At 36.3% G+C, this 121504-nt stretch overlaps 11 protein-coding genes, 1 long non-coding RNA gene and 1 pseudogene across 15 annotated transcripts; 7 read left to right on the forward strand and 6 right to left on the reverse strand.

Annotated features, from left to right (window-relative positions):
* Positions 1-10404: 10404 nt before the first annotated feature.
* Positions 10405-11587, reverse strand: LOC110733425 (pleckstrin homology domain-containing protein 1-like). Its single transcript, XM_021913473.1, has one exon. The coding sequence runs from the start codon at positions 11178-11180 to the stop codon at positions 10722-10724; it is 459 nt and encodes a 152-aa protein (XP_021769165.1). The 5' UTR covers positions 11181-11587; the 3' UTR covers positions 10405-10721.
* A 595-nt stretch (positions 11588-12182) lies between these two features.
* LOC110733427 (clathrin light chain 2-like) lies at positions 12183-14996 on the forward strand. The gene is made up of 3 exons (XM_021913475.1): positions 12183-12604; positions 13730-13883; positions 14384-14996. Exons 1-3 carry the CDS (start codon positions 12312-12314, stop codon positions 14726-14728), a joined length of 792 nt encoding a protein of 263 aa, XP_021769167.1. The 5' UTR covers positions 12183-12311; the 3' UTR covers positions 14729-14996.
* A 421-nt stretch (positions 14997-15417) lies between these two features.
* On the reverse strand, positions 15418-21593 carry LOC110733426 (mucin-5AC-like). The gene is made up of 5 exons (XM_021913474.1): positions 20779-21593; positions 20468-20579; positions 18573-18687; positions 16613-17812; positions 15418-16104 (listed from the first exon to the last, which is right to left on the reverse strand). Exons 1-5 carry the CDS (start codon positions 20978-20980, stop codon positions 15850-15852), a joined length of 1884 nt encoding a protein of 627 aa, XP_021769166.1. The 5' UTR covers positions 20981-21593; the 3' UTR covers positions 15418-15849.
* Positions 21594-22913: 1320 nt separating this feature from the next.
* On the forward strand, positions 22914-27734 carry LOC110733429 (annotated as a pseudogene).
* A 119-nt stretch (positions 27735-27853) lies between these two features.
* On the forward strand, positions 27854-32723 carry LOC110733428 (light-sensor Protein kinase-like). Its single transcript, XM_021913477.1, has 2 exons — positions 27854-32065; positions 32222-32723. The coding sequence occupies exons 1-2, from the start codon at positions 29851-29853 to the stop codon at positions 32389-32391; spliced, it is 2385 nt and encodes a 794-aa protein (XP_021769169.1). The 5' UTR covers positions 27854-29850; the 3' UTR covers positions 32392-32723.
* Positions 32724-42301: 9578 nt separating this feature from the next.
* LOC110733694 (proline-, glutamic acid- and leucine-rich protein 1-like) lies at positions 42302-43150 on the forward strand. The gene is made up of 2 exons (XM_021913780.1): positions 42302-42985; positions 43079-43150. Exons 1-2 carry the CDS (start codon positions 42302-42304, stop codon positions 43148-43150), a joined length of 756 nt encoding a protein of 251 aa, XP_021769472.1.
* A 7772-nt stretch (positions 43151-50922) lies between these two features.
* On the reverse strand, positions 50923-54181 carry LOC110733430 (protein yippee-like). Of its 3 annotated transcripts, none has more exons than XM_021913480.1 (6): positions 53787-54181; positions 53396-53537; positions 51947-51990; positions 51483-51591; positions 51328-51383; positions 50923-51241 (listed from the first exon to the last, which is right to left on the reverse strand). In XM_021913480.1, the coding sequence occupies exons 2-6, from the start codon at positions 53489-53491 to the stop codon at positions 51157-51159; spliced, it is 390 nt and encodes a 129-aa protein (XP_021769172.1). In that variant the 5' UTR covers positions 53492-53537; positions 53787-54181; the 3' UTR covers positions 50923-51156. The 3 variants fall into 3 exon arrangements, with proteins under 3 accessions (XP_021769172.1, XP_021769170.1, XP_021769171.1); XM_021913478.1 differs by having other exon boundaries at positions 53396-53565; positions 53787-54178; XM_021913479.1 differs by lacking the exon at positions 53787-54181 and having other exon boundaries at positions 53396-53780.
* An 8638-nt stretch (positions 54182-62819) lies between these two features.
* LOC110733431 (cytochrome P450 90A1-like) lies at positions 62820-71425 on the forward strand. Its single transcript, XM_021913481.1, has 8 exons — positions 62820-63625; positions 65251-65400; positions 65987-66238; positions 70050-70136; positions 70302-70380; positions 70497-70603; positions 70754-70881; positions 71013-71425. The coding sequence occupies exons 1-8, from the start codon at positions 63110-63112 to the stop codon at positions 71110-71112; spliced, it is 1419 nt and encodes a 472-aa protein (XP_021769173.1). The 5' UTR covers positions 62820-63109; the 3' UTR covers positions 71113-71425.
* A 411-nt stretch (positions 71426-71836) lies between these two features.
* On the reverse strand, positions 71837-80611 carry LOC110733432 (nuclear pore complex protein NUP88-like). The gene is made up of 9 exons (XM_021913482.1): positions 80159-80611; positions 78904-79055; positions 77993-78115; positions 77249-77393; positions 76871-76932; positions 75636-75852; positions 73633-74550; positions 73041-73290; positions 71837-72742 (listed from the first exon to the last, which is right to left on the reverse strand). The coding sequence occupies exons 1-9, from the start codon at positions 80489-80491 to the stop codon at positions 72471-72473; spliced, it is 2472 nt and encodes an 823-aa protein (XP_021769174.1). The 5' UTR covers positions 80492-80611; the 3' UTR covers positions 71837-72470.
* Positions 80612-81371: 760 nt separating this feature from the next.
* On the reverse strand, positions 81372-86952 carry LOC110733433. 2 transcript variants are annotated; one of them, XM_021913484.1, is made up of 4 exons: positions 86341-86935; positions 85253-85527; positions 81995-82150; positions 81813-81848 (listed from the first exon to the last, which is right to left on the reverse strand). In XM_021913484.1, exons 1-3 carry the CDS (start codon positions 86615-86617, stop codon positions 82082-82084), a joined length of 621 nt encoding a protein of 206 aa, XP_021769176.1. In that variant the 5' UTR covers positions 86618-86935; the 3' UTR covers positions 81813-81848; positions 81995-82081. The 2 variants fall into 2 exon arrangements, with proteins under 2 accessions (XP_021769175.1, XP_021769176.1); XM_021913483.1 differs by lacking the exon at positions 81995-82150 and having other exon boundaries at positions 81372-81848; positions 86341-86952.
* Positions 86953-89981: 3029 nt separating this feature from the next.
* On the reverse strand, positions 89982-91103 carry LOC110733435. The gene is made up of 3 exons (XR_002513633.1): positions 90858-91103; positions 90223-90346; positions 89982-90093 (listed from the first exon to the last, which is right to left on the reverse strand). It is a non-coding gene; the product is annotated as an uncharacterized LOC110733435 (long non-coding RNA).
* Positions 91104-111065: 19962 nt separating this feature from the next.
* Positions 111066-114673, forward strand: LOC110733263 (probable indole-3-pyruvate monooxygenase YUCCA10). The gene is made up of 4 exons (XM_021913279.1): positions 111066-111889; positions 112048-112281; positions 113297-113419; positions 114285-114673. Exons 1-4 carry the CDS (start codon positions 111278-111280, stop codon positions 114474-114476), a joined length of 1161 nt encoding a protein of 386 aa, XP_021768971.1. The 5' UTR covers positions 111066-111277; the 3' UTR covers positions 114477-114673.
* Positions 114674-119384: 4711 nt separating this feature from the next.
* On the forward strand, positions 119385-121102 carry LOC110733695 (probable indole-3-pyruvate monooxygenase YUCCA10). The gene is made up of 4 exons (XM_021913781.1): positions 119385-120145; positions 120245-120479; positions 120556-120677; positions 120920-121102. The coding sequence occupies exons 1-4, from the start codon at positions 119534-119536 to the stop codon at positions 121100-121102; spliced, it is 1152 nt and encodes a 383-aa protein (XP_021769473.1). The 5' UTR covers positions 119385-119533.
* The last annotated feature ends 402 nt before the right edge of the window (positions 121103-121504 follow it).

Here is a 121504-nt window from a genome sequence, read left to right on the forward strand (position 1 = left end):
CACGATTTGTTATTGACCCGACCTAAATTCAACCCAAATTGTTCCTGACCCGATTTCAAATCACCTTAAATGCAATTTAGACCACCTTATTACTCTTGATCAAATCATTTTGTCAAGGGAGACCAAGTCGGTACAGGCCAGCAAAAGAAAAGAACATCATCCTCAAATTTAGGAGTTAAATATAGTATATATTTGTTGTATGGTCAAAGGAGATAATTATCTTCCTAAATTATAGACTATAGATCCCTACTATATTGCCAGATATATAATAGTCAAAAGAAATAATTAGCTTGATAAAAATGATAATTATATATTTATAGTTAGTTGAACCTGAATATGACCTGACTTGGAAATGACCCGACCTGATTGTAACTTGCAAATTATTGACTTGAACATAACCCGACTTGAATCCGAAAATGATCCGACTTAAAAATGACCCAGCCTAATTATAACCCGCAAATTATTGACTTGAACCAAACCTGACTTGAACCCGAGAATGATCCGAATTGAAAATGACCCGACCTGATTATAACCCGCAAATTATTGACTTGAACCAAACTCGACTCAAACCCGAGAATGACCCGACCTGATTCTAACCCCATTGAATTGAACGAAACCCGGCTCGAACCCGAGAATTACCCTAACCCGTTTTAACCTATGAAAACCAGAATTAAACCCGACCTATTGTTCACCAGACTCGATTGTAACCCGACCTCTTATTGACCCGACCGAAACCAGACCCAAACCCGATAAGAAGTATGACCCGACATAACTGACTCAAGCATGACCCAATCCAAACCTGACCCACATAGGTTATGGAATTAATCCGAATTTACCCGACCCACTTTTCCGACCCAAAATCGACCCGTTTACCCGAATTGACAGCTCTACCCGAATTCTCCAAAATTTCTCAAAAACCTTGGATATAAAAATTGCCGAAATGTTTACCATGATCCCTAATACCCTCCGTGAGTCCAATTGGCTGGGTGGAACCATCCAATTTGCCTTTAAACGGCCAATTTACCGGTTTACAACTTGCACCGATTTCATTAACTCAAGCCTACAACGAACATTTATGAAACCATTTAATGATCATTTATGGTTCCAAACAGCATAATATGACCCCGAGATGTATCCCCTAAAATCTCAAGCCTTTTCGCCACAAGGTCCTGAAACCTCAAAAAATTCTTAAAAAGCGTGGATATTAGTCTTTAATTTTGGAAATTTTTTTACTTTTTTCGCCCGGAAATAAAAATTGCCAAAATGTTTACCATGTCCCCTAATACCGTCCGGGAAACCAATTAGGTTGGTGGAACCATCCAATTTGCCTTTAAACATCCAATTTACCGGCAACTTGCACCGATTTCATTAATTCAATCCTACCACGAACATTTATAAAACCATATAATGATAATTTATAGTTCCAAACGGCATTATAATACCCAGAGATATATCCCTTAGAATTTCAATACTTTTTGACACCGAGCCCCGAAACCTCCAAAAATACTTAAAAATTTGTGGATATTAGCCTTCAATTTCGGAATATTTTGACTTTTTTTCTCCCGAAAATAAAACTTGTCGAAATGCTCACCATGGTCCTAATACCCTCTTGGAGTCCATTTGGGTGGGTGAAACCATTCAATTTGCCTTTAAACGACCAATTTAGCGATTTACAACTTGCACTGATTTCATTATTTCAAGTTTACCATAAAACATTTATGACAACATATAATGATCATATCTGGCTCCAAACACATTATATGACCCCCGAGATATATCTCCTAGATTTTCAAGACTTTTTGACACTGGGCCCCGAAACCTCCAAAATTACTTAAAAAGTGTGGATATAATCTTCAATTTTAGAATTTTTTGACTTTTTTTGGCCCGAAAATAAAACTTGTCGAAATGTTCACCATGGTCCCTAATACCCTTTGGGAGTCCAATTGGCTGGGTGGAACTGTCCAATTTGCCTTTAAACAGCCAATTTATCGGTTTACAACTTGCACCGATTTCATTAACTCAAGCCTACAACGAACATTTATGAAACCATATAATGATCATTTATGGTTCCAAACGGCATAATAAACCCTGAGATATATCCCCTAGAATTTCATGACTTTTCGATACCGGGCCTCGAAACCTCCAAAATTACTTACAACTGTGGATATTAGCCTTTAATTTCGGAATTTTTTTGACTTTTTTCTCCCGAAAATAAAACTTGTCGAAATGTTCACCATGGTCCTAATACCCTCTTGGAGTCCATTTGGGTGGGTGAAACCATTCAATTTGCCTTTAAACGGTCAATTTACCGATTTACAACTTGCACTGATTTCATTATTTCAAGTTTACCACAAAACATTTATGACAACATATATAATGATCATATATGGTTCCAAACACATTATATGACCCCCGAGATATATCTCCTAGATTTTCAAGATTTTTCGACACCGGGCCCCGAAACCTCCAAAATTACTTAACAAGTGTGGATAATTAATCTTCAATTTTAGAATTTTTTGACTTTTTTCGCCCAAAAATAAAGCTTGTCAAAATGTTCACCATGGTCCCTAATACCCTTTGGGAGTCCAATTGGCTAGGTGGAACCATCCAATTTGCCTTTAAACAGCCAATTTACCGGTTTACAACTTGCAACGATTTCATTAACTCAAGCCTACAACGAACATTTATGAAACCATATAATGATCATTTATGGTTCCAAACGGCGTAATAGACCCCGAGATATATCCCCTAGAATTTCAGGACTTTTCGATACCGGGTCTCGAAACCTCCAAAATTACTTAAAAACTGTAGATATTAGCCTTTAACTTTGGAATTTTTCGACTTTTTTTTCGCCCGAAAATAAAATTTGTCAAAATGTTCACCATGGTCCCTAATTCCCTGCGGGATTCCAATTGGATGGGTGAAACCATTTAATTTGCATTTAGACGGCCAATTTACCGATTTACAACTTGCACCAATTTCATTAATTCAAACTTCTCACGAACATTTATGAAAACATATTATGATCATATATGGTTCCAAACGACATTATATGACCCCATGATGTATCCCCTAAAATCTCTAACTTTTTCGACATCGGGCCCCGAAACCTCAAAAAATTATTCAAAAAGCGTGTATATTAGCCTTTAATTTTTGAATTTTTTGAATTTTTTTTCGCCCGGAAAAAAAATTGCCGAAATGTTTACCATGGTCCCTAATACCCTCTGAGAGTCCAATTGGGTAGGTAAAACCATCCAATTTGCTTTTAAACGACCAATTTATCGATTTACAACTTGCACTGATTTCATTAATTCAAGCTTATCACGAACATTTATGACAACATATGTTCATATATGGTTCCAAACGACATTATATGACCCCGAGATGTATTTACTAATATCTCTAGCCATTTCGACACTGGGCCCCGAAACCTCCAAAATTTCTCAAAAAAGCGTGGATATTAGCCTTCAAAATTGGAATTTTTCAACTTTTTTTCACCCGGAAATAAAAATTGCCGAAATGTTTGCCATGATTGCTAACACCCTCAGGGAGACCAATTGGGTGGGTGGAACCATCTAATTTGCCTTTAAATAGCCAATTTACCGGTTTACAACTTGCACCGATTTCATTAATTCAAGCCTACGACGAACATTTATGAAACCATATAATGATCATTTATGGTTCCAAACGGTATTATATGACCCCGAGATATATCCCCTATAATTTCAAGAATTTTCGACACCGGGCCCTAAATCCTCCAAAATTACTTAAGTGTGGATATTAGCCTTCAATTTAAGAATTTTTTGACTTTTTTTCGCTCTAAAATAAAACTTGTCGAAATGTTCACCATGGTCCCTAATACCCTCTGGGAGTCCAATTGGGTGGGTGGAACCATCCAATTGTCCTTTAAACATCCATTTACCGGGTTATAACTTGCATTGATTTCATTAACTCAAATGCTACCACGAATATTTATGAAACCATGTAATGATCATTTATGGTTCCAAACAGCATTATATGACCTCGAGATACATCTCCTATAATTACAAGACTTTTCGACACCGGCCCCAAAACCAACAAAATTACTCAAAATGCATGGATATTATTAGCCTTCAATTTTGAAATTTTTTTACTTTTTTTCGCCCGAAAATAAAAATTGTCGAAACATTTACCATGGTCCCTATTACCCTCTGAGAGTCCAATTGGGTAGGTGAAACCATCCAATTTCCTTTAAACGACCAATTTACCGATTTATAACTTGCACCGATTTCATTAATTCAAGCTTATCACAAAACATTTACGACAACATATAATGATCATATATGGTTCCAAACGACATTATATGACCCCGAGATGTATCCACTAATATCTCAAAGCATTTTCGACACCGGCCCCGAAACCTTCAAAATTTCTCAAAAAATGTGGATATTAGCCTTCAATTTTGGATTTTTTTTTTCGCCCAAAAATAAAAATTGCCGAAATGTTTACCATGACCCATACTGCCTTTCGAGAGACCAATTGGGTGGGTGGAACTATCCAATTTGCCTTTTAAACAGCCAATTTACCGGTTTACAACTTGCACCGATTTCATTAACTCAAGCCTACCACGAACATTTATGAAACCATATAATGATCATTTGTGGTTCCAAACAACATTATATGACCCCGAGATATATCCCCTAGAATTTCAAGAATTTTCGACACCGGGCCCCGAAACCTCAAAAATTACTTAAAAAGTGTGGATATTAGCCTTCAATTTTGGAATTTTTTGATTTTATTTCGCTCGAAAATAAAACTTTTCGAAATGTTCACCATGGTCCCTAATACACTCTAGGAGTCCATTTGGGTGGGTAAAACCATTCAATTTGCCTTTAAATGTCCAATTTACCGGCTTACAACTTGCACCGATTTCATAAATTCAAGCTTATCACGAACATTTATGACAACATATAATGATCATATATGGTTCTAAACGACATTATATGACCCCGGATGTATCACCTAAAATATCAAGCCTTTTCGACATCGGGCTCTGAAACCTCCAAAATTACTCAAAAAGTGTGGATATTAGCCTTCAATTATGAAAATTTTTGACTTTTTTTCGCCCGGAAATAAAAATTGCAGAAATGTTTACCATGGTCCCTAATACCCTTTGAGATTCCAATTGGGTAGGTAAAACCATCCAATTTGCTTTTAAACGACCAATTTACCGATTTACAACTTGCACCGATTTCATTAATTCAAGCTTATTACGAACATTTATGACAACATATAATGTCATATATGGTTCCAACGACATTATATGACCCCGAGATGTATCCCCTGAAACCTGAAGCCTTTTCGACACCGAGCCCTGAAACCTCCAAAATTTCTCAAAAAGCGTGGATATTAGCTTTCAATTTTATAATTTTTTTACTTTTTTTCGCCCGGAAATAAAAATTGCCAAAATTTTTGCCATGGTCGCTAACACCTTCCGGGAGACAATTAGGTGGGTGGAACCATTCAATTTGCTTTTAAACAGCCAATTTTTCGAATTACAACTTGCACTGATTTCATTAACTCAAGCCTACCACAAACATTTATGAAACCATATAATAATCATTTTTGGTTCCAAACGGCATTATATAACCCCAAGATATATCATCTATAATTTCAAAAAATTTCAACACCGGCCCCGAAACCTCCAAAATTACTTAAAAAGTGTGTATATTAGCCTTCAATTTTGGTATTTTTTGACTTTTTTTCGTCCGAAAATAAAACTTGTCGAAATGTTTACCATGGTCCCGAATACCCTCTGGGAGTCAAAATGGGTGGATGGAACCATCCAATTTTCCTTTAAACAACCAATTTACCGGTTTATAACTTGCACTGATTTCATTAACTCAATGCTACCACGAACATTTATGACAACAAATAATTATCATATATGGTTCCAAACGACATTATATGATCCCAAAATATATTCCCTAGAATTACGAGACTTTCAGACACTGGGCTCCGAACACTCCAAAATTTCTCAAAATGGTGGATTTTAGCGTTTAATTTTTTAATTTTTTGACTTTTTTTTTCCTAGAAATAAAAATTACCAAAATGTTTATCATGGTCTATAATATCCTCCGGGAGTCCAATTGGGTGGGTGGAACCATCCAATTTGCCTTTAAAAAGCCAATTTAGCGGTTTACAACTTGCACCGATTTCATTAACTCAAGCCTATCACGAACATTTATGACAACATATAATGATTATATATGATTCCAAATGGTATTATATGACCCCGAGATGTACCCCTTAAATTTTCAAGGATTTTCGACGTCGAGCCCTGAAACCTCTAAAATTTCGCAAAATGCGTGGATATTAGACTTCAATTTTGGAATTTTTTGACTCTTTTGGCCCGAAAATAAAAATTGTCGTAATGTTTACAATAATCCTTAATACCCTCTGGGAGTCCACTTGGATTGGTGCAACCATCCAATTTGCCTTTAAATAGCCGAGTTACCGGTTTACAACTTGGATCGATTTCATTAACTACAGCCTACAACGAACATTTATGAAAAAAAAATAATGATCATATATGGTTCCAAACGACATTTTAATACCCCGAAGACCCGAAAGTATATAAAATTGTCGAAATGTTTACCATGGTCCCTAATAACCTCCAGGAGACCAATTGGGTGGGTGGAACCATCCAATTTGCCTTTAAACACCCAATTTACCGGTTTACAACTTGCACCAATTTCTAACTCATGCCTACCACGAACATTTATGACAACATATAATGATCATTTATGGTTCCAAACGACATTATATGACCCCTAGATATATCCCCTAGAATTTCAAGACTTTTCGACACCGGGCCCCGAAACCTCCAAAATTACTTAAAAAGTATGGATATTAGCCTTCAATTTTGGAATATTTTGATTTTTTTTTTCGCCCGGAAATAAAAATTTTCAAAATGTTTACCACGGTCTCTAATACCCTCTAGGAGTCCAATTGGCTAGGTGGAACCATCCAATTTGCCTTTAAATGTCCAATTTATCGGTTTACAACTTGCACCGATTTCATTAATTCAAACCTACCACGAACATGTATGACAGCATATAATGAGAATATATGGTTTCAAATGGCATTATATGACCCCGAGATGTATCCCCTAAAATATTAATACTTTTCTACTCCGGGCCCCAAAACCTCCAAAATTTTTCAAAAAGCGTGGATATTAGCCTTCAATTTTGAGTTTTTTTGATTTTTTTCGCCCGGAAATAAAAATTTCCGACATGTTTACTATGGTCCCTAATACCCTCCGGAAGTCCAATTGGGTGGGTTGAACCATCCAATTTGCCTTTAAACGACCAATTTACCGGTTTGTAACTTACACCGATTTCATTAAATCAAGCCTACCACGAACATTTATGACAACATATAATGGTCATAAATGGTTCCAAACATCATTATATGACCCTGAGATGTATCCCCTAAAATTTCAAGGGTTTTTGACACCGGGCCTCGAAATCTCCATAATTTTCTTAAAAAGCGTGTTTCTTAGCCTTTAATTTTGGTATTTTTTGACTTGTTATCGCCTGAAAATAAAAATTGCCAAAATGTTTACCATGGTCCCTAATATCCTCCGGGAGTCCAATTGGGTGGGTGGAACCATCCATTTTGCCTTTAAACGACCAATTTACCGGTTTACAACTTGCACTGATTTCATTAACTCAAGCCTACCACGAACATCTATTACAACATATAATGATCATATATGTTTCCAATAGGCATTATATGACCCCAGATGTATTCCCTAAAATCTCAAGACTTTGCGACACCGTGCATCGAAACCTCCAAAATTTCTTAAAAGAGCATGCCCCGATTTCAAATCACCTTAAATGCAATAATTTAGGCCACCTTATTATTGTTGATCAAAGCATTTTTCCTTGGGAGACCAAGTCGGTCCAGGCCAGCAAAAGAAAGGATTATCGTCCTCAAATTTAAGAGTTAAATATAGTATATATTTGTTGTATGGTCAAAGGAGAAAATTATCTTCCTAAATTATAGACTATAGCCATTATAGTCAAAGGAAATAATTAGCTTGATAAAAATGATAATTATCTATTTATAGTTAGTTGAACCCGAATATGTCATGACTTGGAAATGACCTGACGTGATTGTAATCTGCAAATTATTGACTTGAATATAACCCGACTTGAATCCGATAATGACCTAACCTGATTATAACCCGCAAATTATTGACTTGAACCGAACTCGACTTGAACTCGAGAATGACCCGACCTGATTCTAACCCGCAAATTATTGACTTGAACCGAACCCGACTCGAACCCGAGAATTACCCTAACTCGTTTTAACGTGTGAAAACCCGAATTAAACCCGACCTATTGTTCACCCGATCCGAATGTAACCCGACCCAAACCTGATAAGAAGTATGATCCGATGTGACCCGACTCAAGCATGACCTAACCCAAACCCGACTCGCATAGGTTATGGAATTAATCCAAATTGACCCGACTCGAATTGACCCGACCCACTCTTACCCGACCCGTTTACCCGAATTGACAGCTCTACATGGAATCCAAATGAATACTTGCTTTGGAGAGTTGTGGGATGGATAATACTGTAGATTAACATCCTGTTACTTTGTCTGTTTCTCTGTGTTGAAGCATTCAAATTACTGGTTGTGAAGTCATGATGTGCACTATCAGCCTGTAATCAGCAATTCAGTAGGAAGCCTCTCTGAATTTTACTTGTTCCGACTGCATTATTTTTCTCTCCAAACAGCATTCTTCATATCTGACCTTTAACTGCATACAGAGTGTTAAGCTCTTACTATGAAGTTTACTTATAAAAGGCTAAATACTCTCACTTTATACAAGATAATTAGAGATAGTGATCTGAGTTACAGAACAAAGTTGCTAAACCTGAAGCTTTATACTTTAAATATTCTTGCTCTGTATTTTGATGGCAACAATATCCTCTAATCAAATGAATCCTTTATAGTCATTGGTCACATGTATTCTTGTAAGAACTCTGGAAAACCGATCAACTTTTATGAAAATCTTTACATGCGCTTTTTATAGCCTCAACAAAAAGCCAATTGTTACAGAGCTCCGCAACATTTGCGTATGTAAATATGTAATATGTTAAGTCTTGACTCGCATAGGATAGCTACAAAGGGAGCTTTCAAGTCTTCTGCAATATCTTTGTATGCATGAGTAAGCAAATTTCTTTGTTGGATTACATGAGATGAAACCACTCTCAGGTTGAGCTGAGATTCAGTTCATTAATGAGATGATAATATATGAGTGATTGATTGAATCCAAAAGCATCATGTATTTTGTTAATTAGGTGCATATAAGTGTTACTATGTACGAAGTAGAGATAGGAGATTAGAACAGTTAACCAAAGTTTTGACTTTCAAGTTGATTTTTAAGTCTAAAATCATACTCGTTCTAGGAGGGAGTTCCCTAAATACTTCCCTCCTAGGATAGGCCTCTACTCCGTAACACTTGGGTGACTAACGTCATGTAAAAATTTCAGTAGTGTTAAAACCTCTCGTTCCTACTAATGACTAAATATACACGAAATACAACCTTATTAGATAACTTGTTTTACGATTTTACGAAGTTCTTGTTATGGGTAGCTATCTGTAGTTTTTAATAATGATAAGCCGGTCTCGTAATCCCCAAATCATTAATCATCTCGATTCATGGATCAAACTACCATAAATCTATAGATAAATTTGGTGAAGGTCGTCAATTATATATAAACTGCACTGGCTATATAGTGGGTTCACAAGACTTTTGCATGGATGTAGCAGTGCTTCTGGAGAATTCTTCAACATGCAATCATAAACATGTCATCATCAAACAGTATAAAATTATAGGTTCATGTATTGTGAGGTTGTGACCATAACTTGACATTATTCGTACAGAGTTTTCAACATTATGGTAGGGACTGACTACTCCACTAACTTAGTGATTCATCTTCCATATCAATTGTAAGATTGTGTTCCAGGATTCCATATGCTCTTAGGTGTTTGGCCATTGTTAAATTAAACTTGGTGCTTAAGAAATCACATTAGTCAAACCCTTATGCAGCATTGCATGTTTTGAAAGAATCATTTCAAGCAAATTATGCCATGGTCTTGGAGAATTGATGATTCGTGTTTACTTAAACGTATGCATCATCCACGTCGGGATGACATAAGGTACACCCGAGAATATGATACCAATAATGTTAGTCTTATGTGAATGCATAATAAAATGCTGCATATGATCTTAGCATCAGCTCAGAATTCCTGTTAGTCTTTGCATCAGTTCAGAAAATAGGAAAGAATAAGAATCATATTCAAATCAATAAACAGCAAAAAAAAATCAGAGCTTTCAGATCCCCAGATTAGATAATCTGATAAATTAACTTTCCAGCAATATTTCAACTCAAATTACATTCTAAACAATCAATTAAAACCTGTAAACTCAAGATTTAATCTGCATATATTCATCCAACTAATAGACCTACAAAACCATCCGTAACAATTAACACCTCAAAATCCAACATAATCACAAAACAAACATCAAAATTCCCATTAAAAACCAAAAACACTTTGACATTAAACAACACAAAAATTCATATACAACCCAGAAAACAAAACAAAAAACCCAATTCAACAACACAACAAAAACACCCATCAAATCAAAAATCAAAACCAAAAATCACCTATTATCATAATCAACAATCTCCCGGTCTGTAACAGAGCGAGAATGCTGAACAATAGACCGGCCAATCGAATTAATCCAATCTTCCTTCTCCTTCTCAGAATCAGCAATAAAATACATAGTATCAGACCGAGTCGAAAGCTCAAACGCAAATTGGCGGTTCAACACATCTTCAGCACCTTTAACGGTTAAACAGGTGGAAACCGGAATAACACCGCGCGGTTTAGAAGAGCGGTTGACGATTGATTCTTTGAACCAGAAGAGTTTTCCTTGCTTTAAGACGAACCAACGACGACGCCATGTTTTGATGTACTCGCCTTGCTTGGTTAGCCACCCGGCTCGCTCTGGTTCGGCCCAGAATTCAATACCGTCGTATTCTGAACCGGTGGTGGCGGTTGATCCGCCGGTGTCGATTCCGAGGACCCGGTTTAGAGCTGATTGCCAAAGGCTTGACATTGAGAGGAGAGAGAATGAGGATTTTGGGATTTTTGGGTTTGGTTTTGATAGGGTGGATTTCAAGAAAAATATGACTTGTTTATGATTTTGATATTTGTAGTGAAATTTTTGGTAAATTTTGTTTATAATTGTAAAATTGTATTATTCCCTTTGGTAAATTTGATTGTAGGTGTGTTTTTCTTTTTTAGATTTACTATCGTCAAAAAGATATTACTCCGTATTATTCCAAATAGATTCGGGTTATACTTGGGGATGCTAGAGAAGTGAGTTAATTAGGAAACTCATAATGTTTCCTTCGTGATGACTCCAACATCAGTCGAGAATGGGGAAGAAAATTGTGGTGTTAGGGTGGAGGTGAATCTTCAATTGCATTCATCCCACTTCATACCTACTTTTAGTTGGAGTGCAATTTTGAGTTTAGAGGATATTTTGAGTTTAGAGGATAATATGGTGTTACCTCGTGCCTGGTTTGATTAGGCCATTCCCACATAATTTATTATTTATTATGTACCAAATTTAACCAATTATGCCACATTTGTACTATTCTCTTTCATTAGGTTGGTGTAATTGGGTATTAGGTGGATTATATGGTGATAAGAGTTTTAATTATATATACATGTCAAGGGCAGGGATGGAGACAAATTTCAACTCCATCATAAGTGACACTTTAGGGATGAGGATAGCAACGTAGGCGAGGATAGGGAAACCAACATCTCGCACTCCCACCTGCCTCATTGATATCTCTAATTATTCGCATGCGAATTTTGTAAATCAAAAGAAATTCATTAAACACATCAACAATATAATTTTGAAGAATTGGAAAAATTTCTATCCTATAAGGCTACAAATTGACAATAACTTTGCAAAAACTTATGGTCTGTTCTGAGATGAAATAAACTAAATATTTTATAAGAGAAGAAAATTAGGAACTAAAGTGAAGATAAGACGAAGAGAACTAACTCTTAGAAAATTCACTAGCAAGAGCCAAATACAAAAAAACACTTTACTATTTATAACCCTCATAAAATCCAAATTAAGGCCCATTTTCTCTCTCATCAACACTAACCAGCAACCATTCCACATTCTCTGACAACATCCTCCGAGTTAAGCAACTCAACTCGCTACTCAGAAATGTCTTCCTTCCCTGATGAATTCGGGCCCGACTCAAACCCATCCGGCTCGACTCACCCCTTCGAAGACGAAGATGGCTACGTTGCTGTTGATGGCTACTCCAGTTTCGTCGATTCCGAGTCAATCAAGGAATCGGTTGATGACTCGGTGGTTTTCAATGATAGCAACGATGACGTTTTTGGATCTAATGGAAATTCGGTTGATGATGGAGTTTTTGTTGACGTGAATGGTCCGGTGTTGCCGCCGCCTTCGGAAATGCAGGAGGAAGGGTTTGCTCTTCGTGAATGGCGGAGGTAGGCGTAATTCAATTGCTTTCAATTATGATTAATTTTCAGTTTTTATTTTTTAATTTTGTTGAATTTTGAGTGTTGTTGTGAGATCTAAGTGTTGAACTGATTAATTGATTGTAAATTAGGTTATTTTTCTTTTTTTAGTTGAATTGAACTTGAAATTTAAACTAAAATTGAATTGCGTAATTTGATTAGGTATACTATGAATTGTACTTTTTGCTGTGAAATTCCCAAAATTTGGCCGTGTTAGTTCATAGAATTATGCAATTTCTTTGAATGAGGAAAGTGTAATTCAACAATGGTTGTGGAATGAGTGTTAGCTCGCCTTTGGATTTGGGGAATGTAGCAACAATTCATGTTTTGGTTTAAGGACCGGATGCATATTATCGTTTTGATTTGAGCATGTTTTTTCAAGTGGAAATACTAGGTTCTGTGAGTTTGTTGATCTAATAGACAGACTAATACTTCGTATGTATTTAGTTGGGAAATGTGGATCATTAGAGCAGCAATGTAAAGTTCGAAAGTGTAGTGGGGTGGGGTTCGAATTGTTGCTATACTTGCTTCGCTTTTCACTGTGAAAACTAGCATTTTGTGATATATGAATACCCTGAAACGGCTTCTAAGGATAGACATTAGTGAGAATGTGAGATTTTAGAAGTAATTGTTAACCAGGACAAGCTATTTCAAACCTTTCAAGAGAGGAAATTAGACAGGCATTGTGAGACATATTTAGTATTATGTCTGTATGACTTCCATTACAGAAGTGAGCGGAACTGATGATTAATATTTAATAGAACTGACCTAAGCTGGTCAGATAGGCTAGTAGGTTCAACGACCCCCCCCCCCCCCCTCCCCTGACCTCTTCAGAACTCAGCAATGGCCGGATGCATACTGGCTCCGGACCCTATGTTGTTGTTACATGCAGTTATGCTTATGGAGTGTTGTGCTACTAGCTTTAGGTTAAAGGCATTGATCTATTGAACTTGCTTATTTTATAAATTGTCACTTTTTAACCTTTTTAGTATATGGAGTATAATATTTTGAGTTCTGACAATATAATTTTCAAAATACAAGTTCCATATACATGTGTCTTTATCAGTTGGTGATCAATTTTATTGGCTTATTCAGACAAAACGCTATTCGACTGGAAGAGAAGGAGAAGAAAGAGAAAGAAATACTGAGCCAGATCATTGAGGAAGCAAATGAGTACAAAGTTGCCTTCCATGAAAAGAGAAAGCTTACATGTGAAAACAATAAAAACAACAACAGAGAGAAAGAGGAGGTAAGATTCTGTTTCTGTGATCGTATGTAGCCTGTCTATGATGATTATTAAATCAAGTTTCATAAATGGACTTCATATTCTCTGTTTATTGCATGGAACCACAACAATTACAATCTTACAGTACTTTTTTCTGTTGTGGCAAATGTGAACTTCTAAATTGGGGAATGACTTGTAGTTGACTGTTTAAGGTTCTTATTAGTGGTGGAAAATAAGTTGCCATGCCGGTTTCATTTTCATGTCAAAATACTTGGGTTGAATTCTTCACACTTGACAGTAATTAGACTTAATGATTCAGAATACCCTCCTCCAGCCATTTTTCAATCCGTGTTAGTTGTAGGATGCATAATTTTTCTGATTTTTCGTCATTTAGATGGCAAGAAGCAATGAGTGGGAATCTTTGTTGTATAGTGAATTGTTAGCAACTACTCCGTAATATGATTTTCCATTTTGATACCAATTTATAGTGACTTGTGTCCTGAAATGCTGTGTTGATTTTGCAGTTATTTCTGGCCAATCATGAGAAGTTCCACAAGGAGGCAGACAAGAATTACTGGAAGGCAATAGCAGAGCTCATTCCTAATGAAGTTCCTGCTATACAGAAAAGAGGAAAGAAAGAGCAAGAAAAGAAGCCTTCTATTGCTGTGATCCAAGGACCAAAGCCTGGGAAACCGACTGACCTTGCAAGGATGAGGCAGATACTTGTGAAGCTGAAACACACTACTCCTGCCCATTTAAAACTTGCCTCACCACCTGCAGATGCTAAGACCAATGGAACAACTTCTAGTGCTGAGCCCTCCAAGACTGCAGCTGTTGAAACCGCCCCAGAAGCTGTAGTCGCTGCATGATGACTAATTTATGTTAAATGTCTTTGTATTATATCTGAGGATATGATGGTTGAGCCCTTACAATGTTGATATAGCGTCATAGACTGTGTATATTGATGCTGCATAATTCTAGGCTTGACCCGTTAGAAACTCTTGACAAGTAAATTATGAGGTAGAATATAAGACATGAGATTTATTGTTAGGTGTTTTGATATGTTCGAAATCTTTAGACCAAAGCTACATTATTCAAATTCTATTAGCTTTTAATCTCAACCTCCGTCATTATATATCTTGGAAAACTCAAGTTACTAATATAATGTAAATTGTTAAACCAAACAAACAAAATATATATACATGTAGCATTGTGCCATGTTTGAAGTTTACTTGAGATACTCTTTCATATCGATCTTCCTATGTCGACCAATATAATCTTAATCTTGCCCTCTTAAAATCTTAAATGATATCATGAATAACTCAATATAACTTCTCTAATGCACTTGGTGTCAATTATTAGCTTTGCAAAAATCTCAGCTTGAATCCTCTCAGAAAACTTAATAAAGAAGAATCCATAAGGCAACTCTCAAGCACAAAGTTTATGAATTCACCCGAACCCATGAGGCAATCTTTTTAAACCACATGTGCATTTTTCATTTTAGTTTAACAGAACAATGAAGCAAACAACTGCAAGAATAATGTTTTGTTCTACTATGTACCAATCAAAAAAAAAAAAAAAAAAAAAGGAAACCTCTAAGAAAACTTTAACATTTCCCCTTTCGTCTTTCTTGCAGTGTCGTGGTAGGTGCATTTGGTCATACAAGTCTCAGTCTTCAAGCTTACACAATCTACAGCAACTGTTGGGGTGAATCAATGATCTTCATAGTTAGCATACCAATATATCAGTAGATGACAAGATGTCCGAAAAGTCAGCTACAAGGATAATTAAGCTAAAAAAGTTCTAATAGTACAAGGGCCGTTAAATTATAAATTTAAATTTCGCAGATGCTGATAACTTTACACACATACATCACAACAGCCTGCAAATCCGTTAAGAAACCACTTTGTTTCTGAATTCCTCTATGAAACCCAAAACCGCCAGACAAGGAAATGCAATTGAAGATTTTTGGGAGCAGATTATTAGAATGTCACCTATCATGTGTGGTAGGTGAAGCATGACCACCCCGATGATCGCTGACTAGGTCATCTTCCAATTCACTACCATGTCCAGCATGGTTATTGACACTGAGCTCAGAACTGGCATTGCTACTCGTAGCAAGGGGAGAATCAGAAACACTAGCAGTCCTGCTTCCTGTAGGCCCTGATCTCACACTGTACATAGAAGAAGCTGGAATTTTTGTCATTAATGGCCGCAAGTTACCAGGGATAGTTCGTCTTATATCCTACACGAGAAAAATAATTCATGAAGCAGTTGTACATACCAGTAAAATGCGCATTACAAAATATAATTAGAATTAATAGTCAAAAACAGATAACAATAACCCATCAATATATATATGCAGGGTCTGAAGAGGTCCAAATGTAATGCTTCTAATCTAACAAAATTGGTAAACTATACAAATCATGAAGAGGTCCAAATATAAACAGCCTTGTTTCTAATACACCTACAATAATTGCCTAGTACACTAATAGGATCCTCGTCTTCCCACAAGTGGTTTAAATCTTTGTAAAATAAAAAAGATAACTCATAGTTTTTTATCAGAATTAGATGCCTATGAAGACCAACATGAGGTAAAACAGTGCTTTACATGGTAAACCCTACACATTCACAATCAAAGAAGCTGAGATGATGAGGTCATAAGAGAATTTAACAGGATGTGTTAAATGATTACGCAAAAAGAAATATATACTACTTATTACAAATTATGACAGAAAAATTGATTAACTCACCATATGCCGTATAGCCATATCCAAGGACTTCTTAGAAAGTGACCGTCCAAAGCCAGAGCTATCAGGTGATGAAGCTGACTTTCCAGATAAGCAAGGAGAATGTTTGTCATCCTGTCTTGGTGGTGCCAACTTTCTCATGTTAATCACCCTCTCAACCATCTTTGTCCCAATAACTACGGGACTCACGTCTTCATTTACTTTGGAATGTCCTCGATTTACTGCAGGGACAGAACTTCCACTAGAGTGTATGCCACCATTAGGGGCCCGCCCTCTAGAAGGTGAACAAGACTGACGTCTTCCTGCTCTTCCATTACTGGCAGGCTCCATAGAAGCAGAACGTGCAGCGGGGGCTGCAGGTCTACCACGAGCAGCTGAAAGGGGTCTATCAGGGAGGGTGGTCCTCAGATTTGGTGGAGCATCTAATGAAAAACCAGGCATCTCAGATGGATTCCATGGCCGAGATCTAACAGTTGGAGATGTACCACGCGAAGGCACAGTATTCCTAGATGGTGCTGAACCCACTGACTTACTACTAATCGAAGAAGATAACTTGTTAAGAGATGCAGTAACACTGGGAACACTTGATGACGACGTACGATGAGTTGGAGTTGATGCCCTGGATGTGGGTCGGGATGTAGGAACGGCAGGCCGAGCCGTTGGGGTTGAAGATCTGGCAGTAGGCCTTGTTGGGGTTGAAGATCTAGCAGTGGGCCTTGTAGGAGTGGAAGATCTTGATGGCCCAGCTGATGGAGCTGTAGTCCTTGTGGATCTGGTTGGGGTCGAGGATCTTGAAGGGCCTGCAGACCTAGTGGATGTCACAGAAGCTGTGGATCGAGCTGATGTCAATGAACCAGAGGGCTTGGGGGAAGAGGAGTGTAGTGTGGGCTTAGAAGAAGAAAGTGTGCCTCGAGAAGTTGGTGTAGATGATCTTGAAGGTTTAGAAGACGGCACTGAAGGCCGGCCAGTTGGCGTCGCAGGTCTAGATCCACCCCCTGGTGTCACTGGTCTAGAACTTAGACCACCTGATGAGGGGGGCCTAGACCCTGGACCTCCTGAAGAAGGTGGCCTTGACCCTGGGCCCCCTGATGAGGAAGGCCTCCGCATTCCTGAAGCTGAAGATGTCAACCCAGAGGATGTATTTGACTGCCTTGGCATCAAGCTGCTCCTCCCTGTAGTAGTCTCTGTCTGGGAGTTTCCCAACTACATCACAGTTAAAATAGATGAACTTAGAAAAAATAGGATCACATAATGTACATTAATAAGATTAAGAATTATCACTGCCCACTTCCCCCAATTCCCCATTATTGGCATTCTCTCTCGCTTTTCGAAACTTATCAAGTAACATCAAAGAATAAGATGATCACCATGAAAGTAAAAGGTAGGCGATAAATTAAAACAGTTCTAATGCTAAACTTAATTACGGATTATGGACCATCAGATCTCAACAAACGTTGTACAAATATTAAGGAAAAGCATCAATCATGGATATAATCGGAACACTAGAAAGCCTTCCATAAAAAAAGATTAGGTACTTGGGTACCCATAATGGCCCATCTGTACTCATATTTTTGGACAGGTGTTCTGCGGGGATCTGATATATAAACAACGATACATGAAGCTCATTCAAACTCTTTTATATGCAGAAAAGGCTTCTTCCCACCTATTTGTGCCATTTACTACATAAATAAAAACTAAATGACAAGGAAGGAAACATTATACTTTATCACTTTAAGCAATGAAAAGGGCTTCATAAGATATTAATTTCCCCCACAGAGAAGAGATTCCAGCTTACTCATCTTGACTTCAATGAAAACACCCAATCCCCAAAGCCTCTCTCTTTAACTCGTACAATTTCATGTGATATATGCAGTATTATCTTTCATATAAGAAGTAAACTACTTGGGATTATTCAGTTGTCATTGTGTTTATATAATCCAGCGTTGGACATCTGTATTCTTACTCTTGATCTCAGTGCGGTAGGTTGAGCTTTCGGAGCTTCTGCGTCATCCATGTAGGCCTTTCTTGACTCCATCTCCAGTGAAGGGAAGAGAGGTGTACCAGGAGGGGTCAGAAGCCTGAAATGAGAAAGTGAATGCTGGTAAGAAGCCTTTAAAGTAGGAAAAAAGAGACTAAAACCCAAAATGAAATGCAATTCTTTCACCTTAACTAAACCAATCCTATAAATCTCATGGCCAAAAATTTACTAGACTGCACTGAGCTGCTCCAATTATGCTAAAAAAACTAGCTATAAAGTCTGAAAACCTCTCGAATTGTAATCCATTTTACTTCAAAGGCACTAGAAAAAAGATAACAGCAATTAAAAGTTAAAACAAGCCTAATATAGTCAATTAAAACATCATTACTAGTACCAACATCAGACATCCCACCACTCAATGCGAGCGAAAAACAAACTAACAAATATTATAACAGAATGCCTCCAGATGTACAGAAGTCAAGGTAGACAGCTGGTTACAGGCTGAAGCTTCAGCTACCTAGGCCCCTTAGCCCCTTAGGCAACAACGGAATATAAAAGCAAAAGTAATAGCTAAAAATAGCAGCCCTGTGTTCTAAACCGGAAACTTCCTGGATAAGGTTAAATTTTCTTCAACATATTTCAATACAAGTCAAATTTAGGAAAAAATAAGTTCTGATTAGTTCAAATAAGTTAAGTTTAGGGAAAACAAGTTTAAAAAAAGTTAAATTTAGGAATATAACGATTACAAAAGTTCCATGTACAACTAATATAAGTTCAGATAACTTCCCAGATAGATGAAAATAAATGAAGATAATGCACCCTAAGTATCTTTATTTCCTTTATGGCATCATCAAACTGCTTTGGATTGCAAACTTTTTTTGATAATATTCTTAGCATATATCTACACACCCTATCAATGTTGGATGGAAGCAAGATTTTACTTTTCTTTAAGATAATCATCTTAATACTCATTCGATTTTCTATTGAAATAGAGGAAGCTAATGATATCAATATCTATATTTTCAGGGGGTAACAGAAGGATTACAGCAATCATCCTATATACTCTCTTGTAAACATCCTTCTTCGGTAAACATTCCCTCCACAAATGTTTTTCCATTACAATCTAACATACAGTTGTGAATCTCCAGGCCTTTAGTTTGTTCAGAAAATTTTCCTAACAGCCTCATCTCTCCAAATGTCCAGAACAATAGGTTCCTCAGAAACATGAAGCTGGAAGCTATTACTTCTTGCTATGTATAATGAACCATCCATGAAAATTTGTAGACAAGGATGCCATTTGGTACAAGAGGTGTAGGATGGCTGGAAGGTGAGAAAAATATTATGGTTGATATATCATTATCCATCATGAGACAAATTAGACGGATAGTTCTTACACATTCAAATATCATCTGTCACTATATTTGTACTGCCCTTAAACTTTCTACTCTGTATATCCTTATCACTGAAGTATGTGGCCTGTCTTAAAATTTTCATCTCATCATAAATTCAATTTCCAAACTTTTGGGCAATCTGTCCACAATATAATCTAACCCAAATACACAATCTAGAGATAATATGGACAAGAACACGTGTATAAGGTGTTAGCTTGGAAAATGGAAAATACACTTTCCATTTTCTTCTGAAAAGGCACCCATAATTATTGTTGGATTTTGCTTCAAGTGGAAGCAGCAACTTATAAGAGCACTCGAATACCAAGTAATGATTGATAAAACAACAACTTAACATATCTCCAAATTAAGCAAAATGCAATCTTAAACTACTAACATATTCAAATTTAGATGCAAACCAAATCATACTACATGTATACTATACATCAACAACCTAAAAATCAATCTTTCGATGAAGGATGCTAGATTTACCAGTCATAATCATTCTTATCACCATCCGAATTTAAAAACTCATCCGGGCCCGTCTTCCTCACCGCCGTGGCAGAAGGAATATTGAACAACGGTGAACTTCCTGCTTGCGACACTACAAAATCCATCAACAATCATAGCAATCAATCAGAAAACAATACCGAAATCGACGAAACCGATAGCTCCACAACATCATCAAATCAACCAATTATATACAGAAACAATCACAATAGCTACTACTGAAGTCAACAAACACTATCAAACAAAACCAATTAAAACTTCAAAAAAACAAATTACAGAAATAGAAAGTATACCTAAAGATTCATCCAATTCACCAGAATCTTGAAGTAGCATAAGATCGTTCTTCTCCTTCTCACGTTTTCGCATTTCAAGGAACAATGCGAGGTCGTCTTCTTTCTCTCTCATCGTAGCCGAAGAATGGTGACTCTTCAGCTGCGGAACCCTAGGTCTAATCGACGGCATTAGCGTTTCAGGACCTCTAAAACTCCGATTCATCGCAAAAATTCAACTTCTCAAAAACCCTAGCACAAATTACGAAGCTCAACCACAACAACAAAAAAATCCCTAATTTCTCATCAATCTTACCAGAAATTACACCGATTAAACTGCAAAATCACAACCTCAGATTTCCACAAACTGCTAATCAAACTCAGAGATCTGCAACAAAGCTAAAACGCTGAAAATGTCGCAGTTCAATCAGCTGAATAACTGATGAAATGAGCGTTTTATGCAGAAACTTGAGATGAAACCAATAAATTTAACCTAAATCAGTAGAATAAATACAAGAAGTTTCTGGAAATTAATTAAATTTTGAAGATCAAGTTATTTGAATTTGAATGCTTTGAAGAGAAGAACTGTTTGGAGTTTGAATGAGCTAACATGAAGAGAGAGGAGAGAGAAATAAATATTTGAAGATGAAAGAGGAGAGAGAAAGAGTGGCAAGGATGTAAATAGAGATGAAAGCGATGGGTAAAATGGGGAATAAAAAAATAAGGGGGGAGAGTGGGGGGTAGGAAAGTGTTGTTTGGATTTCAATTTAAGGAAAGAGGAGAGAGAAAAAAAGGATGAATTTTTGGTAAGAAGAGATTAGGATAAAACGACATGTAAACCAAATATATAAAAATGATTTATAATAATAATAGGAGTATTAGATGAAGATGGTAATGATTAATTAATGGGAAGATGGGGCCAACTCCCAGGTTTGTGTTGTGTGTGTCTTTTGTTGGAGTTGGATTCTTTTTTTAGTCCTTGATGAGTATTTTCATATTTTGAGTACTTGTTACTTCATGGGTGGTGTGGTGGGGTTGGTCCTACTCTTTGCCTATCCTCATTAATGCTTTTGTGTTCTAAACTTCATACAATAGACTAATACGGTGTACTTTATATTTTTATTTTTGTAAAATGAAAGGTCCTACTAAATCGGCACTTCTTAGAACACTCATATCAGTGAGCATTCTTTTGCTTATGGAGAGCAAAATTGATGAACAAAAATGATAGAAATGTTAATAGATCAATGAGCAAAATAAAATATGCTCAAGAGCAAGTTAGAATTTGCTCAAAATAAAATATGCTCAAGAGCAAGTTAGAATTTGCTCATAGGATGAGCAAAATTGAAGATGAATAGTAAATACGTGGCCCCCAGCATTCATCCAAAATTGATGAGCAAAAATAGTAGAAATGTTACTATATCAATGAGCAAAATAAAATAGTATACTCATGACCAATTCAATTATTTTTTTATCACTAGTGAGATAAAATTTCCTCATAAAAAATGCTCATAAGCAAATTTGGTTGGGAAGAGAGAGAAAGTGGCTAGAGAGAGAATGAGTAAAAAAAATTTTGCTCACTAAAGTGGCTAGAGTTAAATCAATCCATTTTTTTTAGGATGCCCACCCGATTTACCGTAGTTTAGCTTCGACTACATCCAAATCCAACCCTTGGCTTATGATAGGTGAGAGTGAGTCTCCCAACAAGAATTTCTACATACGATGACTCGGTGAGGTACGAAACCGAACCCGAAACCTCCCTTAAACGACATCAGGTTGCTTACCGCTTGAACCAATTATTAGTTCCATGTCACTTAAAGTCTTAAATCACATGAGCGCATCATCTTGAGGAGTGAGGGGATGGAGGGATGGTTGGTCCCTCCATCTCCCCCCAATGTGATGGGAGCTAGGGCTGTTTAATTTCGGATATCCAATCGGATCCGATCCGATCCGAAATTTTCGGATATCCGAATTTTCGGATCGGATAGTCGGATATTCGGTTCGGATTGTCGGATTTTCGGATCGGGTAGTTAAAATTTTCGGACAAAATCCGATCCGAAATCCGAACTTTTTTTCGGATATCCAATCCGAAATATTCAAAACCTTAAAAACCGGATCGGATCATCGAATTTTCAGATCGGATATTTCGGACCGAATATTTTTGAACACCCCTGGGAGCCCATTCCTGTGATAGGATGGGCCCCCTCCCCGTAGTTTACCGGTCAAAAATAAAAATAAAAATGAGCGCATCATCTCATATTTTCTCCTTCCTCCTCCAAAACTCGTTTTCTTTCCGGCCCTTTTGACCAGCTGAACACTAGTCTAATAAAATTACAACCTCCATTTAAAAAGACTTCCATTTTCTACATTTCACCTCTCATATAATTTCAAAAGCTATACAATAAAGTCAGCATATCTCAATTTCTATTCCAAGGCCAAAATAAATCAGAAAACACAACTGATGAGGGTTTAATCAATTGAATTTTTCAGACAACCAAAGTAATCAAATCAAATCCAATCAATTAGAAATTCTGATCTTCAAATTCAGGAAATTTTATTTTTGTAATCCAAATTCGTAGTTGTAATTCTGAATTTTGAGGTAAAGGAATGAGGAGAAGTGGAGCGAGTAGCGGCAGCAGCGGCGGCGATAGCGTCGTTGTTGACTACGGAAGGAGTCGCTCCACCTGCGGTTACTGTAAATCCGGCCTTCGCTCCAGTGTCACTCATGGTTTATCTCTAATCTCTGATTAATTTTTGAAATTAAGCTGAATTATTTGCTTGATCATGTTTTTTAATCTAATGTAATGTTACCTAATTGATCTGTGAATAATCATGGCATTTTAATGACATTTACATTGTAAATTTGAACTATGGCGGATTGACGATGTGATCAACTGATGATTTCTTCTTATTTCGTGGAATAATTTACGATTTTGCGTGGTTTTATGTATTTAATACAAGTAGATGATTTGTGTTTATTTTGTGGGTAAATGTAAGATTTGTTCATACACATTGACAAATTAGACGGTAGAAAAGGCAATGTATCTAAGTGTTGTAGACTTGGAGCATTATTCGGCCTCGATGTTTGAAACTCGAAGAAACATGAATCACTTATGTATCAGTAGGAGTGATAGTTCTAGTCATCTTACAAACGCTGTGGAGAAAAATGATGTTGAAATTAAAATATCTTACAAACATGTAGGAAACTGGTAGTTGCCTTGAATTATAAGATATGGATACGATTATCTGATAAATACGAGTAGAAAGGATGGATTCTTTTTTGTAATGTTGATACACATATTTTGTAGAATGTATAATTTAGAAGATCATGTTTGTAACATCTGTGATGATTCTTTATACACTCGAAAATTCAGTTTTTTTTTTTTTTTTTTTTTTTTGCAGGTTTATGGGCAAAGAACCTTACAGTTTATGATTATCAAGGTTGGTATCTTTGCATCTTGTCATAATTATAATTGTATCTTGTCTTACAGTCTTAGTTAATAAAATCATGTGGCTGAGATTTGTGCTAGTATAAGGGATTGATTATCTCCTTTATGTTTATGGTATTTTCATTCTTGCATCATTGAGGTGTAATGATGTTTTGACATGGTTAAGTTAGTGCTTGATTTCCTTGTTAAAAAATGAGCTTTTTAAAAAGTAATTGAAGATCGAAGAGATGCCAAACATAATGGAAACTCTGAACCATTATCCTGTAGTATCTCAAGTGCATATATTTTCTGTGTTTTTCTTGTAACAGAAATTGAGCAGGGAAATACCCTTCTTACCTAGTTCCATGTTTGAGTTATTTGTAAAGAAATGGAAAATTTGATGATGATGTAGAGAGATGCCTTTATGATTGCCCCTGTACCTGTGATAGTCGATCCAACCGTCTGTATCTAAGATCTATAATGATTTGAATTGTGTTAAGATGTGGACATGACATTAGTATTCATTGCCCAAATAGGATGAGGGCTTCGTGTGGCTCAAGTGTGAATATGCTTTGTTGCACAAATTGGGGAAATTTTCTTGTGGATTTTAATTGGCCTGCTGAATTGCCCTGCAAAGGATTAAGCATCTACTCTTAGTTGCTAGTGCTTTGGATTTGTTTTGCAATTACACTGGGTTCTTTGATGCATCTTTCTCAGATCTCCTGGACCGAGGTTGGAGAAGATCCGGCTGTTATCTGTACAAACCTGATGGAAACAACATGCTGCCCTGAATATACCATACGACTGAAAGCTGATAAATTTTCGCCTTCTAAAGAACAAATTCGGGTGTCTAAGAGAATGCAAAGGTATGTTTCTCATACTTCAATTTAATGTGGAGTTTATGTGAATGCAGCCTTAATTGTTTTCTTCATAGCTTAAATTTTTTTTTTTAATTATGTTTATCTTCAAATCTTCTCATTTCTTAACAAATATTGGAAAAAGTTTAGCACAAGGAATTTTAAAATCTATGCACAGAGTTAATAATGGGACAACACCCATGTAGCTAGAGACTCTAATCTGAAATACTTGATATTTAATTTTTTTTTTTTGAAAGAATACTTGATATTTAATTAACCACTGCTTACTTCTGGAGTTCTGGGCCTTCTGGCATCTTTTATTCCTTAACTAAAATACCTTTCCCATATGTGATTTCCTTTTGCACGAGTTGGTGAATGTGCCATACAGTGATGCCAACCTTTTCCTTTCCCTGGCCTGATGATAATAGTCTTCAACTTCTATTGTTTTTTTCTCCGCTGTCTGCTGGTCTATATGAAATCAATGGGTAGGTACCTTGACGGATTATGGGATGGTAAAAAACAAGAACTTGTAGATAAATCCGGGGAGTCACAAGTACATGCTCATGGTGATACATTGTCCAGCTCATCACAAACGGAATCTCTAGGAAGACATGAGCAGAGTACCAAGGATGAGGAGCTATTGGATTATCTATCCAAGCAAATAGATGTTGCCATCCAATCATTTGTTAAAAGTAAGGATTTACCATGTGATATTCAATATCCAAAAGGTATTGTAAAAAAATTTTCCAGACCAAAAAGAGACGGTTGGTTGACAGATCAGAAGATCTCTTATATACAAGCAGTATTTCATTTCAGCTAGCAGCTACATTGAGACGGACAAAGTCAGATGCCAATGATGTCGGGACAAAGAAAGACAGTTTGGCTGTAATAGGGTCTTCATATGATTTATCCCCCAAAGATATTTCAGAAGAGTTGGCAAATGCTTTGCAGCATCTTGTAGAAGTACCTAATCTATCAATAAAAGCCTGCAATGGACACTTAAACTTCTACTCTGCGGTAAAGGAGGTCCGTTCTGATAAAGAGTCTCATCAAGTTAGAATGTCCAGAGAATCTCCAATGCAAGAAAGTAAAGGACATGTCATGATACCTGAAAACCCTCAGAGAAAGAAGCGGAAACTGGAAATCCATTTAAATAAGTCGAGTTTTGATCCAGAAGAGTTTGCCTTGTATAGAAAATATCAGATAAAAGTTCACAATGATGAACCTGGTGATATCAATCCGGGGTCTTATCAAAGGTTTCTTGTTGATTCACCCTTGATATATGTTCCTCCAACTGGTGATGATACTGTTCCTTCTTGTGGATTTGGTGCATTCCATCAACAGTATCGGATTGATGGGCGGCTCATTGCTGTTGGGGTAATAGATATCCTTCCTAAGAGCTTGTCAAGCAAATATCTATTTTGGGATCCTGATTTTGCTTTTTTATCACTTGGTAAATACTCTGCCTTGCAAGAGATAAATTGTGTAAAAGTAAACCAACGGCATTGTCCTAGTCTTCAATACTATTATCTTGGTTATTACATTCACTCCTGCAGCAAAATGAGATATAAAGCTGCTTATTGGCCATCAGAACTTTTATGTCCTCTTCGTTACGAGTAAGTTTTTTTTTTCCCCCCTGAATATGATAACTGGCATGGTGTTTCATTCATAAATCCTCTAGGATATGGAGTTGCTGTATTGCTCTCTCTCTCTCTCTCTCTTTTTTTTCTCTCTCTCTCTCTCCCTCTCTCTCCATAATAGATTTATCATTTGCATAGTGCTTCCTTGGTGCCTGTGTCTGAGAAAAATTCTCTGCTGTTCAATTATGCATACTTTCAGGTCTTCTTTTTCCATGTATTTGAGGTCTTTGTGGTATGACAATGAAAAGCAGGTTGGGCTTGTCTCTCTGTTCTTGAGGGATGGGGGGTACTGGGGGAGAGGATTCAGGTTGGGTGATAAGCTTAAGCATTAGGAGCAAATATTCTTTTCTGTTGACAATTGGACATTTTAAACCTGCATAGCTATGTCTGTTTTCTTGCTTTGAAGATTTTGGTTATAGTATTTACAAAGTATTTAATAATTTCTTTTCCCTAACAGTACTTGATTATTTTTGTAGGTGGGTTCCATATGATGTTGCAAAAGCTTTGCTTGACAGATCACGGTATGCTGTATTGTCAGATTATGCCAACATGGAAAACGGGGACCCAATGTCGACCCAAGAACCAGGAAAGCATTTGGATCAGCAGCATGATGACCCCGGTGATGAAGATTTTAATGACTCTTATGTGGGGGGTGAGGAGAACATGCTTGATTCTGGTTCATCAGAAGATGAACAATCATTTGAAACCAATGATCTTGCCTCAACTCCCATTGAGAATGTTGATTTTAGTCGCATTCTTTTTGATTTGGGTGGAGATATTTTTTTTAATTTTTTTTTTTTTTATAAAAAAATTGAATATCATTTAGGTTGGTTTCACTTTGATCGTGTAGTGGCTTCTTTTAGGTTGGTTTCACTTTGATTGTGTAGTTGACATTGTGTCTGTTCATTTTTCTTTGTTTGACTTTCTTTTCTCGTCGATTGAAGGAATTTCAACATGCTCTTCGCTCTGGTCAATTACAACTGAAAAACCAATTGTTGAGATACATGAAGGTCGTTGGGCCACATCTCTCAGAAAGAATGGTTTATTCGCTTGGTTAGTTCCATTAATCTTTTATTATGGCTTAAAGCAGGGAGTTCCTGCTTCCATTGCTGCGTGTGTGTGCTATGATGATAATGCTCCTTTTATTTAATGCTATACATATATTGGAACAATTTTATGGAGTGGCTACATATAAAGGGTCGGTCTTTTGGATGGACCGAGTTTCCATTTTCTTTCTTATTCCGTTCTTTCTCCATGGGGTATGTCTTATTTGGAGTTCTTAGCAGGATTAATACTTGGTTGTTGTATTGTTACTTGGTAGTTGTTTGATTTTATCAGTAATCACCCAACTAGTCTTTAAGAAACTACTTTTTCAATTTGGGTATATTATCAAGTGTTAACGTGGTTGATCAAAACCTGAGTGATTGTGTCACATTGCCTCACTACGGTGCTGGTGGCACTCGTATTACTTATGTTCTGCTACTGTTCAGGATTGATACTAATTTCAGAGTAGCAGCAGTATCTGTAACTGCTCTGCTGGATTAATGGGTTATGCGACGGGCTAGACCAGTTGACCAAAGACTTGCTCTTGTCACACCTATGGTTTAGCCTGACCCTTGTGCATAGCATTGCAGTGTATATTTCAAAGCATTGCAGTGTAGATGTCACCTTTTCAATTCATGTACCATACATGACGCCCCCCCCCCCCCCTCTCTAATTTGCTACCAGATCTAATGCCTATTCGTCAATCTTTTCTCCCTTGTCAAGCTCGTTGATGACTATCTCTCTCCATCGTTGTATCTCACAAGACTTTATATACATAGCAATAAAATTGATGTTTTATTTTTAATTGGTTTATTAAGCAAATTTATAATGGATTAAATCTGACAGATTTAATTTTACGATGGTGTATGTTAACCAATCATTCACGAGATGACTACAGCAATTGTTTTTTTGGTTAAATGAAGAATTAATTACACCGTTTGATGCGTGATTTTAACATGTACTCCGTATTTTCAAATTAGAAACCATTTTAGAAGATTATTTAACGCCCCGGAGGATTAGCAAGAGGTGCCTAACTGCCTATCACGTAATGGTCAAAGTAATTGTAAAACTAATAAAAAAGTTAAGTTACAAATGCCGCTCTTTAATGAGTTCTCACCCCGCCCTCGTGGCTCTTTAAACACCAAAAAAAAACAAATGCCTCTCTTTAATGAAACATTATACGTTTCTTTTTATGTTCAATTTTATCGAGTAATAATAACCGAAATACTTCATACTAAATATGTTATGTAAAAAAAAGGGGACGAAGTATTGATATTTTACCAACGGTGTAATTTCGGAATTTGGAAAACAAGCGGTCATAAAAAGTCTATTTTAACACATACAAATATATTTCCCTCTAATCCTCGAATACAAAAGTTTTAAAATTTGCTGTCGTTCAATTCAGAATTTCTAGATTCAAATTATCTCTCTCTTCCCCACCTGTGATTTGGCAACTAATTTTCATTTAAGTCTGATTCTAATTTATTAGATTTCCAGATTACACTTTTTTTTCTTTTTTTTTTTGAGAAGATACATTTTTTATTTTTATCTTAATTTCTTCTATTAGTAACTCTTTTTCTTGATGGAAGTCTGACAAAACAATCAACTAATAATTAATTTTAATCCGTTTTACAAAAATCTTCAGGGTTACATACACATTGATCAACAGGTATTTATTATAATTTTGTTCCTAGCCTTTTCATATTATATGATCATCACATATTGTTCTATACTCATCTTTTTGCATTTTTGTTTGCATTATACATTGATTAATAGGTATTACATTGCACAATTTCTTATGATCATCCATACATTTTATTACAGAGCATTTGTTTGAAAAATGACCCAGACTAATTGTTAATTAGGCGGCCAGACTTCATGGTGAATCTCTAAATCTCTGCCACAACAATCATACCAAGGTGTATTGGTTCTCCTCATATAATGATGTGTTTATCTTGTAATCGGAAAGGATGAGTTAGGCTGGTTTGATCATAGAGACGTAGCCTAGATTTCTTTTCTTGTTACGTAACATAATACAAAATCTAAAATAACCACCCAGAAAATTTGATCACAAAAGAAACACTTTTCCTGTTTTTGTAAAGTTTTGTTTTCATTGGAGAAAACATAAACATGGAGCTATTCAGGCAAATAGGGGAAGTTTTAGGAAGCATGAAGGCCTTGATGATATTAGAAGGCGATGCTCAGATAAACAGAAGACAGTGCAGTTTGTTGTTTGACATGTTTAACTTAGCCTTTGAAACATTATCAGAAGAAATTAAGCTGAACCTTAGGTTAGAAGAGAAGAACACGAAATGGAAAGCGTTACATCAACCTTTAAAGGAGCTTTATAGAGTATTTAAAGAAGCAGAATCGTATGTGAAACAATGCATGGATTGTTCTAAGGATTGGTGGGTTAAGGCCCTGCACTTACATAATAATCGAGATGCTGTTGAATTTCATGTGCATAACTTGCTTTGCTACTTTGCAATCGTTGTTGAGGCGATTGAAACAGCAGGGGAAATATCAGGGCTCGACTTAGATGAGATGAAGAAGAAGAGGATCATGTTGTCTAACAAGTATGATATGACATGGAATGATCCAAAGCTTTTCATGTGGAAATATGGGAAACAATATTTAATTTCCCAAGATATTTTGCATAGGATGTGCAATGTTTGGAAAGAAGATCAATGGATTTTGGTCGAAATGATTAAGGAGAAGAAGGTTTCGCCTTCTTTCACTATGAGTAAGCAAGATCAACGGCTCAGTGACTTGCTTATGAAGAAGATGAATGGGGAAGAATCGCTCTTTCATAGCTCTATTTTAACTGGAGCAAAGGATTATCATGTGAGAAGGCGCATATGTATAGGAATGCAGATTAAAGAGATACATTGGTTAGGGGAGAGTTTTATTTTGAGACACTTTTTTGGGGAGCCTTCCTTATTGAATGCAGAGATTTCTTTTCTGCTCTCTCTTTCCCACCCTAATGTAGTCCAGTATCTTTGTGGATTCCACGACGAGGAAAAAAAAGAGTATTTCCTTGTGATGGAGGTGATGAGCAAGGATCTTAGAAGCCATATAAAGGAGGTTTCTAGTTCAAAAAGACGGATGCTTTTTTCTTTCCCAGCTGCAGTTGACATCATGCTTCAGATTGCGAGAGGCATGGAATACCTTCACTCTAAGAAGATTTATCATGGAGATCTGAACCCTTCAAATGTTGTTATCAAGCCTAGAAATTCATCTTCAGATGGTTACTTTCATGCGAAAATCTCTGGTGTTGGTTTGAAGAATGTTAAAACTATGCCTGCTAGAGTCCCCCCACCAAACCAAAATGAAGTTTTCACTTTTATTTGGCATGCCCCTGAGGTGTTAACTGAACAAGAAAGGCCAGGGAGCAGTGGAAAATACAAGTACTCTGAGAAAGCCGATGTTTACAGCTTTGGGATGCTTTGTTTTGAGCTTTTGACAGGGAAAGTTCCTTTCGAAGATGGCCACCTTCAGGGAGATAAAATGAGTAGAAATATAAAGGCAGGAGAACGGCCTTTATTCCCGTTTGCTTTGCCCAAGTATCTTGCAAATTTGACTAGAAGGTGCTGGCAAACTGATCCAACTCTGAGACCAGGTTTCTCCTCAATTTGTAGGATACTACGTTATGTCAAGAGGCTGATTGTGATGAACCCTCATCTAGCAGAACCTGAGATTCCATCAATAGTTCAAGTAGATTTTTGTGATATAGAAGCCGGGTTCATGAAGAAGTTCCCATCAGAGGCTAGTGCTGCGGTAACTCCTGTTTCACTGATTCCATTTCAGTTGTTTTCTTACAGAATAGCAGAGAAAGAGAAGCTCAATGGGATCAGTAAAGACAAGAGCTGGGATTCACATAGTGAGGTGGTTATTGGATCTCCTATGGATGAGATTGACAATGTATTAGAAGACTCATTATCACCAGCCCACGACACGCAGTCATTGTGCTTAGAGATTCCTGAGAAGAGACTCTCAGTTCTGAGGAGGGTCAATGGCATAACCACAGACGACCAATTCTTGCAAACACATGATGCAAGGTCTGTGTCTGTGGAAACCCCGGATTTGAAAGTTTCACGTTTAAGGAAAGCAAACAGCTTAGCAGCAGGTCGCTCATCTTTGGTAGCACAACATACAAGATCAGTCTGCACAAATATTCCTGAAAAGAAACGGCCTTCTCCTTTGAAAAGCTGCAATACGTCACATTCCTTTGAAACTCACATTGAAACAAGACCGGCATGTACTGAGAGCTCGGAAAAGAAAGTCCCAGATAAGAAGGTTCCGTTTCTGAGAAAAACTAGTAGTGTCAGAACGACCAAAGATCCAGGTCAGCACTATGTGCAGCTAAGATTGTTTGATTTTGATTTTGTATGTTTACTGTCATACCAATATGATTTAACTGCACTGCTAATTCATCTTTACACCCATATTTTTTTATCTCATACATCAGAGTTTTACACTGAACCAAATGCATGTTCTGCAGGGAAAGCAAAGGGTAAAGTGAATGTGAATGGAACTTCATCTCTAAGTTGGCGTGGTCATACTGCAAGGATTACTGCAGACAAGCAGTACCAATCACAACCTTTATCACAGAAGCCGAATAGGAGTAAACACAAACAAGCTGGTTATTCACCTGGTCACTCGAGTTTTTAACTCATAACAAAAGATTACTTGCATCTCTTCATTCATACATCAGTTGGTTACCTAGTACACAAATTACTTCTGAAGCCTAATGGTTAACTGTCCTTTGTAAGAGCATTGTGCCCTGCATTCAGGGTAGTGGGATCACTTGGTAACACTCGGAGGAACGATTTCCGTCTGCAGTTACAGCTTTACAATCCCTGAACTGCATTTTAGATTATATTCTACTTCCAAGTGAATTTTAGTGGAAGGTGCAGGAAAATTTTGGACAAACCATTTTCAAGCTGTAAAACTTTCCTTATTTTATGAGGTTTCTAATATTTTTTGGAGATCATATACTTTAATTTTTGTTGATTATGTGAAACTTGTTGTTCCGTAAATACTACCTCCGTTACATATTATTTGCAATGTTTTGACATAAAGTAGCGAGGGAAACTGTCTAATCGTTGCAAATAATATGTAACGGAGGTAGTACTTTTGTTTTGGATATGATTGTATCTTCTTGTAATGATCTTTCTGTCTTTCATCTTTTTTCCTTTTTTGGTTGTCAGTCTTGTCGCATTTACATATTTGTTCAATTACCCTATCAATGACACAATTAATTTTTTAATTTTTTATAGAGCCACAGGTAGAGCTGTCAATTTGGGTAAACGGGTCGGGTAAGAGTGGGTCGGGTCAACTCGGGCCGGGTCGATTCAGATAAATTCCATAACCTATGCGGGTCGGGTTTGGGTTGGGTCATGCTTGAGTCAGGTCACGTCGGGTCATACTTCTTATCGGGTTTGGGTCGGGTTAATAACAGGTTGGGTTACATTCGGGTCGGGTTTAATTCGTGTTTTCACGGTACTCGGGTTCGAGTCGGGTTCGGTTCAAGTCAATAATTTGCGGGTTAGAATCAGGTCGGGTCATTCTCGGGTTTGAGTCGGGTACGATTCAAGTCAATAATTGCGGATTATAATCAGGGCGGGTCATTTTCAAGTCTAGTCATTATCGGGTTCAAGTCAATAATTTGCGGGTTATAATCAGGTTGGGTCATTGCCAAGTCAGGTCATTCTCGGATTCAAGTCGGGTTATGTTCAAGTCAATAATTTGCTGTTTACAATCACATCGGGTCTTTTCCAAGTCAAGTTATATTCGAGTTCAATAGATCATTATCATTTTTATCAAGCTAATTATTTTCTTTGACTATAATATATATGGCAATATACTAGGGAAGTATAGTCTATAATTTAGGAAGATAATAATCTCTTTTGACCACACAACAAATATATACTATATTTAACTCTTAAATTTGAGGATGATGCTCCTTTCTTTTGCTGGCCCAACCCGACCTGGTTTCCCAAGACAAAATGCTTTGATCAACAATAATAAGGTGGTCTAAATTGCATTTAAGGTAAATTGAAATCAGGTCGTCAGGAAAATTTTGGGTTGAATTTAGGTCGGGTCAATAACAAGTCGTGTTAATTTCGAGTCGGGTTAGTAACAGATCGGGTTGAATTTAGGTCAAGTTCGTAACAAGTCGGGTTAAATTCAGGTATTGACGGGTTAAAATGGGTTTGGGTCAATTTCGGTTCAAGTTGGGTTCGGTGCAAGTTAATTGAATTGGCCGCTGTAAACCGATAAATCAATATAAGTTGTAAACTGGAAAATTGGCCATTTAAAAGCAAATTGAATGGTTCCACACACCCAATTGGACTCCCGGAGGGTATTAGGGACCATGGTAAACATTTCGGCAATTTTTATTTCCGGGCGAAAAAAAGTCAAAAAATTCCAAAATTGAAGTCTAATATCCACGTTTTTTGAGAAATTTTGGAGGTTTCGGGGTCCCGGTGTCGAAAAGGCTTGAGATTTTAGGGGATATATCTTGGAGTCATATATTTTCATTTGGAGCCATATATTATCTATGTTGTCATAAATGTTCGTGGTAGGCTTGAATTAATGAAATCGGTTCAAGTTGTAAATCGGTAAATTGGCTGTTTAAAGGCAAATTGGATGGTTCCACCCAGCCAATTGAACTCCCAAAGGGTATTAGGGACCATGGTAAACATTTTAGCAATTTTGATTTATTTTTATTTCCGGGCAAAAAAAGGTCAAAAAATTCCAAAATTGAAGGCTAATATCCACATTTTTTGAAAAATTTTGGAGGTTTCAGGGCACGGTGTCGAAAAAGTCTTGAAATTCTAGGGGATATATCTTGGGTCATATGATGCCGTTTGGAACTATATATGATCATTATTTGTTGTTATAAATGTTAGTGGTAGGCTAGTTGATGAAATTTGTTCAAGTTGTAAACTGGTACATTGGTCTTTTAAAGCCAAATTGGATGGTTCCACCCACCCAACTAGACTCCCGGCGGTATTAGGGACAATGGTAAATATTTCGGCAATTTTTATTTCCGAATAAAAAAAAAATCCAAAATTGAAATCCACGCTTTTTGAGAAATTTGGGATGTTTTGAGGTACGGTATCGAAAAGTTTTGAGATTTTAGGAGATACATCTCGGGGTCATATAATGCCGTTTGGAACTATATATTATCATTATATGTTGTCTTAAATTTTTTTAGTAGGCTTGAGTTAATTAAATTGGCGCAAGTTTTAAATCGGTAAATTGATCGTTGAAAGGCAAATAGGATGATTCCACCCACCCAATTGGTCTCCCAGAGGGTAGGGCTGGCAATCCTTAACCCGACCCGATATCCCGAACGAACCCGACCCGAATTTACTAAGAGAAACTGGAACCCAATACAAACCCGAATAACCCGAATTCGACCCGATTTGACCAAAATTTCATATTTCATAATAATATTAAGTTTTACACTATTTTTTTTTATTGTTTCTAACCATAACCCGAAATCTGACCTGAACCCGACCTACTAACCCGAATTTCCACCCCTACCAGAGGGTATTAGGGATCATGTTAAACATTTAGGCAATTTTTATTTCCGGGCGAAAAAACTAAAAAATTCCAAAATTAAAGGCTAATATGCATGCTTTTTGAGAAATTTCGAAGGTTTCGGGGCTGGAGTCGAAATAAAATGAGATTTTAGGGGATACATCTCTAGGTCATATAATGCCGTTTGGAACCATAAATGATCATTATATGTTGTCATAAATGTTCGTGGTAGGCTTGAGTTAATGAAATCGGTGTATGTTGTAAATTGGTAAATTAGTCGTTTAATGGAAAATAGAATGGTTCCACCCACCCAATTTGAATCCCGGAGGATATTAGGGACCATGGTAAACATTTCGTCAGTTTTTATTTCTGGGCGAAAAAAAGTCAAAAAATTACACAATTGAAGGCTAATATCCACGCTTTTTAAGAAATTTTGGAGGTTTTGCGGCCCGGTGTCGAAAAGCCTTTAAATTTTTGGGAATACATATCGGGGTCATATAATTCCGTTTGAAACCATATATGATCATTATATGTTGTCATAATTGCTTGTGGTAGGCTTGAGTTAATGAAATCGGCGCAAGTTGTAAGCCGGTAAATAGGTCGTTAAAGGCAAATTGGATGGTTCCACCCACCCAATTGGACTCCTGGAAGATATTAGAGACCATGTTAAACATTTAGGAAATTTTTATTTTCGGGCGAAAAAGGTCAAAAAAATCAATAATTGAAGGCTAATCCACGCTTTTTGAGAATTTTTGGAGTCCTCGGGGCCCGGTGTCGAAAAGTCTTGAAATTCTAGGGAATACATCTCGGGGTCATATAATGTCGTTTGGAACCATATATGATCATTATTTGTTGTCATAAATGTTCATGGTAGGCTTGAATTAATGAAATCGGTGTAAGTTGTAAACCAGTAAATTGGTCGTATAAAGGCAAATTGGATGGTTCCACTCACCTAATTGGACTCATGCAGGGTATTTAGGACCATGGTAAACATTTCGGAAATTTTTATATCCGGGCGAAAAAAAATAAAAAATTCCTAAATTGAAGGCTAATATCCACGCTTTTTGTGAAATTTCGAGTGTTTTGGGGCCCGGTGTCGAAAAGCATTGAGATTTTAGGGGATACATCTCGGGGTCATATAATACCTTTAGGATCCATATATTATCATTATATGTTGTCATAAATGTTCGTGGTAAGCTTGAGTTAATGAAATCGGTACAAGTTGTAAGCTGGTAAATTAGTCGTTTAAAGGCAAATTGGATGGTTCCACCCACCCAATTGGAATCCCGAAGGGTATTAGGGTCCATGGTAAACATTTCGGCAATTTTTATTTCCGAGTGAAAAAAAGTCAAAAAATTCAAAAATTGAAGGCTAATATCCACACTTTTTAAGAAATTTTGGAGGTTTCGGGTAGAGCTGTCAATTCGGGTAAACGGGTCGGGTTTGGGTCGGTAAGACTGAATCGGGTCAACTCGAATCAGCTCAATTCGGAGTAATTCCATAACCAATGCAGGTCGAGTTTGGGTTAGGTCATGCTTAATCATACTTCTTATCGGGTTTGTGTCGGGTTTAGGTCGGTTTAATAACAAGTCGGGTTACATTCGGGTCGATTGAACAATAGGCCGTGTTTAATTCGGGTTTTCACGGGTTAAAACGGATTAGGGTAATTCTCGGGTTCGAGTCGGGTTCGGCTCAAGTCAATAATTTGCTGGTTAGAATCAGGTCGGGTCATTCTCGGGTTTGAGTCGGGTTTGGTTCAAGTTAATAATTTGTGGGTTATAATCAGGGCGGGTCATTTTCAAGTCGGGTCATTCTCAGGTTCAAGTCGGGTTTGGCTCAAGTCAATAATTTGCGGGTTATAATCAGGTTGGGTCATTTCCAAGTTGGCTTATTCTCGGAGTCAAGTCGGGTTATGTTCAAGTCAATAATTTGTAGGTTACAATCAGGTGGGGTCATTTCCAAGTCAGGTTATATTCGAGTTTAACTAACTATAAATAGATAATTATCATTTTTGTCAAGCTAATTATTTCCTTTGACTATAATATATATGGCAATATACTAGGGAAGTATAGTCTATAATTTAGGAAGATAATAATCTCCTTTGACCATACAACAAATATATACTATATTTAACTCTTAAATTTGAGGATGATGCTCCTTTCTTTTGCTGGCCTAAACCAACTTGGTCTCCCAAGACAAAATGCTTTGATCAACAATAATAATGTGGTCTAAATTGCATTTAAGGTGATTTGAAATCGGGTCAGGAACAATTTCGGTTGAATTTAGGTCGGGTCAATAACAAGTCATGTTGATTTCGAGTCGGGTTAGTAACAGATCGGGTTGAGTTTTTGGTTCGGGTTAGTAAGAGGTCTGGTAAAATTCGGGTCTGGTCGGGTCGATTCAAAATAACAAGTCGGGTTGATTTCGGGTCGGGTTTGTAACATGTTGGGTTAAATTCAGGTCGTTTTAGGAACCGGTCGGGTTGAATTCAGGTCAGGTTCGTAACAGTTCGGGTTAAATTCGGGTTTTGACGGGTTAAAACGGGTTTGGATCTATTTCGGTTCAAGTCGGGTTCAGTTCAGGTCAATAATTTACGGGTTACATTCGGGTCAGGTCATCTCTAGGTCAATTCATATTCAGGTTCGGGTCTCACATACTCGGGTCTAGGGTTGGTTTCAGGTCGAATTTGGGTCATCATTTTTTCGGGTTCATATGGGTCGGTTAATAATCGGGTTTGAGTCGGTATTTCGGGTCGGGTTAACTTTTGACAGCTCTAGCCACAGGGGCGGGGATGAGAATCGAACCCAAATTCTCCTAAAATCGGGAGAGAAGCTCTGACCACTTGAGCTATCTGTCACTCTCATCAATGACACAATTAATGAATTCTTGAATACATCAATCACATGCGTATGTAGTAAAACTAATGCTCTAAAATACATTTGCAAAACCCAGTGTTTCTAGGCTTCAAATCTTAATCATATATTTTATCTATTTACGTACACCGCAACCCATTTCACAAGAAAGGTAAACATATAGTAATTAGGTTAGAAAAACTTAAATTCTTAATAACTCGACTCTCTTTTAAATACTCGATAATGAAGCTGCTAGAATAGATTATACTATTATAGACTAACTTAACATATACATGACCATGAACAATAAATAATTAATCCACAATCTATCTTGAATTTATGTGCCATTCCTTGTCAAAAGTGATTTATCAACAAAGTTGATGTGCTAATGGACAAATAATGGACACATTATGAGTATAATTCTTATCATATCACATCAAATTTATAGGGCTTGTCAACAACTACTCAATAGATAACCCACGTTACATAGCTCAACTACCAAATCCACTTGAGATGATAGCCATTTTATTAATTAAATATTGCTAATTAATTAGACTAGGTAAAAAAAAAAAAAAATTGCATATGAAAGCAAATGATTCGCCCAACTATATAGCCTTGTAAGTCAACTAATCTCCCCGTCAAAAACAAAAAAATCTCAAACATTCAAAATGTTTGGTTTAGAGTAATGTCCTTAAATTTAAGTAAGCAACTTGCCAAGTGTTTATATTTTTGTTCACTTAAACTTGTGAAGTTGTGAACTAGATACATTAGGAAATGCTTCATAAAGAGGTGTATGATAGCAATAGATAAGAGTAGGCCATCAATTTAATAATGCAAAGATATGTTGTCATAATACAACGAGAGATGTTAGGTTACTATCGATCAAGGTATGAATATTATTCGAGAATATTTTATGTACTCTTCAAATTCATAAGATGTTTATGGGCAAGGGATTAGAGAATTCTAAGCAAGCATTTTGAAGATTTTAACCATAAAGAATTGTACAATTAAGCATATTGAAAATTCTTAATTTTCTTACTTGCTAATTCTTGCGGAGCAAACAGCTAAAAATCACTCCTAAAGTGAACCATTCTAATTTAACATGTTTTGTATTTATAAATTATGAGACTCGATTAACAAGTGTAAGCTAAACATGTAATATAGTTTTTAATTAAAAGAAAAAAAAAATCAATTGACTACTGACTAGTGAGAAATGAATCGATTTACTTTCTAACTACTACTACTATGTAAAAAAAAATTATAGAAAAAAAAAAAGACAGTCTCCTAGCAATCTAGCATGCTGCTAATAATACAGTACAATCAAAGTAATAAAAACAGCAATTTTGTAATATTTATTACATTTATAGCTTAAATTTTAAAAAGCTATCTAATTCGTAAATCTATTGGGACCAAAGTATAGTGGATCTTTATATGATAGCTACCGAGTGCTCCCACAATGGCCACAACGCATGTGACATTACTATAGAAAGGTATGTGAGCCGTTCTTGGAAATAAATAAAAATACACTTGAATAATTGTCACAAAAAAATGGAAAGAAAATTATTATTACATCCTGTTTCGGGTGAAAACAATGGGACCTTGCCGAAGGTCCAATGAAATGGATGAAGACTAATCCGGTCTAAATGATGTTGGGCCGAAGATTTCCTGTACAGCAAACACACGTAAACTGGTCTCGGGGTGGATCCGAAGAGGACCCCTCCGATGCCGAAGTCAAACAGTGTTTAGAGAGAGAAAGCTATGCAAGAGATTTAATGCTTGAGGCTTTAATGTGAATTAATGACAAATGATGTAATTGAAGGCTTTTATACCTTAGCATACAAGGAAGGATGATACTTGGGCCGGAAATAGTCATGGGCTTAACATAACAATTTGGACCACTTGACCTTATGTTGACTTGGCTTAAAGGAGGCTTGGGCCTTGACCTCGGAATATTGGATCATTTAATGACTAGGCCCAATTGGCTTAATTGGACCCAAACAACTTGTCCCCCAGACCCGATTTGGAAGGATGACGGGTCGGGTTTGAATCCAATAAAAATGGAGGGAAGTAAATGATTTAATTAAATCAAAAGATTTAAATTTTAAACAGTCATTAACTAAATAACTATAATTAGGATATTTAGTGGGGAAGTTGAGTGGATAATGGGCGGTTAATTAAGAGAGAGAGTGTTTAACGGTTACTTAAGGAGGTTTTTAAGAGAAATTAAGCACTCTGGCTTTCGAAATTCCCATTTTCTTTCGCCATTTCTCTCCTCATTTCTTCACCAATTCACTTTCGAACTCTCTAAAAGACCATTGTTTCCGCTTCGAAACTTCACTCCCCACCCGAAATCAAAGCTTGACGCTCAACCCGTTGCTCCGACCCACTGAATCGGCGAGTTTCGATTCTCATATAGGTAATTTTTCTTCGAATTTTTGATTTTCTTAGTTTTTTTCAAAGAATTCCTCTTTTCCCAACTTCCTTTCTCGCGAATTCATCAATGGCTCGCTTAAGAGTTCGTCGGACTGGAAGACGAGGTCAGGCCAGGAACCCTAGGGACCGCGCTGAAGTATGGAATGGGGAGTGCGTCGAGGAAGACCCGGAAAGGGGGATTCCGGCGGTCCCCTTGAACGCGGCTGCCCCTCAGTAGGGTGCCGAGGCTGGGGCTGCTAAACAGGAGGAAGATCTGCCTCCTGTACTTTGGGATTTGCTACCCGGGCATGTTGAATGGAAAAATGCCGAAGCCCAGAGAGCCATGAGGGACAATGCCCCTTATTATTGGTGGGTTAGGCATGCCGAATCTTATCGGTTTGCCGAACAGATTGAGTTGCATTATGGCATCCTTGAGGAAGACGGGTATTGGTGTCGAATGCCTTCGCCTACTGACAGAATTCATCGCCCTCCCCCTGGGTATGTGGGGGTATATACTCGGCAACTTCAGTACGGGCTTTGGTTCCCTTTAGATCCCTTCGTCAGGGACATTTTGATAAAGTACAGGATCTCCTTGTGCCAGTTGACACCCGTCAGCATTCGGCGGGTGATGACCTATCTATGGGTATGCCGGTTCTTTGCTGTTGAACCGAACTTGCACTGTTTCCGAAGGATGCATCAGCTGGTGCAGAATACCCAAAGTGTATACGGTCATCATGGGGTTGGCTGGTGGCGGATCGAGAGCCATCCACAATACCTGACAATGTGGCCGAACGACTCTTCGGATAAGGACTGGAGAGGCCAGTGGATCTGGGTAAGGGCTCCTGCTGATCCGGAGCACCCCTACTTTTTTGGGGCCCCCCGTTATCTCTCCAGGCCCGATCCAAACATGAAAGATTTAGGTCCCGAAGACCCTGATGCCGCTAGCCACCCAAGCTATGAGCAGATGAGCTTCTTCGGGAAGCAGAAAAACCCTGGGGGGACTGGCCGAATGAAGTTCATCCCAACCCGATGGCTTTCAGATAACCACTACGTCTTCCAAGAGAAGATGCTGGCAGTTGTCGGCTTCAGCCGAAAGCACAGAGGCGGTAAGTACCTTCAGTTGGGGCCGAGGACTTTAGTTTGTTATTGCTTCATTTGCTTTGTCTATATCTTAAGGCTAACCTTCAACTTCTCCTTTCAGAGTTGAGCGAGGCTACCTCTGAAATCGACTACGATCGGCTAGGAGTAAACGCTGAAAGGGTCATCTTAGACCGAGCTTCAGCAATTACTGCTCCGAAGGATCGTCCGCTGCACCTACACTCGACGGGCCTTCAGATCGAGGCTGCTGCAGATTATCTGAAGCAGAAGCCTTAGTGGGAGAAGCAGGATCCTCTGAGGCCCCTACTAGCCGAAGAAGTACTCGTCGCTCAGGCTGCTGCAGAAGTGACCAGAGCCATCAACTCCCTGGAAAGGGGTGAAGGGACCTCTGGTGCTGCCGAGGCTCGACCGAGGACTTTGGTAAGGCTTTCAGCACTTGCTTTTTTTTTTTTTTTTTTTTTTTTTTATGATCCCTCCTTGCCCCTCCACTTCTGTAGTCTGAGGAAGAGGGCAGAAAGAGAGAAGGGAAGGCTCCAATATCGTCAGACGACTTTTTAGAACTCGATTCTTCGGATTTTGACGATATGGACGACCAGCCTCTGGGGCAAAGGAAGAGAAGAAGGACGGGCCCAGCTGTTATGGGTCCGGGAGACTTCACGTTGAGGACGATGCCTGGCGTAGTAATAAGGGAACCTGCTGCTGGCCGAGGTAGGGTTCCAAGAGGTACAGGGGGTCCTCCGCCCCCGACTCAGCCACCACCGCCAATTCCATCACCGCCGAAGACCCCTCCACCACCTCCTACTGCTGACATGGAGGTGGACCAGCAGACTCCTGATCCAAAGGAGGGGGTTCCTGAAGCGGTTTCCAACAAGGGGAGTGCTGCTGAGCTCCCTGAGGTTGAAGTTGTTGAAGTAGCCGAAGAGGCGGCTACTGATGAAGACGAGGCCCCTAAGGGCTTCACTGCTGAGATTCAGCGAGAGGTTGACGCCTTGACAAGTCAACCTCTCGGCGAGGCTGAAGGGGTCCAGGCTGGAGGGGACCGTACTGAAGGAGGGGCAACGACCGAGCCCGAGAAAGCGGACGAAGTTCCATCAACTTCGTTCCCCTCTTTCAAGTCTTTCCAGTCTGGGGACATGGGGTTCTCAGCCAAGAAGTGTTCCATCCCAGATGGCGTTAGGGCCGAAATCTGGGGGAGATACAGGGAAAGTGCTGAGGCTTACGTCGGCGGTTGCTCTGAATTATCTGAAATGGAGCAAGTCCGAGAGTGGTCTGTTCGGGCAACCGCTGGAATTGCCGAACCCGGTCCTTCAGTACCAGATCCAGCTAGAGACAACCAGAGGCTGCTGGTGCAGGTATGTAATAAGTTTCTGCACCTTCAGCATTTCCAGTTTACTCCACTTGCTTGTAACTTTTTTATTAACTTAAATTCGATTCTGGTTTTGCAGGTTGTCTACAACCATACCCTGACCTGTGAGATGACCTTCAGCATTTCCAGTTTACTCCACTTGCCCAGCTGAAGCAGGAGAAAGCCGAGCACAGGGCTAAGCAGGAGAAAGTCGTCTTCAGAATCTTGCGGATCAACGTGCTCTTAAAATGATGGATGCCGCTTCTGACTGTTTTTTGCCTTTGTTTTTGCTTCAGCTTGCCTCAATGTACAAACTTATTTACTTTTTGCCTTGTACGCATTTCGGCAGCCGTTATTTTCCGCTTGTGGGCGGCTGCCGATATTATATTTTAGTTTGGTTGAACACTTATGTTTGTAGCTCGTAATCCGAGCATGATTTCGTATTTATGAATTTGATATTTCCTCATATTGCCTTGCTTTGAACTTGCATTGATTGATTTTTTTTTTTTTTGCTAAGTACAAAGCTTCAGCTTAGAGGTCTCAGCTGAGGCAGTCTGCATCTGTTGTGCTTCTTGCCCCCCCCCCCCCAGAGATTTGAAGACTTGTTCTTCAGATTTCTAAGATCATTATTGTTTTCCTTGTCTATTTTCTACCAGTTTATGCTTTTGCTCTTGATTTTCTGTCTATCTTAAAAATGGATATCTCAAACACAGGGCCAACCGAAGGCAGTGTTTCAAATAATGGCTATCTGGGATACAAGGCTCAGTTAAGGCAATATCCCAGATTTGTCCATAGACTCATTGCCTTGTAGAACAAGTCTTACTGAGGTTTTCACCCCAGCTGAAAGACCAGAGTTCTTTAAAAAGGCGAGTTTATCGGCAATCCAAAACCTGGTGCTCTGAGGGCGAAGGTTTTGGACAGGGCCGAAGGAAACCCTTAAAGAGTAGATAGCATAAAGAAAAAGTGGAAAAGTAAAGATTGCAAATGTTTGTAGAAAATAGTGGCTCTAAGGCCTTTCATTAATAATTCAAAATGTACTTACAAAGATTGTTCTGCCCCGAAGGGTTTACACATGATATTTTTTAAGTACATCAGCATTCCAGTGATTTTTCAGCTCAGTTCCATCCAACTGCCGAAGCCGGTATGTTCCTGGCTGAAGCTCTTCATACATTTCATAGGGTCCCTCCCAAGCAGCTGAGAGTTTCCCATAAACTCGGTTTTTTTGTACTGCAACAGCATTCCGAAGGACAAGGTCTCCAATTTTGAGAGGCCTTGCCTGGACTCTTCGGTTGTAAAATTTACTGATTCTCTACTTGTATGCAGCCATTCTTACTCGGGCCGAGTCTCTTACTTCGTCAAGGAAATTGAGAGATTTCTTCATAAGTTGCTCATTCTCGGCCGAGAAGTGGTGCACTCGTAGGCTTTCAGTGCCGATCTCCACTGGGAGAACGGCTTCGGCACCATATACCAATTCAAAGGGTGAATGGCCCGTTGCCTCTTTTTCGGTTGTCCGAAGGGACCAGAGTGTTCCTGGGAGCTCCTCCAGCCACTTGGACTTTTGATCCTCCACTCTCTTTTTGAGGGAATTCAGGATCTGTTTATTTGCAGCTTCGGCTTGTCCATTACTTTGCGGGTGGCATACCGCTGAATATGCCAGTTTGATGTCGAACTAATCTGTATACCGCTTCAGCGGCAGGTTATCAAATTGTCTTCCATGATCAAAGACGAACACTTTCGGGATGCCAAAACGGGTGATGATATTCTTCCAGATAAATTTCCTGACAGTTTGCTCTGTAATGTTCGAGGCTGCCTCGGCCTCAATCCATTTACTGAAATAGTCAACACCGACTATCAACCATTTTTTCTGGTATGCGGCATCCGCAAATGGGCCCAGGATATCCAACCCCCATTGAGCAAATGGAAGTGGACTTAGCACAGGCTGAAGCTCCTGGGCTGGCTGATGGATGACCGGTGCGAATTTTTGACATTTTTCGCATTTTCTGACCAACTCCTTAGCGTCTGAGATCATGGTGGGCCAATAGTACCCTGCCCTTAATGCTTTGTGGGCTAAGGTCCTTCCCCCAATGTGGTTCCCACATATGCCGAGGTGAATTTCCCGAAGGATGTAATCTGCATCTGTCGGCCCCACACACTTCAGCAACGGGGCCGAGAAGGATTTCTTCAGCAGCTCTCCCTTGAAGACAATGAACCTTGAACCGGTTCGCTTCAGCTTGGAGGCCAAAATTTTGTCTTCGGAAATTTCTCCCCGAAGCTTGAAAGCTAGGATGGGATCCATCCAGCTTGGTTCCTGGTCAACGCACCACACTTCAGGTGCTTCGTCGACACTTCTTTCTCGGCGCACTTCCACGTAAACCGACCGGTTCAGCTCGGTGAGAGTTGAACTAGAAAGTTTAGAGAGTGCATCGGCTTGAGCATTCTGACCCCTTGGGATCAACAGAACTTCGAAATTTCTCAGTTTGCAATAACTGATTTGATCTTGGCGAGGTACGATATCATCGAGGGCTCTTTGGCCTCGTAATTGCCACCAATCTGGTATGCAACTAGCTGAGAGTCTGTTTTCATAAAAACATGTTCGGCTTCCAGCGAGATGCACAATTCTAGGTCGGCAATGGCCGCCTCATATTCGGCCTCGTTGTTCGAAGCTTTGAATGAAAATTTTAGTGCATATTCGAAGGACTTGCCTTCAAGAGAGGTTATAACCACCCCTGCCCCCGAACCATTCACGGTGGAGGATCCATCCGTGAACACGGTCCAGGTTTTCTTTTCATCATCTAGTGTCTCCTGGTACGAGCATTCGACCAGGAAGTCCGCCAGAGCTTGTGCCTTTATGGCTGCTCTCGACTGATAGCTGATGCTGAACTCTGTAAGCTCGAAAGCCCATTTGGCCAGCCTACCAGATTTCTCAACTTTGTCGAGAACTTTTTCCAGCGGCTGATCAGTCAAAACCACTATCTGTTGACAATCAAAATAGGGTCTTAACTTCCGAGCAGCCACCACCACCGCATAAGCAACTTTTTCGAGTAAGGGGTAGCGGGTCTCGGAATCCGTCAGAGTGTGACTGACGAAGTAGATCGGTTGCTGAATTTTATTTTCCTCCCTCAACAGCACTGCACTGATGGTGGCTGGGCTGACAGCCACGTACAAGTACAGGGACTCTCCCTCTACTAGGCTAGCCAGCGTTGGGAGCTAAGTCAGTGCTCCCGAAGCTGCTTGAAGGCTTCTTTTTGCTCGTCCTCCCATACGAGCTCTTTTGTTTTTGGGAGTTTCAGGGCTTTGAAGAAAGGTAACCCCTTATCTGAGGCCCTGGAGATGAACCTCGAAAGGGATGCCATTCTTCCGGTGAACCGCTGAACGTCCCTCTTTGTTTTCGGCTCGGGAAGATCGAGCGGTGCCTGCACCTTGGCAGGATTGGCATCAATCCCTCTTTTGCTGACCATGAACCCAAGGAATTTCCCTGACTTCACGCCGAAGACACACTTCTTCAGATTCAGCTTCATATGGTGCTTTCTTAGGGTGGCAAAAGTTTCTGCCAGGTCCTTAACATGGTCTTCATCTTTTTTGCTTTTGACGATTGAATCATCAACGTAGACTTCCATGTTTCGGCCCTTTTGCTCGGCAAAAACTTGGTCCACCAGTCTCTGATATGTTGCCCCCGCATTCTTCAATCCGAAGGGCATCATTTTGTAGTTGTACACCCCGGCGTTCGTGACGAATGCCGTCTTTGCTCGGTCGTCGGGATGCATGAAGATCTGATGATACCCAGAAAATTCATCCATGAAACTAAGCAAGGCGTGGCCACTTGTCGAGTCGACTAACTGATCGATCCTCGGCAAGGGATAAAAATCCTTCGGACACGCCTTATTTAGGTCCGTGGAGTCAACGCACATTCTCCAGGTGCCATTTTCCTTTTGAACCATCACCACATTAGCCAGCCATTCTGGATTTTGACAGGGTTTGATGAAGCCTGCATCTAGTAACTTTCTGACCTCGGCTGCGATGTCTCGGTTCTTATTTGCGGAGTAATTCTGCTTCTTTTGCTTAACTGGACGACACGTTGGGTCGACGTTAAGCTTATGGGAGATGAGGTCTGGGCTTATCCCGAGCATGTCAGCTGCCGAGAAAGCAAACACATCTCGGTTATCCCGAAAGAGTTGGATAAGCTCGACGCGGACTTTCGGATCAAGATCCAGCCCGATTGTAACGCATTTTTCGGCGTCTCCTTCGGTCAACTCGACCGTTTTGGTCTGCTGGTCCAGCTCATTGCCGTGGGGCTGGACTCATCGTCTTCTGGCCTGCTGTCTATGTCATCAGGGGTTCCAGATTTTTTTCTTTTTCGGCTGGCTCTCTGAGTCTTTCGACTCAGATGATGAGCTAGCCTTTTCTTTTCCTGGGCCTTTTTCTTTGGCCAGGTCTCCTTGAGCCGAAGCACTTAGGCCTTTCGGCTTCTTCGCACTTGGTTGCCTATCTTTCTCCTCCTCATCCTCGTCGTCCTCTTTTGTACGACTAGTGGATGGCTTGAGGTAGTTGCACCTTCGGGCCTCCTTTTGGCTGTCCTCGATCCTTTCGGGATAGCCGACATCCGAGATATAGATCATCAGCTGATGGTATGTCGAGACTACCCCTTGGATCTCGTGAATAATGGGTCTCCCCATGATCACGTTGTACACAGAAGGAGCGTCGATGACTAAGAATTCGGTCATGACATTCCTGGCTGCCTCATCACAACCGACGGTGACAGGAAGTGTTACCTTCCCGTCTGGATAAGTCGAAGCCCCATTGAATCCGGATACCGGGTAGGGTACCGGCGTGAGGTGCTTGGGCTTCAGCTTAATTTGATTGTAGGCCTTTCGGAACAGAATGTTTGCTCCACTGCCACCATCAACAAGAACCTTGCTGATATCGTGGTTGGCCACCGTGGCGATAATTACCAACGGATCCTCGTGAGGGTACGTCACCCCCCGGCAGTCGGCGGATGTGAATTTCATGTTCGGCACCGGCGACTGGGGAGGCTGAATGCTGGCATTGTTCACCTGATGGGTCAGATCCCTAAGGTGACGTTTATGCTCCCTCCGAGAACATATTCCTCCCGAAATAACGTTGATTGGAGGGAATTTTCCCTCCGAATTTTTGTTGTTCTTTCGGGGGAAGTCGAGCTCTTGCCGAGAGTCCCTTTCGGATTTCTCAGCCTCTTTTTTCTCGCGGTGATTCGCGATGTATTTTTTCAAGTATCCCTTCCGAACCATATCTTCGATTTGGTCCCTCAGCTGGATACACTCTTCAGTGTTGTGTCCTGGTGATTCGTGGAACTCACACCACTGATTTTTATTTTTGCGTTGATACCACTCAGGGAGTGATCTCGGCTTCCTATAACTCTGCTCTTCCTTCGTCACACTGTAGATCTTAGCGCGCGGGAGGGTCAGCGGAGTATAGGATTCATATCTGCCTGTGAAAGGAGCAGATTTTTCCTTCTTCGGCTCGTTGGCCGGAGATTATTCTGAGGCTTTCGCCTTTCCTCTCGCCTTCTAGCCTTGGCCTTCAGACGTTTGTTTTTGCTTCCCACCCCGGATTGGGGTTGGGATTTTGTTTTGTTCCACTCTTCTGCTCGGATGAATTTATCCGAGGCGTTCAGAGCCTCCTCCAGGGTCTGCGGGGTGTGCATGACCATGAATTCAAGGAACTTCCCGGGCTGAAAGCCATTCTACATTGCGAAAAGGCCAGTGCCTGGTCCAGCTGAGAGACGCTGGATCACTCGTTGCTGAAACGAGTCAAGTAGTCCCGGAGACTCTCGGTCTCCCCTTGCTGCAGGCCCATGAGCTCTGCAGTGGTCTTCTCTCGGTTTGCCATGGAGAATTTGCTCTTGAACTTGGTGGACAGGTCGTCCCACCCCGTTATAGAGCCTTCCTTTACTCCCTTGGAGATCCATGCTTGCGCGACCCCCTTGAGAGTGGTGGGAAAATATTTGCACCAGGTCGCTTCGGACCTAGGGCAAAGATGCATGTGCCCCTCGTAAGAGGCAATATGGTCCTTCGAATCCGAAAGTTCCATCATATGTAATGTGCGACGAGATTTTAACCGTCGGCACATGCTCTTCCAAAATCCATTGCTCGAATGGGGAACTGGTAGGAAGCATCACCGCCTTACCCTTGTTCCTGGCCGAAGGGACCGCGCTCTGCCCTCTTAGAGAGGTAAGAGTGGTTTTCGTCCCTAGCTGGGAAGTTCGGGCCTCGGCTACAGGGAATAAGAGGCGGCTATGCACACTCGGCTCCCTGCTGCCGAGTCGGTCAAGTACGCTTCGGCGAACAGTCTCAGGTCGCTCTCGGCGAACAGTTTCTGGCCGAGAGGCGGAGCTGCTGCTTTTATGAGTATCTGGCCGAGAGGTAGAGGATTCTTTGAAAAAGTGAGGGTTCTTTTTCCTCTCCCTTTCAGTCCTCCAGGTGTCCTCTTCCCACTCTTCCAGCTCCCTGAAGGAGGGAGGTTTCCCCCCTCTTGGTCGAGCTTCCTCCGCTGATGTCTAGTATGCGGAGGAGTTCGGTCACGAGGTGGAGGCATATTTTGTGCCCTCATTGCTTCCATGAGCACCGCCAGCGCTCTTGCCACTTCTTCCGAGTTGGGCCCCGTTAGAGGGGTCCTCGGCTGAGTGTGAGAGTGAGAGCGGATGGTCAAGGGTTGGCTTTGGGGCACTGATTGAGTCCTATGATCGGACTGACTTCTGTTAGACCAAGGAGGACTCGGTCTATGATGAGAGTTGTGAATTACAGGAGAAAGGGAATCCTCCCGGTATGATCCTCCCGAACTGGCACCCTTAGAAGAGTTCCGGTCCGGAGAAGGTGATGGTGTAGGAGTCTTAGGCCTTTCTCCTGCTCCTTGACTTAGTCGCTTGTTCTTGCGGTTCTTAGCCATTGCTACTAAGATTTTTGCAAGACGGTTTTAATTGGCTTAAAGATTTTTTGAAAGTCTTCCCCACAGACGGCGCCAAATTGTTTCGGGTGAAAACAATGGGACCTTGCCGAAGGTCCAATGAAGTGGATAAAGACTAATCTGGTCCAAATGATGCTGGGCCGAAGGTTTCCTGCACAGCAAACACACGTAAACTGGCCTCAGGGGTGGATCCGAGGAGGACCTCTCCGATGCCGAAGTCAAACAGTGTTTAGAGAGAGAAAGCTATGCAAGAGATTTAATGCTTGAGGCTTTAATGTGAATTAATGACAAATGATGTAATTGAAGGCTTTTATACCTTAGCATATAAGGAAGGAGGATACTTGGGCCGGAAATAGACATGGGCTGACCATAACAATTTGGACCACTTGACCTTATGCTGACTTGGCTTAAAGGAGGCTTGGGCCTTGACCTCGGAATATTGGATCATTTAATGACTAGGCCCAATTGGCTTAATTGGACCCAAACACATCCTATTACCAAGATTTGGGCTATGGGTTCGAATGATTCCAACAGCTTTGTAGTGAACTAAACACATCCTTAAAACATGTTTCAAGGAATAATTGACAATAATTTCAAAAAAGGCTCCTTTAGCTTTAGGGCATATTTTGCATAATGATGATATTGGAAAATAGTCTTGCCACATTTTGTTCCGCCTTAGTTTAATTTTTGTTTTCTTTGGGCCTTAGCCCCTCGTGTGCACCCCAAAAAAAACAAATGTGAGGCATTAAAAATTAACCCACCAAAAAAAAAAGCAACCATAAAACAAAGAGGATCTCCAATTACTTGTGCAAATCTTGACTATTGAAGTACTCCCTATCATTTTGAATAGGAACAACAAGAGCAAGGGTTTTACTTAAAAGGAGAAAGTCAAAGAACTTAATTGAAATTACACTTTTGATATTTCTTTAATTAAAGAAAATAAATCAAAGAAATGCAAATTTTATAACAAGAAATCGAAATACTAAATAACAAGGACAAAAAATGTTTGACACAAAGTAAATTGCTTAACATTAAGATGATTTACAAGGACAGTTTGAACAGAATACATGATACAGGAATTCAGAAACAATGGAGGGTTCCCATTTATGTCAATGTGGCAAAGCCGAGTTGATAATCAAACAATTTGGGAAACCATAAGTTCAATTGAAAGGATTGGGGGTTAAATTATGTACAATTGGAGAATAAGAGGCAATCAACCATGATCTTTGTTTCATGCCATCAAACATTATCCGCGTCACTTCCACCAATATGAGCCTCATGAGTGACCCAATAGTTGCTACCATCAGGACCAAACACCTTATACCTGTTCAACCAAAGAGACCCGTAACAAGTCATAAATTTTCAAGGTCATTAACGATAGGAATGATCTGGTTAGTTTTCCTTACTGACCGCTCAAGGACAGATTTTCCTTCTTTGTACTTCTGGCTCTTTTCATGGGCAGTCTCCTGAAAGAAGACATCCCACAACAGTAACTAACGGCAAACAATTTGCCCAATCATACATGAGAATTTATGTTTGATAGGATTTCAGCCTGCAAAGCTTACATATTTCCAACCCACGATTGATCCACATCCAACACAGAAAATATCAGCCACGGAATGCATACCAGTCATCATCATTCTATCTTCTTTCTCTCCGAGGGTGACGTTAACACTGTCAAACGTATTTGAGATATTTTTCTGAGAAGCAAAAGTGATACTCATGTGTTCTAGGAAGCATAAAAAGAGACATTCCCATAATACTATCATAGACATATGTCCATGATGATTCATTGTCCTATGATCAGCCATTTTTACATCTTTCAATTGGTAATATAAGGTACATTACATATCTTGCATATCATATTATAACGGATGTTCCAAGTTGTATATGGCAATGAAGCAAGGCCTGAAGACCTCCATAAATAGATTGTAGAGTCATAATCTCATCTATGATTTAGAGATCAGAGAGCATACAGCATATCTGTTTCTTTATAAAGAAACAAATTCAAATAGTTCAGGAAACTTACACCTTATTGAAGAGATAAGCTTTCCCATGCTTGCAGTGGAAAGACTGGATCAACAACACATGTAAAACTGCAGTCAGATAGTGGACTAAATAAAAATTTCCCCTTCCAACTTACAGTAATTTTTAACTAGTTCAAAATCAGGATAGAGTGGAAAGGCAACAGGAAATTTTAACCAAGAGCAAAAACATTTTTATGACACACACATCTCTGGAATTCAAAATTCAACATCATCTTGGATTCCTATCCCATTTTCATCCCACAATATGAACTTACTTCAAAAGCATCTATCACAAGTCTAGATTTCGTAGTGCACATGCACCAATGACTTTGTTTATAGAGACATGAACAATATACCACAACCATTCGCTATCAAAACATAGCTAGCAGCAACACTCATTCCAAATGGTGTGACAATAGTCATATTCTATATAGAAATTACTTTTCCTCTTCGCATGAATTTAGAGTGTACTTCTAAATTCTAACAAGTTAATCAAATAACCCTGCATCGCCACAAGATTGCTCCGTGGTTAACCAAAATTCAATGCAGTAGTCCTACCAGTGTGCCAAACAAACAAAAAAGCATCCCATTCTTTCTAACAACACTTCACATCCTTAGATCAACTCATCGACTCATGCTGCAAACCAGCATACAAAACTAAGCTAGTCTAATCAAGCCACTCTCCATACAACAGCTAGATGGTTTACATTATTATACTGCAGTTTGTTTAAGCCTGCTCAGTCAAGGAAGCAACAGCTCCAAATAACATTTCTCAATAGCATTAATTGTATTGGTCCGTTCCAATCCTAGAAACATCTAAAGATACCCACCATGATGATATATAGCAGAAGCCATCTACACACAGCTACACACAGCAGCAAGAACACAACTAATTCAAAATGACAAATATAGGAGCACAACAAAGCTCCTAAACAACTTCTGGAAACCAAAAATCCAACATTTCCCAATTGCAATACTCTAACAACCCAATATACTTTATGATTCAATGAAACACTGTTAATCATTCCAGATTCCAAAAGGGTAAATCTTTATTTGCAATAGATAAAAAGAACTAGCAATGTAACATATGTCATTGATCAACAACTTCAAAAGACTAAATTAGTCCAATTAAAAATAAGTAACAGCAAAAACTTTATATAAATAGAATCAGTACTGTCAAATTGTACCATCAAACTAAAAAAAGTAACCCAGATAAAATCTAGTAAATGTCTAATTTAATTCTGCAATAACCTGACACATAAATCTTATTAAGTCAACCATCAAAATAAACACAACCCAAATCATGAATAACCCATGTATGATTATGATCATGCAAATTAAAGATAACCCAATTCCAAAAATCAACACAAAATCATAAGATATATTTTTTTTATCAAAAATTTATTTAAAAATATTTATATATATATATATATAAAAAGAAGGAATTAGACCTTGGAAACGATATCTTCACTGAGAGCAAGATGGGTCCTACAGTGCTTGCAACTGTAGATCTTCCCTTCCAAATTGACCACAAACAGCCTCCCCATTTCTCAACAAACTCAATTTTATCCAATTTTCAGAACCCAGAAATAACTTTACAAAATCACAGAAAATCAAATTCCTGATAAAAAGAATTAAATAGAACAAAAACAATTTAAAGGGGTTAATCATAAAAAATTAAAAAAATGATTAAGATGATGATAGCTTGGGAAAGTTGATGGGAATGATTCCAGAAGTATACGCAAAGAATTTGATCAAATGTAAGGTTTGAATAAAGTAAAGATGCCCGATTAAATGAAACGTGCAAAAGAGAAAAAGAAGAGAACGGTTGAAATATTTTACCTGTTACCCAGTGAAGTTGCAACAATACCAATACCAAGAAGAAATGTGAAGAAGAGATCCACAAATATTCTGAGTTTATAACAATCACAATCTTTCCTTTTTTATTTATTTTTATGAAATTTCTTTTTTTGGGATGACCCCATTATATTTTTCACTCTCTTTTCGTGAAGTAAAAAAGTGCTATAATAATGCAAAGTTTTTTCCTTTTGGTGTCGTTTTTTTTGTGGGGCGGTGGGAATTATATTTGAGGTAATTTTAATCTCGAGATTATTAAGTAGGTGATCAAAGGTAGAGATTCATTGATGTACTGGTGTGTGTTAGAGGGTAACTTTGAAATTATGCTTTTACATGTGACTATGACCTCTTAGGCTTATAAGACAATTCATGAAGTTATATCGTGTAGCACTAGAATTTCGAGCATTATTAAAAAATGAAAGACTTTGAACAAGAACAAGGTAGCAAGAAATGTATTTGGGTGTATATTGACAACAAAAGATGTACAAGTGACATATTTGAAGATATGTTTAATGAAGCAATAACAAAGATTAGAACAAGTGTACAAAAGTTATAAAATAATTAAGACTATATTACATCAATAATCTACACTAGGTCATTTTCTCTTTCAAAAAATTATGAATGAGTTGACAAAGTCCCGGATGCCATGATAATATTGTTTGGTTAAATTACAAGAGTTGACACTTGATTAATAAGTTTCATCTAATAGAAAATTCCCTCTTCAAAGATTTGACATTCATAAAAGTTGCAAGGCCTTTTGCCTGTTATTCCAATATAATGGTAAAGTCCAAACTTTGAAGATAACCCAATGTTAAAGTGTTTAAAAGCCCAATTTCAAAAATAAGTTAAACAGTCCTTTTTCTTCAAAGGATCATATTGTGTCCAATTGTTCATATCCTCAACTTCCAACCCTGATACGTAAGTGATTGGCCCAATTCCGTGTAAAACGTGAATTATAGCCTTTAATATTGAATAGAATTTTGACTTTTTTAGATTCAGTAAGGAAATAGCACAAGGTGCTTTCCATGAACCCCATGAAATCCTAGGAAATCATATGAGTGCTTGTAACAATTCACTCTATCTTTACACTATCATTTTGGTTGGTTGCGTCACACTCCTCCTTCCATCCTAACAAAGTCTCTACATGACTTTATGTGACCGACTAGTGATTGTGTATAATTCAAAATGACTTGACTGACCTCATAATGCATCCCCTACCATCATTTGAGCTTTCGAGAGCGGATCCCCATATCTTTGAAAATTATCCGATTTCATGTATGCCTTCAAACTTAGCACCCGGAGAACAAATTCGGACCTAACAAGATTAGGCATTGAGACGCTTCTAAATATGGGTTCCCAAAGAGCTTTGAGAGGCCTACTCAGTGTTTGAAACCATCTCATTAACACGGGCCTTGACCCAATCCTTGTCGTCCTCACTCACTTTGGGCCAGTTGCATAGGCTAAATAAAGTCCAGTAAAGAAAAATCACTCGGCCCAATTACTAGCATTCTAAACCAACAAAAGGTAGCCACCATTATATATTTATATTTGGGAGTTCATGAAATAATTGTTGTTAAAAATCAAGGAAAATTGGTGGACACCGTTGGCATGAAAAAATTGACATGATAGCAAAAAAAGAGGAGACAGAAAAAAAGTGAAAAAAGAAACAACTGCGTAAAGCTTTTAACACAAACTCGTATTAATTATTAATAATGTAGCTTTCTTTGTTAACGATGATTACTCTCATTATTAATTCCCTCATCATAATATAAGACATCCATTTTTGAGACAATTATATGTTGCTTGTGTCAACTGTCAAACCCCATCACTCACTTTTACCATTATTATGTCGATTTGTCGCAGTGATTCTTGCAATCTTACGGCTCTTACTTTTAAATTAATGTAATTAATAAAAAAAAAAAAGTCGGTTGATGTAAATTAGATCATACATACCACTAGTATGCAATAAAAACTTTGCTAACTACAAACTACTCTTTCTCTCAATAAACAAGATTAACGTTATATAGTCCGACTACAAATAAGATCCTGTACGTATAAGAGTATGATACGCATTATAGTTCAAAATAACATAAGAGTTGAAATATAAATGTGCGAGTAAAAAGGTGATTTGTTGTTTGGTTGATATTTAAGAATTAGAATTCTTATGTGTACTTCAAATTCATTAGGTGTTCGTGTTCTTCTCGTGAGAAGGGTGTCTGAATATTCATTATTTTCTTACCCTTGTTTTTTTAAAAAAAAAAACCTTCCTATAAGAGAAGGGATTTGCCAAAAGGTGATTTAATTAGCCACCAACTATTAAAGATATTCACGGTGAATATTGAGCCAATTATGTCTTGCTTTAATCCAAGCAAGGCAAAAAGTAGAATTGTTATATGTCACTAATTAATGTATCAAAGAAAGTAATTAGCATCCAAGTTTGTGTAAAGATTAATTGGTAGGATGTCAATCAATAAAATAATTAGCATGAGTAGCTCATTTTATTCAATTCACTAGAATAACAATTGTTTGGTTTATTTCAAAATGTTGTTGTTTTTTTTTTCCTTTTTTTTATGCTTTTTGTGACAACAAATTAATTAGTGGCAAAAAATATTATATTCCTATTTATAATTAGTGATAGGCAAAGAACAACATTGCATATTCTTCTAATAAGAGATTGATAAATCTTTTTTTATAAATTTTTGGGTACAAGTACTACAATAATAAATATTAAAAAAATTAAAAAATAAAATCATTGGGGATTTGATTCTGAAAAATGATGATTGCAATTTTGTGGTACTAATTATATACTAGTACGTGTTGTAAGATCCATGACATTTTGGTAATTCTCTTTAGTAGATATGCTGATGAAATGGAATCAATTTTTTTTGTTGCTTGCTATTTTGAGGAAGGATTAGTATTAGTATTTTGAGTGGAGTAAACAAAATGGAAAATAAATATATGGTGTTAGTTGTTGGGGTTGTTGAACATATGCTAACTACTCTCAAATTAAATTGAAAAAATCAATACATTTACACAGATTATAAGCATATGACTTCACTTGAATCATTTATAAGTAGATCAGATCTCCAGAATATATATTATGCCACTTTGACATACTCATTAAATTTTAGATAATTTCTAGTTGAAAAAGATGATTAATTTGAAGTAATAGGATTTGACCTATATGTTGTACGTACAATATCCATGATAGAGGTAGATATACTCATATACTAGTATACTACATATTATAATACCAAGTAATTAATACTTGATGGAATTGGTGGAGAACTCACCTTGTGACTTTAATGTCACGCGTTCAAGCCCCACTACTATATTTGTTTGGGTATATGAGTTCTCTTACCTCCTCCGATCCCTCTACTTTAAGGCATTGGGAATGAAATAAAAAAAAACTGAACTGAAATTAAGGTAATCACAACAGGACCCTTAAAAGTATAGTCTTATGTGTGCAATATTAATTGACAATTTTTTCATCCATAAATGACATGCAAATTGAATATGCAATGTTTAAAACCTTATAGAGCATACAGTATATGCATGTCAATTGTGTTAAAAATATGATACTCCTGTTGTGTTAGCACTTGGCAGAAAGAAGATGTATCTAGATAACAAATTGGCTATAAATGGATCGTAATTACTACTCCTATATATCATTATACATTGACTTGAAATCGACAGAATCATAATGATGATTAACTCTACTTTTTGTCTGCATCTTCCTATTTCAACTTCATAACAATCAATGCCATTTATGTTAGCTTCTGTTTATTTCATGTACTATCTAGGAAGGAAACTTCAATTCGTTACTGTTGCAAATAAATTAAACCATGAGTTATGAAATTGGTTTAATAATAAGTGATTCTCCTTTCTTTCTTATTCATTTCTATCTTGGCAGGACAAGAGGCAAATAATGTACTAGGGCTAGGGGTAGTCTATGGGATATAACGAGATGGGATGAGATGAATTCAATTCTCAAAGTATGTATCTTTATAAAGAATCGAACCATCAATTTTGAAGTTTAAAGGTATAGTCGTTTTAATTAAACAAGACTTATAAAATTCGTTTAAATAAAAAATAATATATAATAAGGTAAAATAAGATAAGATAGGAGGCTGGAGTAATTGACTAGTTTTCTAACTTTCAGGCGTGAAACCAGGCTTACCGCCTCTTTTAGAATGAGCCCGAAAGATGGGTTACAAAGAAATAAAGAAATGGGCGAAATGGAGTAAAATCGTAATGAGAAAAGACACACGTGCATAACACACAGACAATCACATCTTGCCATTCGTGTAGTTTGGCAGAACACTGAAGCTTGACCCATTTCTTTCTTACCTTGGTAAATGCACCCACCTTATCGTTATCTCTCATTCCTTCATACGGAGTATTATTGCATCACTTCCATTTTTATTTGCTACTCCTAATTACCTTTCCACTCAACACCTCTTACTAATACGGGTTTAGGCTTCATCCGCAAATTTAAAGAGAGTCCGTTTCACAAGTCCAAAAGTGATTTCATCTCAAAATCATAGGACAATAAGAGGAGTAATCCCTTAGCCGTATAAAGTATTTGTCTTTTTTTTTTCTCCTCAATATAAAACACTTACGTAGTAATCGAGTATTTAGTAGGATATACTCACTCTCACATTTATTTTAGTAACCTTATCATTTTTCTTTTTTCTCAATTTTAACCAACCAAAAATTAATAAAGTACTCCGTAACATATTTCTAAGGAAAAAAAATAAGGGTTAAAGGAAATATAAATTTAAAAGTATTTTCAAATTTAATTATTGCAGTGGTATGTATTTTTTCATTTCTCTTCTATTACAATTATTACCATATTTACCTATGCTTTTTCTAGATTATTTTCTTCCTTCATTGAATTTTTATCTTTTTTTTCTTTTACAAATAATAATCTCTCACCTCAGCTTAAATTTTGTGTGCTTGAGCCTTTGAAATATTAAAAAACAAAGGAGTAATAATAATAATAATAATAAAATCGAAGAAAAATATCTATAAAGAGCAAATATGCTTCTTTTTGCCTTGCAACCTCTGAAATAAAAAAAAAACCTGGCAAAGTCAGTCCCACGCGTGTGGTACAGACCTCGTGTCCCGTGCACGTGAGCTGACCGTGTCAGTTTGACTTTGACACACAATGCAAAATGCCAATAGTTTGGTCGTGGGGGAGTACTAAACTACTAACCAAACATTAACTATAGAACTACATTGCTCTTCATTTCTAATGGAGCTTTTAAATCTAGTCACCAACTAGTTTGTGGAGTTGGCTGCTGATTTTTTTTTTTTACTAGTACTCCATATCATTTCATGGAGTGGTTTTCGATCTTATAAAATTATACTCGTATCTTTTACTGTTATAAGATATATAGAATCTAATTAAAGGAAGTATTTTACTCGGTAACTTACTTGATTATTATTTACGTACTCCGTAATTATGTATTAGTCATAATTAAACTTTTATATCAATTACTATAAATATCTTTAATAATTCATAAACGAATTGTATGCGTGACATAATATTTTTTTTATCCTTAATAATAACAAGCGAGTTGAAACTAATGCCATCAAATTAAAAAGACAAAAATTAAAGATCCCCTAATAATTTATACAGTAGTATATCAAATAATATTCTTCCTTATCATTGTAAGCAAGATATTAACTTTACAATTATTATTTATGATCAAGACAGCTTTGGAGCAAAATATATATATATATATATATATATATATATATATATATATATATATATATATATATATATATATATATATATATATATATATATATATGCTACATCCGATGAAGTTAGCCATACGATTAAAAAAAGGACAATTTGAGAAGAGCAATATTGGATTTGATACATGCATTATGTCGGCAAATTAACATTAGGATAATTGATCATGCGGCATACATTATTTAAGGCCCTACATATCCACTTGAATAATTTAGTTTCCTCGTGTATTTGTATTAGCCCATTACATATTTTTATGTATGAATATGAAATATGAAACTTTATATTATATATTAATATTATATGATAATTGAATTAGCATAATGATAAATAGGAAGATGAGCTTTCAATTTGATTGATTATATATTCATTCAATTATATATACACAATATATGATTGTTCTAGATAAAAATGACAAAAACTTATAGTGTATATATGATGAGAATCTATCTATGGAATGTGATGGATCGTCTAAGTTAGATTTTATTTGGTCCCGAACGATCTTATCATTTATGAAAGGCACAGCGATAATCTTGGCCCAGGGTCTATCCAATGAATTGTGTAGGGCACTCATTTTAAGTTGTGCTACTATATCTTGCTATGTACCCATATAGCAATCTTGATAATAAGCTAGATTCGTGTAAATATAAAATTAAACTTGGGGGGAGCGTGCTAGCTATTGGATATGACTAGTATGGTGGTACGTAGCATGAATTCTTATTTCGAATTCATGATCTTGAAGTTGATATCATACGTACGTACTAGGGCCTAGTAGATATAAATGTCCTCATCTTTCGAATTCATGCTAGATTTTGAAGTCGGTATGATACCTGAGGTAGGTGATAATGCCCTTACCTTCCGAATTTATAATCTTGAAGCCAGGGTAGGTAGTGATGACCTCCTCACCTTCAATTCAAAATTCATGATAATATTGATAAATAATACGTAGGGGTAGTGGCTAGGTACGTAGCTAGGTGTACGTGCGTGGTGGCCGAGGAAGGGGGGCTAGAGGGACTTAAGGAGGGCAATGGCGCAATGCATGAAGCTATAATTTGGCCTAGTATCGTGTAAGAAGAATGCATAATTTGACCAAACATATAATGAGATTTGGGGTTTGAGTCACATTACTTGACTCATAACCTCAAGCTGGTTGAAAAAAAAAAAGTGACACTAAACCTCAAATGCTATTTCCATTGACCCAATTAGTTAACAAAATGATACACCATATCATGTAAAAGTCAACAAAAATGACAAAAAGTAGGGTTCAAAATATCCAATATTAGACATGTATCAATATTTGAAAACATAATTTTGGTCTAGTTTTAGTTAAGTAGCTAACAAACAATACAGTGAAAGCTCCTAATTTAGATTTGCCCAAATCCCAGAAATCATGGATTGTATTTTTGTCTCAAAACTACTAACCTACCTATAGTCTAATTATTTTATAGATATAAAAACAAACCGATCTAATATAAGTACTTCATGTGGGTGAATTGGGACTATATATGTCTTTTCCATTAAACAAATAATATGCTACAAAACTAATAATATAATTTATTTAAGAATAAAGGTTGGTTGATTCAACACCATTATCTACAGGATTTAAGAATGTTTGATATGGTTTTTTTTAATTTTTAATTTTATATTTATTTTTACAGCTTATCTTAGCTAAAAGGAATTATAGGATGTATAAAATATACATAGTGAGATTCTCTCATGGTTCAAAAAGTTAATTATAACGTGACATATAGATGAAAATGCACTTTACTCTTGTTAAAGATGATTAATAGTATGGGAGTCTACTAATAATAATGATTATAATATAAGTGGACAACTTCTCATATCATAACCACTAGCTTAGACACGTGCTAGCTAGGCTTTTCTTACTTAGGCTTCTTATTTATATTTGGGTGTAATATGGGTACGTAGAAAGGTTTTTGTAACAGGTAAACTTTCGGTTAATTATATCGATACTTCATTCTTACCTCATTTTCTCTGTATAATAAGATTTCAAGGTGCCCTTGCCGTGAGGAAAGGGGTAGATTCTACTTCGATCGATCTCAAGTTGGTACACAAACGTGCAAATTGTGCCTTGTGTACGGTGTATAGTACAATGTCGGGTTTTTATGAGTTGTATGGAGCTTGAGATGATCGAAAGGTGTCAGGTGTCTCTAGTAGGATTCTTTTATTGTAACCTTGCTTTAAATTCAAGTCTTACTAATTATAGTTATTGGCCGAGAAGATATTTTCTTTTAAAGTATTTTATTGTAATTATAGCACTTTATAACCTTATAAATTATAATCGATGGGTGAAAATGATGGTATGTGATACTTTTTATCAAAGAAGCCATGCTTAACTATCATTGTTCTTGCCATTCAAAGATATATGAAAATCACATTAAAGTGTGAGCCATTTTAATGATGATGAAGCAATGAGGATGCTTTCATGTGAGAAGATAAACTAAAAAGGGGGAAAGGAAGAAAAGATTGGACGACTTGTGAAATTGATGGTGTTCATGCACTTGTTCAAGTAGTAGCTGACTTTGCTTGACTGATTTCATTAACGAGAACTAATCACATGGATTAATTATTTAGCTTCCTCTTTTTAGGTGAGAAAATGGAGGATAAGCAAGGGAAAATGGGGGGCAAAAATTAGCTATATATACGTTACATATCAAACATCTTTAGGAGAACTAGGACATAAATACAAGGCATTCTAGCTTAGCATGCATCTCTTATAAAACAAATTTGTTGACATAGGACTTAAATAAGTTTTCTAATTTCCATAATCTATGACAAATATACGTGTCATTTGTTGTTTATTGTGATTCAATTACGATTTGTGTTATGAAAAGTATGTATGAAATATATGAGATTATGCCCATGACCTTGGTTTGTTGACTGGGTTTTGATAAGGTATATATGCAAGGTATACTAGCATCCAATCGGATATTTTTACAATTGAGTTCCATATCCTTACGAAAAGACTATTAGAGTGATATGGTGGATAAAACTTTCAAACACTGGTCATGATATCAATAGAGACACTGTGGATACATTATAACATCAATTTAGATATTAATCTTGTGCTTCTAGTTATCCATTTATGAGTGGTATCCAAAAAAATACTTTAACAACTTATAACTGTTAAGGAACAGATTCCCAGTCGTAAATTACAATCAAAAAGGATTCTCTACAACAAGATCAAAGTTAAGGATACATATTACCTCCATCCATTATTCTAGATCAAGTTATTTTTAAGTTAGACTATATTTACTCAAATTTAATTAGATTAGTTTTTAACACCTCTGCATGACAGCAACATACGAATAAGTGGACATTTCTCCCTACTTATCGATATTTTCCAACCGGACCCCACACCCCAATCCAATTTGTTTCACCAGCACATTAAACTCAGCCACCCGTGTGCTCTTTCCCTCCCCCCACTTTCCTCCACTCCCCCCTTTAAATTCTTCCTCCCCCTTAAAATCCCACTCTCATTTTAATTTCTTTCACCACTTTCCCAAAAATTAAAAAAAAAAACATGGACCTCTTTTTCACACTCACTCTCTCCCTCACCTTCACCCTCATCTCCCTCCTCCTCTTCACCCTCCGCCGTAGGCGGTCCCACACCCTCCCCCCCGGTCAAACGGGTCTCCCCCTCATCGGGGAGACCCTCCAACTCATCTCGGCCTACAAAACCGAGAACCCCGAACCGTTTATCGACGATCGCGTTAAACGGTTCGGGCCCATTTTCACCACCCATGTTTTCGGTGAACCCACAATATTTAGCGTCGATCCTGACGTTAATAGATTCATACTCCAAAATGAAGGCAAGTTGTTTGAGTGTAGTTACCCGGGTTCGATCTCGAATCTTCTTGGAAAATACTCGCTTTTGTTAATGAAAGGGAGTTTGCATAAAAGGATGCACTCTCTTACTATGAGTTTTACTAATTCTGCTATTATTCGTGATCATCTTTTGCTTGATATTGATCGTTTGATTAGCTTTAATTTGGAGTCTTGGCCTTCTAAAGTCTTGCTTATGGAGGAAGCTAAAAAGGTTAGTCATTACTCATTACTACTTGTACTATTACTACCTTTTAACTCACCCCATGTTACAAATTTTGTCCAACCGAGTCACAAAGGACAATGATATAAACGGGATTCAATCTCAAATTTATAATATTCATTGCTGCGCTCTTAGGACAATTTTAGTTAACGCGATAATATTGTCTTGGCATAATATTCTCTTAAAAGTAACTATCTTGAAAGTAATAATTAATTAATATTTTATTATATATGGGTGTTAAGTAGCTTAGTTGATTAAAGTGTTAAAATAATATTAAATCCCGACTTCATCATTAATTCACTAGTGCATTTTGTGACTATCTCCACTCAAAAAAATAATTGGTATCTTGCTTAAAAAAAAATAAATTATTTGTAGAATATTGGGAGATAGGTTCAAATGAGGTTGAACTTGAACCTCTAAAAAAAATGGATTCTTTTAGTCATGAAAAAAGAAAAATGAATTTTAGTTCAAATGTTTGACCTTCTTTAGCATAAAAATTTTAATTTGACCTTTATTTAAAGTTGGGGGATTAGTTAAAGCTAAGGACATGTTAAGTTATAAGGTAGTGATGAAGGATAAAATGAAGTAGAATCAATACTTAAAAAGGGAAAATAACACCACTAATATTTGTTTTATGACTTTTTTAACTATAGTTGTGGGACCTTATTCCTCGTGAAAGAAGTATGACTGGATTAGCAAACTCATTCTTCTCAAATTTTTATTTTGTTTTATTTTTGTTTTCCTCCTATGTTTAATTTCATAGTACGAATCCTTTATTTTCTATTTTTACAAGATGGAAAAGATTACCAAACTCAGTACTATTGTATTTGTATGGTGATACTTTTATTAGTACCAATTTTACGCGTAACTTGCCATAAATCACACCACATGCCGCTTTGTGTATGTCCCTGTCATTTCTAGGAACATTTTTACGGGTTGTCCAAGATCACCACGTTTATTAATATCGATAAATAAAGTTTTTTTTGCTTAAATAATTAGGTATTTAATTGAGAGTGAGGAATTTCTCTATCAACCGTCCTTATGACTCTCTAAACACCCAAAAAAATTAGGTATTTAACCGGGGCGGTAATATGTCTTAAATATCCTTTTTGACTAAATTAAGATTATTATCTATATTTCGCTCTGTATTAATTGTCTACTTATAAGGCAATTAGGCGATTGGTTTATTTTACGACACGTAAATTGCTCTACATTAGGGGCAGGGGTGATTGACTATTAGCAAGATAAAGTAATTGTGTTTTTTAATTATTAGTGTAGTGACATTTAAATACTTTTCTTTAATTTTCATAATTTTTAATACGAAGTACTAGAGTATATACTATCAATAAATAAATTAAAAGCGAAAGGAAGAAAATCATTGTGATTTCCGGCAACAATAAGTATACGCACAATTTTGATGATCTGTTTAATTATTCTCCATCCTTTTCTTTTAGATCAATATTATTTGATGAATTCTAAACTATATAATACTAATATTTTTATGCACTTACTTTATAGTATCTTTATAAAATTGTTGGTAGGTTGTTTAAATATTATACAACCATAATTATTTACATTAAAGTTAAGCAAAATCTTATGATTACGTGTGAATGCAGATTACATTTGCATTAACAATGAAGCAGCTATTGAGTTTTGATCCTTGTGAATGGACCGAGAGCCTTAGAAAAGAGTACCTACTTGTTATTGATGGCTTCTTCAGCATTCCCCTGCCTTTCTTCTCTACCACGTACAATCGCGCCATTAAAGTAATTATCCCTAATTAATCTTCTTCTTCGTGTTCATCGATAATTATTTATATCAATATCGTATATTTGAATGATTGTGGTTGTGCGTAGTGGCTACTAACTTATGTAGGACAACCTGTATTACTGAAAATATATATATATATATATATATTTATAAATTTATTAGGTTATTTTTAATGGTAACAAAATAAATACGCAGTATATAAATTATATATACATTAATCATGTGTAAATTTAATGTTGGAGATATACTAGTTATAGGATAAATTTCATCATCTAGTAATTATATAATAATGGTGGAGGAGGTATTATGATAATTTGAGGAACATATAAAGGAAACATATTGGACACAAAAGAAGCATCAATGGGACCTATTTTGTGTATGGATCCCCATCTTTTATTTTGACAATTAGAGGAAAAGTGTACCAACTTTCCTATGATTATTTTGTATATTTGTAAAAATGTTAACAACTTTTCAATAAACATGAAATGAAACCTTTTATGGAGTACTAGTATAACTTTACTACTAAAATATATCACTGCCTAATTAATTTATGTGCTTATGTTTATTTTTTGTTTGTTCAAGGCTAGGACTAAAGTGGCCGAGGCACTAAATTTGGTGGTAAGGGAGCGGAGAAAAGCAAAGGAGATAGGCGATAGAAAAAACGACATGTTAGGGGCAATGCTCGACGAGGAGGCCGGTGGCGGACTCTCCGATGAGATGATAGTGGATTTTCTAGTGTCTTTGTTGGTGGCAGGGTATGAGACCACTTCCACAACAATGACTTTAGCAGTCAAATATTTAACCGAGACCCCTCTTGCTCTTGATCAACTCAAGGTAAACGTTTAGTAAATTTTATTTTGTTCATTATTCTTTTTTTTCCACTTGAAAAATTCCAAAAATTATCAAATTTTAGTAAAAATTATGGGTCCACATCACCCCCCACGAGTGGCATCATTTTTATGGTCCCTTTTAGAAGCTTCATCATCTTGTTATCTAAATTCTCAACCAAACACACATTGAATGGTTAGATTTTAAAGCTATATAAAAACATAATCGGATGGTTAGAATATACAATTGGTCTTGTATGGACCCAGTCTACAATAAATTATTATAGACCCAAAATTTGACACTTTCAAATAATATAATCACATTCTGGATGATATAATCACTTTTTTATACAATATAATTATCTTTTTGTGAGTTATATTTTGAATTATATAATCTCATATTAAACCATTTAATGAGATTATATAATTATCTTTAGGATGATAAAATTTAAAAATCATCTTTTGAATGATGTAATTTACCATTTCATACTTTTTATAATGATAAATTTACTTTTTGAGTGATACATTTACATAACAGTTTCAAAATGATATAATCACTTTTGCAGTAATATAATCACATGTCGTATGATATAATCACATTCGTATGGTATACTAGAAGGTTGGGTCTACAATAAGTTATTGTAAACCGGGTCTATTCTAGTCTTTACCTAGAACATAATGTGGGTTAAGAAGAAATTTAAAGTAAAATTAACTAATTAAAGTAACTAAGCAACTTCCATTTTATGATAATCTACTTAATCATATTCAAATCAAAAGATCCCTTTAAAAAGCAATATTAATTACATGTATAATCTTTGTGAATTATGTCATGGCACATGTAATACACAAGTCATAAAAAGCTTTACATTTATATAGTTAAGTCTCATCAATCATAATTCATACACAAGCAAAGTTTGCTCCACTTTTTTTTTAGATCTTATTATTATAATTATTATTGTTATTTACTAATAAAAATACTTGACCAATAATATTGTATCCTACTTTAGTTTACGGGGGGCATAAAGGCCCGGCCATGCATTTGAGGTTTCAAGCTTTCAACACCTAACGTGCGCTAGAGATAGCCATAACAATTTTTTTTTATTTTTTTTCCCTTTGCTTTTTAGAAATTAAAGTGGGTAGCAGAAACAATCTAATTTCAAAACTAAAACAACCTTGAGTAATACTTGTATTGTTTTAATTTACATCTTTATTTTACGCTTATACCAAATAACTATTACGCAATAATCAGTTATCTTATTAATTCAACTAGTTATAACATAAGATGAGTCGATTATGTAAAAGCTGTAAATTTAATCGATTATAAAAACTACATAGAAGTTACACACATAACCTAATTTGTAAACTATGTTAAGAGAGTTTAGTGTTAGGAAAATATGATGAGGAAAGGGAAACAAGATAGTATAGTTAATTAGTTATACCTACCAATTAATAAGGGAATATCCCATCACAAATTAAGTAGAGAAAAAAGAGGATTAGCACTTAATTAGATTGATTAGGTAGGTGTTGTCCTTTAGCTACTAAGGAATGAATAGGTGTGGTTTTAGAAAACCCACGTGGGGGAGGTATTTTGGTACATAGAAATGTAATGTATAGCTAGGGACCAGAATACCATGCATGCTTAACTAGCTCGTACTATTACTAGTACTATTACTACTAGGAAGTACGATTTATAGCTTAATTCAAAGATAATTAATAGAGTGACTAAAGATGTCAAACTAGTTTGTTGCCTAGCTTAATACGGATGACGACGTTAAAACTTCAACATCGGTTTTTTTTAACAAGTGTACATATTTTCAAAACTCCGAGTTTTAGGAAAATGTTTGATGAAGTAGGCGGAAACTTATTTTATGACTTTGAGATTACAGGTTCGAATCCTACCAACTATATTTGCTTGGAATTAAAAAGATTCCGTGGTTTTACCACCCTTTTTTTAATTATAAATCCTGTATGAGTCAACCTAACGTAAGCTAGTGAACTAAGCCTCTTAGAAGGGGGGAAAGAGTTAGGAATCTTTACTTTCAAAGTGTTACGTAAAAATTAAACTTCCAACTATGGTATAATTAAGAGACTACTAAAAGCCAAACTTAGCTTAGCTTTCGGTATATATATAGTCAAAATTAGGAGCTAGGAAAGAGAGAAAATGGAGTTGAATGTAAATAAAGGTGAATATGAAAGGCAGACAAATGCAAAGGTGTTTCTGGTTTGGGTGGATTGATGATGGATAAATGAATAAATGAATGTAGTTTTGTCTTTCTTTGTAGCATCTTCATGTCTCCTCCAGTTTTCATCTGCTTCTGATTTCTGTCAGATTTTAGGTTACACTTAGGTAGACTAGCCTTTGACTCTCTTTTTACTTTGAACCATTAAAATTTTGCATGTACTATTTTCATCTTTTTTCACATCTCTTTACCTGAGCAAATCAAAGTTTAAATCTTAGCACGTAACTAATCATTTTTAACACGTCAATGTTTGAGCTATAAGTCAATATTCTGTTTTTTTTAAGCTGCTCTGCTCTGCTCTACTTTGACACCTTTATTCGGCTCAAAAGCTAAAAAACATTAGACCTAAATGAACCGAGTTCTTTCATGGGTTTCATCTTACCTAAGTGAAAATAATTTGGAAAAAGGATTAAAAAAAATTAACCTTTTACACCCCCTCACGTGAGTTTATGGGCCCAAAAGAGGATATGCAGCATGATGAGTAAATCTCATTATTTTTTGAAAACCAAAAAAACCACAAAAAGTCCAAAATACAGAAATAAGATCAGAGGAACAAGGAGGAAAGTGTCAGGAATTAAATGGCATCTTTAGAAATAACTGCTTAGGAATAATTACATCTGTTAATTTAATAATAACCATAGAAAAGAGTGAGTGTGAGTTGCACTTGCTAGGCTAGATACAAATTTAGAATGGTAAATTAGAGAGGCTAGATGCTGGCCTATGTCCCTACATTTCATTTGCTCTTTTGGCATATTATGCAATCCTAAAGTATTCATGACCACACTAGGGTAACTTTTGGGTAACATCAACAGTCCATTTTTTGTATCAAGTTGACTATGTATTTGCATGAAACTTTCACTTTTGAATTCTTTGTTTATTGTTGCATGCATTTGGTCTAAATTACTATACAATTGGCATTACTTTATTAGCCATACATACATGATACATCTTCACTAAGTGTTTAACATGTATTGGGGTGTGCTTAACGTGTGTTGGTTTCTAATACTCTTGTCACTCTAGTATTCTAATGTCATTTTTGAAAATCAATGCAACATCATTGAATGGGGATCATCTTTTGGGCGTCTTACCTACCAATGCAACATAATTCTTAATCAACCATGTAATTGAATCAAAATCACTTTTTGACTTTTATAAACCTTTCGCTAGGTTTGTTATGGTTCTAAATCAACTTATATGACCTCGGGAATACCCGACACATTAACTTTAAATTTGGGAATTTTTTTCGAAATTGGCCTTAAAGTGTGGATTATAGCCTTCAGTTTTAGACAATTTTCAACTTTTCCAGACTCGAAAAAGAAAGAGGCTGAAGTGTTTGTCATGGACCCCATAAGACCGCAGGAGACTGTTTGGGTGGTTGAAACTGTCCACTTTGTCTTTAAACTGTCAATTTAGTCATAACCTCATTATGTTCAAATTTGCCGAAAATGGCCAATTTTAAGCTCATTATGCAAACTTACATCAACCTTCATACAAATCTTATTCATTTGACTGTATCATGCACATGTACAGACATTTTAGAATGTCAGTAATGTTTAATGCTGTTTCATGTTATTACAGGAAGAACATGAAAAGATAAGAGCTAAGAAGGGTGAAGATGAGCCATTGCTGTGGACAGATTACAAATCAATGCCCTTCACTCAATGTGTAAGTCTTAATTTATACATAAATATAATTCTGCACCCAAAAAAAATCTGCTAGTATACTACAGTTTGATATAATCTCAGTATTGTTCTGTAAATCTTCAGTCTTTCATTTGTGTGAGTTGTGTCACTCATGGTGTTTATCTTTGTTATATGATGGTATCTTCAGGTTGTGAATGAGACTTTACGCGTGGCAAACATCATCGGAGGCATATTTAGACGTACTACATCAGATGTTCACGTTAGTGGTACATATAATTTACCCTGCTTCTTTGATCTATCTATATTTTCAAGCAAAACTCATGAGCAACAGCAAGTTTCTTAACAAATGTGCTTTGTTTTTGTTGGACCTTTTTGTGAACAGGCTATACAATACCAAAGGGGTATAAAGTGTTTGCGGCATTTAGGGGTGTACATATGAATGATGAATACTTTAAGGATGCTCGAAAATTCAATCCATGGAGATGGCAGGTAATATTCTTCAAATACTATCAGTTAGTATATACCAACTTATACAGTATAAACTTGTAAACTCTATGTAATATCTCACATTTATTTGAAAAAATCTGGTTCTTAGGTCTAATTGAGCTTGTTTTTTTGCTGTGATTCTAACGTGAACAGAGCGAGTCAGCAGCATGCCCTCCTAGTGCATTCACTCCGTTTGGTGGAGGCCCAAGATTGTGCCCTGGCTACGAGATCTCTAGAGTGTCAATATCTGTCTTCCTCCACCACCTCGTCACAAAATATAGGTATTGAGCTTGTTTTTGTCAACTAATCAGGATTCATAAATATTGGTTTAAGTCCTTTCATAGTAGACTATTGCACCATCCATATTTTCTAGGCATAATTAACCCAATCGTTTTTTATGGTTACTCAACAGTTGGGAGCCTGCTGAACAGGATAAGTTGGTCTTCTTTCCTACAACTCGAACGCAAAAACGATATCCCATTTATGTGCATCGCCGAAATCCAGCAGTGTAAAGAAAAGGGAGGGAGATGCAAGTTTAGAGTATAGGAGAGCTGTAAAGAAGATTGAAAAAGAAAAAGAAGCTTACATGTTCAAATCCAAATAAGAAGGCGGAAAAGAAAAACAAGATAAAAATAGTTGAGGAGAGGTAAAATTGGTTTATATATCAATGAGATTAAGCTGCTCAAGTTGTTCAGGAAGTGAAACGAGCAGTTACTCTTAATTCTTTTGGTGACTATGTTCAATAGTAAACAATGAAAAACTTACACCATTGTACATGTTTTTACCAATTGCTATTAGTTAGGCCTAATTTCTTCTTTTTGGTCACTTTCATCTTGCTTTTCATTACTTCTTGTCAACTTTTAACCCTTTCAATTCCCTAACCCCACTGTCTTTTAGCTGCTTGTGATAACCTGTAAAATTAGTCACATTCATAATGATGAGCTGCAATTTTCATTTTCGGAACAGAACTCTAAAAGAACCAAGAAGTTTAAGTATAACGTAATAACACCGAACATGAACATGAACATTAAGAGCGACGCATGTAATTACGTTAGTCTGGTCGGGTGACCAGATATCGAGTGGATCGATTTGAAGTTGGAACTGCCAATCCATCTATACTTGAACATGAGGATGACCCTGAACAAATTTTATAATACACTCAGGTGCACCTCAAAAGTGTACCCAGCTACCCATGGGCCAAGACTATTTTCTTAATCCAGCCGAAGAGGAATAATAATTGATGTTTCTATAGTAAGAAAATCTGAATACTTTTCTTTTCATCATCAGAATTAAATTGATACAAGGATTCCTGAATATTTTACCAGAAAAATGATACTTCTACATGAGCAGATGTCAAAAAAAATGTAACTAGGATGCTCAAGACCGAAAATGTTACAGCTATAAGTTCCTACTTTTTCTACTAGTTAAATACTAGTATCATATGACATCGATTCCTCCATGGAACCCTAAATACCCAATTTACAACAAAGCAGAACAGCCGAAACTTTCCCATCCATGTTACTACGTTAGCACTTGTTAAAATCTATATCATAGGAACAACATAGTTCCTCTATGCCTCAACTGCACCACCAATTACAAGGAATTTAAACGTTGCACAAGCATCTTTCCATTGGCATCCGCAAGACCAAACATCTGAAAGCTGTTCAATCAACCACCAAGTGACGAGTGGCACGCTGGCATTTCAGGGTAGCAGAAACATCTTTCCATTGGCATCTGCTGGACAAAACATCTGAAAGCTGTTCAATCAAACTGCTAAGCAAGGAGCTTGTGACAGCTTCTCTACATGAATTAATTCACAAAACACCAATAGCCACATCCATATCGTTAATCATCACCAGGTACCATAACCTCATTTAGAAGTTTCATCTTCCCAATCCTTCAATGCAGATTCTACCAGTTTTACTTTCTTTGAATTCTCGCTGTTTACTAGAGAGAGTTTCTCGAGTGAGGACTTTAATTGGTCTAGCTGGGACTCTTGTACCAAGCCCTTCTTTTTGGAGGGGATCCTCTGGAAGTTGGGCTTCATCTTCCCCTTGAGAGTTTGGGTGTACCTTCTCAACCTCCCATTCAATGCTTCAACAGAGGACTGCAAAGCATCCAGCTCAACAGTTGTAAAGCTGTCTGCAAAAGTAGCCAAATGTATATTAGCCCTTCACTAAATTGACAAGGATTATTAAAAATGCAAACTGTTAAAATACAGACAACGAACAAATTGCTTCTCTTACTCAGTCTCATTAGATTCTCCAAGTGACTGGAGGGTTGCCACAAGCAAATTTGGGGACCTAAATATTTTACTATATATCCCTTGTACATATAGTGGTAAGCTTGTATTTTACTACGGATGTGGGCATGCAGTAGCTGTAATCATAAACATTGCTAATAACCAACAAACAAAACTAGCCGTAAATAAGATCCGTACCTAGTTCTGACTTGAACTCACGCTCAGCTCTGGTCAATGGCTTCTTATGAATTCCAGGGAACTTTCTCAAGTTTTGCAAGCGGGTTTCCAGAAATTCATGGCGCTCAATTGCACGACTGATCCTTTCATCCAGTTCTGGCTGTTTACTCTCAACATTCACAAGCCTCTGCTTAGCTTCACTTAATCGTGCATGCAGGTTATGAATTATTTTATTCAGATGAGGCCCATGATGCTTGAGTTCAAAATACACCTAAGAAAAAAAAAAGAAGCAATTCTATAAGATAAATATAATATACAGAGCCCACATAAGCAACATCAACTCAGATACCCAGTAGATTTGAAATCACAAAAATTATTACTCTGTAAACTTGTGTCATACTACTTCCCTTGCTTTATCTTCGGGGATTATAGCCAATGCCACAAAAAGTCAACAATACTATCTCAAACCCCTTTAAATTGAACAGATCAGAATAATAAATTCGTCACAGGCATACCAGAGTATTCAAAAACAAGAGCAACAAGGCCAAGTAATATTAATTCAACTGGTTTAGGTCCCAAGTAATGCTCACATACATTAATATACTTTCATTACCTTATGCGCATATTCCACGTAGTTTTCATGGAAAAGCTTGAAATACTGATGCAGGGCTGAACGTCCTTCTATAGAATCAGCAGCAACTGTTCGCAAATTAGATCCTTGTGGAACAATAACCATCTGAGGGCCAGCAAGGAGTTCTCTACTTATAATGTCTGGAGTAATCCTTTCTCTTGCTTCTTCTGACTTGGCAGGTCTCTTCTCTGTGTCTGTAAACTTAGGAAGCAATATATCCCATGTTTTCATCTCTAGCACAATACATTCTCGAGTAGAAGTGACTCCAGCAATCCACGAGTAGCCAAATGAATCAGATAGAACCACAAAACCACAAAGAGAAGAGGAAGTGCCTGTTGAACCCTCATATGTATTTACAACTGGATGTACAGATGGAGTTTTCATCATTTCATCCTTCCCACAGGTCTGATGCGTAAATGGTAGAAAGTGCAACACTATAGAATCTACACCTCCATCATGAAGGCAGTATATTCTCTCAGAGATAAGAGGATCAATAAACATAGAAATTAGAGAGTCGCTATCCTTGATTTTAGGCAGGGCCAAATCTACAATAGCCAATCTTAAAAGAGGAGGTGGATGACCAGACCAATCACAATAATCAAGTGGCTGGTCAAGCCTTACAACAGAAAACTGATCTGCAATTGATTCACATATCATTGCAAACCCACGTATACGATCATGGGAATCAAATGAGAGATGAGGCGGATTCCCAGTTTGCCAAAGGGGTTGAATTTCATCAGCAAGAGCATCAATTTGTAACTGTCCACCACTCCATGCAGTCACTAAGATCGAGTCCTTGCCGACAGAGTTGTAAAGAAAGCTCACAGCACGGCCACCACATTCTGCTCCACGAAATCCAGGATCATCTTCCTCACCATGACAAACTTTACGAAGAGGGCCCTGGAAAAGTAATACTTCATAAAAATTACTGTTCCAAGTATGCTAGATACATCATTCATTTCTGGAGTTAGATAATCGAATAAAGTGCTTATAATGTAACAAAAACACTGATTGCATGACTAGTTTCAATCTTCATATAGAGCCAATTACAGCCTAGTTTACCAGCATGGTGTTCTCAATCCACCCAACATAAAGCAAAAGTGACATTAGACAACAAAATAATAAACAGATTTACAGAAGCTCCATTCCCACCAAACAAAGTTAGTTCTTATCTTTGTAGCAAAAGCATTTGTGCTATCAAGTAATAGTAACCCCATGAGTAAGCCTATAAACTCTGCACCCCTGTGATTATCAGAAAAAATCACTGAGAGTTGAGAGAATGATGATTTCAAAAAAAAAACAAAAAAGTAAAGTACAGGGTACAAGGTTCAAAGAAGATAGGCATGACATATTGTGGTTGATGGTAAAGGGGTACATTGCTTAGTTAGAAGCTACACAATGAAATTGTAAAAAGTACAGGGGTACAAGGTTCAAAGAAAATAGGCATGACATATTGTGGTTGATGGTAAAGGGGTACATTGCTTAGAAAAAATAGGAATAACAACAAAAAATACAATAACTGATAGTGAAGGGATAGCTGAGACCCTGACAGATGAAAAAAATTCCCAAAATAAAAGCTCATTGATTAGAGGAACAGCAAAATATTCATAACATTAAGTCAAACATCATTCACAGATGGGCTAGATAAAATAGAGCTTTAGCCCACCCCAAAAGGAAAAAACACACACTGGAATTAGTGGGGATCAGAAGTCAAACCCAATTTCTAATTCAACAAGGAAAAACCAAGTGTCAGATCCACTCATTCATTGAGACAACAATACAGGTACCGAAGCAAGCCTACAACTAATCTAGAACCTGTGTTGAATTACAAACACGTAAACTGAGAGTTGTCCTGAATTACGTGGTATGCATTCAAAACATATGCTTCAATTCAATTCAATTACGTGGTATTTCCCATCAGCATGCACTTAAGCAACTGAAGAAAAGGCAAACCTGAAATAAATTACAACAATTAAGGAATATACCTGCAATGAAAGTGACGCATCTATCACCACATAAGGACAAGCTTTCACAGCTGTGATGTTACTAGCTGCTCCCTTTCCTTGGTCTAGTTCAGGAAATGTTGCTTCTAACCAAGATATAGCCAGACTTGAATTGCTAATAGCTGATGAGTTGGTAGATTTCTGACCAAAAGTTTGGGCATCACTGTAAATTTCTACTATTGATTCCCACATGAATACACTGTCAAAAAAAAAATAAATAAACAAATAATTCACTAACCATGCTCAAGGATCATAAATATACATGACAAAACACTGATACCGAATGCAGAAGTCTGAATTCATAAATCACACTTTTCCCTTTTGTATAAAGCGTGATCCAAAATTGCAAAACCCCAAAATAGCCAATAATAATCAGAAACTATGACCATTTTGAGAAGCTATCCTCAAAAGTTTTAACAGGAACTATCTTCATAAAGAAAAGAGTGGAGGCCAAAGGGTTGTACAGAGACAATCTTTGGAAAGGGAGGTCAACATAGGGAGGCAAGTGAGTGGAGAAAAAAGTTTGGTTGAAAATATTTAAGTAACGCGTGATAATTTTGTATTTTTGGTTATTAAAACCAAAAAAACGTTCTTTCCAATGTCATTTGTCTAATCATTTTTTTGGGGTGGGGGTTGAGGTAAATAACAATGGTACGATAGTACGAAAAAGATGCTGAGACAATCTAGGCATAATCCTATTAAAAAGTACTATTCTCTGATATCCAACCCGTTGCTAACCTTTAAAAATTATGAGAGATAGGGAAAAGCATATTAGACAAAGCAGAAAAGCTATTATCTTCCCAAATGGATCTTTCCAATCAGGTATTGTACAGAATAATTCGAATTTGTTCAAAATTAGTGGATGATATCGACACTTCTATAATCAATAGCTTATGATGAAAACACAATCAAACTGGCCATACAGATTTTCAGCTACGTTAGTTCACATTGTGGGTCAATATCAGTTTGAGTTATCTGGTTTCAGGTCAGATTCGGACCTGATACAGATCAATCAGAAATAATAGTGAACGATTTTATTTCACCAAATCTAGCTAGTATTTAGCAAACTCTTCGAATTTCAATAGTAAATCAACATCATTTGATAGGCCAATCCAGTTTGAGCAACGATATCAATAAATTGATCCATATCTAACAAAGTTTTAGAAGACAATTTCACAGAATGTACTACAAGTACAACTACTGTGTAGAAAATGTACCTTCCAAATGGGGCCACTGGGCAGAGAATGTAAACAGAGCCATCACTAAACAAAACAAAAACCTACAAAATGGCAAGGAGGAGACATAAGTAGCAAATAAAAATAAACAGCAATCACTTAGAGATTAGCTCTCTGCAACCATTTTTTACATCAAACTTCTAAGTACATGACATATTAAACATGGAACTTTTGTGTGAAGCTGTGTCAGATAAACAGTAAGCATGTAAAAGGACAAGTTTCTGGGTGATACTAGACTTTATGAGCCCTCATCTAGAACCAACAAAGAGCATAACATATACAAACGGTCTTTGATTAATAAACTTTGAAACAAGTTAAAATTTCAATAGAATCTAATTGATAAGATCCATCAGAACTCACACTAAATCTGTCCCATAAGTGATCACGCCCAAAGGAGAAATCAACAGGGCAAATTGATGATGCATGCCGGGATCTACCTGGCTCTAAAGGCTGCAAATAGTACTCCTGCTCTGGCTGATCAAGGGCAGATGACAAATCAAATATTCTACAAAAGGAAACCAAAGGCAATTAGTCATAGTGGCATCAACATGAAACAACATAGACAAAAAAGAAGAGCTACGTTTATATACCACAATTTGAATTGTTCAAAAAATATACTTCATAAACCACAATCTTGAAAAAAAATTACCATTAAGGTGTTAACACAATTAGTTCGATTTCTTGAGCTTAACTTAAACTGTGACATCTGTGACTCCCAAAATCAAGCCCATATGCGAGTAATGGAAAGAAATATATTTTATGGGTCATATGTTTAACATTCAAAAAGTCATGAGTACCATTAATTGGTGTTGTATTAAACAAAGTTTCTTAACAGACAGTTGCTTCAAAAAAAATTAGAAGGCAAATTCTCACATTAATTTTTATCCAAAAACAGAATCTATATACTACAATGTAAACAGAATCTATATTATAATGTTCAGGAATGAGCAGGGTACAAAGCAATTAACACACCAAAACATCAACCACAATAATATATTCTATACAAGAATACAATGATAAATCCCCTTTGTCGATTGTTGTTCATAATATTCATAATAATAAAAAAATTATTAAAAAAAATGGAAGGGAGGGGGGTTATTTTACCTGAAAACTGAATCAGAAGAAAGAACTGCAATATGTGTATCACTATAAGGATGCCATACCACTTGCAATATGCGGATAGCACTATTACATTTATCATAAACTTCAGAACCAACAGGGACAGTCCTGCATAAACAAGAATTAGATTGTGAATAAGCAATAAATTGTGAATGCCCAGCAAGAGGCAAAAATGTTATATTAGGCAGAATACCACTAATTTCCTACAAATATTCAGGCAACTTTTCAGTGTTTATTACATAAAGTTTTAAATGCTACCCATTTAAAACTTCCAGAAAAAGCACTAAACACCTCTCACTTTTAGAAACCACAGCAGGCATTGCATTAAGGAAAGAAAGAGCAAAGAACTCCATCTTTCAAATCTAGCTTATCTCAGTCTCTTTTTCCTTTGTGCTTCCATTATTGCATTAGCATTCAGGATTACCAACTCTCAACTCAACCGTCTTAGAACCCACCACCCGCATTCACCCCCTAATACCTTTCTGGTACCTTGCACTTTAGATTTTAAGAGCAACATGAAGTCGAGAATTTATTTCTAGTTGAATAAAGGCCTTCGAAACATTTAAATTTCAGCAAAATTGCATGATCATGAGATCATTGTAACCACAATAACTCTATTAATGTCAGTAAGAGATCATAGCGGCTGACGATAAGAAAAAAAAAAAAAAAAAAAACAATAAATTGATAAGTTCCATTTTGCCAGGCCTGCCCAATTAAGGGAACAAAGAAGAAAAACATGAAGCATCCCAATTACCTGAGATGCTTCAAATCCTAAAGCATCAAGAAAATTCTGGAAAAAAAACTAATGGCATGAAAGGCTCCAGAGCATACAAAGTTAAAACACATGTCATATGCTCTATATTTTGTTAGCAATAACATTTATGTATAAGGCATACCTGCAAATACTCGAACCATCCTTTGCGGAAGTACATCCATAAAGATACATGACACATATGCAATCTGAACCAGCAAGAAGCAATGCTGACCCATTTCTATTAATTGAGATTTTGGTAACATGATAGTCAAGTTCAATATCTGTTTGCAGCACCTATGACAAGTATGGAATCATCAATAAGTATAGCCAAAGATATTTATCCAAGAGACAAAAGGCACCCTAAAAATTATTTTTAAAACACAAGACTAATGCAAGAGGAATAAAAAAAACATACACATGGAAAAGTTTGATTTGACAAGCATGGACTTGAATTAATCAAAATAATGAGTACCAAATATCAGGGCACGATATAAACCTTTTCAACTATCTTCTACTTTAACATAGAAACTTGATATATAACTCTTATTTCCAACTTAAGTATTTCCTTTAGTGTTGGCCAATGATTATGTAAGTAGATATTTCTATGGCCAAACTAAGCAATCACACAAAAAAATGAGGATATAGACTACAAATGCACATAAAATCTCCTTTGAAAGCTACACTTTAATAGTAATTACAACTCATTTATTCCCAGTCGCCGGGATGGCTTTATGACATTAAGTTCTCTCATCAAGATGCATAATAAAATTCTTCTTTGTTGACCGGAATTGGCAGTTTTTTTTTACCACTTAGATGACAAATTCAAGGCAAGATTTTCACCCACCAGGAAAACATAGTGAAGGTAGTAACTAATCCGGCAAGCATCATCCCCCAGGGCAAGGGGAAGACTAGAAGCTAGGCAATTTAACTTGAATGGTACTTGCAGCGACAAACTGCCTTTCCTGACAATTTCCAATACACCATCACCGCGCTCCCCCCCCCCCCCCCATAACCCGAGATTACCCTAATAGCATATCTACCTGCCTAATGTACTGCATTATATTAATAGTTGGCTAAAGTGCAGCTAACTTTGTTTGCAGAAGTCAGTTAAAACTCGTAATTGCTAAGAATGCTAACCTGAGTAGTTCAATCAGCTTTATTAAACTAGTAATCAAGAACAAACATCAAACAAGAGCAAAAGTTACGAGAGAATAAATTTTATCTATATTAATAAAACCTATGAAATTAATCAGCTCAAATGAACTTCAAATCAATACATTATACCCCCTAACTCTATAAACCCTAAACCCTGACAATTCCAAAACATCAACAACAAAAATTCCAAAATTAAACACAAACACAATTCAATTAGGGAAACAGAGAAAGAGAAATCAAACCTTAGAAGGAGAAGCAGCAGCAACAGAAGTAGGTTCAGGTTCACCCAAACGAACAGACAAACGATGAAGACAATCCTTCTCGGAATCCCAGTAGTAGATTCTAGAAGATCCATCCCAAGCCATTAGATTCATCGCAAACCGATTCTCCGGCGAACTTACGCCGCCGCCGAAGGCGGCGAAGGAGGAGAAGACGGGATGATCCTGAAGTGGAAGCCATTGAAGCTGCTTATCAGTGGGAGTTGAAGAAGAAGGAGATGAAGAGAGAGCTAGGGTTTTCGATTTCTGCTGATTCTTCTCATTGCTTGATTCTGCAATGTCGAAATTGAACCTCATTTTTTCTAGAAATTCAGATTTTGATTTAATTTGGGGGGTTATATGAGAGAGAAAAAAAAATGGAGGGAGAATATTTGCAGATTTTAGAATAGTGAAAGAGACGAGAGTGTCTTGTTTGAGGAGGAGGTGCACGAGTGTGAAATACTTAAAATGGGCTTTTTTGCTAGTATTTGGGCTATTTTTGTTGGGTTATAATTAACTGGTAACGAAAGAAGTGGATCCATAATCCAAATTAGCTCAAATAGAATTTTCAATATTTCGGGCCTGTTTGATTGACGTAAGTGAGTTAAACTGAACTGAACTTATTGAAAATGAGCTGAACTGAACTGAAAATAAGCTGAAAAAAACAGGTTCTTCATGTATTCACTAACTGTGTTTTTCCTGCGTTTTCTATTGTGAGAGTAATCCTTGACCGATTGAATAATCCTTGACCGACTGAATAATCCCTGACCGATTGAGTAATCCGAGAATAAGTAACCCTGACCACACAATGTGACCAGCTATATAAAAAAATTTGTGGTTTACTAATCGCAACTCAAGTCACTTCATGGCCCGGTTTGATTTGAATTTTTGGTTTTATTAAAACTTAATCATGTTTTTTTACAATAATTATTTGAATTAATAAATAGTACGGAGTAATGCAAACTTTGATGCCATAGATCTATCAATCTTGTGTCGCTATCTGTACTTGAAAATTATTTGATTTATTAAATAGTAATGGAAAATTGGGAAGGAGCAAAATCCGTTGTAAATCTTTGAGATATTTGTAACCAACAAGAACTATTCAATGTGTACCTTAATCTTCATTTGCATAAGCTTACTTGTAATGTTTAATTATAAACAATGGTTAAGTTAAGTGACAACAACTATAATTAAAATTCATCCAAATCACACGTATAACTATAAAACGGAGTAAAAGTGTTGAAGATAGATATATCATATATAATTACAATTTATATAGCAACAACTTGAAAAAATCACACTTGCTACTTAACTAGCTAGATGCACCCCTTTGGAGGGCAAAGAAAATTGTAGGAGCCTTCGGCTTGCCTACTGATATTCATACTAATAGTTCCTCTCTCTTTAGTTATATACATAATCTTGATCCTTGATAAACACCCTACGACTTCCCATACGCCATCTCCCTACCCCAAATGGAAAGAAAAAAAAAAAGAAAAAAAAACTATACAATAAAGAAGTGAGATGAAATCGATAGTACAATCTCATTCCTCAACTACCAAACACAAGTTAAAAGGACTCTAAGGATGTTTATGTATGTCAATCCTATGTTGTTATGGATACGTTTCTCACGAAAATCTTGAAATTGCATCATTTTATATGTACGGTACTGAAAATCCTGCATATAGAAAATGAAAATTTGTTAGTTATTATAATATGTAGGTACATGCAATCATGTTGCAATTGTTGGATTTATAAGTAGACAAATAGGTTATCAAAGCTTTTGTCAAAAGAATATGATTTGTTGGGACATGGAAATCTTACCTTTAAAATAATGTACGAAAATCCTTTTTTTTTTTTTATGAGAAACTATACGAAATTTATCTTTAATGCTCTAATTTTGTACATGCTTCACTTCTTCCTTTCTTCATGCAACAATTTTTCATATCTTGGAAATCCTTTCTTACAAGCTGAATTAACCTACATACAACAATTTGATTGACGAATAAATCAGATTTCAAATAAATGTTGAAGCTGTTGAAAACAAGGTTTTTGTAAGACTAAAAGGATTCTTTATAAGTCAAAGTAAGATGTAAAGAACAAAAGGATCATCTCACTCTTGCAAAAACCAAACATTTTCTAAAATGACTTTTAACTGCAACGAAAAAAGATACACAATTTCGAAATCACCCTTTAATCTTGAAGTTAAATTTTCAATGTACGGGCCTGTATACTACCTAAAAAGTTCTAAAACATGCTTAATTAACAGGGTTAAAGTAGCAATTATGTCAAGACTTGTCAGCATGTCAATTATACTACCAATAAAATTAAAAAAAACATGTCAATTTTTGATGATTCAGACTAAGAAAGGATTCCAAAACCTGATTAAAAGAGAACCTTACAGACAATGTCTTTTATTCATTGTCACTTTATACAACTCATTCAATTTTTCTCTTATATTAACATCAGAATTACGTCATTTAAGGTTTATAATTTTCTTGATTAACCCATTTAATTCTTTCTTCCCATAATTAGCAATACAAGTGGATTCATAGACAAATCTTACTCAAACGTCCAATATAAATGTCTTCATCAATGGATAAGTTGTCCCTACCTTTGCATATTCCGTAGACCAAAGGGTCTCTTGCTTTATTTAATTTTCATTACTATAATACCAATTTGATGTAGATATTTATGATCAACATATGGACCTAATTAACCGCCCATCCCTAAATTCATTTATTCTGTTACACATCATGATGCAAGTAAGTGGTGTTTTTTCACATATCGATGTGATTATGAGTTCATGACCTATCCCTCCAATCACCTATCTAGAACATAAAGTCGCTATATCAGTATTATTTAAATTAATAATGTATGTGCGATTATTATCTTGAAACAAAGAGAGAATTATTAGCCAAATAAGTCTTGTTGTAATAGCAAGGGTAAGTTTACAAATATCTGATAAATGGCGTCAATACACGACCTCATTCAAGATAAGTTCAAAGTATGACGATGGATGCCTAGATGGAGTTCTTTACACATATAATATTAATAAGCTAAATTTTAAATAGTGATCAAAAGAATAGGACACAAACCTAAATATTATATATAAAAAACATGTCATGATTAAGCAACTAATACGCATGAAGAGTACACCTAATTCACAATTGAAGTGATCTTATTATGATATTGTGGCTCTAATCACTCCATAACTCTAGATAATCATGCATGTATGCGTACTTCACCATTTTGATGTATTTCTTTGATTACGTATAACTTCTAATTTAATTTTTATGCATGTGATGTGATCCCCTCACTCGTACTCTACGCGAGGTTGTCAAAAAATCTCTAAGCGGGACCCCATATCAATACATGAATAATATAATTAGGTTTAACTTTTTAGACTTAGGAAAAGCATATAGCAACACCAAATTAAATTTAACACGACGTTAAATTACTATAAGTACTTAAATTACTTTGTATCAAAATTAGCAATTTCTGTTGGAAAGAGGTGTCCTTACACTTGGAAACTTTCCTCCTAAAAGACCCTCGTGTACTGACAAAAACTCTATTTATTCCCTAAATACGACACAATTATCAACGAAAAAATTGTCCCGGTATGCATATGTAGAGACGAACGACACAATCACTATGTTAGAAGTATCGATCATCTCTCGGGGGGTCTTATTCCTTAGGAAGGGTAGGTTTGGATTTGAAAATGAAGCCTCAAATGTATACGAGAGTAGGAAAAAGATCTTATATTAGAAAACAAAACAAAATATCCTAAAGTGCTTGAATATTGTTTGGACTAAAAGCATTATTAGTGTATAATAATTAGTGGTAAGATGGTAGGTTTTGACTGAATAAAAATGTTACGTTGAAAATTTCACAGCAATTTCGTGCGAAAGCACTAGTCAATTTTAAGGTAAGACTTCCCCCCAACGCTTACTATAAGTTGCTCCCAAATTTGATTATTCTTTGCCACAGCAACAAAATATAAATCTAGGTGTTTTCAATAAATTAATATTTGTCAATATTGGACAACATGTTATTTTATAATACCAAGTACGAATTATAATAAATTACAGCAATAATCCATCAATCAAGCTCAAAGAATCTCTTAATTAAGAGCTAAGACTAATCTATGGCTAATTCAATCGTCATGGCTTAGGTGGTTATATTATAAGGACATATAACTTATTAATGATCATCCTCTAATCGAATCTGATCTTCACAACTTTTTTTTATGTTTCAAATTTTTGTTCTCATTTAAACCCAATTTTCTATTTAGAATAATTTCAAATTTTATACGAGTACTAGAATCTATTCTGTTTCTCTTTTCATTTTCTAAATAAAGTGTTCATATGAAAACGAGTAGTAACACTACTTGACGAATATTCTCGGGAATTATTATGAGAGACGGGTACATGGTAAGACATGGGTACAGACTACAGAGTAATTAAAAGTTGAAAATGTCAAATAGTCTTTCAATCCATTCATACAGCTATAGAGTTTTCCTATGCCACTTTATTAAAATTAAAGTTCCAGGTCATAAACTCCTAGCTTTGAGACATTACAACTGTTTTAGTGGTACAGCACCCCACTCTTGATTGGTTTATCCTCTTTATAAAGATATGCTATTAGGAATTAATTAGTGCATAGCTAATTAGCTTGGCATCTTTTTAATGATATTCTACCAACTCATCAAAGCCACCTAGCAAACAGAAACCTATTTCTTACACTTTTTAGCTGCCAATTTTCAGTAATCAATATTAAATCCCATGCTAATAATAATTTCATCATGTACCAACCAAATTAATTCATCTTGCAACATTGTTACGGAGTATTAAATTATGTACTCGAATTATTTTGTAAATTCAACAAATAAAAAATGTGTCGTTTTAGTAACTACTCGATTGGGTTGCTAACGTGGGACATTGATTATTTATCCTATTTAGCAAAGGGTTACTTAGTTTTGTATTTTTGTTATCGACTTTGGGATAAGGGGTAAGGGGATTTCTTGAAATGAAATTAACTTTAACTTGCAATTAAATTGAGGTAGGGATGGAGGGAACTTACAGCTTCAATGTCAATCCTGTAAACAAGAAGCTTTTTCCGTTCTCGACAACTGGTCCTATAAGCAACAAACACGTGTCCAACCGCCAATACGTAAGAACATACGAATAGTGCAACCTCGGTGACTTTAGTGTACCCTCTCTCGGCACCACTTGCACCACCAAATACGAACGGGGCTTTTAATGATACAAACACCAACGAAAGTACCGAACATATTGTTACCACCCACAAGTAGGGCCCACGTGACAACTTCGGCCCATCACAACAGCTATACACACCTATACATTACAATAAACAAGTTGTTCTCAATACATTAAACACATAACAAAAATTGTTAATACGTTATCAGACTTATCACCCGTTCGTTACATAAAATACACATTATTACATACAAAGTCTTTTAAACTCGCTAATTGTCACAGTTTTTATGGTATATAGGTATATTTAACCGTTACAAAGAAAGTGAATTGTCATATGTATTAAGAATAAAATAAATGCAAAATTAATTAGATTTATTTCATATGGGATTATGACTTATGAGAATGTAGAGCATTATTAACCAACTTTAATAAATTATGCAGAAAACACATGAAAACGGCTAACAACAATTGGGCCAACTACTGTCAGAAAATATATTAATATAAAATAATAATCAAATTAAGCCAACTAGTTTGCTGGACTTATTAAGCCCTTAATTAGTCATTTCTGCTATGTAAGCGCACTTTAAGGTAGGTTAAGATATAAACTGCCTAATCTAATCAATGGTGACCATCAAATTTCAAGTTTTGGCCGGTTAATTAAGTACTTAATAATCTTGTAGAACCATAATAACATAACGAATTAGCTTAACAAGTACCCATGAACACTCATTAGAAAAATCGCGAATAATGCAATAAATAAAGTTATTCCCTATTCCTAAAACAGTTGTACCAAATTCATACAACCCCGTCAATTTTCATACTATATTCAACAATTATTCTGTCTAATAAAACCTAAAAAAAATAAAATCATTATTGCTTGTGTAAGCCCATACGGCAATATTATGTGAGACCGTCTTATACAAGACTTTACGAAAAAACAAGGAAACTTACAGATGATGACGAGGGAGCGGAGTATGGAGATCAACGGAATATCAACAAGCGAGTATCTGAAATCGTAATTGGCAAGGTGGGAGGACAACGATTGAGGAGATAGAAAAGGCGACGAAGCAGAGAACAAAGCAGAAGGTAATATGGTATCCGCAACAGCAAGAAGAACAGGAGCAGAGAAGAATAAAAACGAGATTAGTAATGTAATTAAGAAAAACACTGTTTTTATTGCTCTAATCACCCTTATTGATTTCTCCTCAAGAAACCCCATATTTTTCATTTTTTTTTTCTTTTCTTTAAGTTTTCGAATAATTCGAGGCGAGTTTGAGTCCGAGCCCGAGGTCGTAGTATGTACAAAGATAGATAATTTGGGGGGGGATAGACAAAAATAATTAGAAGAGGAGAATTGTGTAATGGAGAGTGGGAAGGTTTTAATAGAGAAGGGGGAATAAAAGGGAAGAAGAAGGCGTTGAGAAATTTGACCAAGAGTAGGAAGAGTCGTGGGGTATTATGATGACGTGGAATTTTTAAAATTTAATTTAGATTTGTAAATTTAAATATTTGGTGAGAGGAAGTTGGAGTTAATTAAAAGACAAAGATTAGGAAATTTACATACGCGGATGTTACTCGTCAAAGAAAGCTCACTTTGTATTCCCCCACTTCTTAAATTTCTTCTAGACTTAACGGCTTTAACTAAAAAGTCTTCTTCAAGTTACTATCAATACAAATGTACTTTTTTGTAATTTGCCTCCCTTAACTAAACTACAAGAGTAGGAAACTAGAAGTTTAATCTTCCAAAAAAAAGACTACTTTTAGTTTTTTTTTTTTTTTGAGGGCGAGACGAGGAGTATTTGATTTGTAAATATACTACTCATAATTGTCATAGGTTTATATTTATATGATACGAGTACGTGTTTTACCTTTTGAAAAATACTCGTACATAATAGTACAACATCTACTCATATTATGTAGGCTTTGAAAAGAATAAATTTAGATAGAGATTAAACACCTTAAGAGTTTTTCAAGTAATAGATGATCCTATACACAAGTAACGATATATTAAATCGAAAGTGTTTTAGATAACTTTAACAGTTGGATATTATAAAATAACATCGATAGAATTTACAGTTAAAAATTAGATTTTTATTTTTATTTTGAATTTTTTCTTGAAAGGTGAAAGACTGGAAGATATCATAAGTTGTATTCCGTAGAATTTTGTTTTTTTGAACATGTGTAAATCTTGATATGGTTGAGTTGATTCTAATCGTTCAATTATTCAATTTCTTGTGACATTATTTTTGTCATTATACATGATATTTATGAATGCACACACATTTAATGTGATGATTATGTGGGGAAAACAATCATCATCATTATGTAAAAGATATCAAAAGGATAGAATTCGAATCTATTTGTTGATAGCAAGATGAATTTATCAATTGATTGCATTTTAATATCCCCTGAAGTCTAAATGAAGGGAAAGTATGAAAAATAAATATATGGCACATAAATTATTTTGGATAATCAATCAAAAATGTCTTTCACTCCTAAAATTTATAGAAAACCAAGAAGAGAGGCAAGGCAAGGCAAGGCAAGGCCTATGAGTGAACAAGTCCTATTTGCAAACAATCACTACTTCCCTAGTATTACTCCATAACCCTTAATCCTTCCATCAATCCCAAAACGACATGTTTTGACTTTTTATGGTCAAAATTTGAAAACATTGATAAATAATTCTAATAAATTTACAAATAAAATATAATAATATATAGATATATAATTATGTGTTATATTGTTAAATTTGACTCATTTTAACTCCACCTACAATAGGTGAACAATAATATTAAAATTAATTTTTCCTTATGCAAATAATCTTTTTTTTTTCCGTTAGTCTTAAAGTCTTTCTAGAGTCATTAAGCAAAATTTCAATCCAAAAATTACATATCCCTTGATCACTTGATTATCTCCCCACTCCATGGAAATATGAAATAGTCTTGATTGACTTATATATATATATATATATATATATATATATATATATATATATACGGGGAGGTTCCGCTAAAAACAGAGCTTATGGTGAAAACTAAAAACAAGCAATCTTAGCCATTCATTACTAGCACAAAAGATCAGACGGTTCTAAAGCCCTAAGATCATTCCGACCTTACATATAATCAATTCAACTGTTTTAAAGATTTTTTTTTTTTTTTGACAAACGCAACGTTTTAAAGGTCACTACATGCTAAAATAAGGTAACTTTATCTAAATTGACGATATTTACATAGAGTCACTATATATAAAAATAACGTAACTATATACAAAAATAGGGTAGCTATATCAATTTTGATCATATTTACATAAAGGTCACTATATACAAAAATAAGGTAACTATATCAATTTTTAGAATATTTACTTAGAGGTCACTATATACAAAAATAGGGTAACTATATCAATTTTTAGAATATTTACTTAGAGGTCACTATATACAAAAATAGGGTAACTATATCAATTTTGACCATATTTACATAAAGGTCACTATATACAAAAATAAGGTAACTATATCAATTTTGACCACATTTATACAGAGGTCACTATATATAAAAATAACGAAGATCACTATATATAAAAATAAGGTAATTTATAAATTTTGACAACATTGACCACATTTTTATAGATGTCACTATTTACAAAAGTAAGGTAACTATCATCAGATAACTTCTCCTTCTCCGGGCTCCTTGTCATCAGATAATTTCTCATGCTCCTACTTGTCATCAGATAATTTCTCCCACTCCTCCTTGTCACCACCAAAGGAGTAGTCCACTGGCTCCAAACCCCGGCAGTCAAAGCTCATCAAACGGACAAACTTTCCAGCTTCACAGTCATCACCTGTTAGATAGCGGCCAGATTTTGGTATCATTGTAATAGTACCCTCCCTGCCACAGAACTTGCACTGAAATAATGAAAGGGTGATTGATTAGCAACAAGCCAAATGACCCTCATTTTTGTTCATTCTTTTGTGAGAAATAGAATCTGAGATAATTTTTCTATGAAGTAATTATGTCCGTGCAGTGTAACAATCTAGCAATGCTAGTAATTGACATACTATTTGTAAAATTAAAATTGCACAACAAAATAAAAGGCAGTAAAGCAATACAGTAATACTCAGCATACCACTAATTTACAATTATATCAAAAATCAAAAGGAAGGTGTTTTGTAATACCTCATCTAGTATCTTTCCTCTGTAGCTGGTTTTCCACTAGTCCTTGAACCCTAGACCTCTGGTTTCAAGAATCTTGAAAGCCACCACCAGAGCCAAAGAGGACTAGTGAACCAAACACCAATATCATACATTATTTACTTTATAAATTGTATAACTTTTGCCATTACTAGGCATTAGTGAATCAAACACCAATATCATACATTATATACTTTATAAACTGTATAACTTTTGCCACTATTAGGCATAGCATAACTTCAAGCAGTAGTAGTAGGGTCAATTCCAATACAGGTGGGGTCATACTTGAGGTGATGGTCATCTTTTGGTAAGGCTGTTAGGCTAATTTCACTTTCTAATCAACTTCAAATTAAAAGGCCATAACTTATTGTGTTCTTGTTGATAGGAATTGCGTTAATCCATTTTAAATCAGGTTTGCTTTGGTCCATTTCAATTAAAGCCAGCAACCTCTCCAGAGTACTTTCCATGCCTTCCAAATCACTTGGAATTTTGTCCGCCACAGTTGATTTCAAAAGTTCATCTGCCAACAGCAATAAAGCCAATCAATTTCCAATAAACCAGAATATATAACAAGTAAATACAAATTAGCATTGTTAATTAGGTGGTTTCATTATTTTGACAAAAATATATATCAAGTGCTTGTGCCTACATCCAACCCTCTCAGCTTCTGACATCCGAAGCTCTGCAGGAATTTCCTGAAATTGAGCAGCAAGCGGCTGGTCTCCAAGAGAAAACTAACAGAAACAAAGGCTTTTATTGTTGCCTCTCCATTTCTGAATGTAGTATCCACAGATAATCACAATTTCAATTTACAAGAAATGACAACAACATTCTGACCTATTCTCACTTCATCAAGTAACCCAGGAACATAAGGTTTTTGCCATTGAACAAAAATCACAAATGAAAACGAACAAAAACCAAGCGAAATCAAACAGGAAATCGAACAAAATCGAACAGGAAATCGCAAAATCAAACAAATCGAACAAAATTGATGAAAAAAAGTCGAAAAAATTGATGAGCAAAAGTCACAAAATCGCACTGGAAATCAAACAAAATTGATGAACAAAACACGCAAATCGCACAAGAAATCGAACAAAATCGCAGGAAAAAATTTTGATAAAATTGCCAAATAAAATCGAAAATTAAAAATCTGAAAATCGCATAAATCAAATCACAAAAATCGCATTGAAATTGGAAAAATCAAATTGAAAAATCGCAAAATCTAGTTGAACATCATGCGTTTTTCATGAAAATTTGAACAAAATCGGAAAAAAAAAAACGTACCTGATTTGAGCAATTTTAGGTTGTTTATGCGAAATTTGAACAAAAATTCTTCAATTTCCAGCAATTTGTGTTCAATTTTGGGATTTGAGGAGAGAGAAAGACAAGAGGTTTGCAAGTTTGAGGAGAGAGGAAATTTTGGACGGTGAGTTAGGGATTTGAGGGAGAATATGTGTTTTAATCTCAGCCGTGAGATTTGATGGGTCATAATCTACGGTGTTGATTGTCCGTTTTTATGTTTTCAGCTATAGGCTTGTTTTTACATGATCCACACTCTATATATATATATATATATATATATATATATATATATATATATATATATATACAAGTAAATAATTAATTTTAAAAGCAAGTTAATTTCCTCAATATCTTTCTCTACAATTCTTTGTACGGAATAATCTTTTAATCCCAAGTCAAAGAAGAACTTTCCCACATAACATGGCAACATCAAAACAAAATTACCAAATGATTCAATCAAATCAAAACTAAAAACTTTCTAGAAACCTCAAACTTGATCATGTTGACAAGTTATAAATTCAAATTAAACATGATTTTATTTCCTAAACACAGAAAAATCCGCAAAAAATAAATTAAAATTCGATTCATACCTTATATACATAGTTAATTAACATCAACAAATTAATACAAGCACATTATATGATTATACATTATATATATAAAAAAAAATGTACAGTAATATCCTAAGTTTCAATGATATGGAACCACATCATACAAATACAAGTACTCCGGGAGTGATGGAACCGCCCCCATGAAATCATGTGATCACATGCAAAAATATTGTCCTTAATATCTCATACTCAGTGCAATCTTTGATTTTATTTTATTTTGTACATTTTTGTTGTTTATGATAAATTTTCGGTGTGACACAATTTTCAATGTTGGTACGTTCGAAATAACTACTCAACACATTTTTCTAAATTTAATTAATTTTTATTAAAATGTGAAACTCAAATGATTAACATGTACGTAGCCATGACTCGGTTTAAAAAAAAAAAAAAAAAAAAAAATTAAAAATGTAGAAATTTCCTGGGTTCTACTATACTGGTAACCTGAGAAAAATGTTTATATTACTATACATATGTATGACTTTAGAGATATGATTGGTTAGTAATATTTGGGAAACGTTTGACTTCAATTTCAAATGTTAATAGTTTTATTAAATGATATGATATGATTTGATTCAAAATTTTAGCATGGAATTTGATGAAACAAATAATATTCAAACTTTTGACTTATGTAATGTAATTCAATGACAACCATTTATGACTGTAAGCTATAGGTTTGTGTGGCGCACACACTAATCACTATGATTAGTTGTTAATACATTTTTTCATGAGATATGAACGAAAAGGTCAACAAATTGTTTTTGAGTGTATGATACATGCTCAAAATACATCTGACATTATTTAATTTCCTAGATTGTGTCTTATATTGTGTTGAAATCAAATTGTACCCAACTCTACTCAAGTGTATTAAAAAAAAATTAAAAAAAAAAACTCTAAGTGTATTTAAATTACTATGTCTAAATGTATAAAAGTATACCCTTGAACATCTCTATAAATTGTCAATAAATAACCCTTCAAAAGTGAGGCATAAGCCGACTATTAATTATACGAAGTATATTACAAGGTTTAATTTAATTTATAATTTTCATTTAGCATATCATTTCTATCTACTTTTATTGTGAGCCGAATAAGTTCCTTGTGTTTTGCTCATTCGGATATACTCTATCAAAAGCTCATTTGGATATACTCATATACTATATCAAAAGAAAGCCTCGAGGAGATAGATGAAGTAAAACAACCGAATACAACATGAGAATTGCCCTCGGCTTCCTGATTCCTAACATATACTACTATATGCATGTTATCTAGGAACTGATTTTTCCATCAATTACTATATTGTGATGCCAATAAAGTGATTAACGAAAAAAAAGGAGGTCAAAGCATATATAGCTTAGCAGCCCATGCTAGACAACACACCGTTTTACTCATGTTTCGGTTGAAAACAATGGGACCTTGCCGAAGGTCCACTGAAATGGAGAAGACTGGATTCGATCCAAGCTGTGTTGGGCCGAAGGTTTCCTGCACAGTGAACACACGTAAACTAGCCTCGGGGGTGTTTCCGAGGAAGGCCCCTCCGATGCTAAAGTCAGTACAATGTGTAAAAAGGAAGACACTATGCAAGAGAGTTTGTAGCTTGAGGCTTTTGTGGAGTATTTCTCAATGCAAGAATGAGCATATGAATTGGAATAATCAGTGTATGTGATAATGTATGTGTGATTATGTGATAATGTGTCTGATCTCCTTGAATGTGTTAATATGAGGGCTTTTATACCTCATCATACTTGGAGAGGTTGGGCTTTAGCCCAATTGGCTTACTTTGTGGGCTGACTTTTGACTTTTGAGCAATTGGAGAGTTGAACCTTGACCTTGGGCTTTTAATTGGATCATTTAGTGCTCAGGCCCAATTTTGACTAAATTGGACCCAAACAACTTGCCCCCCAGACCCGATTTGGAAGAATGACGGGTCGGGTTTGATTTAACTCAGAAAAGGAGGGAAGTAAATGATTTAATTGATCCAAAAATTTGAATTTAAACCGTAATTAATGAGATAACAACGGTTAATGATTTGCGGAAGTTGGACGGATAATGGGCGGTTTAATCACAAGACATGTGTTTAATGGTTACTTAGTGGGTACTTAAGAGAAATTAAAGCACAGACTCTTCGTATCCCGTACCTGGAGATATAAACAGAGGCGCGTCATTCTCCTCACTTATTCACCAACACAAACCCAGAATTCTTCGAGAGAGAAACCAAGAACCCGCATCAAAACTTCGCAAATTCCCCCGAGCATTGAGCTTAGAAACTGAGACTTGCCACTACGAACTCGTAAATCGGCAACTTTCGCTTCAGATTAAGGTAAATTCCTTTGATTTCAGTTTATTTTTCTTCGAATTCGAACTCCTTCCCCTTTTCTTTCGACTTTTCTCTTCGAAATAATCCATGGCAAGAGGAGTTAGAGGTAGAGCCCGTGCTCCAAGAAGAGCAAGGCCGATTCCCGATCCTAGGAATAGGATTGGGACCTGGAATGGTCAAAGGCCGGAGTCTGACCCTGCTGAAGGGATTAGGGCGACTCCCCTTTCCTCGGCTCCTCCTCAAAGAACGGATGAGCCGAGTGCTTCTGGATTGGACGATGAAATTCCCGCTGTCCTTTGGGATATCCTCCCTGGGTTTTCAGAGTGGGAGAATGCCGAAGTCGCTTCGGCCATGATAAAGAACCGCCCCTACTCATGGTGGGTAGAGAACGCCGATCAATATCGATTTGCTGAGCAAATTGAGTTGCACTACGGCATTTTTGAAGCTGATGGATATTGGTGCCGAATGCCCTCAGCATCCGATAGAATCCATCGTCCACCCCCGGGGTATGTGGGGGTGTACACGAGACAGCTTCAGTATGGGCTGAGGTTCCCTTTGGACGTTTTCGTCCGAGACTTGCTGATCCATTACAACATTTCCCTATGTCAGCTAACCCCCACCAGCATCCGAAGGGTGATGACATACTTATGGGTCTGCAAGTTCTTCAAATACGTGCCGAACCTGCACTGCTTCAGAAAGCTCCATCGGCTAGTGCCAAATATTCAGAGTGGGCACGGAAGCCATGGTTCTGGGTGGTATCGGATTGAGTCCCGGCCCCAATACTTGACCATGTGGCCAAATGACTCTTCAGACAAGGACTGGAGAGGTCAATGGATTTGGGTTAGGGCACCCACAGATCCGGGCCACCCTTGCGTCTTCAGCGCTCCCCGGTACTTAGCTGAGCCTGATCCCGAAATGGGAAGTCTAGGTCCCCCCGCAGATAACGGGGCGGATCCGAACCTGGATCAGCAACATATCTTCGGCAAGCTGCCGAACCCGGGGGGAAGTGGTCGAATGCAGCATATCCCGGAGACTTGGCTCCCCGATACGCATTACGTTTTCCAAGAGAACATGCTAGCAGCTGTTGGCCTCAGCCGAAAGTTTAAGGATGGTAAGCTTCTTCGGCTGGGGCCGAGGCTTTTAACTACCTCTTTTTCTTCTCTCGCTTTGCTTTTTTATGCTGTGCCAACATATCTGAGCTAAACTTTTTCCCTTTCCTTTTTTCAGAGCGGGACGAGACCAACGTTGGTATTAACTACACTCGTCTTGGTGTTAACCGAGAGCGAGTTGTAACTGAACGGGCCCCGTCTATCACTGAGCCGAGGCATAGGGAAGTTCATCTGGACTCTTCCCACTTCCAAATTGAGGCTGTTGCTCTGTATCAGAGGCAGAAGCCTTGGTGGAAGAAGAGAGACCCTTGGTTTCAGCTGCTGAACGAAGAAGCTGAAGCTGCCCGCACAGCCGAAGAGGTTGCACGGGTACTTGAGGCTTGTGAAGGAGGAGAAGGGTCCTCCAGAGCTGCTGAGGCCGAAGCTGCAGCTAGAGCAGCTGAAGAAGACGAGGCTTTGCTGAAAACCTCGGTGAGCTTTCAGACAACTTTTTTCTTTTCTTCTTTTTTTTTTTTTTTTTTTTTTTTTTTTTTACTCACACTCTTCTTCCCCCCTGTCTGTTACAGTCTGAAGAGAGTAACAGACACAGAGAAGGCAAAGCTCCTGTTCGTCCCGAAGACCAAATACAAGAGTCTTCAGACTCAGATATGGACGAGCAGCCCCTTCTGAAAAGGCGCCGAAGGATGGCCATCATCGGCCCTCATGATTTTCAGCAGAGGCCGATGACCATCGGCGTCGCAATAAGGGAACCTGAGGAAGGCAATGGATCGCCGAGGGTTCCCCAGCCAACACCCCAATCTCCTCAAAAGACCCCTCCGCCACCTCCTGAGATGGAGGTGGATCAGAGAACTCCCGAACCTAAGGGAGGGGTCCAAGAAGAAATCAAGGAGAGTGTTGCTGAGCACGAAAATAAAGATGCCGTGATGTCAAGTGCTGAAGGCTTCACGGCAGATATCGCAAGAGAGGTTGAGGCTTTCGTCCTCACCCCTGAAGAAGAGGAGGTCATAGTACTTGACTCCTCTGAGAAGGACGATGCTGAGACAACCAAGGCTAATCAAGCTCCATCGTCGTCCTTCCCTTCTTTCCTGACTCTGCATTCTGGAGAAATGGGTTTCTCGGCCCCCCGAATTCCAATCCCAGATCACATCTGGGACCTCATATGGGGTCAAAACCGAGAAGGAGCTGCAGCCTACTTCGGCAATTTTGCTGGCATGTCCGAAGTAGACAGGGCAAGGATCTGGTCGCTGAAGGCCACTGCTGGGATGGGCGAATCCAGTAGATCAGTTCCTGACCCAGCCAGGTCTAACCAACTGCTGATGATGCAGGTAATTTTCCTTCATTTCCTCCGAAATTCAGCTCTATTTTTTTTTCTTATTACTTATTTTTTTTTGTCTTCCTGTTTTCAGTTCGTGCACAATCAGACTCTCACTGTAGAGCTGATTGATACCCTACAAGATAGGGTAGACGCTGCTGTGCACGAAAGGAAGGTGGCTGAGGAGGAAGTTAAGCTTGCTAAGCTGAAGCTGAAGAGAAGCAGCAGGAGGTTGAGGAGTACGGTAAAAAAGCTGCCGAAGCTCTGAAAACCTTCTGCGATGCTATGGAGATGGAGGTTTTTCCCCCACTGATGGAAGGGGAAAAATTCCTCCAGGAGCATATGGGAGTGGACGTCTCCAAATTCAAGGCTGCTATTGAGAGCCGAATTCAAGAAGGAACTGCTGCACAAGCTGAAGTGCAGCGGCGTCTAGAGGCTCTTGAAGCCAGCCGAATGGCTGCTGAAGAATTGCTCCTGGCCAAAGACGTCCAACTCTCAGAGGCTGCTGCTGCTGCTGAAGCTCAAAGAGCTAAATTCCAAAAGGCTGAGGATCAATTGCTGATCCAGAAAGTTGAAGTGGCCCAAGCTCAGACAAAGGCTTTCCAAATTCAGCAAGAGCTGAATGAGCTGAAGGGTTCCTCCTCCAAAGTCGCTGATGAGCTGAAGAAATCCAAGGAAGACTTGGAGGAGACCCAGAAGAAGCTGGCTGACGCTGAGGCTTTACTCAAGGTCCATGTTTATACCCAAGAGGAATATGAGATGGGTTTCAGAAACGGATTCCGAGTATGCCGAAGAGTCTGCCTTCATGCTGAGCCGAAACTGGACTGGTCTAAATGTGCTGAGTGGGTCCAGAATCCCGAAGACCCTCACATGAAGTATGCAACTCCAGCTGAAGCTGAAATTCTTAAGGCTGAGGAAGCCGAAGAGGAAGCTGAAAGACTGGAGTTGGAAGCTGAGCAGAGGGAAAGGGAGGCTCGGCAAAGTGCAAAGCCCGCCTCTTCTGCTGCTGGGGCTGAGGCCACCATGGGACTCAACGCTGATCAGTCTGATCCGCCGGCTGAAGCATAGGAACTCGGGCAGTCGTCTTCAGAATCTTGCGGTTCATCATGTGCTTAACTTTAGACTTGCCGCTTTCTGAGTTTTTTGCCTTGTTTTTTGCTTCAGCTTGCCTTGTCGTACAGCAGTTTTATTTTTTTGCTTATGTACGTATTTCGGCAGCTGTTATTTTCCGCTTGTGGGCGGCTGCCGATACTGAATTATTGAACTTGTAGCTCAATTTTTTTTTTCTTCAGTTGCTTTATTTTTGAATGCTTTACTGTTTCTTTTCTTCAACTCTGCCGAACATAGCTGCACTGCGTGCTTCTTGCCCCCACAGAAATTGAAGTATGACTTTAGTTGAATAAGCAATTTCTGAACTTCTTCAAAATGGATATCCGAAACACAGGGCCAACTGAAGGCAATGCTTCTGGGATACAAGTCTTACTGAAGATTGACTGTCTGAAAGTTGGATATCCGAAACACAGGGCCAACTGAAGGCAATGCTTGGGATATTAGCTTTCTGGGACTAACCTCTTTAGAACAAGTCTTACTGAAATTTGACTTCAGCTGAAAGACCAGCGTTCTTAAAGAAGACGCATATCCGAAACACAGGGCCAACTTAAGGCAATGTTTCGGATAATGGCTCTCTGGGATACAAGGCTCAGTTAAGGCAATATCCCAGAATTGTCCATGGACTCATGTCTTTGGAGAACAGGTCTTACTGATGTTTGATTTCAGCTGAAAGACCAGTGTTCTTTAAAAAGACTGAGTTTTGTAAGCCATCTGAAACCCAGTTACCCGAAGGCGAAGGTTTCAGACGAGGCTGATTTAAAAAGGCTGTTATCCTTGATTTTCTGTCTATCTTTGAAAAATGGATACCCGAAACACAGGGCCAACTTAAGGCAATGTTTCGGATAATGGCTCTCTGGGATACAAGGCTCAGTTAAGGCAATATCCCAGAATTGTCCATGGACTCATGTCTTTGGAGAACAAGTCTTACTGAAGTTTGACTTCAGCTGAAAGACCAGTGTTCTTTAAAAAGACTGAGTTTTGTAAGCCATCTGAAACCCAGTTACCCGAAGGCGAAGGTTTCAGACGAGGCTGATTTAAAAATTTTCAACTGTTGCTGTTATCCTTGATTTTCTGTCTATCTTTGAAAAATGGATACCCGAAACACAGGGCCAACTTAAGGCAATGTTTCGGATAATGGCTCTCTGGGATACAAGGCTCAGTTAAGGCAATATCCCAGAATTGTCCATGGACTCATGTCTTTGGAGAACAAGTCTTACTGAAGTTTGACTTCAGCTGAAAGACCAGTGTTCTTTAAAAAGACTGAGTTTTGTAAGCCATCTGAAACCCAGTTACCCGAAGGCGAAGGTTTCAGACGAGGCTGATTTAAAAATTTTCAACTGTTGCTGTTATCCTTGATTTTCTGTCTATCTTTGAAAAATGGATACCCGAAACACAGGGCCAACTTAAGGCAATGTTTCGGATAATGGCTCTCTGGGATACAAGGCTCAGTTAAGGCAATATCCCAGAATTGTCCATGGACTCATGTCTTTGGAGAACAAGTCTTACTGAAGTTTGACTTCAGCTGAAAGACCGGTGTTCTTTAAAAAGACAGGTTTTGTCAGCAATCTGAAACCCAGTTACCCGAAGGCGAAGGCTTCAAACGAGGCTGAATAAAAAACCCTCAAAGAGTAGATAGAACAAAGAAAATTTTGAAAGGATAAAAAGTTGTAAATTTTATATAAATGGCGGCTCCAAGGCCTGTCATTAGTTCAAAATGTACTTACAAAGATTGTTCTGCCCCGAAGGGTTTACACATGGTATTTTTTCAGTACATCAGCATTCCAGTGATTCTTCAACTCAGTTCCATCCAACTGCCGAAGTCGGTATGTCCCTGGCTGAAGCTCATCATAAATTTCATAAGGTCCCTCCCATGTAGCTGAGAGCTTTCCATGGATTCGGCCTTTCTGAACTGCAGCAGCATTCCGAAGGACAAGATCTCCAATTTTGAGAGGCCTTGCATGGACCCTTCGGTTATGGGAGATGAGGTCTGAACTTATCCCGGGCATATCAGCTGCCGAGAAAGCAAACACATCTCTGTTATCCCGCAGGAGCTGAATAAGTTCACAACGGGTGTTAGGATCAAGGTCCATCCCGATTGTTACACATTTCTCAGCATCTCCTTCGGCCAACTCAACTGTTTCAGTCTGTTGGTCCATGTCCATTGCCGATGGACTGGACTCTTCAGAATCTGGTCTGCTGCCAATGTCAGCAGGTGTCCCAGTCTTTGTGTTCTTCGGCTGGCTCTCTGAGTCTTTCGGCTCAGATGAAGAGTCAACCTTTTCCCTTTCGGGACCTTTTTCTCTGGGCACTGATCCTTGGGCCGAAGCACTTAGGCCTTTCGGCTTTTTTGTGCTTGGCTCTTTTTCTTTTTCTTTCTCCTCCTCATCCTTGTCGTTATCTGGGCGACTACTGGATGGCTTGAGGTAGTTGCACCTTCGGGCGTCCTTCTGGTTGCCCTGTATCCTTTCGGGGAAGCCGGCGTCTGAGACATAAATCATCAGCTGATGATAAGTTGAGACGACCCCTTGGATCTCGTGAATTATGGGTCTCCCCAAAATCACGTTGTACACTGAAGGAGCGTCGATGACCAAAAACTCAATCATGACGTTCCGGGCTGCCTCATCGCAACCGATGGTGACAGGAAGTGTCACCTTCCCATCTGGATAAGTTGAAGCCCCATTGAACCCGGATACCGGATAGGGTACCGGCGTAAGGTGCTTGGGCTTCAGCTTAATTTGGTTGTAGGCCTTTCGGAACAGAATGTTTGCTCCGCTGCCACCGTCAACAAGGACCTTACTGACGTCGTGGTTGGCCACCGTGGCGATGATCACCAACGGATCCTCGTGAGGGAACGTAATCCCCCGGCAGTCGGCGGCTGTGAACGTCATGTTCGGCACCGGCGACTGGGGAGCTTGAATGTCAGCGTTGTTCACCTGGTGAGTCAAAGCTCTAAGGTGACGCTTGTGCTCCCTCCGAGAGTATATTCCTTCCGAGATAACATTGATCGGAGGGAATTTCCCCTCCGGTTTTTTACTGTTTTTCCGAGGGAAATCAAGGTCCTGCCGAGGGTCCTTTGCTAACCTTTCGGATTCTTTTTTCTCGCGGTGATCCGCGATGTATTTTTTCAAGTATCCCTTCCGGACCATGTCTTCTATCTGGTCCTTCAGCTGGATACACTCCTCAGTGTTGTGGCCCGAAGAATCGTGGAACTCACACCACTGATTTTTATTTTTTCGCTGATACCACTCTGGGAGTGGTCTCGGCTTTCGGTAACTCTGCTCCTCCTTCGTCACACTGTAAATTTTGGCGCGTGGAAGAGAGAGCGGAGTGTAGGACTCATATCTGCCTGTGTATGAGGCAAACCTGTCCTTCTTTAGGTCGCTGGCCGAAGATGGCTCCGAGGCCTTTGATTTTCCCTTTGCCTTATGGCCTTGGCCTTCAGACAAGGGTATTTGCCTCTGTTTCCCTCCCCCGGATTGAGGTTGGGTTTTTGCTTTATTCCATTCTTCGGCTCGGATGAACTTATCCGAAGCACTAAGAGCTTCCTCCAAGGTCTGCGGGGTATGCATGACCATGAAGTCTAGGAATTTTCCTGGCTGAAGGCCATTCTGCATTGCAAAAACAGCTAGCCCCTGGTCCAGCTGAGAGACGCTTGATGACTCGTTACTGAAACGGGTCAGGTAGTCTCGGAGGCTTTCGGTTTCCCCCTGTTGCAGACCCATGAGCTCTGCGGTAGTCTTTTCTCGGCGGTTTGCCGTGGAAAACTTGCTCTTGAACTTGGAGGACAGATCATCCCAACCTGTTATGGAGCCTTGCCTTACTCCCTTGGAGATCCACGCTTGCGCGACCCCCTTGAGAGTGGTTGGGAAATATTTGCACCAAGTCGCCTCGGATCTGGGGCAAAGATGCATATGAGTCTCATACGAGGCCACGTGGTCCTTCGGATCCGTGGTCCCGTCATATGTGATATGCGACGGTATTTTAACCGTGGGTACGCGCTCTTCCAGTATCCATTGCTCGAATGGTGAACTAGCGGGAAGCATAATGGCCTTGCCCTTGTTCCTGGCCGAAGGGACCGCGCTCCGCCCTCTTAGAGAGGTAGGAGTGGTTTTCGTCCCTGGCTGGGAAGTCTGGGCCTCGGCTACAGGGAACGAGAGGCGACTACGCACGCTCGGTTCCTGGCCGCCGAGTCGGTCAAGGACGCTTCTGCGAGCAGTCTCAGGTTCCCGGCGAGTAGATTCTGGCCGAGAAGCTGAGCTGCTGCTCTTATGCGCTGCTGGTCTTGAGGATGAGGATCCTTTAAATAATTGAGAGTTCTTTTTCCTCTGTTTTTCATTTTTCCAAGAATCCTCCTCCCACTCTTCCAGTTCCCGGAAGGAAGGAAGCTTCCCACCGTCATGGTCTAACTTCCTCCGCTGATGCCGGGTATGCGGAGGAGTTCGATCACGAGGCGGTGGCATATTCTGTGCCCTCATTGCCTCCATGAGTACTGCCAGCGCTCTTGCCACCTCTTCCGAACTGGGCCCCGTCAAAGGGGTCCCCGGCCGAGTGTGGGCATGAGGCCGTGCAGCCGATGGTTGGCTTCGGGACACTGAATATGTCCTATGATCAGACTGACCCCTGCTAGACCGAGAGTGGTCCGGCCTATATTGAGAGTCATGCATTATAGGAGATAGGGAATCCTCCTTGTGTGATCCTCCCCCCGAGCCGGCACCCTTGGGAGAGTTCCGGTCCGGCGAGGGCGATGGTGTAGGGGTTTTAGGCTTTTCGCCCGCTCCTTGACGGAGGCTTTTGCTCTTGCGGTTCTTAGCCATGGCTGCTAAGATAATTGCAAGATGATCTTGGTTAGGAATTTGGCTTAAAGATTTTTGAAAGTCTTCCCCACAGACGGCGCCAAATTGTTTCGGTTGAAAACAATGGGACCTTGCCGAAGGTCCACTGAAATGGAGAAGACTGGATTCGATCCAAGCTGTGTTGGGCCGAAGGTTTCCTGCACAGTGAACACACGTAAACTAGCCTCGGGGGTGTTTCCGAGGAAGGCCCCTCCGATGCTAAAGTCAGTACAATGTGTAAAAAGGAAGACACTATGCAAGAGAGTTTGTAGCTTGAGGCTTTTGTGGAGTATTTCTCAATGCAAGAATGAGCATATGAATTGGAATAATCAGTGTATGTGATAATGTATGTGTGATTATGTGATAATGTGTCTGATCTCCTTGAATGTGTTAATATGAGGGCTTTTATACCTCATCATACTTGGAGAGGTTGGGCTTTAGCCCAATTGGCTTACTTTGTGGGCTGACTTTTGACTTTTGAGCAATTGGAGAGTTGAACCTTGACCTTGGGCTTTTAATTGGATCATTTAGTGCTCAGGCCCAATTTTGACTAAATTGGACCCAAACAACTCATGTTGCACCTCATTCAACGCATCTTCATTTCCATGTGTTTCTTTATGTTAGATTCATAAGATTTTGGCCTACATACCTACGATGATGTTGTAGGAATAAGGTCAATAAACTACATAGTAATTAGGATCACAAAGTTAGTGATACAATTGATATATCGATGTTTTAAATATAATACAGCATACTCCATACATACATTTTCCCTTATATATAATCAATTCTCCGCTTTTATTTTTTAGCGTCTCGAAGCATACTTTCTAATTTTATGGTTTAGCAGTTTTAGTATATAAGTATGCTACTCTATTGCTATGCATTTGAGCTCCACTCACCTCGCACTAGCACATCTTGGTTTATTAGTGTTGATAAATACTGGTCAAGTAACCCCTATAACATTGACCGAGTAACACTATAATATTGATGAAGTAACCCTTTTAACACTGACCAAATAACCCTTTTTATATTAATGAATATACTCCTATGATGACTGGTCACACGATGTGAATAGCCACATATAAGAATTTGTACACCCTAATACATCATTAAATTTTTTTTGGTGTTTAGAGAGCCATAAGGGCGGGGTGAGAATCGATCTCAAGATTTCTTGGAATCGGGAGGGAAGCTCTAACCACTTGAGCTATCCCTCACTCTCAATACATCATTAAAATGATCCACAAGGACCACAAACGAGGGAAAAAAAGAATCAATTGTGGGCCGATAACGTCACTGACGTATTGCTTGCTAGGTTGTCTTCGATCTCTTAGCAAACAAATTAAACTAGTATACAACTTGCAGCTCGGATTGGAGTAGCTAAGATTTTTCATAAATGTGCTTACTTGTAAAGACACTTGGAAAATCTTAAACAACATGGATCATATTGCTTTGTCATTATATTATATTGTCGACATGAAATATTTTGACAATAAATTTGACTTATAATAAGTAAACATTTTATACTTCATACACACAATTTATATAATTATTATAATTTCTATCTATCTTCATAAACATTCTATACTTTGTATCAAACTGTACATTAAGGGCCTATTCACTTCATCTTATTTCAGTTCAGTTCAGCTCCAATCAGTTCAGTTCAGTTCAGTCCAGCTCCTAATTTCCTTCTCTCATAAAATATTCAATTCAGTTCAGTTCAACTCCAATTAGTTCAGTTCAACTCCAATCAATTCAGTTCAGTTCAGTAAATGTGAACAGGCCCTAAATACATTTATATGTATGATCAACTAAATTTATCATTTTTGTTATATAGTCATATAGATAGTGACGATTTATATTTATTAAATTGAGTTTTGAGTGATTGATCAACAAAATGATCTAATAACCCAATTATTTGACAAAAATAATATTTATAAAATTATTATACGTATGTATATTTTCATGAGAAGAGTTTGTATAATGTGGCAATTTTTTCCAAGAAGGGGTGACAATACACTCAAAGGATGATTGAAATGCATGAAGTGTATCGTTATGGTCATCATAAACATTATGCATGAAATATAAATATTTTATACTTTGATACGATATTATCTAATAATAATGAGTATATTATTATACTTGTATAATCAACCAAAAAATTATGTCACTGCTTTTGTCAAAATACGCCACCCTGTTACAAAATAAGATAGCCATCAATAATAGCAATAATAATACGATGAGTAATTATTATTATTATTATTATTATGAAATAAAAAGGAACTTCTAGAAGAAAAGAATTAATAATAATGAAAAAAGAATCTTGAATTGCTGACCTAGGCTAACAACTAACCTTAGCCAATTAAGGTAACAAAGCCGCCATTTTCATCCCTTAATTCTTCTTTAATTTTGGATCTTTAAAGTCAAAATGATCAAACCAAATTCACATTTTCATCGAGTTAATGGGAAAAGGTGGCTTTATAATCACATGAGTTATTGAAGTAATGCATGTTGTCATTGTCAATATTTGTCATATAACCATATTGCCTTTCTACTTGAATGGAGTGTACCAAATTAACCAACAACTTGACTGTTTTGGTTAATTAACGATGTTAATGTTCAATTGTGATTTGTGAGACTCAAACAGAATGTATTTCCCAACAAACCACATAATAAATACGTGTAAGGGTATATAGGCCATAATTTTTGTTTTTGAGTATCCGGTTTCATACATATGTTGCTTTCATGTATTAAGGACGAGTTTTTGACTTCTTTCGGTTAAAGTATATTTATTGATTAGAGAAATTAATCTAAAATTAGTGTCATCTAAACTCGACTCAGTTAGCTTTTGTATAGTCTTAAATACAAATATTAGATTATAAATTTCTTTCCCTATATATAAGTGACAATTATAAAAATTTTAAGTTTATTTACAAAATACAAATATATATTTATATAAATCCAATAAGATCTCATATTTTTTATGTCTAAGACGAAGGTCCGTATTTGATAAAGAAATGAAATTGAAAAGTACTCAGTATGGATTACAAAGTTATACAAACTGTAGGCTGAAGCTGATACAACTTAAAAGTTAAGTTTGGGCCTAAATAACATGGAATGTTGGGAAAGTTTGGGCCTAAATAACATGGAATGTTGGGAAAGTTTGGGCCTTTAATGGCTGGTATGTTACGGTTGTTTGAAGTGGGCCTCACCGAGCATTTTGTATTAGTGGCCCGGGAGGATACTTTATTATTATTATAATTATAAACATCTCGAATTATGAATTGAATAAAGTTATTAAGTCAACATCTGCGAAATATTTCACTTCAAAAGTTCAAGAAATTAGTGCAAATATCTGCTTAAAGTAAGAATATATATATATTAAAAAAAATGGAATCAATTCTTCAAATTACTAGCTAATTGCACCATCGGCAAACAAAATATAATGGTTCATTTTGTATTTAGGATGTGTTAGTTTGTATGAACTTATCTCGATTAATCTAAACTTATATAAGATCAAATATTTATGATATGATGAGTATATGTATAGCCTAATAAAAACTTAATTTTTTTGGACTTAGCATATATCCAAATTATGTAAAAGTAAATTGAAGAGAACATAATCTTATTTACGGGAGTCGAGATTAATGGTTCATTGTACTAGTCCATGAATTGTATTGCTAGCTTGAGATTTATCAGGAGAGGATTTGCTCAACTCTCACTGATTCCTTACTTAATAATGCACTTTCTTGGTCAAATACTCAAATACTAGTATGGGGCCATGGGCCACACTTTGGGCCTTTTTTTTTCCTTTTTAATTTAATCTCAAACGTTTGGAGAATTGGAGTTATACCCTTGACGATAATGTACATCAACCATTCAACCAAAGACATAATAAACATATTGTGATCTTATTAATTTAAGAAATGAAATTTGTTATGCTTTAGACAATTCGATTTCAAGCAAATAGAACAGCGATTACAATGCAACTTTCAAGTCTCACAACGGTTAAGTTCCAATTTGACAACTTCTTAAACCCGAGATCATGGGTTCAACTTCAAGATTTCCTAAATGAATAAACTATTCTTTTGATTTTACTATTAATTTTTAAGATGGTGTAGTTGAGACATGTGATAGTTGAATGGCGCCCATTGTTGTGTGCCTTGATATATACCCATATGGCCTATATACATTTTAGACAAGTGTTTGATTTATTTGATCTCTTATAACTTTTGTGCTAATTGGCTTTTGTAACACCTATTTTGACCGAAGAAGTTACATTTTTTTATTTTTTATTTTAAAACCGACTGAAGAAGTTACATCATTATGAATTGTGATTATTTTATGCCGGTCAAATGTACATCAACTTTAGTTGATCATAGGACTTCCTATAGAAAGTGTAACCTATTACTTTTTTTGCCAATCAAACAACATTACAATTAAAAATTTGAAGTTCTATTTTGTATAATTTCACATGTATATCAACCAAACAAACATTTAAATACGTATAGTCTGCTTTTGCATTTAGTTAATTTCAACGGCCTTTACACCCTTTTTTACCTATTAGTAGAATCTAATTTAGGTAGTTTAACCTAAGAAATTTCATCACACATGCATGCATTTTTATATGTTCATATCCCTAGACACCTTGAGGTGGAGGAGATCGAGTGGTGTCGTTAGATAAGACGTAATCATGTTGCCTCAAATTCTTGAATTTTACTAAACAAAGTTGACTTGGCAACTTCATCACAACGAACCATAAATAAATATTACGAGAGTAGTACTATTGAAAAGAGTGTATATTTAAACTCATCATATACATTTTTCTCTTACATCTGATGTATGTATCATGTGAAGAAAAATAGTTGTCAAATGTATGTAACTTACTCATTAGAATTTTATATAGTTTCTGAAAATAAATGCATGTGTTGAAAACTTTTAGAAATAAACTGCCTTGAACAATATTCAAAATGATAAGTTTGAACAATGCATGCAAACTTATTTTTGGATGCAAATTTGGACGTTTAAATAAAATAAAAATAAAATTAAAATTAAAAATAGAAAGGAGTAAGTAGTAACAGCCTAATAATAGTCATGCTTTTCACTTAGATATATGATGTAGATTATTAAGTGCATGCAATTAAATTCGAAGCATCACACTTTTCTTCCTTTGAATATAATTCAAGGTAGTTTATTTTTGGTCTAAAAGTTTGAGCACATTATATTAATGTTTTAGACGAATTAAAGAGAGTAAAACCAGAAGAATTGCATGCAATAATAATCCTTGTATTTACATTGTGAAAAAACAAATTGAAAAGCATGACCGCTCCCATATATTAAGGGTAGGGTGTAGTGATGTATGTTTTCATGACAATAGAACACGAAAATTTGGGGGCATTTAGTTTCTAACAAGAACAACTTTGAATTGGCAATTTGAGTTTTTGATGAGATTGATGAAATTTTTGACACCTTTCTTTCTTGACCAAGTGACAAATGCCTTAGTTTGGGGGTATGTGATTTGACTACTTTTGCGTTTGATTAGATTACAAGTAGGATTATATGTACATCATCCGTTCTTTTAATACTGTAACAATTGTAACTCAATGTACTTTTACATTCAACTTAAACCATTGAAAATTTCAATTTTCTAAAGGATAAAATTATTATAGGTTGACATGCATGTTGAAAAATTTAACAGTATTAAATCACCTAACTAAAGCCCAGTTTACTTCACCTTATTTTTGATACGTTGAAAATATTTTTACTGAACTTAAATTATTTCTGCTAACCTTAAATTATTTGAATTTGTGACTTGAAATCTAGTAGGGCTGACTTTAAATGCAGAAATCTCTCAAACTATATGCGATTTTGAAGTGATTCAAATTATAGGTGATAACTTGTTTCAAGAGCTTTTTGACGACAGGTCATATGATAAATTCCGATAAGAAACAAATATGTTAAGACTTTTTTTCAAAGAATTGATGAAGCCGAAATTTGTTGACGATACAGCACGCCCATGAGGGCACGCACGTTTGTGCCTGGTTGAAAGTTATGGATTTTGAGTCTCTACCTCGTCTTTTTTTTTTACAAGGAGCACGGACGTGCCTAGTCGGATAAGACCTCTTTTTAGTCCAGTTTAAGCTTATGTGTTTATGATGGAATGCTTATTAAAACCATATTTCTTTTATGACGGTTATTTCAAGTATACTTGAAGAACAATTTATGATTTTATTAGGGTTTATTTTCTTGTGTTATAAAATGGCTCTTTTGGTGACCAATTAGATCACATCCTTTGAGCCATTAGATTGAAGACTCCTTGAATATTCTCTCATTTTTCTCCATTATAGTGAAGAAGCACTTGAATTCCCCACCGTACCAATGAATGTAGGTTTAATTGACCGAACCACGTAAAAATAAAGAGATGGAGGGACTAATAAGTATGCAATGAAAAATTTTCTGCAATTTTTTCCTCCATAATAGATTAAAAGTTACTCAAGAAGGTCATGCAACTATAACTATGCAAGATTATTGAAGGAATGAAGACAATCCATTTCACGTTTATGCTTGGTTGTTTAAACATTAATTGTTATGTGGCGGAGCTAACGATGAATAATTTCACACGAAATGGTTATATTAAACTCAAGTTATTAAATAGTAATATCACGCATATATATGTTGCATTGCTCTCAACAAGATAATGAAAAACTAATAAGCTAAGGAAATTCCTATCCAAGCATGATAATTGTGGCGAAAATGAAAATGTCTAAAATCAAAACGAATTTGAGTGGTTTGGGGTCGGGATAGGGAGATACAAATTATACATAGAATATGATGCGTAAATTAGTTTGAGAATGACGAGAGAATTTCACATACAGGGGTTTGAAGATCTGATGGAATAAGATCTCAACGAATTGTAAATCCAATAGAAATTAAGACTTTGTTACAAAGCAAGATCCGGTCCTATGCGTTAGGGTTCTTCAACTTCTTTTAGTAGTGATATCTGGAGAATTTCTATGCCTTTAATAGTTTGAGTCATTTATAACTCTAATAACATTCGTTGGTATTAAGTTGAATTTAGATGATATCATTCTAATAATAACATGTATCAAAGGGTGTTAATATTATTTATACCAGTTTAAGAATGTATATAAAGTGTGTATTATTGCCAAATCAGTTTTAATGAGATTTGGGTGTATAATTAATTAATTAGGCATAACATAATTCTAAATGTCTTTTTCACAATAAATATTGACACATTCTACATGGTGGCCTTCAATAATGGTAAATTCTATTTGGTGGATTTTTCTTTACCATAGTTTCACTTTTTTCTCCATTGTGGAACACTTGGTCAATATATAGGGAAATTTATATTTCTGGCACTAATTATGACTTTCGTGTACTCAACAGCACTACAACACCAACTCTATTAATAGGTTGAGCGAGTGTCGTAATAAATGGTATCGATAATCGTTTAAATAGGCATATTTGGTGTTTTTTCATACTTATAATAGTCGTTTATGGAACCATTTATGATCATTTTATGTTGATACTAAAGTATGCATTGACTAAGTTAACTATTTTTAATTTAAGATAAATAAAATGCGTACTTTTTTTTAATAGAATAAAATGCATACTTAATGGAGAGAAAAAATGGTAAAGTTCCTAAAATCGTTTATGTGCCACATCATCACTTAATGACATGTCATTACCAATCAACAAATCATTCCAACTATTATTGATAGATTAATATTAATAAGCATTTGATGGGTTTTGAACACTAGACCTTGAGAATACAAGATCTAACTCATTACCATCTTAGCTAATAATAATTCATGTCATCTATACAAATAAATATAACTATAAATAACACGCACCAATTAAAAAGAAAACGAGATAAACAGTTTGAAAAAAAATTAAGAGGAATAAAATCAACATTTCTCAAACAATAGTATTAAAAATTGTTTTCTACACTCTTTGTTAATTAGTAACATTATGTTTAACATTTATCATACCATATATACCTAATAGATGATAATATATTTCATAAAGAAACAATTTAATCAAAGTGGTAACCCGGTACAACGTCCGGACCGCACACTAGTTTTTTTATTAAATCATACAATGATGACATGACATCTTTCTAGTGGAATTGAGAGGGGAACACTTTTTATTCTATAATCAGTCTGTATCCCAGGCAATGACCTGCGATGTAATATTCCGTGAATTTTTGTTAATTACATGATATTTGAAAACATTTTTAAAAATTGGGATGAAAAAAAATATCATTACCATAGGAAGTTAGGGTTTAAAAAAAATCTATAAAACCTTCTTATTGTCAAATATTATAGATTTGTTAGGGTTATAACTAATTATTGTTGTAAACATTGTAAGTAACCACAAGAATATGTATGTTGTTCTTAGTTTGAACCATTAACAATATAATTGATGTAACGTTGGACTATGGTTGAATTTTCACTTTTCATTCTAGGGATCACGTGTTCAAAACTTTAGAGTGACAATGCTAAAAATCAAATGGGATAATATTAAGGAATATAAGTAGTGATTTCTTATAAGTTTACACATGTATTTACATTTTTTTTTTGTCATGAGGTTATGGAATTATCAAGGAAAGAAATCAAAACAATACAAATCTTAATAATTTATTAGCATTTATATGTAAAGATTATGTTCACATGTAATTATGGAAATGATTATTTATTTCTTCTAATTTTTGATCTGGTCAAATTATTTGATATAAACCTTAGAATGTCAATTAGTCATGTAACAGTTATGCCACATGTCAATGCGCTCCTTCAATTCTAAGAGGTACTAATTAAAACTATCATAAATATCAAAGAATTAACAATTTTACCAGCATTATGTGTCATATATATCCCATCTGGTTGTATTTGAGGCTTTGAAAAATCTTATAGCACAATCCTCTATATAAACTCTAGAGAATCTGCTAGGATAGTCACACATACTATTTAGTCCTACAATCCCCCTTGAGTCAAAGAAGCACTTACTCAAAGTCCAATTTCTTCTTAGTTTCAAAACAAAAAATCAGTCTCTACGTTCTTTCTCACCTCTTTTGCAAAACCCAAAAAAAGAGGAAAAAAAATGGAAGAAACCACTGTTCTAGTTGTAGGAGCAGGCCCTGCAGGACTTGGAATTGCGGCATGCTTAACCAAAAAATTTATTCCCTACATTATTCTTGAAAAAGAAGATTGTTGCGCTTCTCTTTGGAAAAAACGCACATACGATCGATGTCATCTTCACCTAGCAAAAGAATTTTGTTCATTACCATTGAAGCCTCATACACCACATGCCAAGAAATACTTAGGTAAGGATGATTTCATAGATTACATTGATGAATATGTTTCTGCTTTTAATATAAGGCCTCGATACTTTAACTCTGTTGAATCTGCATCCTTTGATGAAGCCACGGGAAAATGGCTAGTTGAAACCAAGAACACCTTACAAAAGGTGACTATAGTTTTTGTGGCAAGGTTTTTGGTTATTGCAACAGGTGAAAATGGCAAAGGTTACGTTCCTGATATTCCTGGGTTGAAGGATTTTAAGGGAGATGTCTTACACTCTAGTGAATATAAGTCTGGTCGTGAGTTTCAAGACAAGAATGTTTTGGTCGTTGGATGTGGCAACTCTGGGATGGAAATTAGTTATGATCTATGTAATTCGGGAGCTGACACTTCAATTGTTATTAGAAATCCGGTTAGACTTCTTTGCTCCAAATTGTTTATCTACTAAATTTGTCTATCTGTTACAATTTAAATTAAATTTTCTTTTAACCACACATACGCACACAAAAAATAAAAAAATTAAATGTATTAATGGATAAACTTAATTATTGTTTAATTTCATCCATGCAGGTTCATGTGGTTACAAGAGAAATAGTTTTTGTGGGAATGCACTTGTTGAAATACTTTAGTTTGTCAATTGTGGATCCACTTATCACTTTTTCTAGCAAATTAATGTATGGAAACTTGTCAAAGTACGGAATTCATCGACCAAATGAAGGCCCTTTTTTCTTGAAGGCAACCAGGGGAAGAAGCCCAGTTATTGATGTGGGAACTATTGATAAAATTCAATCGGGGGAAATTAAGGTGAATTTTATACCTAATCTTTGTTAACCATCTCTTTTATACATTGGAATAATTTCTTGGTATTATTATTTTAGCTAAGGAAAAAAAAACGATTTTATGTATACTATATACTAAAAAACGTTCCTACAAATTTCACTGTCTCACTTGTGTCCCTTCTTACACTAGTATAATGCCACATAACCAACACTAGCATAACGCCACATAACCAACACTAGCATAACGCCACATCATCAATCAATCAATCATCAACCACCAATCTATATCCTATCATCATCATTAAATAAAAACGGATACCAATCAACCTTTTTTTCTCGGTTAATTCTTGTTTGATTTTGTTAACTTTGTTTTTACTATCGTGAACTGTCAATTGCAGATGACATATGGATTTAATTATTGAAATACAATATCCTTTAGGACTTCTTTACAAAGAGGTTTGAATTAGAACACCAAACATCAATGAATGAAAACCTTACTTATGAAATCTCAACTAGAAATAAATCATGCTCTATTTTTTCGTACAAATTTATAATTACACATTGAAATGTAGAATAAAAGCAAAAAAAATATGTAAGCTAATTTATTGGTGTCATTATATTGTAATTACTGATGACAATAAAAAAATCAACAAGTTCCTAACTCTATTGTAAAAAAAAAAAAAAAAAAAAAACTCAAAGTATCCCGGAGCAAAACCCAAGTTAAGCACTAGTTTTTCCCCTTCATCTTTTATTGAATTCTAGGAGGACAGCACAATCTATCATAACAATGCCCACAAGGTCCATATTATTTGGCTTGCTTATATATTTCACAATATTAAAAATGCACTTTATAATTTGCCTTAGCTTGGTTTCAACATTGTTAGAAGAATTTAATGGGGTTAATTTAAGAAAACAAATTCTTTGTTTTTTTTCATACTTTTGTGTGAAGAAAATTTTGCTAAGAATCAAAAAGACAAAAAATATATCATTTTTTTTATCTCACTGAATCTCTTACCTTGATTCTTATTATTTGCAAATAGGTTTTACCAAGGATTGTTAGTATTAACAAGAGCAAAGTAATATTTGAAGATAAAGTTGAACTAGAATTTGATGCAATAATATTTGCGACTGGATATAAAAGCACGACTTGTGAATGGCTTAAGGTATGTACAATTCTAATCAATAAATTTATGTGACTAATATGTACTCTCTTTATGTAACCACTTAATTCATGATCATCGATCATAAATGTTCATTCGTAAGTAAATCTAAGTTTAGCTAAACATTGTGAGCTACTCTCCCTACATTCCAAATTAGTTTACACACTTCAGCCGAATGAGTATATGTATAAAATTGAGATTATGTGAGAACCAAGGTGAGTAATAAGAACTAGGAACTAATCTCAACCATTGATCGCACTCCATCTAATGGCTTACATTGCACCCGCTCTTATTAATGGCATTCTCGTAATTTTGCTGTTTTCAAACTTTATTTTTTTAGTTTTTTTTTATAAAACTTTTAAGGCAATTTCATTTACTTTATGACTGATTTCATTTACTTTTACTAAATTTTTATTTACTTTTGAGAAATAAAGCTGAAAACTACTTTATAAAGTTAAAATATTACAAAAATGTCGTTAATGACACGGAAAGCATGTGAGTGGTCTGATTAATATGATCTAATGGCCTAGATTAGTTCCTAGTTCTTATTTTTGCCTTGGTTCTCATTATAAGTTCCTAATTCTTATTTTTTGCCTTGGTTCTCATTATAACTTGGTATGAGAGTTGGAAGATAAAGGAGGTATGTCTAAATAAAATAGAACAAAAATAAATGTTCAAAATTAAAAGTGGGTAAAAAAAATAAAAATACAAAGAGACAAACGCATAAACCCCGGCTTACATGTTTTAATAAATTAGTCGAAGTAGTGCATGCAAGTATGTAAACTAGTTATTATTAGAAATACTATGTATATTATTACAAATTTATAGCATAAAAACCTAAAATGGTATTGTATTGTATTTTTTGTAGGATTATGATAGCATACTAAAAGATGATGGGTTTCCAAAGAACCGTTTCCCAAATCACTGGAAAGGAAAAAATGGATCGTACTGCATCGGATTATCAAGAATGGGACTACAAGGTGTATCAAAGGATGCTATAGTCATTGCTAATGATATTGATATAGTTTTGAAAACTATGGTAGTCCCAAAAGAATTTTAAAAAAACTATGTATTGCTAGCGTTAAGTTTTGCGGATGTTAATTTTGTTTTTTTCCTTTTCCTTAAGGTTTATGTTATTGTACTAGCTATTTTCCTTGATAAAAAAAAATGTTGTGCTATTTACATTTAGGTTTTACTTTGTGTAGACTTGTTCATGCTCCTACAGTCCTACTTATATAGGGGCAAATCTATATATGTGCTTTATATCAGCAAATTGATGACTTTTATGCTAAAAAAAAGAAAAACGGGGCATATGATTAGTTCATGATTAATATATAACATTTCAAAGGTATTTAGCTTATCATTTACATTAGCATGGTCCATATTTTCCCTTATGGTACTAGGTGCTTAATCATGTGGCATCGTGACAAACTAACATTAAGCATGAATCATTTTCTTGATAAGCATCTATATCTATATTATTATTAAAACTTAATGGTAATACACTAATATATGCTATGTTGTCATATGTCAATAATATGGCGTCAAATCATGTGTATAGTCACATCTATCTATGTATCTATCTATCTATCTAAGTATATTATTTCTAAAACCCAAAGCAAAAAGTTACAATTTACATTAATGCTATCAGTAAATAAGAACCTTAATTACGAGGAGAGATAACATTTTAGCTTTTAAAAAATATAAATAAAATAAAATAAAATTTTATATAATTAAAAAATAATTAACTATGAAAAAATACCAACCATGAAAAAATACCATTGATATAGATTCCTTTTATCTTATAATATAGTTCCTGCAATTCATTTAAGGTGTCCCAAAATATTGTGTTTATTTTATTACACGTTATAGTCAAAGTTTTTTTATTTTACATAATTTTGACGTAATAAATCTATTTTGTTTAACAATTTTCATATAAAATATCTCTATATCCAAAGTTTCATTTATATAATGTCATTATTATTCATTTCATATAAAATACTCATACTTTTAATACTTTATTACATGTTTTTTCCATTATCCTTAAATCTTGTGAAAAATTGAAATGATCACCATATTATAAAACGGAGAAATTATATTCGAATTAAAAATAACACACATGCACGCGCGTGCACACACAAACACACTTAATTGGCCAAACAATTCAATCAATCAGCAACTCCTCATTCCTTCCCAAATCCTTCAAAATTATCCATGGAAATTGAACCATTGTTCGAAATTAATCAAACGTAAGAAAATTAACAATAACATGCCTCAACATTATTCATGGTCTTTTCAATTCCTATTGTAATTGTTTATAAATATTAATTAAAAATTCATTTTAGTTTGGAAAAATTGAAAAGAATAATCCCACCTTTCACCCATCTGCTCAAAATAATCCCACCTCGTCGAATTCCAGAAATAATCCCACCTTAACACCCCATCTGCTTAAAATGAACCTTTTTACTTACAACCGTTTAAACAGGTAAATTTTTTGTTTTGTTTTTTTAAAAAAAAAATAAAAGGAAAAAGACTATTAAAAAAAAAAAGAAAAAGAAAAAATCCCAAACACCCTAACCCAGCCCACCCCACCCTACCATTGGCACCGCCCCCAAGACCACCCCCTTCATTGCCACCATCACCACCACCACAACCCCCTGCCGCCACCCCTTTATCACCCCCATCACAACCCCCTGACGCCGGAAAAGCTAGACCAACCGCCGGTAGAACAGCTAGACCAGCCACCCTCCTTGATTCCATCCCCTTCTCCGATTCCCTCCCCTTCTCCGTTCCCCCTTCCACTTCCCCTTCTCCGATTCCCTCCCCTTCTACCTTCCCCTTCCTCGATTCCCTCCTCTTGGTGTGTGAAGTGATTCTTCGTCGGTCCCAGAAACTCCGATTCGAGTTTTGGTCGGACAAATGCCCAGATTCTCCGATCGAGTTTTGGCCGGACAAAAGCCTGAACCCATTCGCCGTCGGGCCCATACACCACACCTGAACGAAGTCTTCCCCGAAAATTTGGGGTGGGGATTTTGGGTCGAAACCTCGGAGCTTGACAAAACGGAATCAATGACGGTTGAAATCTCAGCTCGGGTTAGGTGGGCTTGGCTCAGGTGGCGGGGTGAGCGGGGCTGCATTTCAGGTGGGCGTGGCTCAGGTGGATGGGTTGGGCTTGCATCTTAGGTGTCCAGGTTGGTGGTGATGGTGGGAACTGGGAAGGTGGCGGCAAAGGGCTGTGATGGTGGCGATGAAGGGGGTGGTCGTGGGGCTGGGAGTTTTTTTTTTTTATTTTAATTGTTTTTTTTTGAATTATTTAAAATTAGGACCAATTAGAAGGTGACAAGTGTCAAGTCACCTTCTAAAACAAGTTACTAATTTCATAAACCGGTAAAAGGTTCATTTTGGAAAGATGGGGTTACAAGCTGGGATTATTTCTGGAATTCGACGAGGTGGGATTATTTTGAGCAGATGGATGAAAGGTGGGATTATTCTTTTCAATTTTTCCTTTTAGTTTTTGTAATACTTCATAATTAATTTTATGAAACTTAATATTAATATGAACGTGAAAACCATAACCACTAATTGTAACACAAGTGCATCATAATTATTCTTTGTGATATGAAAAAATTCCTATCAAACATGTAGAGTCCAAAAAAGGAATCAAATATCAATGGTCAATATAATCCAATAAACTTAGGCTTACATTTAAAAATTTTGTGCGTGGAATCATTTAAGTCACTAATTAGAGGCTAATGTCACTCTTTGCAAACTATGTTTGATGTAACATGATTAGTTATTATTATAGCATTAATTTTATCTTTAATCTCATATTTCATTGGATGACCCAGGGCATTGTCTGGGCTAACAACTAGTTTTAAAAACAAAAGGTTGGGCAAAAATGAGAGGGTAAACTAACCATTAGAGCTTCCTAAAAAAAGCAACAATCGAAAGTAATTCAAAACCACTTGTTCTTATGTTTGTTTTTACTTCCTATATATATATATAAAAAAAATAATCATTACGAAAACCTATGGGCTTATTTCTTATTATTCTAAGCGTTTTTTTTCTTCTAATTTTCTATATTTTAAAACAAAAAAAAAATAAAAAAAAAGAAGCAATTTTCCCTTTCACTTTTTTGTTGTCAGTTTTCTTAATATTTATTATTTCAATAAGTCAAACTAATTACTAATTCTTTGTATGACATATATAATTTTACTTTAAAAAATACCAAAAAAAAAAACTAAAAACTACAATGATATTAAATGGACCCTAAAAAATTTAAATTATTAGTCCATATTTTCTTGAATAATCATCATTTATTTCAAGATATTTAGATATAGTTCCTTTGTACATTTTACTATGACAACTTTAATAACACGAATTAGGCAAGTCTTTTCTCAAAAGTATAATTTGATCTATTATATGAAGTATATCATATCATAAGTAGATCAGTTCACATGGATATGTAGTGTAATTTCTTATCATAAGTAGATGGGATAGGTATGATATGAAGTATATCATTTTTATTTCAGTGACTTACCTTTTCAATCAATACCAAACATGGTAAAATCAAATGAATCCACAAATGCTTTTCTATTTAACATAAATTTCCTCAATATTTTATTTTTTCAAATTTATGATGTCAATCATGCACATAAGATATTTTATTTTAAGAAAATCCATATATATTAGGCTATGAAAAATCCAATATACATTAGGCATTACATCTTATAATCATAAGTTCATGTACATAAGATGATATTTGATTTAGCTATGAAAAATCCAATACACATTTATATGACCTCTAAGTTGATACATAATTAAGCATTTTAATCACAATTAAGTACATTTATGTACTATATACATTGGCTTTTTAATTTAAGCTAATCCATTATTCGTGATTTTGGCTAATCCAATACACATATATGATCTATATGATAAACATTTAAGCATTATTATAATCACAGTATAGTCTACTTACATATAAAGACATTTAATTTAGCTAATCCATGGCTTTAGCAAATCAAATACACACACATGACCTTAGATAGATAATTAATTAGGCATCTTATACTTAAAAAAATCCATATTTTTACAATATATCTTTTGGGTGGGTGAAATTTATTCGGCTAATGATATATGTATCCCTAAAGGGATAGAGATACGAATTTGCATTAAATATGTATCCTTAAATAGTAAAACTTAGTGCATTTTTACCTACAAACTTTTTCATTTTTCATTTAATTCAATGTGAAAATATAAATATTAATTATGTAATACTTGTATGCGAAGTAAGAACTGAAAGTTTTTTTTATTTTATTTTATTTTTTGACAGAAAGAACTGAAAGATTTAGAGGATTGGTTTATGGCTAAATTTGAATAGCTCATTTAGACTTTATAAAAATTAAATGTGAATGAAAAATGAAATCAATAATACAGACAGTCGTTTACTATTTTGTGTTCATATTAAATTTAGGAAACGATTTTTGTATTCTAAAGTTTTTTGCACATCCTAGCAATTAAGTTATATATGGTAGATCTTAGCTTAGGATGCCAAATTGTCCCAAGATTTATTTGTAACAACGACACATACATGCCAATTCCATCCCTCCACACAATACCAACTCATCACATAAATAATTATTAAATTTTACCAATACTAATTGTCATATTATTCATATTAAATGTAGGAATGCCTTTTGGATACATTACATTTTACCATGACCTAGTAAGTTATGTGTTGTAATTATTAGGAAGTCAAAATAACTCAATATGTTTAGTATTATTAACACCACATGCCAATGCGCTCATCTTAAAAGATACTAAAATCATCATATCAAGGAAATGACACCAATATTAATTGTCATATTCCATAAGAAGGCTTTTATCTATATGTTTTGAAAAATCTTACAATACAACCCTTTATTATAATCCTATATATTCATACTAAACAATCTGGAGAGGTAATCCCAAACACGCTATATATTTTGTCCCAAATTTCTCCTCAAGTCATCAAAAATACCAATTCCAAAGTTCTTCCATCCTTTGAATATACATCTTTTTCTTTTTTTTTTTTTTTTTTTGCCAAATCAAAACAAATTATATAAAAGAACATATATGGAGGAAACAATAGTCCTAGTAGTAGGAACAGGTGCTGCAGGGCTTGGAATTGCTGCATGCTTAACCAAAAAATCTATTCCCTACATTGTTCTTGAAAAAGAAGATTGTTATGCTTCTCTTTGGAAGAAACGAGCATATGATCGATGTCATCTTCATCTAGCGAAAGAATTTTGCTCGTTACCCTATAAACCTCATGCACCACATGCCAAAAAATATATGAGTAAGAATGATTTCATAGAGTACATTGATAATTATGTTTCCGACTTTGATATCAGGCCGCGATACTTTCACTCTGTTGAATCTGCATCTTTTAATGAAGCTAAGGGAAAGTGGCTAGTTGAAGCTAAGGACACATTAGTGAAAATAACTAAAGTTTTCGTGGCAAGTTTTTTGGTTGTCGCTACAGGTGAAAATGGAAAGGGTTACATCCCTAAAATCCCTGGTTTGAAGGATTTTAAGGGAGATATAATACATTCCACTGAATATAAATCTGGTCGTGAGTTTCAAGACAAAGATGTGTTGGTCGTTGAATGTGGTAATTCTGGGATGGAAATTAGTTATGATCTGTGTAATTCAGGAGCCAACACTTCAATTGTTATCAGAAATCCAGTTAGTGTTTTTTTAATCATATTTTTTTATCTTATAGATATAACGAACACAAATAAAGTGTGCATGTGAATTAAATTTATTGTTGATCAAATCATATAGGTTCATGTGGTTACAAGAGAAATGATCTCTGTGGGGATGCACTTGCTGAAATACTTAAGTTTATCTACAGTGGATGCTTTAGTCACTTTTGCTAGCATGTTGATGTATGGAAATTTGTCAAAGTATGGAATTTTTCGACCAAATGAAGGTCCTTTTCTACTTAAGGCAACAAAGGGAAGAAGTCATGTTCTTGATGTGGGAACCATTGCAGAAATTCAATCTGGAAAAACTAAGGTAAATTTTCTACTCGTGAATATTTGTTTGCTAACATTTTCTTTGGTATTATCCAACAATAATGAAACAACAAATTATTTTACCTGAAATTGAGAGAATTAAAAAGAGCAGAGTCATATTTGAAGATAAAGTTGAATTAGACTTTGATGCAATAATATTTGCTACTGGATATAAAAGCACGGCTTGTGAATGGCTTAAGGTATGTACATTACCTCAAGCTCATGAGACTTGAATAATAATTCAATCTTAGTATTTAATATATACGCAAATGTAGTACAGTAGTACACACATGCATAAACACACACACAACAGAATCTGGTCATCATCATATTCCTTATGTTTTTTTTTTCTTTTCTATATTATCTTAACAAGCGGTAATAAGTATGTTACATTATTATTGCATAAGCGCTTAATGATTTTTGTTGTTGTTGTTGTTGTTAGGATTACGGTTATATACTAAATAGCGATGGATTTCCAAAGAATCGTTTTCCAACTCACTGGAAAGGAAACAATAATTTGTATTGTGCTGGATTGTCAAGAATGGGACTACAAGGTGTTTCGAAGGATGCTATAGCCATTGCCAACGATATTGAGATAGTTTTAAAGACTATGCTTCGCTCTTGAAGAAATACCAAATTTTTGTATGAATTTTTAATTGTTAGTGTAATTTTCAAGATCGCCTTGTTTATCAATAATGCTGTCCATACAAATCTGGTTTTGATTTTGCATAGTTAAGCTAATAATCCTATTTACATTTATAGATGTGAAATAAAATTTTAATATTTTCAACATATTGCCTTTATGAATTATTTTTCATATTACTCATGCTTTTAGCACCATTGTTACAAAGGAACTTAATTTATACTAAAGTATGAGCAACCTTCTCGATGATGTTATATACTACTAAGTGGATTTCATGTGATACAAAATACAACCACTTCATATTTACATACAACAAAGTACTAGTTTTTAAAGAGCAAATTCAAATGTATCAATATGATAAATATGATTTGTTTATTAAAGGGT

This window comes from Chenopodium quinoa, unplaced genomic scaffold, assembly GCF_001683475.1.
Source record: "Chenopodium quinoa cultivar QQ74 unplaced genomic scaffold, ASM168347v1, whole genome shotgun sequence".
Lineage (NCBI taxonomy): Eukaryota > Viridiplantae > Streptophyta > Magnoliopsida > Caryophyllales > Amaranthaceae > Chenopodium > Chenopodium quinoa.

Coding starts and splice junctions, on each gene's coding strand:
- LOC110733425 (XM_021913473.1), bottom strand. CDS start 11,180: ATGTCAAGCCTTTGGCAATCAGCTCTAAACCGGGTCCTCGGAATCGAC.
- LOC110733427 (XM_021913475.1), top strand. CDS start 12,312: ATGTCTTCCTTCCCTGATGAATTCGGGCCCGACTCAAACCCATCCGGC. Junction 12,605..13,729: donor GCTCTTCGTGAATGGCGGAG/GTAGGCGTAATT, acceptor TGGCTTATTCAG/ACAAAACGCTATTCGACTGG. Junction 13,884..14,383: donor ACAACAGAGAGAAAGAGGAG/GTAAGATTCTGT, acceptor TTGATTTTGCAG/TTATTTCTGGCCAATCATGA.
- LOC110733426 (XM_021913474.1), bottom strand. CDS start 20,980: ATGAATCGGAGTTTTAGAGGTCCTGAAACGCTAATGCCGTCGATTAGA. Junction 20,580..20,778: donor TGAATTGGATGAATCTTTAG/GTATACTTTCTA, acceptor TGGATTTTGTAG/TGTCGCAAGCAGGAAGTTCA. Junction 18,688..20,467: donor GATAAGAATGATTATGACTG/GTAAATCTAGCA, acceptor TTCTCATTTCAG/GCTTCTGACCCCTCCTGGTA.
- LOC110733428 (XM_021913477.1), top strand. CDS start 29,851: ATGGAGCTATTCAGGCAAATAGGGGAAGTTTTAGGAAGCATGAAGGCC. Junction 32,066..32,221: donor CAGAACGACCAAAGATCCAG/GTCAGCACTATG, acceptor CATGTTCTGCAG/GGAAAGCAAAGGGTAAAGTG.
- LOC110733694 (XM_021913780.1), top strand. CDS start 42,302: ATGCCTGGCGTAGTAATAAGGGAACCTGCTGCTGGCCGAGGTAGGGTT. Junction 42,986..43,078: donor ACCAGAGGCTGCTGGTGCAG/GTATGTAATAAG, acceptor CTGGTTTTGCAG/GTTGTCTACAACCATACCCT.
- LOC110733430 (XM_021913480.1), bottom strand. CDS start 53,491: ATGGGGAGGCTGTTTGTGGTCAATTTGGAAGGGAAGATCTACAGTTGC. Junction 51,384..51,482: donor CAATCGTGGGTTGGAAATAT/GTAAGCTTTGCA, acceptor GTCTTCTTTCAG/GAGACTGCCCATGAAAAGAG. Junction 51,242..51,327: donor GGAAAATCTGTCCTTGAGCG/GTCAGTAAGGAA, acceptor TTGGTTGAACAG/GTATAAGGTGTTTGGTCCTG.
- LOC110733431 (XM_021913481.1), top strand. CDS start 63,110: ATGGACCTCTTTTTCACACTCACTCTCTCCCTCACCTTCACCCTCATC. Junction 70,137..70,301: donor CAATGCCCTTCACTCAATGT/GTAAGTCTTAAT, acceptor TGGTATCTTCAG/GTTGTGAATGAGACTTTACG. Junction 70,381..70,496: donor ATCAGATGTTCACGTTAGTG/GTACATATAATT, acceptor TTTTGTGAACAG/GCTATACAATACCAAAGGGG.
- LOC110733432 (XM_021913482.1), bottom strand. CDS start 80,491: ATGAGGTTCAATTTCGACATTGCAGAATCAAGCAATGAGAAGAATCAG. Junction 79,056..80,158: donor CTGCTGCTTCTCCTTCTAAG/GTTTGATTTCTC, acceptor TACTTGTCATAG/GTGCTGCAAACAGATATTGA. Junction 75,853..76,870: donor CCAGTGGCCCCATTTGGAAG/GTACATTTTCTA, acceptor TTTTTTTGACAG/TGTATTCATGTGGGAATCAA.
- LOC110733433 (XM_021913483.1), bottom strand. CDS start 86,617: ATGAAAAATATGGGGTTTCTTGAGGAGAAATCAATAAGGGTGATTAGA. Junction 85,528..86,340: donor CCGCTCCCTCGTCATCATCT/GTAAGTTTCCTT, acceptor TGTAATGTATAG/GTGTGTATAGCTGTTGTGAT. Junction 81,849..85,252: donor ACAGGATTGACATTGAAGCT/GTAAGTTCCCTC, acceptor TTCTATATGCAG/GATTTTCAGTACCGTACATA.
- LOC110733263 (XM_021913279.1), top strand. CDS start 111,278: ATGGAAGAAACCACTGTTCTAGTTGTAGGAGCAGGCCCTGCAGGACTT. Junction 112,282..113,296: donor TTCAATCGGGGGAAATTAAG/GTGAATTTTATA, acceptor ATTTGCAAATAG/GTTTTACCAAGGATTGTTAG. Junction 113,420..114,284: donor CGACTTGTGAATGGCTTAAG/GTATGTACAATT, acceptor TATTTTTTGTAG/GATTATGATAGCATACTAAA.
- LOC110733695 (XM_021913781.1), top strand. CDS start 119,534: ATGGAGGAAACAATAGTCCTAGTAGTAGGAACAGGTGCTGCAGGGCTT. Junction 120,480..120,555: donor TCAATCTGGAAAAACTAAGG/TAAATTTTCTAC, acceptor AACAACAAATTA/TTTTACCTGAAATTGAGAGA. Junction 120,678..120,919: donor CGGCTTGTGAATGGCTTAAG/GTATGTACATTA, acceptor TGTTGTTGTTAG/GATTACGGTTATATACTAAA.